The sequence below is a fragment of the Pogoniulus pusillus genome, chromosome 5, assembly GCF_015220805.1.
Source record: "Pogoniulus pusillus isolate bPogPus1 chromosome 5, bPogPus1.pri, whole genome shotgun sequence".
Classification (NCBI taxonomy): Eukaryota; Metazoa; Chordata; class Aves; order Piciformes; family Lybiidae; genus Pogoniulus; species Pogoniulus pusillus.
In genome coordinates this window covers 491,433-613,328 of record NC_087268.1, presented here as the reverse complement: position 1 = coordinate 613,328, position 121,896 = coordinate 491,433, and the positions used below count along the sequence as shown (strand labels likewise).

The 121,896-nt window shown below is 50.3% G+C and overlaps 1 protein-coding gene across 2 annotated transcripts; it reads left to right on the top strand.

Moving 5' to 3' along the window:
- The first annotated feature begins 2,556 nt into the window (after nucleotides 1-2,556).
- Nucleotides 2,557-74,075, top strand: TBX15 (T-box transcription factor 15). 2 transcript variants are annotated; one of them, XM_064143958.1, is made up of 10 exons: nucleotides 2,557-2,738; nucleotides 35,427-35,442; nucleotides 40,572-40,578; nucleotides 47,003-47,216; nucleotides 52,444-52,545; nucleotides 54,029-54,200; nucleotides 55,297-55,464; nucleotides 59,093-59,157; nucleotides 64,965-65,062; nucleotides 72,974-74,075. In XM_064143958.1, exons 1-10 carry the CDS (start codon nucleotides 2,557-2,559, stop codon nucleotides 73,756-73,758), a joined length of 1,809 nt encoding a protein of 602 aa, XP_064000028.1. In that variant the 3' UTR covers nucleotides 73,759-74,075. The 2 variants fall into 2 exon arrangements, with proteins under 2 accessions (XP_064000028.1, XP_064000027.1); XM_064143957.1 differs by lacking the exons at nucleotides 35,427-35,442; nucleotides 40,572-40,578 and having other exon boundaries at nucleotides 2,557-2,758.
- Nucleotides 74,076-121,896: the final 47,821 nt, after the last annotated feature.

Below are 121,896 nucleotides of genomic sequence, written 5' to 3'. Positions count from 1 at the left end.
ACACGGCTTCCGGACCTCGGGCAGCAGAACGGAGAGCAGCGGGGTAAGAAGCCCCCGAAAGAAGCCGGGGCTGCTTTAAGCTGTCCGCCTCTAAAACCACACTTAATGTTAGAGAAAACTTATTTCTTCGGTCTTACATCGTGTGTGTCGTATGGTGTGTCCTCCCCCTGCCATTTTTCTTTTAAATCGCCCTGCCTCTCCAATTTTCTTTTAACCTCCCTCCCCGCCTAAAACTCTGCAAATATTTCCGTTGTCTTGGGCTCTTTTTCTAACCCTCCACCCCCCTCTCTTAAAAATCCAACCCAACAAGTCCTTCCTTGCCGTCTGTTTATAAGGCTTTCGAAAATGTTTGGTTGGTTGGTTGGATGGGGTTTTTTGTTTGTTTCGTTTTGGTTTTAGTTTGGGACACATCCCTTTGCCGGGGAAAGGACACGCGGCCAGGGGCAAGGCGACCCGCTGGAGAAACACCATGAACCCACTCCAGATTCCAGATGCTCGGTCAATTCCGTTCGCCGGCTCCTTCAAACCGCAGCTTTTTTTTCCCACGTTGCTCCAGAAGTCGGGAGACGGGGAAGAACCAGGACACACACACGCGCGACAACCCGTGTGACAATGCCACTGTGCCCAGCATTGAGCCTTTGGGCGGGTGACCTGTCTAAGACAATGTAAAGGAATTGGGGAGGGAAAGGAGTGATGGGAAGGGGAAAGGTAAGAGTGTGTGGCGGGTGAGCGGTGGAGATGCACTAAAACCTGCTTCGTGGCCTAAATAACAAGGTTTGACTTTCTCGGAATTTCCTGTACCAACAGCTTTTTTTTTTTTTCCTGCCTTTTTTTCTCTCTTTTCTCCCCCCTTTCCCCCCTTTTTCATCTGAAATCCCTTTCTGTGCCCCCTTCACTTGTGTGCAGCTCTGTGGAAAAACACTGCCTAAGGAAAATCTCCGCCTAAAGAAAATCTCCCTCTCCTCCATAGCTGCTGCACCTTTGGAGAGCACTAGAGAAATGCCACCCGAAAATAGTTCCTTCCTGGGAAGTGCTGTGTATGTTCGACCGCTTTTCCATCCTGACTCCATCCAGAGTCATTTTCTCATGTAGTGTACAAGCATCAACGGTTTATTCCGAACCTGTACTATCTCGGGACCGAGATAACCTCCGGCACCTTTCCCCGCTCTATTTTCCCTAGCGTTTCCCCAGCGTTATCACTTGGGATAGTTTTCCTCTCTCCCACCAGCTAACGAAAACACACAGCGGTTCCTTCGCTTTCCCGAATGCAGTCCTTGTGTCTTTTCCCTGTCAGGCCCGCCTCTCCCACTCCAGCTCCACGCACGACATAGGAGCGTGGAAGCCTTCTCCTCAACTTGGAGGCTTTCGGGACAGAGGGAGCAGGCGAATAGTTTAAAAAAAAAAAAAAAAAAAACCAAAACCAACAAACCAAACCCACCAAAAATCCCAAATCAAAACCCAAACCAAATCAAACAAAAATTTACAACAATAAATTTTGATTATTTCCCCATAAAGAAAGCCGAAGGTGGCTGGGTCCCCACGCAGCCCCTTCAACTCCCTCTACTCCACGGACACGCAGGACTTTGAAGTGAAATTTCAACACCCCCTCCCCACCCCAGGAGACGTTGCTACTGCCGGAGCCAAAGCCCGACTGCACTAGCAAGCGCAAGTAATACATGGCATGAATGACATTCTAAACACCCACCCCCTTCCTCAACCAGCACCCTCCCTCGGGCGATTAAAGTCCCTCTCAGGTCCTTTTGGGGGAGGGGGGGATTAGTTTAGCAGCAGCCCCCGGGAAACACGGGGTGTGGAGGAGAGAAGTCAGGGAAGTTGTTACCTCTCACTGCATTTAGGGCTACGGGTTTCTTACTGCCTCCCCTGTTCTCCAAAGAGTTAATTCTCTCTCCCTGACGGTGCTCCAGGACTCAGATGGCCAGAAATTCCTGACCCTCAGGCCCGAGAGTCTCCCTTCCCATTGGGTCGCAGCTTTTGGGCCTCTCCCGATCTCTCCCTTCCATTGGCCGGTGACAGGTTTGGGGTTGGGTTTGGTGGTTTTTTTTTCCTTGACAGGCGCACGCAGCCTGCCTCGCTCTTGGAGAAAATAAATAAATAAATAAAATTTTAAAAATCCCAGAAGTTTGGATCAATCAGAAAGAGGCAGAAGGAAAGAGGAGAAGGGAAGGGGGAAAAAAATAGAGAGGGAAAAAAAAAGGGGGGGAGAGAGAAAGAGGGAGAGAGAAAGATGAAATCCAGCCTGCAGCCCCTCTGAGCAAGTGGTGGGGACCAGGTCTTGAGCACACACCCTCCCGGCTCTGCCTCCGGAGTATCCGCAGCCTCATGTAGTTGCCTTCAAGGAGACTGGAGGGCTGGTTCTTCTGGGGGGTGCAGCTAGGGAGGGGTTGGGGGTGGGGGGGGTGGGGGGGTGGGGGGAGAGAGAAAGAGGCGAGAGGCTCTGCCTCTGTTCCCCGAGCTCTGCTGCGCTTCCAGCCCCACTGCTCGCTCTTCTGCCCCAGGGTCTGGGTTGTGCGTGTGTTCGGGGGGGGGGGACATAAGATGAGCGAGAGGAGAAGATCGGCGGTGGCCCTCAGCTCCCGAGCCCACGCTTTCTCGGTGGAAGCCTTGATCGGGACAAATAAAAAGAGGAAACTGCGAGACTGGGAGGACAAGGGGCTGGATTTGTCCATGGAAAGCCTCAGCCCCAATGGCCAGCTAGGGGACAATGAAGACCCGACTCAGTGCCTGGACCTCAACCCCGGTTAGTGCAATTCCTTTCTTTTTCGGAACACTCCCGCAGTCCTTCAGCCTCTTTCCTTGCCCCACCGCTCGCCGGGTCCTGGTCGGGAACTGCCTGCCGAATCCCGGAAAACATCCAGCACTGGAGGGGGGGGGGGGTAGAGGAAAAGGCCGGGTGTGTGTGTGGGGGTGTCGAGGGCGGATTGTGCCGAGATTCCTTGCTTCTTTCCTCCCCCCCCCCCCCCCCCCTTTTTTTTTCCTTCTCCCTTTCCCTTTCTTTCTTTCTTTCTTTCTTTCTTTTTTTTTTTTTTTTTAAAGTTTTTCTGTATTTTGGAGATTTATTGGAAGTTTTCTCTCCTCACTGCGGCTGTTTCCCTCCTACAACTTCATGATGTCCCAGGATAGGAATAGCGTGTCCCTCTTTGCTTCCTCCTTGTTCTCCTCCCTGCCGGTTGCCACAATCCTTCTCGGGTGTTTCGGGACACGAGTTACCCTCGTCCCGCAGCTTCCCGATTATTTCGAGTGCGTCTTGTGGGTTCGGGGGCAAAGGACCGGGGAACGACACTGGTGTCCAGTCGGGAGTCGTCGTCCTTTGCCTCTTCCCTGCGCCTTTCTGAGACACCGGCCACCACCTAGGGTCTGCTCTGCGAAGACCGTGCCACCCTAAACCGGAAGGTTAGGTGGAAGAGGAGGAAGAGAAGGACGAGGAAGGGGGCACCCTTCCGCCCAAGAGCACCCACGTCCCGCGGCGAGCTCCCACACGAAACTTCAGCTTCGGCGAGGAGCCGGGGGCCTGATCCACCCCCCGCGAGACCGGGCCCGGCCTGGGATGGAGGCGGAACGTGTCCACTCACCCCACGGACACTGTTCCCGGCAGGGAAAAGGATCTGAGCCAGTAGCGGGTGAGGGGAGCATTCGGAGGGATCCGATCCCGGCTGCCGAGCCTGGCGCGTCCCAGTAATGGAGACATTTGGAGCAGCATCAGGGCACTTAGGTTATTTGGGATGAGAAAACTCAGCCTAACCTTTATTTTTAATTTCATATTATTATCATTATCATCTTCTTTATTCTTATTTAAAAGGAGCCGGTAGCTCGGAGGGATGATTTGGCTCAGGCCAAGCCCTTGGTGCGCTTTTATCCCCGCCGTCCCTTTCGCTCCTAAACCAACGCACTTAAAGACCTTTATATATATATATATATATATATATATATATATATATATATTTAAATAGTCGGGGGGGGGGAAGTCAAGACAATTTCTGTGCGCAACTTCGCAAGAGAAAAGGCAGACATTTCCAAGTACACTGGAGAAAGAAGCATCTTTCTTATTTATTTTAATTTCTTGTTCGAGTGGCGTTTGCTGCACTATAATAAACATTAGCTCCTCAAAACCCGGCGTAAAATACAAATAACAACAACAAAAAAAACCCAAACACACCAAAAAACCCAAAACAAACCCAAATTAAAATCCAACCAGCCAAAAACAAACGGAGAAAGAATCAGAGATCGAGGTGTAAAAATAGTAGGAAAAAAAAAAAAAAAGATAAAAACCAAACCAACAAAACTGCTTTTGAAAGGAGCGGGAAAAAAAACACCACTCCGGAATTCTGGGGAGTTCGCCTTGCTCTTGTCTCAAGTATCCGCATTTCAGTTTGCTCTTCCCGCTACGGATCCTTGAGGACAAAAGGGTAAAATAGGCTGCCTGGGAGCTCACGGGTGTAAAGGAGACAAGATAAAAGCTATCTAAATATCAACCCCTAAAAAAAATGTAGCTCACGATTTCCGAGCATTTCTTGTTAAAAAAAAATACGGGAAAGAAACCTCTGTTTTGACAGAGCAGATCTGCGCATCAACCCTCTTTTGTTTTCGAACTGCTTCCCATTATCTTATAGCCTCAATCGGGTGATTTTCCTGCCGCTTTAGAAGTCTAATTTCCCGATTTGTTAATGAATTCGAAATAATAGTAATAATAATTAAAACAAACAAAGAAAAACAAAACCCCCACCAACCACCAAAAACCCCAAACCCAACAAAACAAACCGAGAAAAGAAAGAAAGAAAGAAAAGAATAAAGAAAGTAAAGGATGAAGGAAGTAAGGAAGGAAGGAAGGAAGGAAGGAAGGAAGGAAGGAAGGAAGGAAGGAAGGAAGGAAGGAAGGAAGGAAGGAAGGAAGGAAGAAAGGAAGAAAGGAAGAAAGGAAGAAAGGAAGAAAGGAAGAAAGGAAGAAAGGAAGAAAGGAAGAAAGGAAGAAAGGAAGAAAGAAAGAAAGAAAGAAAGAAAGAAAGAAAGAAAGAAAGAAAGAAAGAAAGAAAGAAAGAAAGAAAGAAAGAAAGAAAGAAAGAAAGAAAGAAAGAAAGAAAGAAAGAAAGAAAGAAAAAGAAAGATAAAACAAAAGCCCAAAGACCCTCAAAATGGAAAATTCCTCTCCCTGTGCCAGACTAGCGGGCAAGAGAGAGCGGCTTTCTAATGCCTGAAACCTTAGAAAGGCAAAGGTGGTGTTTTCCATAAAGAAAAGGAAATCAGGAACAGTTTGAGGAATAATTTTTAGGGGTTTGATAGACTTTAAATAAAGTCCGCGGTGGTAATTTGCGCAGTCACTTCATTAAACCTAAATCCTCGGCGGTGCACCTTTGCTGCCGGGTGAAAATTGATTAGCGGCTCTGGAGCGACCACCGAACTCCATCTTTACAAGAGCCAATTAAGAGCAAAACTTTACACTTAAAGTATTTTAAATCTGCCAAATCTCTGGCGATATAAAAACAATACAAATAACAACAATAATTAGGAGGGGGGAAAGAGTTTTTATAGCGTCCCAAAGGTTTAAAACTCATAGTTTCTGCCATCGAATACGCAAAGCGAAAGGAAAAAAAGACTGCTGGTGGTACTAGTGTGCAAATATCACGACCTGAGCTGGGAAATCGCGTGTTGGTTTTGTGTGTGATAACTAAATCCCCCCATATAACGCCCCCGACCGCCCCCCCTCCGTTTCAGCTCAGGACGATGTGGAAAATCAGTCACCGCCGTGAAGCAAGCTCCTCCAGGGGTGAAAAAAGAACAAGGCTTCTCTCTCCTTTTGGCAGCTATTTTCCCTGCGGGTGTTTATGGGGTTTTCTCTCCTCACGTCTGGGGGCATGTTCCCCTGGCCTCCGTACCCGTGAGCGGCCCTCGGTGGCCCGGAGAGTGGGGTGTCGGCAGGCTGGCCGCGCTCAGCCCCGCCGCAGGGAACAAACCCTTCTCTGCGCAGCTTTGCGCTGGGCATCTACGAAATCCCACCTTCTGTGGGGGGAATATCTTGGGAGGCAGTGCTCCCTTCCTTGTTTTTCGGCTTTGCCCTAACCCTTCATCCCCTATATGCGATTTGCCAGCCGTACCCGAGCCTTTCGATGACGACACTGGGAATCCTGAGTCGACATCGAGTGCCCGAGAGACACCTACCCCTCCACCCCCGCCACCGCCTCATCTTCCTGGGAGAGGAGGCGAGGTTCGAGGCTGGGTCGGAGGGGGGAGGTCCTCTCCCCTCCCATCGCGGCTCGAACTCCGTCCCCTTGGCAGGTTTGGTTTCAGAGGGCAGCAAAACAATGGGCTCGTATGTCTTTTGGGTATTTATAGACTAAACCTGAGCAGCGGAAAAGGTCGCGGCGGGCCCAGGCGGTGCCTCCCTGGACGTACAGATTATTTACTGCGGTTTACACTGGTGGTTTTCCTTGGACTTTCTCTCTGTCACTCCAGAATCACAGAGACACAGCCAAGCAGAGCCCTCTTGCTCCTTTCCTCATCGAAAGTTTAAGCTCTATTGTTTTTGGAGGTGAAGCCCTCCTTAGGGCTGCTCTCTTAGATAGCTGAGATCGCAATGTAGTGAGATGCTACATGAGGCACTGCAAAGGCAAAGCAGAAAAAGTGCATCTAAAAATATGGGATTTCGCATCTTTGGGACCATTCTGTCCCTCACAAAGCAGCACATTCACGAGTTTTTAAACTCATTTCTCCAGTGCACTCTTCGCATCACACATCCCACCTGTATTTTTGTTGCATGCATTAAAAATTCATACATCAGTTAGAAACCCCCAAGCAAACCAACCCAACCCAAACACACCATTTTCCAGCCTGCAAAAGATGTTGCATTGTAAATGTTCTTCTGAAGTTACACCAATGAACTACTCTAAAGTTTTGCAAGCTGAGAAAAACCACACAGTGCACAACCTGCAACATCTCTATTACAGCCGATTATCCATAAGATTTAGACCCAAAAGCTCAGCAAAGTCTTCTCCCATGGCTAGTAAGAGTAAAATCTCTCTTTATTTTATCCTGGTGCGCTGCTCTCCTGCCTGTCCTGGCAGGAATATCCATTCCTATCCCTCTCTGCTGCAAAGAGTTCACATTTGTCCTTGTCCCCCTAGCCGTGCAGCCCACTGACCCTCTTGAGGGGCAAACACAATTTAAGAGAAGGAGAAATGCCATTTCTTTTCTTATACCACTGCGTCTGAATGCTCATAGTGACAAAATTCCCTTTCTATTACTGATGTTTTGATCAATGTCTCTGAAACTTGTGCATTGGAAGCAACATAATTTCATCCCACATGCAGGTTCTTGCTTTGGCTATTGTTTGAGTGCTCGGTAGATGGGGCTAGGATTTCAAGAGTGGCCAGGGAACTTCTTCTTGACTCTTGATGTCTACACTGTCCTTTGCATGAGGTTTGCTGATGTACAGGCTCCGTAACAACGAGGTGTAAGATAGAGGGCCTTGGGTGGAAGTGCTTGGGACTAGGATTTCTTGATGTGGCGCCTTTTCAACAAGGTTGTATGACCTTATTCCACCTGTTCGACCGTCAGTTTGTCTCCTGAAGCAGGGACACTGAGCTCAGGCCCATTGCTCCATTGTGTGCGCAGTGGAAGGAAGTGCCAAAATCTGACCTTCTTATGCTGGCTGCAGAGTGGATGCTATCCCCTCTCTCAGAGGAGACAGCTGCAGGAGGCAGATGGAGCTGTCCAGATGAGAGCTTTGGGCATGCAGACACTCAGGAAGGTGTTACCTTGGTCCAGCTCACACAAATTTGTCCTTGGAGCTGGAGGAAAGAGGGACGTGCCTGTGTGGTAACTTATGCTGTACTGACTGGGTGAGTTGCTGCTGCTGGCTGTGTGAAATTCTTCCTGCAGGGAGGTGAAGTGCTCATGCTGTATGAAGAGGGCAGGCATTAGAATAACAGGGACAAACTTTAGAGAACAGCAGAGGACTAGGGGAAAAAGGCAGCATGTCAGGCGACACCTTCTTTCCATCCTTATTTTCTAAGCATTTTCACTCCACAGTCTGCTTTTTTTCACACATCTGCTGGGAAGGAGGAAAGCTGCTATTTCAAAAGCTGTCTCTTGCCTTTGACAAGAACTTTGGGAGAATCCAAGAAGCTTCTGTTACAAGCAAAAGTCAAGTAATTCCTTACAAACCATCAATCACTTCTGCCTCCTCCCGCTAGGGACTGAGTTCTTATATCAAATATCAGGCCGGTCAGCCTCTCCTCAGGCAGAAGTGTCTTGCTTTATCTGTGTCTCTCTTTAAGGAAAACTGATGCTTTTTTCAGATGGGAGAGTTGAAAGGTGGCTTCTAAGAGTGCTACATTCAGGAAAGAGCATTTGTGTTGTTTTGTGACACAAGCAGCGCCACTTAAGTCACCTTTACTCTCACAGATCACCGTTCCTGTTTTAATCAGTCAGATTATGAATCTTTGCTTGCAGTTTTAGGCCCTCAAAGGTCCAAGAGAGTCGTTTTCCATTTTTCTTTTTTTTTTTTTTTTTTACCCTGCCTTCTGAGCTGGATGAAAAAGCCCACATCAGCTTTAGAATGCACAAGAAACAGGCTGAGAGTGTTTGGAAAATTCCTGGAGATACTGAGAGTAGCTCATGTGTCATTTACGTCAGTTCCTGCTGCAAGTCAGAGCTATTCAAGTGTAATTTACATCATTCCAAGCGCCTATATTGAGAGCCACAGTTTACACCACTGATGTAAAATGAAGTCCAATGAAAGAAGCCTCAGTTTTCCAAACCTGACCTTTCCTAAATAGACAGAGTTTCCTGGAGAGGCCGAGCTTGCCAGTGCCTGTTAACGGAATACCAGGACTTTACGCTGGCCCATAGCTCTCAGATACCCACCTGAACAACAGTAACTTTGCAGTAATAGTATGGGGAGTTACATATAACAGCAGAAGTGGAGTGGGTCAATGTCTGCCAGCCTGGGAAGCGTGTGGCATGACTGGGAAGAGCAGAAAAAGGGGGCAGCAGGGTATATGGAGAAAAGCAGGCATCTGGTACCCTCACAACACTACAGCAGTGCCAGAGAAGCTCTGCATCCAGGCCATGGCAATATGTGGCTTTTCTGACTTGTCATTCTAACTAGGCTTACAACAGCTTGAGAGTACTGAGTACTTAGACATTTTTACTTTACTAAATGCAAACCCACAGTGTAACTTTTTTTGCTGCTTATTCCCAACAACGTTCCAAAGAGGTTACAGTTCCAACTGTCCTGCTGCCTCAAAAGGCAAGCCCATTGCATTTATCGTGGGGAAAAAAGGGTAGTGTGCTCTGGTGAGAGGGCTGGGGAACAAGAGCACTGTGAGAAGTAACTTGAAATATCTCTAAGGTTAAGAAATTTTAAAGCTCTGGGAGGAAATGTAGCAGTAGATGAAGCTCTTGCAGCCATATCTATGCCAGGGGCATCCTCTAATGGTGTACTCTGCAAGGTCAGAAAATAATGGATCAGCAAATCAACCCAAGAGGTGACAAAAGCACTGGTGAAAATAATACCTACTGTAATGTGTCCTTATGCCACTCACTCAGCTCTTGAGCTGACAGTGCTGTGAAGGTGGCAAGCAACCAAACCTCTGTGACAAGTGGCTAGTCCCACGCTTGCTGTCTGATTTGAAATGCAGACTAGAAAAGCCTGGCTGAGGCACTTAGTGCCATGGTCTGGTTGGTTGGCCAGGGCTGGGTGCTAGGTTGGGCTGGATGAGCTTGGAGCTCTCTTCCAACCTGGTTGATTCTATGATTCTATGATTCTATGATTCTAAATAAGTAATAATAAGAGTTGGACAAGATGATCTTCAGATGTTCCTTCCCACTCCTACAATTCTTTCTGTGATTTTGTGATTCTGTGAATGAAAGATTATTTCCCCACCCCCAACTAAGAAACAAACCAGCTTTGGATTCAGCCCACCTTTAAATATCTACTTTTTCATCACCTCACTACCTCATGTTTTCAAGTTATGCCACTGTGCAACAAACAGGTCTCCAGGTCTGCTTGTTTGCATGAACTAAACACACTTTAAAACACTAATTGCACAGTGGAGTTGAAATGAAGAAAGACAAGGCAGTGTGACTCAGAAAACAGTGAAACCAAGCTCCTGGATGTTCAGAACTGCTCCCAGATTCTCCTTCTTTTACAAATCAAAGGTTTTTTGCCATGTTCTCCAGGAATACACAAATAAGTTTTCATGTCTCCAAATCTGTATTTTCTTGGTCAGTTCTCTCTCTCTTTCTCTCTCTCTCTTTATATATATAAACTCTCTCTTTCTCTCTCTCCATGTATATACACTCTTTTTCTCTTTCTCTCTCTTTATATATATAAATATAAACTCTCTTTCTCTCTATGTATATAAACTCTCTCTTTCTCTTTCTCTTTCTCTCTACTACCTCTTTCTCTTTTTTATCTCTCTATGTAATCTCTTTCTCTTTTTCTCTCTCTCTCTCTATAATCTTGTTCTCTCTCTTTCTATATATAAATTCTCTCTCTATAAACTCTTCCTTTCTCTTTCTCTCTATATAAACTCTCTCTAAATATAAACTTTCTCTATCTAATCTCTCTTTCTCTCTCTCTATAAACTCCCTCTATACATACTCTTTCTCTTTCTCTCTCTATAAACTCTCTCTCCAAACTCTCTCTCTTTATAAACTCTATACATCCAATCTCTCTTTTTCTTTCTTTGTCTCTACATAAATTCTCTTTTTCTCTCTCTCTATAAATACAGTCTCTCTCTTTCTCTTTCTCTCTCTAAATACAAACACTCTCTCTCTCTCTCTCTCTCTCTCTCCCCCAATACTGGTGCTAAACCATGCCTCTGTACTAGTTTGAGCCTAGCTGGGATATTTTGGTGAGAAGAATGATATTATAGGCTGTGAAAAGGAAACAATGGTGATGTCTACTTTGGCTGCTTCCCTTCTCTCCCTAACCATCACACCCGGTACCATCCCTGGTTAATCCCCTCCAGAGATGGGAATTAACCATCTCCTTAGGAATTTCAGTTGTTTTCTCTTCTAAGATCCCCTAAACAGACAGGTAATAGCCAGAAAATAGCCTCCTCCTTAGAATGACTATCAGGGTTGGAATAACTTTGACTTATGTAAGGGGATTTCTTCCTCATCTGCTGGAGTCTGCTCTAGGGTAGGGTATCCCTGGCCATGCCAGGGGGGTTGGAACTGGCTGATCCTTGTGGTCCCTTGCAACCCTGACTGATTCTGTGATTCTAAAATAATCACAACAGGGAGGTTAATGCCTGAGCTATTTTTATGCTAGAGGAGGATCATGTTTTGTTCTGAACTTCCATTTTCTTGCACATTGTGATCAGGTTGGACCAGATGTGGGGTCCGAAATTATGCCCAAGGGGGCAATTCCAAGCTGCTCCTGTCTTTTTATTCTCTTGTGCAATGCAAGGGTGCTCCATGCCAGGCAATGAGGCTGTTATTTTTAAACCAACAAGTTGTTCTTCCAGAACATCAAGTTTTCACGACGGAAGGGTGTGGAAAATGTAGACTCCAGCACGTGGTCGTGGGTACCTTAATGGGCTTTATTTTTTTACTCTTCAGGATTTAAAAGGTAAACAGAAGATTTACTATAGGATTTGCAAGGTTTCTTGTGCCAGGCTCCCTGGAAGAAAGAATTCCTCATTTACCATCAAACAAGCCTAGCAAAGTCCCCATCTGCCCATCTCCAAAGCAGTCACATGATTGGCTTCAGTGCTTGTGAGGGTTGCCCATGTCAGACTGCAGCATCGCAGATCTGTGCTCTGGGTCCTCGCAACACCGACAGAGCACCAGAAGGCTGACACTGCTCTGGGAGAGACTGCTGGGATTATCCTCTACCTGGGAATTCTGCTTATGCCTTAGCTCAGGAAACTGTGCTCAGGACAGGAGAAAGGGAGGGTGCTTGTGGAAGTAACTAGTGGTGTGTTGTTACAGAAACGATAAATGATGAATAGAGGCTTATAATGCGGTGTAAAAACCCCAACCACCCCCCCCTGCTCTGCCTGTTGGAATGAAAGGGTCACTTGGGAAGTGGTTGTCTATGAAAAGCATTGCAAGGCTGTTGAACCAGTCGCTCGAGTTACCTACAGGTGCTGAGCACCATTCGTTGAGGATAACTGGGGAACAATTGATTTAGCTGAAAGTACTTAGCTGTTTATGTAGATATTGAGATTAAAAAAAGCTGCTGAGCATCATTCATTGAGGACACTTTGGGATTAATTTATTTAGATAATATATTTAGATATCTATTTAGATATTGAGATAAAAAAGCTGCTGAGCATCATTCATTGAGGACAATTGGGGAAGAATTGATTTAGATAAAAATGTTTAGATATTTATTTAGATAAAAAGGTGCTGAGCATCATTCATTGAGGATAGTTTGGGAATAGTTTCTTTAGATTTAGTTAGGTATTTATTTAGAGACACCCTTGACTGAGCACATGCAGGGCACATGGAGGGAAAAGGAGCTCTGCCTCAAAAAGAGATGCAAAACACTTGGAGCATCTATTCTGTTGCTGTGTCAGATATCACTGGCTGTGCTTCCAGATGCAAGCATGGACTGCTTGAAGACTGGATGGGGCACTTAGTACTGTGATCTAGTCGGTTGGACAGGGCTGGGTGATAGGTTGGACCAGATGAGCTTGAAGGGCTCTCCCAATCTGTTTGATTCTATGATCCTATAATCCTATGATTCTGTGATCCTACAATCCTATGATTCTATGATTCTATGACTGGGATGTCGCTGGATTTCTGTAGAGGTTGGCTTGTCTTTGAGTTGAGAAATGGCAGGAGAATGCCAAATGAAGGCTACTGCAGCTCAGTCTGGGTGAGGACTGGCTGCCATGTATTGCTATGAAGGCTGGTGACAAGAGCCATAACGCATCAGTGAATGGACTGGGTCACTGCCCTTCTGTTAGCTTCGCTTTAGTGTTGAGTTGCATACATATGCTGTCCTCCTGGGGATGAGCTGGTGGAGAAGTGAGGAAGAGAAGAGACAGCATGGGCAAAAGAGGAGAAAACTGCGCAGAAAAGAAGACTGTGATTGGGAAGGGAAGAGGAGAAGGAGGCAGGAAAGGCAGCGGCGCAGGGCTCCATTTCATACTCACCGGTTGCTTGTGGCATGAGGAGGGGTCAGAAACTCTCTTCAGTCTTTTCTCCCTACAGCTGGATACCCTCCTGGGGTTTTTTTGGCTGTTGATGTTTTTGCTGGGTTTTCTTTGCTTTGTATGGGTTGTTTTCCTTCGTTATTTCTGCCCCTCTCCCCCTGGACAGTGAATGGTTGCTATAACTGGGTACTGAGCCAGAGATGGTTGCTATAAATGAGACACACTGTTAAAACCAGTGAAACTGCTGGACACTGCACCAGGCAAACAGAACTGCTTGGCAGAGTTTGGATAAGTGAGAGGTGTGGGAAGAAAAAATGGGGAAAACCTCTCAAATCAGCAGAGTGCTTCTGGAAAAAAAAAAAAGAAATTCTTTCCCTTGGTCTTTTTTTTTTTTCCCTCCATAATTTGATGTGAAAAATGTAGGAATTTCAGGGAAAGATCAGGGAGATTTCTCAGGATGAACTGTTTTGTCCTATGAGCACAGACTGAAAGAGTTGGGGCTCTTGAGTTTGGAGCAGAGGAGGCTCCAGATGACCTCCTTGTGGCCTGCCAGCATCTGAAGGGGGCTACAAAAAAGCTGGGGAGGGACTTTTAAGGCTGTGAGGGAGTGCCAGGACTGGGGGGAATGGAGCAAAGCTGGAGGTGGGGAGAGTGAGAGTGGCTGTGAGGAGGAAGTTGTTGAGCAGGAGAGTGGTGAGAGGCTGGAGTGGGTTGCCCAGGGAGGTGGTTGAGGCCCCATGGCTGGAGGTGTTTGAGGCCAGGCTGGCTGAGGCTGTGTGCAGCCTGCTCTAGGGTAGGGTGTCCCTGGGCATGGCAGGGGGTTGGAACTGGCTGCTCCTTGTGGTGCCTTCCAACCCTGCCTGATTCTGTGATTCTATAGCACAGTCTGTAGGATTTTTTAGAACAGTATTTAAGTTCTTATCTGTTACCTTTTCTTCTCCCTTTTTGTCCCCAATGGACACTGCAGAGGTAGTTAAGCCTATTTTGTTGTGCAGTCACATTGGCTGCGTGTTACTGATTCCCACTGCCTACAAAAGCAGCTATTTCGGTGCTTTGTGTTAGCAATACTGAAATTGTGGCCATGCAGAGGTCTTGAGGTGCCTGGGAGAACGTGGTAGCCATTACTGCAATGAGGGTGGTTATTTATTATACAGGCACACCTGGAGGCAACTTCTCATTGCTAATTAAATTGTGAGTAGCACATTTCTTGTGCTTAAGGAAGTAATTAAACTGGACTCGTGATTATCAGCTCCTATACACGATTCAGTCCTCTCCCTCTACTTGAAATTTAGACTTGTTATTTTGTACATTTGTGTGGGTTTTCTTCCTTTTCCTTTTTCTTTTTTTCCTCCTTTCTCTTTCTGTTATTTTTTTCTCTTTTTCTTTTTCTTCATCTTTATTTTTGTTCCTTTTTCTTCCTCTTTCTCTTCCTTCCTTCCTTCCTTCTCCTTTCTTTCTTTCTTTCTTTCTTTCTTTCTTTCTTTCTTTCTTTCTTTCTTTCTTTCTTTCTTTCTTTCTTTCTTTCTTTCTTTCTTTCTTTCTTTCTTTCTTTCTTTCTTTCTTTCTTTCTTTCTTTCTTTCTTTCTCTTTTCCTTTCTCTATTTCTTCTCTTCTTTCTTTTTCTTCCTCTTTCTCTTTTTTCTTTTTCTTTTTCTCTTTCCCTTCTTCTTTTTCTTTCTCTTTCTCTTTTTTCTTTCTTTTTCTTCTTTTTTTCCTTTCTCTTTATCCTTTTCTTTTATTTTTTCCCTTTCACTTTCTCATTTTATTTTTCTTTCTCTCTCTCTTCCTCTTTTTCTTTCTTTTTCTTTCTCTTTCTCTTTTTTCTTTCTTTTTCTCTTTTTCTTTTTTTTCTTTCACTTTCTCATTTTCTTTTTCTTTTCTTTTTGTTTTGCCCCCTTCTTTTTCTTTTCTTTCTTTTTTTTTTCTTCTTTCCTTTTTTTTTTTTTCTCCTTTTCTTTTCTCTTTCCCGTGTGGGTGGAGGGAAGAGGAAGGCAACGTTTCTGCCCAGCAGCAAGGTTGTTTGGAACTGTCACTGTGGCTCAATGCTCGCAGTGAAGAGCAGCAGCAAGGAGGTTTTCTGTTACATGTGTTTGCAGCTGAATGAGAGTATTTGTTTGTGAACTGGTCCTTAATGGTTATTTTTTATGCATGTTCAGGACAATTGCTGAGCATTCAGGAAAATGGTTGGCAGCCCTGAATTCAAACATAAACAGTCCCATCTCAGAGAGCTGCTGTTCACTGTAGCTTCTGCAGAACGACCTCTGCTGTGCAGAGAAGTGGGAAGAAAAGGCTTGGGTTTTCTTATGGTGTGTGGTAGTTAGTTAGTATTTTTTCTTGTGCAATAAGTGTGATTCTTGTAGATTTTTTTTCTGAATTCCTATTTCCACTCCCCTCCCTCCCTTCTCCTCCAGACTCAGAGCTGTAGTGTTTTTGAGTCACAGGAATCACAGCTTGTCTCTTGTAAACCAGGATGCTTAGAATCAAAGACTCATTTTGGTTGGAAGGGACCTTTGAAATCATCTGTCTTAATTTCTGAAGCAAGAGATACAACAGCACCTGGGCTGTTGTATATACGTGGACTGTTGAGCTGGCAGGGCAGCCTGATGATCTCCTTCCCATTTAACTGTGCAGCAAAGTGCCAGTCGACACCTGGGGCTTCAGGATACCCCCACTGCACAAAGAGTAACCGCGGGAAGGTGTTGCTGGTTACTCACCTTCCTCTAGTCAGGCAACACTCACTCCAACCATTTCAGCTGTGGCTGGATGATTTTTCTTCCCCATGCACACTGTTGCATGTGATCCTTACTTTGTATGCCACACTGCTGCTTTGAGCAGAGTAGGTCAAATTCCCTTAACTTCTCCTTAGTATTTCCACCATTAGAGGAACAGGGAAAATACTATTAGAGACACAGGAACTTCCATCAGGCTTTGGCATTCTTTTACTTCTGGCCTGAGTTTGACATCATGTATTAATAAATTGAAAGGTCCACTCGTGATATTTGAGTAGGAACTCCACTCCCAATCCACTGGAAACTCTAAATGAAGAAAATGATAATGATAATAAACAATAATAACAACAACAATAATGCAGCAGCATTGTGTAACAATAACATTGTATAATAGTAACAACAACAGCAACAATAATACAACAATACAACACCATTGTGTAACAATAACAACATTGTATAATAGATACAACAACAGCAACAATAATACAACAACGATACAACATTGTGTAATAATAACAACATTGTATAATAGTAACAACAACAACAGCAACAATAAGAATAATACAACATTGTATAATAACATTGTATAATAACAACAACTTCCTCCTCACAGCCACTCTCACTCTCCCCACCTCCAGCTTTGCTCCATTTCCCCCAGTCCAGTCCCTAGTCCCTGACAGCCTCAAAAGTCCCTCCCCAGCTTTTCTGTAAGCCCCCTTCAGCTGCTGGCAGGCCACAAGAAGGCCACCTGGGAGCCTCCTCTGCTCCAGCCTGCACAGCCCCAACTCTTTCAGTCTGTGCTCATAGGAAGAACTTCTGAAGGTTCATTGAGCAGCTCACTGTGTTTAAACACAACCTTACAGTGAATTAGTCCAACTAATACTCCCCACTGTTAGTAAATGTAGTTCTCCTTTGTTTCCTTGGTTTTGCTTTGTGTTACTCTGTTCTAGGGTTTCTTTTGTTTAAAAATAGGAACTGTTTGGTAGGCAAGAAATTCTATCTGCTCTTACTAGCAACAGCAAAGAATTTGGGTTCAAATCCCATCTTGCTTGCTATGCACTTTCTCCACGTTGTGTGCCTGCATAAGCCTCCCTCCATACATAGATGAATAATACCTACATGTATATGTTTACTAGCATGAACAGGCATAGATTTTATATAAAGCTAAAGTGTGATATTTTTCTAGAGTCACTAAATCCTGAATTTAATATTTGAACACATTTGCAGTGTCTCAGAAATGCAAACACTTCCCACACTTATTTTGCAGTTACAGTTTGTTGGGGCAACAAGAGTCAGGTAAAAGTGTTCAGTTTGGCAGCTGGAAATCAGCCTTGTGCTCTGCAAGAGCTTTTGCTAGTGAAAGCTGCTTTCATATCAGGAGCAGTGTGGGCAGCAGGACAAGGGAGGTTCTTCTGCCCCTGTGCTCAGCACTGCTCAGGCCACACCTTGAGTGCTGTGTCCAGTTCTGGGCTGCTCCATTGCAGAGAGATGTTGAGGTGCTGGAAGGTGTCCACAGGAGGGCGCCAAAGCTGTGAGGGGTCTGGAGCAGAGCCCTGTGAGGAGAGGCTGAGGGAGCTGGGGGTGTGCAGCCTGCAGCAGAGGAGGCTCAGGGCAGAGCTCATTGCTGCCTGCAGCTGCCTGCAGGGAGGCTGTAGCCAGGTGGGGTTGGGCTCTGCTGCCAGGCACCCAGCAACAGAACAAGGGGACAGAGTCTCAAGTTGTGCCAGGGCAGGTCTAGGCTGGATATTAGGAGGAAGTTGTTGGCAGAGAGAGTGATTGGCATTGGAATGGGCTGCCCAGGGAGGTGGTGGAGTTGCCGTGGCTGGAGGTGTTGAAGCCAAGCCTGGCTGGGGCACTTAGTGCCATGGTCTGGCTGATTGGGCAGGGCTGGGTGCTGTGCCTTCTCTTGGGTTGCTTTAGAAACCCTTGCAAGGCAGGAGGAAACCTTTTGCCCCTATTTAGTAGATGTTAATATTTTTCTAATGATATTTAAAACAGAACTAATTCTTTTCCCCCCAGTGGTTTGCCATAAACAGTTGCATCCTTTGAGAGAAAATCTCTCTGGCAGGGAAACCCAAATCTAAGCTCCATCTAAGATTAATTTAACCCCCACACTGAGAATTTCACAGCATCACAGAACTGTTTTGGTTGGAAAAGACCTCCAAGACCATCAAGTCCAACCTAACACCACCACCCTTCATAGATCTCAGTGTAAATAATTTCTGACACTTTTCCCTTGGCTTTGCTCTACTTTTTTTGTTAACTGATTCCTTTTTAAAGTGCCAGATAGATGCATTACGTTTGGGGGTGTCAATTCATTTACATGCAGGTGTAAGCACCACCTCCACTTAGCAGGGTGCTCACCATTTGAACTGCTTTTCAAGATGGCAGCTGCTCTGGAATGCCTCTGTGCTAGATGCACAGGTTCTGAGTTAGAACCCAAGAGCTGATGGCAGTGCCCTGTTAGCATTTCTTTCCATTTCCTACCTACATCCCACTCACTTCACCTCATTCCCATTGTGTTCCAAGCACCTGCTCTCCCAACTCTCCCCTTCTAGCTGACCCATAGGGCTCAAAACCAGAGCAGCCAATCCTTTCTGTCTAAAGTGCAGTCTAGTTCATTGGATACACTGGATATGAACTCCACTGGAATATTTATAGCTGCATTCTCCCTTTGCATCACCATCTGCTCACCACCTCGAGCTGGGCTCCAGGGTCTGTACCAGTGTCAGCGGAAGCTTTAAAACCTGCCATTAAAATAGCACCGACAGCAGAGAGCTGCTGATAAAATGATAGCAACAACATCCCCCTGTGGGGTGCTAGGGAGCACAGCTCTAGGGACAGGCCTCAGCCAGCATTGCTTTCCTGCCCTGGGAGGCTTGCAGGGAGAAGAAAACAGTGTGGAGAAAAAAAAGGGGGGGAAGAAAAGGAAAAGAATTGAGAGGCTGACTCCATGGGCAGACTGATGGAAATGTGGAACTGTTTCCCCACATTGTCCTTCCTGCTGAGCACTGGGGAGAGAGTGGAACAATGCATGGAAACAGCATGGAGAGAATGTAAAGACATGCAGAGCAGAACAATTTGGTATAAACAGACCTTTACAAAACCATAGAATCATAGAATCAACCAGGTTGGAAGAGACCTCCAGGCTCAGCCAGTCCAACCTAGCACCCAGCCCTGGCCAATCAACCAGACCATGGCACTGAGTGCCCCAGCCAGGCTTGGCTTCAACACCTCCAGAAACAGTGACTCCACCACCTCCCTGGGCAGCCCATTCCAATGATCCAATCCCACTGATAACATTAACTTAGACTTCTTTCCCATTTAACTCTCCATGCAGTCATGCCTGATCCAGCTTCTACACCAGAGCCTGGGCTGCAGCAGCAGCAGTGTGGCCAGCAGGGCCAGGGAGGGGATTCTCCCCCTCTGCTGTGCTCTGCTGAGACCCCACCTGCAGTACTGCAGCCAGCTCTGGAGCCCCTGGGACAAGAGGGCTGTGGAGATGCTGGAGAGTGTCCAGAGCAGGGCCAGGAGGATGCTGAGAGGCTGCAGCAGCTCTGCTGTGAGCACAGACTGAAAGAGTTGGGGCTGTGCAGGCTGGAGCAGAGGAGGCTCCCAGGTGACCTTCTTGTGGCCTGCCAGCATCTGAAGGGGGCTACAAAAAAGCTGGGGAGGGACTTTTGAGGCTGTCAGGGACTAGGGACTGGACTGAGGGGAATGGAGCAAAGCTGGAGGTGGGGAGAGTGAGAGTGGCTGTGAGGAGGAAGTTGTTGAGCAGGAGAGTGGTGAGAGGCTGGAGTGGGTTGCCCAGGGAGGTGGTTGAGGCCCCATGGCTGGAGGTGTTTGAGGCCAGGCTGGCTGAGGCTGTGTGTAGCCTGCTCTAGGGTAGGGTGTCCCTGGGCATGGCAGGGGGTTGGCACTGGCTGCTCCTTGTGGTCCTGTCCAGCCCTGACTGATTCTGTGATTCTACGATCCAGCATTCAGAGTGCTGCCAGCTCAGTGCAGCACCAGAGGGTGTGAACTGCTGGCACCTCTGCTGTCAGAGGGGGAGGAAAAGGATGCTGCATTTTGTTTTCATCTAAACTGTGTGAGTCTGTCAGCAAGAAGCTGTGGAAACGAGCAGAGATCAAACCAGAAGGGGAAATAAGAGATGTCCGTGAGATAAGGGAAGCCAATTCATTATCTTTAATGACAGGCATGTGGAGGAGGCACTCAGAGCACAGCCGTAACAAGAAACACTCTGCCATCTCAGAACTGCAGAAGACAGCATCTCTTTTTACGGCAGGTCAAAAGCCCAACCCACAAAACAGATGAAGCTTTGCTTTCATGAGCTCAGCGGGCAGAGGCAGACACCACGCAGCCTGCCACTGCAGCGGGGCTGGACTTTGAAGTGAGTTGTTTGCCTTTGCAAGCATCAGGCACATGGAGCCCGAGAACGTTAGGAGGGGAAAGCCTGAAAAAGTTACCATAAGGAAAACAGGAAGTAACATAAAGGAAGACAGACACAAAATCCACATTCTTGGGGCATAAATCAGTTTTGGTGACCCGAGCGAGCTTGTCCCTTGTTAGTACTGTGTGAAGCTGACCCAGAAAGATACAAAGCTGAATGCAGTAGCCAAATTGGGCAGGGCAGGGGGAGGAAGGGATGATCTGTGTAGGCTGAGATAACGCACAGAGTCAGGCAGGGACCACAAGGAGCAGCCAGTGCCAACCCCCTGCCATGGCCAGGGACACCCTACCCTAGAGCAGGCTGCACACAGCCTCAGTCAGCCTGGCCTCAAACACCTCCAGCCAGGGGGCCTCAACCACCTCCCTGGGCAGCCCACTCCAGCCTCTCACCACTCTCCTGCTCAACAACTTCCTCCTCACAGCCACTCTCACTCTCCCCACCTCCAGCTTTGCTCCATTCCCCCCACTCCTGGCACTCCCTCACAGCCTCAAAAGTCCCTCCCCAGCTTTTTTGTAGCCCCCTTCAGATGCTGGCAGGCCACAAGAAGGTCACCTGGGAGCCTCCTCTGCTCCAGCCTGCACAGCCCCAACTCTTTCAGGCTGTGCTCACAGCAGAGCTGCTGCATCCCTCTGAGCATCCTCCTGGCCCTGCTCTGGACACACTCCAGGATGTACTTTCTGAGCAATGGCAGTAAGGATTGCACAGTACAAGGCAGTAAGCCTGCCCAGCACCCAGTGCTGTGCCTGGGACTGCCTGCTAGTAATCTACAAGAGCTTGGGATGAGGCTTCGAGGCTTCAGTTGAATCTTTCACTTCTGTGGTCTATTAAGATCTTTCTACTCTGTGGTTTTGCAGAGCAGCAAACTGGGATGAAATGCCCAGAAGATGGTTGCTGGCCAGGCATGCCTTTTCTGTCAGGGGTGTACCTGCCTGTCTAGGAAGAATTACCCATCATGAAAATAGCTTTTCCTAGCTACTTTAAGCTTTTTTTTCCCCCAGTTGAACTCATTTCTTACTACCTATTCCCAAACTGTCCACCTCCCTTTTGTTTCAGAACCCTCTTTTTTTAGCTTTGCCCTGTAAGACTCAGCATGCTCAGGCTCCTGAGCCATCTTAGGTTATCTTAGACCCACTCACCAGACCCTTTGCTAGGCTTCTTGCCCTTCCCTGATCTCACTACAGCGCCTTAATGTCGTTCTTGTAGTTGGAGTGACCACTAATTACTTGTCAACAAGCAAAACTGATTGCACAGGGCTGGGCACTAGGTTGGCCTGGATGAGCTTGGAGGTCTCTGCCAACCTGGCTGGTCCTATGGTTCTATGATTTTAGTTTGCAATGGCAGCAACCACTCTGCAGATGGAGAGCATGCTCATTTCTCTTGCCACCGGGGCTCTACTGCAGCAGAAGAAATAGGAAGCTGTAAATTCACTTTTAAAAAGTCCTGCCACATGGCAGCACAGCAAGGCAGGTTGTCAGCCACTCCTCCCCACCCTGTGCCATCCACAGGCCTGCTGAGAGCACTCTGCCCCTTTACCCAGCCTGTCAGTGAGGATGGTCTTAGAATCACAGAATCAGGCAGGCTGGAAGAGAGCTCCAAGCTCAGCCAGCCCAACCTAGCACCCAGCTCTGCCCAACCAACCAGACCATGGCACTAAGTGCCCCAGCCAGGCTTGGCTTCAACACCTCCAGGCACAGTGACTCCACCACCTCCCTGGGCAGCCCATTCCAGTGCCAATCACTCTCTCTGACAACAACTTCCTCCTAACATCCAGCCCAGACCTCCCCTGGCACAGCTTGAGACTCTGTCCCCTTGTTCTGTTGATGCCTGCCTGGCAGCAGAGTCCAACCCCACCTGGCTACAGCCTCCCTGCAGGCAGCTGCAGGCAGCAATGAGCTCTGCCCTGAGCCTCCTCTGCTGCAGGCTGCACACCCCCAGCTCCCTCAGCCTCTCCTCACAGGGCTCTGCTCCAGGCCCCTCTCCAGCCTTGCTGCCCTTCTCTGGACACCTTCCAGTACTGCAACATCTCTCTTGAATGGAGGAGCCCAGAACTGGACACAGCACTCAAGGGGTGGCCTGAGCAGTGCTGAGCACAAGGGCAGAAGAACCTCCCTTGTCCTGCTGTTGAGCAAGCCTGGACTCAGTAGTGACCCTGCAGGCCTGCAGCTAACCCCTGCACCACTGAGCACTTCGTGGCCCCCTTGTATCCTGCATAGGCTGCCTGCCCCTGCATGCCAGTGTGCCCTGTCCAGGGCAGTGTCTGTGCACGCTGCGTGCTCACTGCCAAGAGCAGGATGGCTGCTTCCAAGTCTTATTTCCTGCATATGGAGGGGCCCTCACCCAGCCAGGGTAACTTGGCAGCTCAGAAGTCTTTGGGTGTCCAGAGTGCTTTTGCTCTCTTTGAAACCCAAGGCAAGGAAGGCACCCTGCCTTGCTAGAGAGAGTTCTGCTGCCCAGACGGCAAAGTGCTGCTTGTTATTAAGCCTCTGGAAACCGAGCAGTTGTAAAAGCATGTTTGAAAGCAGGATATGCTCTACAGTGATAGCCAGGGCTCACGAGAGATTTTAAAGGGCTTTAAAGAGGAAATCAGACCTGATCAAGAGAGCTTGAAGGTGGTAATTGAACAGGGGAACTCTGTATAGTCTGAGGGTCTTGCTTTCCTGTGTATTGATTTTTCTGTGACTTGAAACTGGCAAAAAAAAAAAGAAAAAAAGAGGGGGGAAAGCACTGGAATATTGAAACCAGAGCTTCTGAAGTATGGTTTAGATGAAATCATGGAGTGGGAGAATGTGGTGAACTTGCCTATGCAAAGCCCAGTGTAAGCTTTTCCTTTAAAAGTCACATCAAAGCCATAAACATCGCAAGATGTAAAGCAGGACAAATGTGCAAGCAGAAGAGTACCTCTCCCTGTTCCTGCTGGCTAAGCCTGCAGAGGAGATTATAGGATAAGCAAGAACAGTAAACACTCCTGGATGGAAAAGGGAATAGCAAAGCAATCCAGTTCAGGACCTAATGCAACCATCAAATTACTCCTGCAGGTTTGGCTGCAAATTTACTGCACATGTGCTCCATACTGGCTGCACATACACTGTCACTTACCCAAGAGCTGCAGGGTCATAGGACCATACAAGCAACCAGGTTGGAAGAGAGCTCCAAGCTCGCCCAGCCCAACCTAGCACCCAGCCCTGCCCAACCAACCAGACCATGGCACTAAGTGCCCCAGCCAGGCTTGGCTTCAACACCTCCAGGCACAGCCACTCCACCACCTCCCTGGGCAGCCCATTCCAGTGCCAATCACTCTCTCTGCCAGGAACTTCCTCCTAACATCCAGCCTAGACCTCCCCTGGCACAGCTTGAGACTGTGTCCCCTTGTTCTGTTGCTGGGTGCCTGGCAGCAGAGCCCAACCCCACCTGGCTACAGCCTCCCTGCAGGCAGCTGCAGACAGCAATGAGCTCTGCCCTGAGCCTCCTCTGCTGCAGGCTGCACACCCCCAGCTCCCTCAGCCTCTCCTCACAGGCCATGTGTGCCGGTTCAGACGTATGGAGTGTAAGAAACACAAGAGCATTAGCCCAGCTCACTGCCTTCCATCTGTCACAGACTGCAATGTCTTCCTCAGTCACCTTTCCAATCCAGTGTGTGGCTGTTAGAGGTAGATTTCTAGCTCATTATTCAGAACAGAGAAACTTCGAGGCTGTGAGTGGAGAGGTGAACATTCCAGGGACAGGCCATAGAATGGCAGCAGTGGATCAGTGAATATCATTTCATTGGAGCACCAGCAGCTTTATGTCTGGAAGCACAGCTTGGACCTTGCCCTGCCTGCTTCTGCTGCACCTGCTGCTCTCTTCCCCTGCTGCTCTCTTCCCCTGCTGCTCTCTTCCCCTGCTGCTCTCTTCCCCTGCTACTGTTTTGGCTGCTGCTGCTTTTGCTGCATCCCTGCCACTCGACCCTTCCCCACCTTCCCTAAGCTTGTTCTATTTCTCTGGGAGTTTATTCTCCTCATACTGGTACATTTAAACTGTAAGAAATACAGTTCCACTCTCCCCTGCCCTTCCAAATACCTGTGTTGTGGTGAGTCTATTCTACTAGAGGAGGGACCCACCTTACACTCTGGCCACAACAACCCCCAGCAGTGCTACAGGCTGAGGACAGAGTGGCTGAGAGCAGCCAGGTAGAGAGGGACCTGGGGGAGGCTGTAGCCAGGTGGGGTTGGGCTCTGCTGCCAGGCACCCAGCAGTAGAACAAGGGGACACAGTCTCAAGCTGTGCCAGGACAGGTCTAGGCTGGATGTGAGGAGGAAGTTGTTGTCAGAGAGAGTGATTGGCATTGGAATGGGCTGCCCAGGGAGGTGGTGGAGTGGCTGTGCCTGGAGGTGTTGAAGCCAAGTCTGGCTGGGGCACTTAGTGCCATGGTCTGGTTGGTTGGGCAGAGCTGGGTGCTAGGTTGGACTGGGTGAGCTTGGAGCTCTCTTCCAAGCTGGTTGATTCTATGATTCTAACGTGGGACACAGTTAAAGGGCATCTTCTAGAGAAGCACACAGGCTTCATCTGAACGGTTCAGCACTGCCTGCAGCAGAAGGTATCACTCACCTGCTAAGAACATGTCTCCTTTCCCTCAGAAGAGGGTTTCACCTTCCTGCAGTGGTTCCTGTCATTCCTTCCTCCAGGAAATGAAATCATTCTCTTGCATTTCATGTTTTATGCTGTAAGCATATTTTTGCAGTGTAATAACCTCACCCTGGCTCCTTTGGTGTATGGAGCAGGCAGAGCTCCTTACATCTGTCTCCGCTCACACATTGTTTCTCCGGACCAGAAGCAATTCTGCTGTTTCTTTTTTCTATCCCATGGAACTTTTAAACATCCTCTAGGAAATTTGTACACAGGATTGTATCTGGTATCCCAGTAACAGTGCTGCTACTTATAAAAAGAAAAAAATCTGGATCCAAGCTACCTCAAATCCCACTTAATACTCCCCAGTTCAACCACAGTTACTTCTCTCCACCCCCTAGAGCATTAGGCTGAGAGTTCATATGGTGTAGCTCATTCCTGCACACACAGCACCCCCCACCACCATTTTTAGACCCACTGCTGTTCCAAACACAATCCTCAGTGTGCAGGCTTGGCTCCCATTCTTTGCTTCTAAATATACAATGCTTCATTTCCCTGCTTTAGCATGCCTTGCTTAACAAGATTGATGTTCTGTGAAATGATGTGATAGAGCATTATTTGCATCCTCATTCTTCCACTGGCTTATGGATCAGGTCCCTTCCCAGTTTGACATTCTTCTTGGCTGGAAGGAATATCAGGCTTGGCAGCAGAGCTCCTCTGCTCATCCCATGTGCTTTGTGCTGACACTATTCTGGTCTTTCAGAGTTCCCCTGCATATCCAAGATGTGTTCAAGATCATCCCAGCAGGCCAGAGATCTCTTCAGCCAAGTCTCATCAAATTGTCATGCTCAAGTGAGCTTGGCCTGCCAAAGCTGAATGTGCTCACTCCTAGGGGGCTGATCTGAATTTATGTAGTAGTTTTCTTTGTTACTAATAAACAGAAATCATAAAATCATTGAATCATCAAACTATTTTGGTTGGAGAAGACCTTTAAGATCATCGTCTCCAACCATAACCTAACTCTACCAAGTCTGATGCTAAACCATGTCCCTTAGCATGTTCTTCAACACTCTTACATGCTGGTGTCTCACTTGAGCCATCTTGAGTGCTGTGTCCAGTTCTGGGCTCCTCCATTCAAGAGAGATGTTGAGGTGCTGGAAAGTGTCCAGAGAGGGGCAAGGAAGCTGGTGAGGGGCCTGGAGCACAGCCCTGTGAGGAGAGGCTGAGGGAGCTGGGGGGGTGCAGCAGAGCCCAACCCCACCTGGCTACAGCCTCCCTTCAGGCAGCTGCAGGCAGCAATGAGCTCTGCCCTGAGCCTCCTCTGCTGCAGGCTGCACACCCCCAGCTCCCTCTCTGCCTGGCTGCTCTCAGCCACTCTGTCCCCAGCCTGTAGCACTGCTGGGGGCTGCTGTGGCCAAAGTGTAGAACCCTGCACTTGGCCTTGTTCAATCCTACCACCATGGATGACAGAGTTCAAGCAGTCTTTTAAACAGTCATGGTTGAAGCACTGTATTTAGTCTGTCAGACTTCCTCTGCACTGGCACAGCTGGTAGGTGTTCAAAGGAGCTCAGCAGCTCCTGAAGCTTTTCCAACTTGAGTGGAAGAATATTACCTGAGGACTTATACTGGCAAGGTAATAAAGCTGATTGTCAATGTGTTAGCTGATTGACAGGGAAATCCTGGGTAGCTGCTCTTCAGAGGTGGAGTGAAAACAGAGCAGCCTCATCCGAATTTTCAGCAGGGATTTCCACTGAAGGGTCTCAACACCGTTTAAAGATTAGCTTTAAATCCCCCAATCCCTTAGTTCAGTATCATTTTCCTAACCTCTCTGTGCAGATTGTCCCTTGAAGAAGAATTCCTGCAAAAGTGGTAATATTCACAGCTGCCTCAATACTTTTATTCCAGTTTTCTCCAGATTGATTGAAATAATAAGGAGCTGACTTCAGGCAGAGTGGAGCAATCTACCCTTTACCTGGTTGGAGAGTTCTCTAAGTGCAGTGTTGGCTTGCTTAGTAACACTGCTTAAACAGTTCTTTCCAGTAGGACCTTCCTAAAGGCAAGAACAAGACTGCAGCTGGGTGGAGGCAATGCCAAGCACAACTACAGGCTGGGCAGTGAGTGGCTGGAGAGCAGCCCTGAGGGGAGGGACTTGGGGATGCTGTTGGACCAGAAGCTCAACAGGAGCCAGCAGTGTGCACTTGCAGCCCAGAAAGCCAAGCAGAGCCTGGGCTGCAGCAGCAGAAGTGTGGCCAGCAGGGCCAGGGAGGGGATTCTCCCCCTCTGCTGTGCTCTGCTGAGACCCCACCTGCAGTACTGCAGCCAGCTCTGGAGCCCCCATTACAAGAGGGCTGTGGAGATGCTGGAGTGTGTCCAGAGCAGGGCCAGGAGGATGCTCAGAGGCTGCAGCAGCTCTGCTGTGAGCACAGCCTGAAAGAGTTGGGGCTGTGCAGGCTGGAGCAGAGGAGGCTCCCAGGTGACCTTCTTGTGGCCTGCCAGCATCTGAAGGGGGCTACAAAAAAGCTGGGGAGGGACTCTTGAGGCTGTCAGGGACTAGGGACTGGACTGGGGGGAATGGAGCAAAGCTGGAGGTGGGGAGAGTGAGAGTGGCTGTGAGGAGGAAGTTGTTGAGCAGGAGAGTGGTGAGAGGCTGGAGTGGGTTGCCCAGGGAGGTGGTTGAGGCCCCATGGCTGGAGGCATTTGAGGCCAGGCTGGCTGAGGCTGTGTGCAGCCTGCTCTAGGGTAGGGTGTCCCTGGGCATGGCAGGGGGTTGGAACTGGCTGCTCCTTGTGGTGCCTTCCAGCCCTGCCTGATTCTGTGACTCTATGAATTGCTTTGTTTTTAAGGAGACCTTTCATTGTCTCCTGTGCTGCTCAAGCCAGAAGCAATTTTCTCCAGCACTCTTCATGCCACTGCCTGCATGGGTTGTGGTAAAAGTTCCTGTGTTTGTAAAGTCCTATTCAGAGATATTTTCCACACACTAGAAAATGAAAAACAGTTTAACAGAGGAGGAGAAAAATTAGGCACATATTAGCTAAGAATGGCTTCCAATTGAGAGCCACCAGCAGCCACTGCTATAGTTAGCAGAAAACCTTTCCAGCTCAGGTCTGGTTTTGCTCTGTAATTCATTCTTACATAGCCAGCATGACCTGAATTGTGCCTTCCTGATGCTTCCCTTATGCAGGAATATTTCTGCTCTTCTATGCTCCCACTGCCCTGGTTTCCATTACTTTTATGGTGATGTTCTTTTTCATGCCACTTTCCCTTTCCATTACTGCTTTTCTTCATCGTGAAAACTTCTGTATATGTTAAGTGCAGTGATGCTCATTTTTATCAGTGAAATCCCCCCAACAGAAGGGCTTTCTGCAGGGCATCTTATCTAGTGTCCTCCCTCCACCTTCTTACAGCCTGAGAAGGTTTCCTTCCTGCATATTTTAACCACCAGAATCTTGCTTGGATGTAATCTGTACTTGAAAAACTTAGAATCAGTCAGAGCTGGAAGGGACCACAAGGAGCAGCCAGTTCCAACCCCCTGCCATGGCCAGGGACACCCTACCCTAGAGCAGGCTGCACACAGCCTCAGCCAGCCTGGCCTCAAACACCTCCAGCCATGGGGCCTCAACCACCTCCCTGGGCAACCCATTCCAGCCTCTCACCACTCTCCTGCTCAACAACTTCCTCCTCACAGCCACTCTCACTCTCCCCACCTCCAGCTTTGCTCCATTCCCCCCACTCCTGCCACTCCCTCACAGCCTCAAAAGTCCCTCCCCAGATTTTTTGGAGGCCCCTTCAGATGCTGAAAGGCCACAAGAAGGTCCCCTGGGAGCCTTCTCTGCTCCAGCCTGCACAGCCCCAACTCTTTCAGTCTGTGCTCACAGCAGAGCTGCTGCAGCCTCTGAGCATCCTCCTGGCCCTGCTCTGGGGACACTCCAGCATCTCCACATCCCTCTTGGAATGGGGGCTCCAGAGCTGGCTGCAGTACTGCAGGTGGGGTCTCAGCAGAGCAGAGCAGAGGGGGAGAATCCCCTCCCTGGCCCTGCTGGCCACACTGCTGCTGCTGCAGCCCAGGCTCTGCTTGGCTTTCTGGGCTGCAAGTGCACACTGCTGGCTCCTGTTGAGCTTCTGGTGCAGCAGCATCCCCAAGTCCCTCTGCTCAGGGCTGCTCTCCAGCCAGTCCCTGCCCAGCCTGGTTACAGAACCTGGTTATAGGAACCATCCCACACAGAAACCCTTCCATTCTCTCCCACTATTGATTTGCACTGTGCAGCAGAAGCACCAATATGTTCTGTGGCATTGGTAGGGAACAAGAAGTGGAAATGAACTACCAAATACTGCTCTGCTGGAGGAGGACAGCTTCACTGCTTCATCTTTCCAAGACCTAGTAAAGGTCTGGAGTCTTTCTGTCCTGAAAATTCAGCACAGAATCTGCTCACTGCAGTAGAGCTCGAGTGTGATGCTGGTGAGAGGCAGAAATCCAGCAGTTTCTGGCCAGGCTGCAGAGTGCATTGCCTATACCAACGTTCAGAACCAAACACTTCATTTGTCAGTGTTCACAGAATAACTATCATTGGCCTTTAATAAGGAGGAGAAGGGATTTGGAATACCTGCTGTAGAGAAACTGAGGCTTAAGTCCAGACTTCAGCACATGGCCTGAGCATATGGGACAAGCAGTGGGGCAGGAGTGGAGGAAAGGGAGATCCTAGGAAGTGCTTTGAACCTTCTCCGCAGAGTCCTCGCAGTCTCTTTGATGCTCAACAGCAGCTGAGCAGGCCCTGCTGGCATCAGCTGCTCTCTTATCCTCCTTGCCTCCTTCCCCTGCGTTTCTGCACAGCCCCAGGCTGTGTGGTGTCCATTGGAGCTCCTTTTCACGGGACAAGTGCCGTGAGGACACTGGCTGGGGCTTTTTGCCCATGAGTCACGAAATGAGACATTTACCACTCACCACAGCCCAGAATAACTTTGCTTGGGAAGACCTTTAAGATCATGGAGTGCAGCCACTACCTAACTCTGCCACAGCTGGTGCTAAATGATGGTCCTCTGCACCCCCCCTGCATCTTTGTGAGCTCTCCAGGAGTGAGGGCTCAACCACTCCCATGGGAAGTCTATTCCAATGTTTGAGAACCCTTCTTGTGAAGAAGTTTCCTCATTGGGCTCAATTTAAACCTCCCCTGGTGCAACTTGAGGCCATTCTTCTCATCCTATCATCCCTTCACCTTGTTGCATTGTGGGTTTATTTTTGCTTCTTTTCTGCTTTGGGTTGCTCTTTCTATCTGGTAGTGTAGTTCAGGCAGCATTTTGCCAGCCTGGCTGACAGCTTTTTCCATGTCTGATGTACAGCCCTTTGACTTCATTCTGCATTTTGGTTTTCATAGAGTCACAGAATCACAGATTCATAGAATCACAGAGTCACAGAATCACAAAATCACAGACTCATAGAATCAGAGTCAACCAGGTTGGAGGAGACCTCCAAGCTCATCCAGTCCAACCTAGCACCCAGCCCTAGCCAATTAACTAAGTGAATCCAGGTGTTCTGCAGCATTGTATGGAAGGTGCAGTGCCCACCTTGCATATAGTGGCCACCACACATGGTCTGCAGGCTTCTTTCTGGAGGCTGACAACTGAAAAATGAGGGCCAAAATACCTACTTAAAAGTGACTTCCTCAGTCAATCAATCAGTCAAGGCACACACCTTGCCTAACTGCCTGTGGGTTGTTTGGGGAGGAAGAGCCTGAGCCTCTGTGTGTGCCCTGCATTGTGAGCTGCTTTACTGCTTTTTTTTGGTGTTCACCTTAAAACTCCTCTTTTAAGTGAATGCAATTGCACAAAGCATCCTGGCCCAACACCAGTTAGACAGTGAATCCTGAGCTGTGTCTGACTGCCCTTGTGTGAGCCTGGTGGGCAGGTGCAGCTGGTGTGCAGAGCTGAGAATTCAGAGCACAGAGCCCACCTGTGAAATTCTCCCACTTCCTATTTTTGGGAGAGGAGAGAGGAGAGAAAGGGAAAGGAAAAGTAAAGGAAAGGAAAAAGAAAAGAGGGAAAAAAAAGGAAAGAAAAGAAAAGGAAAGAAAAACAGAGAGGAGAGGAGAGGAAAAAGTAAAGCTACTGTTATGATTTGAACTGCTTGTGCTGTGTGTCTAAACTGTGCTGTGCTGTTCTTCTGCCCTGGAGTCCAAGTGCAGCCTCTGATGACATTGCTCCAGCTGCAGGAATCTGCTCAGAGAAAGAGGAGAAGCAGAGGCTGGATGGCTGCTGGCCATTTTTGTTTGCTAACATGCATGGACTGAAGAAGGAAGAATCTCCCGTGGGATTCGATGTAGATGGCTCTGGCAGCTGGAAATGACTCACAGCATGCAGCAGAGCTTGTGTGCTGAGATATTTCAATTTCATCAAAATCTCATGCTAAAAAAAACAACCCACCCCAAAGCAGCTCCCTCCCCCCTGCTAAACGGGAACAGAAACAGGGCAGCAGGATAGAAGATCACTGCAGATGACTTTCAGCTGGTTTATGCCTGCTTGCTCAGCAGGAGGAGTTTTAAGGAACTGCATTCACCACTTAGGGAGTCCTCAGGAACCAACAGTGAATGACAATGGAACAGTTTGCAGAGAAGCGCAGACTTGCTAAGATTGCAAAACACCTTTAAGATCACCGAGTCCAATCATTAGTCTGACACTGACAAGTCCTTGGCTATACCTTTAAGCAGTACACCTACACTACTCTTAAACACCTCCAGGGATGGGGACTCTTTCACCTCCCCGGGCAAGCTGTTCTGAAGACTGATAACACTTCCAGTATGGAACAAAAGGCATGCAGAGAGACCTGCACAGGCTGCAGAGGTGGGCACAAGCCAAACTCAGGAGCTTCAACAAGACCAAGGGCAAGGTCCTGCACCTGGCTCGAGGCAATGCCAAGCAGAACTGCAGGCTGGGCAGTGAGTGGCTGGAGAGCAGCCCTGAGGAGAGGGACTTGGGGATGCTGCTGCACCAGAAGCTCAACAGGAGCCAGCAGTGTGCACTTGCAGCCCAGAAAGACAAGCAGAGCCTGGGCTGCAGCAGGAGCAGTGTGACCAGCAGAGCCAGGGAGGGGATTCTCCCCCTCTGCTGTGCTCTGCTGAGACCCCACCTGCAGTACTGCAGCCAGCTCTGGAGCCCCTGGGACAAGAGGGCTGTGGAGATGCTGGAGAGTGTCCAGAGCAGGGCCAGGAGGATGCTGAGAGGCTGCAGCAGCTCTGCTGTGAGCACAGACTGAAAGAGTTGGTCCCTGGGCATGGCAGGGGAGTTGGAACTGGATGATCCTTGTGGTCCTTTCCAACCCTGACTGATTCTGTGGCTCTGTGATTCTGTGTTTCTAACTCTTCCTAATATCCAGCTGAACTTTCCAGTTGGAATTCAGTTGGTGAAACTCGAAGGTATTTCCTTTTCTCCTGCCACTTGTTAGTTGGTTGGAGTTGTAATGGAGAAGAGGTAGTTCTTCAGATGTTGCTTTACATTAGGGCATGCTGGAGGTGTATGTATCCCTTAGGGTACACCTACAGGAGGTACTGTCTGCCTTTCATAATATTATGTGGCAGCACAGGGTTTTAGAGGAGCTGGGGAGTATTGAGTTGGTGCTTTCTAAAGCACTGCTTACTTCTGAGGTTACGACCTGAAGGCCTTCTAAGAAGGATTCTTAGCCAGAGGGCAGAGTCGCTGCTCATGAATCATACTGCTGCAAAGCACAGAGGTAGACACAAACCTGTGCTAAAGCCAAAGTGGTTGCAGCCAGAGGAGAATGTATGCAAATAGCTCTGGTTTGTGAAGGGCCTGTTCTCAATTTCTGCTTAAGAAAACAAAAACCAAACAGCATATTTACAGCTTCCTATTTCCTTCTGATGCAGTAGAGCCACAGTTACAAGAGAAATGGGAATGCTCTCCATCAGCAAAGGGATTGCTCCCATTGCAAGGCTAAAATCTATTGCAGTGGAGGCAAATAATGGAAGGAGCTCATCTTGGGAAGATGCAGGACACTTCATAGCACCATAGAATCTCTGCTGCCAGGCACCCAGCAACAGAACAAGGGGACAGAGTCTCAAGCTATGCCAGGGGAGGTCTAGGCTGGATGTTAGGAGGAAGCTGTTGTCAGAGAGAGTGATTGGCATTGGAATGGGCTGCCCAGGGAGGTGGTGGAGTGGCCATCCCTGGGGGTGTTCAAGAGAAGCCTGGCTGGGGCACTTAGTGCCATGGTCTGGTTGCTTGGGCAGGGCGGGTGCTAGGTTGGACTGGCTGATCATAGAATCACAGAATCAGTCAGGGTTGGAAGGGACCACAAGGATCACCTAGTTCCAGCTCCCCCTGCCATGGCCAGGGCCACCCTGCTCTAGATCAGGCTGGCCACAGCCTCGTGATCTTGGAGGTCTCTCCCAACCTGGTTGATTCTATGATTCTATGGTGAGTTACACTGGTGGGTTGAGACACAATATTAGAGAAGTTACAGAGATTTCCCCCTAACCTCTTCTCCCAGTGACCTCTTCAGCTTTGCCCCCATTCTCTTTCTCCCTTTTCTGACTTCTGTACAGCTGCCAGCATTCTTACCTGTTGCCTCTGGAAACATCTGGGCTCAAGATGGTCTCGAGGATTCAGAGGATGAATATGAGCCAACAGGTCTTTTAGAGAATGCTACAGTCAAAGCCCTAATTTTAATCACTAAAAAGTGTGGCAGCAGAGCAGAGTCCTGAGTGTTTTCATTGCCTTCCAAGCCACACAGGAAATTCTTGGGAATGTTTGCAGTGGTTCAGGTTGCTGGTTAGTAACTCTGCAAGCACCAAATCATTTTCTCTGTGTGGGCAGACTTTCTCTTTTTTTTGCTCCCTCACCTCTCTATTCCTCTATTTCATTGCACCAATTAACTGAAAGCCATACATTTATTGTCCCCTCCCTTAAGTTATCTTTCTCCCCTCATTATCTGTTTCCATACTTATGTCCTTCCACAGAATCACAGAATCAGGCAGGGTTGGAAGGGACCACAAGGATCAGCCAGTTCCAACCCCCTGCCATGGCCAGGGACACCCTACCCTAGAGCAGGCTGGGAAATCCCTGTGCAGGACAGGATGTCTTGAGTGTTGATGTGGTTGGAGGTAGGAATGTTCTGCAGAGGGACATGGACAGGATGGATCAAGGTCAGCCTCAGGAGATTCCACAAGGCCAGGTGCTGGGTCTCACGTGAGTCACAGTAACTCCATGCAAGGATCCAGGCTTGGAGCAGAGTGGCAGGAAAGCTGCCCAGCAAAGAAACACCTGGGAATGGTGATTGACAGCTGGCTGAACACAACCCAGCAGTGTTTTCAGGTGGCTAAGAAGGGCAAAAGCATTTGTCAGGAAGAGTGTGGCCAGCAGGACCAGGGAGTCCTGTGTGCAGTGTTGGGGCACTCACTGCAAGAAAGACTTGGAGGTGCTGGAAGAGGTGCCAAGAAGGGCAACAAAGTGCACACCTGGAGTGCTGTGCCCAGTTCTGGGCTCCTCCATTCAAGAGAGATGTTGAGGTGCTGGAAGGTGTCCAGAGAAGGGCAGCAAGGCTGGGGAGGGGCCTGGAGCACAGCCCTGTGAGGAGAGGCTGAGGGAGCTGGGGGGGTGCAGCCTGCAGCAGAGGAGGCTCAGGGCAGAGCTCATTGCTGCCTGCAGCTGCCTGCAGGGAGGCTGTAGCCAGGTGGGGTTGGGCTCTGCTGCCAGGCACCCAGCAACAGAGAAGAATGACCTGGCTGTTGCTAGAGAGAGTGATTGGCATTTGTGATGGTTTGGATGTTCCCTGCCCCCACACACTTTAGAAATCACCCAGCCTAGGCTCAGCAGCTCTGGGAATATGACTGCAGCTATTTATTTACAGCTGGCACAATGCACAAGCAGATATTTACAGGCTATACAGTTATAAACAGAAATAGACAAGGTAAAAGGTAACACAGAAGCACAACTCCCCTCCCAGAAACCTGAGTCCCCAGGAGGGGCTCTCAACCACCCCTGCAGCTTCCCCCTGCCCCTCTCAACCTTACCCCAGTCCCAAGGAAGAATGGAGGTTCAGCCAGGGGGTTAGGAAGCAAAGGTGAGTGGAAGGTGTGTTAGAGAGATGCAGCTCAGTCAGAGCCCAAGGCAGAGTGAGTGAAAATAGCAAGAGTGTTATCTGATGTTTTCATTTCTCCTTCCCAAACTCCTCTGAGAGACTCTGAGGGAAGTGGACATCACCACTGTTTTCCTTTCACAGCCTGTGGTCCAGTTCTTCTCACCAAAACATTCCAGCTAGCTTCAAACTAGCACAGCATTGGAATGGGCTGCCCAGGGAGGTGGTGGAGTCACCATGCCTGGAGGTGTTGAAGCCAAGCCTGGCTGGGGCACTTAGTGCCATGGTCTGGTTGACTGGCCAGGGCTGGGTGCTAGGTTGGGCTGGCTGAGCTTGGAGCTCTCTTCCAGCCTGGTTGATTCCATGATTCATTCTTTGATTCTTTGAATCTATGCTTACCTGGTGTGCACAGGAGAAAAACTGCTCTGCTTGGCTAGATCAGGCATACAGCCAGTGGTGGAAAGCAAGGCACAGGAGCCGTGGAAAGGGAAGGGAAGAATTGTATGACATTGAGCACATCTTTCTGCTGAGCTGTTTGAGCAGAAGTGTATGACACAGGGTTGTGATGCTTCCTGGGCTGTCCCCACTTCACAGCACTTACTGCCAGTTCCAATGAACTGTCCTAGTTCCCAGCCTCTTCCTTCTCCTTTCTTACTCATGTACATGTGTTAAACTGCTGGTTTAGGCTCATTTTCTTCCTCTCCCCCCCTCTCCCTCTCTGTCTTTCATAATGTGTCTGACTGAAGAGGAGCCCAGCTGCTTCTCAGACCCTGCTGGGCTCCAGGCTGGAAGGGGTGGGTCACAGCGTGGCTTTGATGCATCACTGTGGGACTTCACGATTGTACCGAGAGGAAATTGCTGCCTCCTCCTGCAGCCACATGGTCAAGATCAGCAACATTAGAGACAGGCTCAGCCTGCTTTTCACATCAACTTTTACCACACAAGACGATGATGATTGAAAGGAAGGTGCAGAGAAGGGGAGGAAAGTAAATTGTTTTGAAACTGTATTTTCCTTCTCCTCCCCCACGGGAACTGAGGGATCCCTTCTTGGTTTGGTACTGCTTGTGCACTGCACTCCACTCACAGCCAAACGCCAGGGACGGCCACAACTCTGCTCTGCCTCTCTGCTCTGCCTCAGCTGGCCAGCAAACTACAGCTCTAACAGCGTCTGGGAGGGATGGGAGGTGCCCTCTGTAGGGCAAAGGAATCGTGGGCTTCTGCACAGGGGTCTTTCACGTGGAATGTGCTGAGTGGCACAGGCACCGACAGCACACAACCTCAGCAGGCTTGAGGTGATGCACAATGGGGATCAGCTGCTGTGCTGCCATGCAGTGAGACAAGCTGGAGAGTTGGGCAGAGAAAACCTCATCAAGTTCAACAAGGCCTGTGAGGAGAGGCTGAGGGAGCTGGGGGTGTGCAGCCTGCAGCAGAGGAGGCTCAGGGCAGAGCTCATTGCTGCCTGCAGCTGCCTGCAGGGAGGCTGTAGCCAGGTGGGGTTGGGCTCTGCTGCCAGGCAACCAGCAACAGAACAAGGGGACACAGTCTCAAGCTGTGCCAGGGCAGGTCTAGGATGGATGTTAGGAGGAAGTTGTTGTCAGAGAGTGATTGGCATTGGAATGGGCTGCCCAGGGAGGTGGTGGAGTGGCTGTGCCTGGAGGTGTTGAAGCCAAGCCTGGCTGGGGCACTTAGTGCTATGGTCTGGTTGCTTGGCCAGGGCTGGGTGCTAGGTTGGGCTGGCTGAGCTTGGAGCTCTCTTCCAGCCTGGCTGATTCTATGACCCAAGCAGACAGCAGAAGTTCTTTAACTTTGCAGTCAACTTAAATGCCTCAGTGACTTCACACTAGTCTGAGCACAGATACCTCTGTAGCATGACTTTCATGTTGTGTTTTCCTTCTTTCTTGTACAACTGCTTTTGTTGTTTTGCTTTCCTGGCTGGCAGGGAGCAGCCCAAGCCACAGTATCCAGAAACAGACTGTCCCAAAGGTTGTGTCTGCTCCCTTCGGGGAAGGGCTCGCCACAGAGCTGGGATCTAGTTTCAAACTCCTGCACAATTTGTGGTTGTTTAGAGCCAACACTTTGGCTGAGAGGCTGCTCCCTAAATATTTGTTGTCTGATTTTATTTATAAGAATAATGACTGTATGTTTAGGGCTGCAGCAAACAATGCATCGAGAGCTCAGCCTCTTGGCTTCTCAGCTTTTCTTAACTCTCAACTGCATTTCCACTCTTTAATTTTCCACTGCCTCTTGGACATTGCCCAAAGTCTTTGTAGTCTGTGCAGTTCAGGATCTTGGCCTGATTAAAGTTGTCAGCAATGTCACCTCTCTCTCCTTTTAATAACATCCCACTTTCTCTCCAGTATTTATAGGTATTTTTAAAGGTTATCATATCACAGAATCAGCCAGGCTGGCAGAGAGCTCCAAGCTCAGCCAGCCCAACCTAGCACCCAGCCCTGGCCAACCAACCAGACCATGGCACTAAGTGCCCCAGCCAGGCTTGGCTTCAACACCTCCAGGCACAGCCACTCCACCACCTCCCTGGGCAGCCCATTCCAATGCCAATCACTCTCTCTGACAACAACTTCCTCCTAACATCCATCCTAGACCTGCCCTGGCACAGCTTGAGGCTGTGTCCCCTTGTTCTGTTGCTGGGTGCCTGGCAGCAGAGACCAACATCTCTCTTGAATTGAGGAGCCCAGAACTGGACACAGCACTCAAGGTGTGAGCTGAGCAGTGCTGAGCACAGAGGCAGAAGAACCTCCCTTATCCTAGTGTGCTTGATGCTGGAGCTGGCATTTTGAATGTCTAGTCCTAAACTGCATGTTGGTAAAGTGTGGAAGTTGTCTTTCCCTCAGCAACTTTGAAAAATACAATAGACTGTAAGATTAAAGAATCACTTTAAAGTGTAAGAGTGGCTGATAGCACTTCTCTGGGCTGGAGCAAGAGTTAACTTTTGAGGGCCAATCCCCAGGGCTAAGCATAACCAGTAAAGTCCAGCTGCTTTGTACTTCTCTGCCAAGACTGAGAAGCCAAAACCCAATTTAACCTCGCTGGTTGAACCAGGTTTACAGCTGTTTTGCATTGCTGGAGCAGAGCAGCTGGAGCAGACCAGTGAATCAGGGCTATATATTTGTTTCTCTTTCTTTGCTGGGTCATGTGTCTCTCTTTCCAGCCTTCATGGAACTTGCCAAGGCAGCCATAGAATCATAAAATCATAGAATCAGGCTGGGTTGGAAGGGAGCACAAGGAGCAGGCAGTGCCAAACCTCTGCCATGCCCAGGGACACCCTACCCTAGAGCAGGCTGCACACAGCCTCAGCCAGCCTGGCCTCAAACACCTCCAACCATGGGGCCTCAACCACCTCCCTGGGCAACCCACTCCAGCCTCTCACCACTCTCCTGTTCAACAACTTCCTCCTCACAGCCACTCTCACTCTCCCCACCTCCTGCTTTGCTCCATTCCCCCCACTCCTGCCACTCCCTCACAGCCTCAAAAGTCCCTCCCCAGATTTTTTGTAGCCCCCTTCAGATGCTGGCAGGCCACAAGAAGGTCACCTGGGAGCCTCCTCTGCTCCAGCCTGCACAGCCCCAACTCTTTCAGTCTGTGCTCACAGCAGAGCTGCTGCAGCCCTCTGAGCATCCTCCTGGCCCTGCTCTGGACACACTCCAGGTCAATTCAATGATTTTATTATCAGTAACCAACACTTAGTGCCATGGTCTGGTTGGTTGGGCAGGGCTGGGTGCTAGGTTGGACTGGCTGAGCTTGGAGCTCTCTTCCAACCTGCTTGTTTCTACGATTCTGTGTAACAAACTCTAGCTACATGACATTGCTAATGGGCCCAGTGCTGCAAGAAAGCTGCAGCTAATGTGGTAGTGCTGAGTAACTCAACAACAGTTCAGGGTGATAAGACACTGCTTAAGAGTAGCCACAGGACTAACTTTGTGGTGGAGTCACCAGCCCACCCCTGGAGGTGTTCAAAAACCATGTAGACATGGCACTTGGGGACACAGTTTATTTGGCATAGTGATGATAGCTTGGACAGTTGGACTTGATGATCTGAAAGATCATTTTCTTCCAACCAAAAAACCCAGCCCGTGACTCTGTGATTGTGGTACCTGTTGGATGCAGCCTGTGCTTATGTTTGCCACCCTCTGGGAAGTGTGTAGAAGATTCTGCCTACAGCAAGAGCAATTGTGAGATGAGTTGCAACAAATGCAGCCCTACTGATCTGAACAACTCTGCTGAACTCCATTCTGCACCTCCTCCATTGCTCCTGCTGCCTTTCAGTGCTGGTTGTGGGGGGAGAAGAGACCAACCCCCACCTGGCTACAGCCTCCCTTCAGCTAGTTGTGGATAGCAGTGAGCTCTGCCCTGAGCCTCCTCTTCTGCAGGCTGCACACCCCCAGCTCCTCAGCCTCTCCTCACAGGCCTTTCCTAAGAGATTGATTTCCCAGAACTTCACCTCCAGCCCTTCACATCAGTGGCCAACGTAGAGTTAAAAAAGCAGCAGAAAGTTCCAAACACCTGAACCATCCTTGGGTTTAACTGGGCCTGTGCTAACAATGTGACTAAGAACACTGCTGGTCAGCTTTGAAATGGAGCTGTGAAGTTGGGCACTGACATTAGTAAGGCCAAGCAGAGACACTTCTGTGCTAAAGCTTCTGCTCCCCAGTGTGATGGTTTGGGTGTTCCCTGCCCCCCCACACTTTAGAAGGTACTCAAACTAGACTCAACCAGCTCTGGGAATATAAATGAAGCTATTTATTTACAGCAGCACAATGTACAAGCAGGTATTTACAGTAGAGACAGTTACAGACAGAAATATACAAGGTAAAAGGTAACACAGAAACACAGCTCCCCTCCCAGAAACCTGAGTCCCCAGGAGGGGCTCTCAACCACCCCTGCACCTTCCCCCTGCCCCTCTCAACCTTACCCCAGTCCCAAGGAAGAATGGAGGTTCAGCCAAGAGGTTAGGGAGCAAAGGTGAGTGGAAGGTGAGGTCAGGGAGCTGCAGCTCAGCCAGAAGCCCAAGGCAGAGTGCCACAAAATGGCCAGAGTGTTATCTGGTGTTTATTTTCTTCTTCAGCAAGGCTCTGAGGGCAGCAGACATGGCCACTGTTTTCCTTCACAGCCCAGGAGCTAGTTCTTCTCACCAAAACATTCTAGCCTGCTTCAAGCTAGCACGCCCAGGAACGGCTGAGGAGGGAAGAGAAGGAGTGGGCAACGGGAGGGAAAGGTACAACATTACAGTCACAAAGGATCCAAGTGCCCAGGAGGTGCCCTGGCTTCCAGGTTCCTCTCCGACAGGAGACTGCAGAGAGCTGTGTGCCGCGCGGCGCACGGAGCGGTCACGGAGAGCCTGCCCTAGCTAACCGGGGGGCCAGCAGGCCCCCCGGCCTTTGGAGTCCCTCCACCAGTCACCCAGTGCGCACCAGGGGCACTCACCAGCCACGACGGGAGGAGGATCCCTCTGCCCAGATGGGCAAGCTTAGGGCTGCTGCCCCTCCCAGGCCCCATTATAAAGAGGAGTGAGTGGGTGGGGAGGGCAAAGAGGTCACACCTGGGGTGGGAGGAGGCTCCAACAGCACCCAGGTGCTCTGGGTTTGGGGGATGAAAGGGGGAAATGCAGCGTGGGTGGGAAAAGGGCAGGTGTGGTGGGAAAGGGGAGCCGGGGAGGGACTCTTCAGGCCATCAGGGAGTGACAGAACCAGGGGCAATGGAGCAAAGCTGAAGGTGGGCAGGTTCAGGCTGGATGTGAAGAAGTTGTTCAGCATGAGAGTGGTGACAGCCTGGGAATGGGTGGAGGTGGCTGAGGCCCCATGGCTGGAGGTGTTTAAGGCCAGGTTGGATGGAGCTCTGGCCAGCCTGTTCTAGGGTAGCTGTCCTTGCCCATGGCAGGGGGGTTGGAACTGGCTGCTCCTTGTGGTCCCTTCCAACCCTGACTGATTCTATGACTCATTGAATCATCAGGGTGGAAAACTCCTCTGAGATCATCAAGGTCTTCCCTGAGCCTCCTCTGCTGCAGGCTGCACACCCCCAGCTCCCTCAGCCTCTCCTTACAGGGCTGTGCTCCAGGCCCCTCACCAGCTTCCTTGCCCTTCTCTGGACACCTTCCAGCACCTCAACATCTCTCTGGAATTGAGGGGCCCAGAACTGAAGGTTCATTCCTCCTGAGATGGTCAATTTCAGTTCTTTGACTTCCATAGGGTTGTGACATGTTGTGTCTGTGCTGCAGTAAAGTCACAGAGCTACATGCCTGGCTCCTATGCTGCTGATTTTGTGGAGTGGCAGCACCTTGTGTCAAAACCAGAAGCCTATAAAGAATCAGGAGGTCTGTCTGCAATCTGTGGCAAACCCAAGGTGTCCACTCTGATTCCAACTCAGCTCAGAGGAAGAGGAAAAGAAACAAAAAGAAAGAGATATCCCCCACATTTTCTCTGCCCACACATGCCCAGGGTTTTGGAGCTCCTTTGCAGTCTGCGGATGCTGATTGCCAGGGAACTGAGTGCAGAGAAAGAGGGAAGGACCACCTGTTGCACCAAAAGTTCACAAACCTTCCAAACGAAAATAAACAGTTAATGCCTCTCTCTCCGCCAACAGCTTGTAACAGCTGTCACATTCCACCCCAGAGAAAGCCTTCCACGAATGCAAGCTGTCAGCATCTACACTAGCTAGCTGGATGCACGAAAAACACACAGAGAGAAATAAGAGACAGAAATGAGAAAGGAGAAAAGAAAGGGAAAAAAAGAAGAACGGAAAAGAGAAATAAGAAAAGAAGGAAAAAAAAGAAAGAATAAAGAAAAAAAAAGAAGAAAAGAAAAAAGAAAAGAAAGAAAAAAGGAGAGAAGGAAAACAGAAGGAAAGAACAAAAGAAAGAAAGAAGAAGGAAATAAGAAAAGAAAGAAAAGAGAAAGAAGAAAAGAATGAAAGAAGAAATAGAAAATAAAGATAAAAGAAATAAAAAAGAAAGAAGAATGAAAGAAGAAATAGAAAATAAATAGAAAAGAAAGAAAAAAGAATGAAGAAAAGAAGGAAAGAAAGAAAAAAAAGAAGTAAAGACGAAAAGAAACAAAAAAGAAAGAAAGAGAAAAGAAAGAAAAAAGAAAGAAGGAAGAAAAGAGGAAAGAAAAATGAAAGAAAGACAAAAGAAAGGCAAAAGAAAGAAAAATAAGAAAAGAAAGAAGAAAGAAAAAATAAGAAAAGAGATAAAAGAAAGGAGAAAAAAAAGGGAAAAGAAGGAAGAAAGAGGAAAGTAATAAAAAGGAAGAAGAAAGAAAATTAAAGAAATAAGGAGGGAAAAAAGACAGACAGGAAGGAGAAAGAAAAGAGCAAACGGAAGGGCAAGTAAAAGGCAGGATGGGTTCTTTGGCTGCCGGGGGCAGGTGACGTTCAGTGTCCGCAAGGCTCCTCTCGCCGCTCTCACTGCGCAGCTCGGCACTGCGGGTGCCTGAGCTGCATGCATGGCTCTGCTGCCACTGCACAAGTGCGGAGCTGAGCCCTGCTGTGCTCCAGCTGCAGAGGAAATGCTGCTGAGGTCCTGTGTGAGGCTGCGTAGACAATGAGCGTCTCAGTGCCGCACATACCAGCCTGGCCCTTCCACCGGGCTGATGGAAACACCGGCGGGGACATTCCGTGAGGAAACATTCAGCCTGGAGAAGGCCCTCGAGATCATCTAAGGGCCGGGGAGGGGATTCTCCCCCTCTGCTCTGCTCTGCTCTGCTGAGACCCCACCTGCAGTACTGCAGCCAGCTCTGGAGCCCCTGGGACAAGAGGGCTGTGGAGATGCTGGAGTGTGTCCAGAGCAGGGCCAGGAGGATGCTCAGAGGGCTGCAGCAGCTCTGCTGTGAGCACAGACTGAAAGAGTTGGGGCTGTGCAGGCTGGAGCAGAGCAGGCTCCCAGGTGACCTTCTTGTGGCCTTCCAGCATCTGCAGGGGGCTCCAAAAAAGCTGGGGAGGGACTTTTGAGGCTGTGAGGGAGTGGCAGGAGTGGGGGGAATGGAGCAAAGCTGGAGGTGGGGAGAGTGAGAGTGGCTGTGAGGAGGAAGTTGCTGAGCAGGAGGATGGTGAGAGGCTGGACTGGGTTGCCCAGGGAGGTGGCTGAGGCCCCATGGCTGGAGGTGTTTGAGGCCAGGCTGGCTGAGGCTGTGTGCAGCCTGCTCTAGGGTAGGGTGTCCCTGGCCATGGCAGGGTGGTTGGAACTAGACAGTACTTGTGGTCCCTTTCCAACACTGATTAATTCCACGGCTCTGTGATTCTATGCTCTTTTTTGTTGGAACTTCAGGAGCTAATCCCTAATCCCTCTCTACTTACACCAACATAAAATGGAAGTAATGTCTCTGAGGTTGGAGCAGTTGCACTCTACTAATACTGACCTAGGAAGAAAAGAAAACTCCCAGTTCAAGTGTGAGAAGACTCAGGTCTTCCTGTCTCGTTTCCTCGTGAGCCTGTCTGTGCAGCAGAGTGGCCTGAGCTGTGCTAGCTGTCAGCCACAAGAATTAGTTACTACAGACTGAGGACTGCTTCACCCTGTACAGCCCTCTGAATGTTGCTCACTTCCAGATGTTGACACCTCTGTCCTGATCAATTAATAACCCTAACACATGTACAGAATGCTAGCACAGAGTCACAGTGCTACAGAACTGGATGTCATTAGGGATGATTTTCATATGTCAGATGTGGATAACCTCCCTTGAATTCCATGATTCTGGAATGAACTCAGCATCCTCATTGCTGGCTACAACTACCTGAAGGGAGGCTGTAGCCAGGTGGGGTTGGGCTCTGCTGCCAGGCAAGCAGCAACAGAACAAGGGGACACAGTCTCAAGTTGAGGCTGCACTCAGTGCCTCTGTCCAGGTCACCCACAAAGATGTTGAACAAGACTGGGCCCAGGACTGGCCTCTGAGGGACTCCACTTGTCCCTGGCCCCAACTTGGCCATGGAGCCATGGACAGCCACTCTTTGTGTGCAGCCATCAAGCCAGTTCTTTTCTCCACCCATCAAACCCATGATGGAGACCAGGATGTGGTGCGGGACAGTGTCAGAGGCCTTGCTCAGGTCCAGGAAGGCCACCAGGTTTGTCAGGCAGGATTTGCCCTTGGTGCAGCCATGCTGAGTGTACCAAATCACCCCCGGCACTATTGGGCTCCCACAGTGGGGAGCAAATGGCTCAGCTCCTCTGTACTCTCAGAGTGATTCTCTGTCTGTGTCCACTGAACCTCAGCAGGCTTGTCTGTATTATCCTGAACTAACTTAGCTCTAAACATGTCACTTTTGGGTGTGCTACTGCTCTTGGAATCATAGACTCATAGAATGTCAGGGGCTGGAAGGGACCTAGAAAGATCTTCTGGTCCAGGCCCTCTTCATGTAACAATCATCTGTTGGTAGGTTTGTGCTGCTTACATGGAGAGCTGAACACAGAATCACAGAACGGCCTAGGCTGGAAGGGACCTCAAGGATCACCCACTTCCAACCCCCACCATAGGCAGGGACACCTCCCACTAGAGCAGGCTGCTCGAGTCCTCATCCAGGCTGGCCTTGAGCACCTCCAGGGAGGGAGCAGCCACAACCTCCTTGGCAATTTGTTTCAGTGTCTCACCGCCCTCACTGCAAAGAACCCTTCCCTAACATCTACTTTGAATCTGCCCTCTCATTGCTTAAGTCCAAGCTGGAAGTTAGTGACGGACATAAAGACCTCTGTACTCAAAACTGGTTGGGTGGCAGACACATATTGAACCTGTCCAATGGTCTGTGGAGTTTCTGCATTGTGCTGGCAGATTGCTCACACTGCTGGCAAAGCTTACTGGAAAGATCTCTGAAGCAAAATGTTTCCTGTCCAATAAGACATCAGGCAGGGTTCTCACAGAAGATAAATCAGAGAATCATTATGGTTGGAAAAGGCCTTCAAGATCATTGAGTGCAAACATTATCTAGTCATAGAATCACGGAGTCACAGAATCAGGCAGGGCTGGAAGGCACCACGAGGATCAGCCAGCTCCAACCCCCTGCCATGCCCAGGGACACCCTACCCTAGAGCAGGCTGCCCACAGCCTCAGCCAGCCTGGCCTCAAACACCTCCAGCCATGGGGCCTCAGCCACCTCCCTGGGCAGCCCACTCCAGCCTCTCACCACTCTCCTGCTCAACAACTTCCTCCTCACAGCCACTCTCACTCTCCTCACCTCCAGCTTTGCTCCATTCCCCTCAGTCCTGTCCCTAGTCCCTGACAGCCTCAAAAGTCCCTCCCCAGATTTTTTGGAGCCCCCTGCAGATGCTGGAAGGCCACAAGAAGGTCACCTGGGAGCCTCCTCTGCTCCAGCCTGCACAGCCCCAACTCTTTCAGTCTGTGCTCACAGCAGAGCTGCTGCAGCCTCTGAGCATCCTCCTGGGCCTGCTCTGGACACACTCCAGCATCTCCACACCCTTCTTGCAATAGGAGCTCCAGAACTTGATGGAGTAGTCCTGGTGAGGCTGGTGCTAAACCATCAGCCTCAGCACCATATTTCTGCCTCTTTGAAACACTTCCAGGGATAGGGATTCAACAACCTCCCTCAGGAGCCCATTAGAGGGTTTGAGAACCCTTTCAATGAAGTAGTTTCTAATGGCCAACCTAAACCTCCTCTGGTGCAACTGGAGGCCATTTCCTCTCACTCTGTCTCTTGTCACCGGTGAGAAGAGACCAACACCCACCTGGCTTCAATCTCCTTTCAGGGAGTTGGAGAGAGATTAAACAAGCCCTGTTCCTTCAGCTGCTCTTCACAAGACAATTCACCAGCTTCATTGCACTTCTCTGGATCCCCTCCAGCATTTTAATGTCTTTCTTGTAGCAAGGGCCCCAAAAATAAATGCAGGACTCAAGGTGTTGAGTCACCAGTGCTGAAGGCACAATCACTTTGCTGCTCCTGCTGGTCACACTATTCCTGATACAGGCCAGCATGTTATTGGACTTTTTAGCCACCTGGGCATACACTGTCTCAAGTTCAACCAGCAGTCAATCAACACCTCCAGGTCTTTTTCTGCTGGGCAGTTTCCAGCCACTCTACCTCAAGCCTGGAGTATTACATGGAGTTGTTGTGACCTAAGTGCAGGACATGGCACTTGACCTTAGAATCATGGAATCACAGAATCACAGAATCAAGCAGGTTGGAAGAGACCTCCAAGCTCAGCCAGCCCAACCTAGCACCCAGCCCTGCCCAACCAACCAGACCATGGCACTAAGTGCCCCAGCCAGGCTTGGCTTCAACACCTACAGCAACAGCGACTCCACCACCTCCCTGGGCAGCCCATTCCAATGGCAAATCCCTCTCTCTGTGAAGAGATTAAGAACAATTGGACTTGGCCCATTGATGCAGCCTGTCCAGGTCCCTCTAAAGAGCCTTCCTACTCTCAAGAGCATTCTCAAAATGCAGACAATGCATATAAACAGCTGTTTCATTCCTTCACTAGGACACTTGCACTTACATGGTCAATGAGGACATCCAAGGAAGGGCAATGAAACTGGTGAGGGGCCTGGAACATAAACCCTGTGAGGAGAGGCTGAGGGAGCTGGGGGTGTGCAGCCTGCAGCAGAGGAGGCTCAGGGCAGAGCTCATTGCTGCCTGCAGCTACCTGAAGGGAGGCTGTAGCCAGGTGGGGTTGGGCTCTGCTGCCAGGCACACAGCAACAGAACAAGGGGACACAGCCTCAAGCTGTGCCAGGGCAGGTCTAGGCTGGATGTTAGGAGGAAGTTGTTGTCAGAGAGAGTGATTGGCATTGGAATGGGCTGCCCAGGGAGGTGGTGGAGTCGCTGTGCCTGGTGGTGTTGAAGCCAAGCCTGGCTGGGACACTTAGTGCCATGGTCTGGTTGGTTGGCCAGGGCTGGGTGCTAGGCTGGGCTGGGTGAGCTTGGAGCTCTCTTCCAAGCTGCTTGATCCCATGATTCTGTGACCATACTGTTCTTTAGCACTTCCTTTGTTGGCTTTCCTGCCTCTTGCCACTTTCAGTGGTAGAACTGCTGTCTTATCTGATACATTTTCTTTGCAGACTCAGAGCAGAGCACTGGATCAGACACAGAAGTGCTGGCAGAGAGGACGTCCTGCTCATTTGGCTCCCATTCTGACCTTACATCTGGTGGCTCAGGCCCTCAGGCTCCTCCAGCCTCATCCATGGAAGAGATCCAGGTAGAGCTGCAGTGTGCCGACCTCTGGAAACGCTTCCATGACATTGGGACAGAGATGATCATCACAAAAGCAGGCAGGTGAGATACCTCTGGCCTTCTGTCTAGTCAAAGAACACAAAAGGAAAGAAGAGAACGAGTTGGTTTTTCTTTAACAAAGAAATGCCCCATTTATTTATTTATCTATTTATCTACTTTGTTATTTAATTATTTGGTAAATCAAAGGAGTGAACATGCAGGAAAAATTAAACGAGTGTCCCAGCTTCACAGCTGCATTTTCTGCTAGCTTTCTTCAGACAGGTAAAGCTATTTCCTATTGCTGCTTGAATTGCTGCCTTCAAAGGAGAAGTGGCAGCTGCAGGAAACTGTAGGGGATAGTCCTCCCTTTGAGCAGAGAAAGCAGGAAATGATCACTGTACTTTTGGCTGTACTGCCTTGAAGATGAGTTAAGAATTTGGAGGTGAGCCATCCGAGTTTCCTTTCAAGTTCCCATAGCACTTCATGTGCCAGTTGAGTTAACCTTAAACAGAGAGAAGGAGTTGATTTAATCTCAAAACCAGTGAAATCCAAACTTACCTTTGCACCAAATGAATGTCTTCCTGAAATTCTGAACAGGGAAAATGGTAATGGCTTCCTGTGCAAAAAAAATGTGCAGGCTGAATGTTCTCCTCTGCTCCTGTGACTGATACACCTCAGCTGAGGCTGGGGAGAGCCACTAAGGAAACAGATGTTTTAAACTGAAAAACTCACCCTGCCACACTGATAACCAGAAATAAGGTCTCCACTGTGATTGGCCAGGGCTGGGTGCTAGGTTGGACTGGATGATCTTGGAAGTCTCTTCCAAGCTGGTTCATTCTATGATTCTGTGATTGCTGTCTGCTATTCACAGAAACACAGAATCACTCAGAATGGTAGGAGTTGGAAGGGACCTCTGAAGATCATCTATTCCAAACCCTCTACTAGAGAAGGATCACCTAGAGTAAAACACATCAGGGAGGTTATTCTTGCCCTATACTCAACACTGGTGAAGCCACACCTTGAGTGCTGTGTCCAGTTCTGGGCCCCTCAATTCAAGAGAGATGTTGAGGTGCTGGAAGGTGTCCAGAGAAGGGCATCAAGGCTGGGGAGGGGCCTGGAGCACAGCCCTGTGAGGAGAGGCTGAGGGAGCTAGGGGTGTGCAGCCTGCAGCAGAGGAGGCTCAGGGCAGAGCTCATTGCTGCCTGCAGCTGCCTGCAGGGAGGCTGTAGCCAGGTGGGGTTGGGCTCTGCTGCCAGGCAAGCAGCAACAGAACAAGGGGACACAGCCTCAAGCTGTGCCAGGGCAGGTCTAGGCTGGATGTTAGGAGGAAGTTGTTGGCAGAGAGAGTGATTGGCATTGGAATGGGCTGCCCAGGGAGGTGGTGGAGTGGCCATCCCTGGAGGTGTTGAAGCCAAGCCTGGCTGGGGCACTTAGTGCCATGGTCTGGTTGGTTGGGCAGGGCTGGGTGCTAGGTTGGGCTGGCTGAGCTTGGAGCTCTCTTCCAGCCTGGTTGATTCTATGATTCTATGTGCAATCAGGTCTGGAATGCCTCCAGGGACAGAGCCTTTGCAGCATCTTTGGGTATCCTGATCCAGTGCTCTGCACACTCAGAGGGAAATCTTTCCTGATGTTTACCTGGAGCTTACTGTCTTCCAGTTTGTGTTCCTTGCCTCTTGTCCTGTCACTGAATGCCACTGAGAAGAGTCTGGCTTCATCCTCATCCTGTTAAGAAGCGTCTAGAAGTCTGTCAGACAAAATGCAACTTGTAGCCATTTACAAATTTATGGATCACAGAATTGTCAGGGTTGGAAGGGACCTCAAGAATCATCTAGTTCCACACCCCCACACCACGCCCTTCCTTTGGCAGGGACCTTTTTACTACATCAGGTTGCCTGACATCCAGCCTGGCCTTAAAAACTTCTAGGGATCAGGCTTCCACCACCCTCCAGGGCAACCTGTTCCAGTGTTGACTGCCCTTATGGTGAAGAATTTCTTCCTAATGTCTGATCTAAATCTACCCTGCTCTAGCTTGGGTCCATTCCCCCTAGTCCTACCACTACTTGACACCCTAAAAAGTCCCTCACTAGCTTTCAGATACAGGAAGGACACTGTAAGGTCACCTTGGAGCCTTCTCCAAACTGAAAACCCCCAACTCTCATAGCCTGTCCCCATAGGAGAGGTGCTCTAACCCTTTGACCATCCTCGTGGCCCTTCTCTGATGCCTCCAACTAAGATATTTGGCCATTCTGGTGTTAATGTCATTTTCCTTCTTTTCATTTAATGATGTTAATTAAATTCTGCAGTGCATTGAAAATGTGAAGTGCTCTATGAATGTCAAGTATCAATGTTAGGGCAGTCCTGCTCAACAACTTCCTCCTCACAGCCACTCTGAACCTACCCACCTCCAGCTTTGCTCCATTCCCCCCACTCCTGCCACTCCCTCACAGCCTCAAAAGTCCCTCCCCAGATTTTTTGTAGTCCCCTTCAGATCCTGGCAGGCCACAAGAAGGTCACCTGGGAGCCTCCTCTGCTCCAGCCTGCACAGCCCCAACTCTTTCAGGCTGTGCTCACAGCAGAGCTGCTGCAGCCTCTGAGCATCCTCCTGGCCCTGCTCTGGAAACACTCCAGCATCTCCACAGCCCTCTTGTCCCAGGGGCTCCAGAGCTGGCTGCAGTACTGCAGGTGGGGTCTCAGCAGAGCACAGCAGAGGGGGAGAATCCCCTCCCTGGCCCTGCTGGCCACACTGCTCCTGCTGCAGCCCAGGCTCTGCTTGGCTTTCTGGGCTGCAAGTGCACACTGCTGGGTCATGTTGAGCTTCTCCTCCAGCAGCACCCCCAAGTCCCCAGGTGAGACTGTGACTGTGTGTTGCTGAGTAATAAATGACCTGGAAGCAGGATAAGGAAGTACAGAACCAGAGCAACTGGGATTGAATTTGATGACTTCCTAATCCTATCCCTTGTGCCTGCACTTATGGGGGCAAAAGAGAGCTGTGAGCCAGGTTATCTAATTGAGGATGCTCCTGTTCATGACAAGGGGGTTTGAATCGACGACTTGCACAAGTCTCTTCCAACCCCAAGTCATGCTACGATTCTATGTTTTAATTCTGGTGGATGCTGCACAGCAGGAACTCAGCACCATGGACAGGGCCAGAGCCAGCAAACCCAGGAGCTGTCCTGCCCCTTCCATTGGAGGGAACTTCCCCTAAGTGCTGGGGGCGAAATCCACAGTGCATTGTTGTTTAGAGCCTTGTTTCCTATCTGGGCTCTCAGAATTCACCAGGGGGAGAAAGGTTCCCCTCTCCCTCTACTCTGCCCTGGTGAGGCCACACTTGGAGTACTGTGTCCAATTCTGCACTCCCCAGTTCAGGAGAGACAGAAAACTACTGAAAAGAGTTCAGCAGAAGGCCACAGAAATGCTGAGGAGACTGAAGCACCTCTCTTAGGAGGAGAGGCTGAGAGACCTTGGGCTCTAGCCTGGAGAAGAGTAGACTGAGAGGGCATCTTACCAAAGCCTATCAATAGCTAAAGGGTAAAGGTCAAGAGGATGGACTTGTGCCCTACTATAGGACACTGAGCAATGGGCACAAACTAGAACACAGGAGATGCCATTTAAACATAAAGAAACATTTCTTCCATGGTGCCAGAACCATCATTGTCAAATCCAGCCAGCATTATCAAGTCCAACCATCTCCATCGAGTCCAACCATCATTGTCAAGTCCAACCAGCATCTGTTTGTGTGTTTTCTAGTTCCCTCCTTTCCACTCAGCAGCAGTACTGGAGACCTGCTGTGACAGTTCCAGGACACATTCTCACAGCAAAGAAACCTAAGTTAGTTTTACACCTACAGGGAAAAAATGGCTGGGTGGAGGGGGGTGGGGAGTGGAAAGATCTCAAACAACTGTAATGCTTTACACATCTTTAAAAGTAGACTTGGAGCTTAGAGAAAGCAACAGGATCAGCAAAGCTCTGGCTGGTCATTTAAGAGCTTAACTTCTAAGCCTGTGGAGTGGTCTGCGGTAATCTTTTACAAGGTCTTTCACAAGCAAACCACCCCACAGGCTACACTACAGCTTCACACAAGGCTGTGGATTTGGAGACAGCTTCTTGGGACACACAGCATTCAATTTTCCCAATAAAGCCTGCAACCTTTAGAGCCAGAGAGACTCAGATTTAATCCTAGGCTTCTCATGAACCCTCTGAAACATGACCTACCTCTTAAACTGCTCCCATGCCGCTTCTCTCCAATTAAGGAGAGATAGGCTGTAAAATGCCACATCCTGTACCCATTTGGCTTGGCAGATTTAAGGAGCCATTGTGGTAGAATCGAGGCAATGCCCTCAAGCCACCAAAGGCTAATCCATGATTCCTTTTTCTCCCCAGAATCATCCCAGAAGGAAACTCCTACCATCAGTTGCACAAGGCTGTTCTCCCCTTGAAGGGTTTCTGCAGTTTTATGTCTCTCATAGCTTGTGTTAGCTGTGCTCTGGCAGCTGTGGGGTGGTGCTTTCCCTGCCTGCCACAGCAAATGTCCCTTTTCAAGGACATTCTCATTCCTAATAGGTCAGAACTCTCCTTCTTAGTGGCCTGAGGAGTAAAAGCTCCAGGTAAAGCAAAGTCTCACCACCAACCTCCTCCTTCACTCCTTTCTGCAAGTGGTTATATGTGGCCTGGGTGGGAAAAAAGAATCTGCTGAGCTTGGATCAAAAGGGGCCACCACAGGATCACAGAGTCACAGAATTCCTTAGATGGCAAAGCCCTTCAAGCTCCTTGAGTCCAATCATGAGTTTCACACTGACAAGTCCCTGACCAAACCAAACCCCTCAGCACAACATCTCATCACTATGAATTGCTATGCTTGGAAAGGACCAGCCTGCATCCCAGCATCCTTCATCACCAGAGCATAGCCTCAAGCACCACATCCACTCTCCTCTTAAACACCTCCAGGGATGGCGACTCCACCACCTCCCTGAGCAGTCTTATGAGTGCTGAGTACAGGGGCATGAGCACCTCCCTCCTCCTGCTGGTCACACCATTGCTGATCCAGGCCAGGATGCTGTTGGCCTTCTTGGCCACTTGGGCACACTGCTAGCTCAAATGATGCTCAATGGAATGATGAACCTCCTGGGGATGACTCCTAGAAGCCATGGACAAACATTTCTTCTAGGTCACACCACAATCTTGGCCGAGCTGTGTAAAGTAGCTTGCTCTTGGTGTCAAAGAGAGGTCTGAACAGTCTCTTCATGATCCTTATTCACCATTTTCTTCCTTATTCCTGCTTTTCTTTTCCTAGGAGAATGTTTCCAGCCATGAGAGTGAAAATCACAGGCTTGGATCCCCACCAGCAGTATTATATTGCCATGGACATTGTGCCTGTAGATAACAAGAGATACAGGTAAGCTTTTTAGTTGCAGAAGAAAGAACCTTGCAATAACTTCCCATTGATGACAACCTAGGAACATGCCACTAAACACCATTGCAAAGGTATGCTGCAGGAGACCCTGCTGACACCAGCATGCTTCATTTGACCAGAACTGTGAGAGGCACAAACCCAGGCCATGTTGATTTACAGCAACATGCTTGATTTAACCAGAATGGTGAGACACAAAACCAGGGGCTGAAGATGCTCTGTTGTACTTCTAGATTGAAGTTTAGCCTGGAGAAAAGGAGGCTGAGGGGAACCTTCTTGCTCTTTATGCCTCCCTGAAAAGAGGTTGGAGTAAAGCACATTTTAGCACCTCCTAAATAACAAGTGAGAGGAAGAGAGGAAATAGCCTCAGTTTGCACCATGGGAGGTTTAGGTTGTATATTCATAGACTCAGTCAGAGTTGGAAGGGCCCACAAGGAGCAGCCAGTTCCAACTACCCTGCCATGCCCAGGGACACCCTACCCTAAAGCAGGCTGCCCACAGCCTCAGCCAGCCTGGCCTCAAACACCTCCAGCCATGGGGCCTCAACCACCTCCCTGGGCAACCCACTCCAGCCTCTCACCACTCTCCTGCTCAACAACTTCTTCCTCACAGCCACTCTCACTCTCCCCACCTCCAGCTTTGCTCCATTCCCCCCAGTCCAGTCCCTAGTCCCTGACAGCCTCAAAAGTCCCTCCCCAGATTTTTCGGAGCCCCCTTCAGCTGCTGGCAGGCCACAAGAAGGTCACCTGGGAGCCTCCTCTGCTCCAGCCTGCACAGCCCCAACTCTTTCAAGTCTGTGCTCACAGCAGAGCTGCTGCAGCCTCTCAGCATCCTCCTGGCCCTGCTCTGGACACACTCCAGCATCTCCACAGCCCTCTTGCAATGGGGGCTCCAGAGCTGGCTGCAGTACTGCAGGTGGGGTCTCAGCAGAGCACAGCAGAGGGGGAGAATCCCCTCCCTGGCCCTGCTGGCCACACTGCTGCTGCTGCAGCCCAGGCTCTGCTTGGCTTTCTGGGCTGCAAGTGCACACTGCTGGCTGCTGTTGAGCTTCTGGTGCAGCAGCATCCCCAAGTCCCTCTCCTCAGGGCTGCTCTCCAGCCACTCCCTGCCCAGCCTGCAGTTGTGCCTGGCATTTCAGAAAGAGAATTGTTTCCATACATTTCCCAGGCCCCTGCCCTGGCTTGCAGAGGGTTAAAGAGTTGAGAAGGCACATGTGGCACAGTTTTATAGGGAAAATAACTGCAAAGGTGGTTTTAATAAGGAATCAAGTCTGAACAAGTGGCTCAGGGGTGATCTGGCTTTCATTTAGAAGGTAGGAGGTTGCAGTAAAGCACATTCAGCCTTGACTGCAAATGAGGGCTTGGGGGGTATGCGGTAGGGTGGCAGGGGAGAGAGAGCCCTGGAAATGTGAGTGAGTGACGGTGGGTGAGTGGCAGCTTCCCTTAGTCATTTGCCCCTCCTCTTACAGGTATGTGTACCACAGCTCCAAGTGGATGGTGGCTGGCAATGCCGACTCCCCAGTGCCCCCAAGGGTTTACATCCACCCTGACTCGCTGGCTTCTGGAGACACCTGGATGAGGCAGGTGGTCAGCTTTGACAAACTCAAGCTGACCAACAATGAGCTTGATGATCAAGGCCACGTAAGTTAGAAGCTAAGCCTTGTGCCTGCTGCCTCGCTCCTCTCCAACTACAAAAGGTGCTGCTGCTGCTGCTGCTGCTTTGATGCTCCTCTGTCCTGCTGGGCACATGTGTCTGTAGCCACTCTTTAGAGTTAAGGAGGCTTTCCCCTTGCTTCATTACTTGCCCTCAAATGTTGGTTGAAGCTATGAAGCAATAAAGTCCTTCTCTCTCTGCCCATAGCACACTTTCTCTCTGCCCATAGCACACTTTCTCTCTGCCCATAGCACACTTTCTCTGCCCATAGCACACTTTCTCTGCCCATAGCATACTTTCTCTCTGCCCATAGCACACTTTCTCTGCCCATAGCACACTTTCTCTGCCCATAGCACACTTTCTCTGCCCATAGCATACTTTCTCTCTGCCCATAGCACACTTTCTCTGCCCATAGCACACTTTCTCTCTGCCCATAGCACACTTTCTCTGCCCATAGCATACTTTCTCTCTGCCCATAGCACACTTTCTCTGCCCATAGCACACTTTCTCTGCCCATAGCATACTTTCTCTCTGCCCATAGCACACTTTCTCTGCCCATAGCACTTTCTCTGCCCATAGCACACTTTCTCTGCCCATAGCACACTTTCTCTCTGCCCATAGCACACTTTCTCTGCCCATAGCATACTTTCTCTCTGCCCATAGCACACTTTCTCTCTGCCCATAGCACACTTTCTCTGCCCATAGCACACTTTCTCTCTGCCCATAGCACACTTTCTCTGCCCATAGCACACTTTCTCTCTGCCCATAGCACACTTTCTCTGCCCATAGCATACTTTCTCTCTGCCCATAGCATACTTTCTCTCTGCCCATAGCACACTTTCTCTCTGCCCATAGCACACTTTCTCTGCCCATAGCATACTTTCTCTCTGCCCATAGCACACTTTCTCTGCCCATAGCACACTTTCTCTGCCCATAGCACACTTTCTCTCATTCACACTAGTAAAAAAGGATCATTTTCTTCTCCTTACCCTTTTCTCCATCCATGTTTTTTTTAATACATTCAGATGTAGTGTAGAATATTTTGGGGGACACCCCCCTAAAGCCATTTTTCTTTCTCTTCAGATAATCCTGCACTCCATGCACAAGTACCAGCCCCGTGTTCACGTCATCCGCAAGGACTTCAGCAGCGACCTGTCTCCTACAAAGCCAGTTCCTTCAGGAGATGGGGTGAAAACCTTCAACTTCCCTGAGACTGTCTTCACCACAGTGACAGCCTACCAAAACCAACAGGTAAAGCTACGTGCATCCAGATTCCTTTTATGTTTGTACAAGTACTGCTGTGATTTTCTCTTAGTTAAGCATAAGGGGAAATCTTCCTTACTTAGAGGGTGCCAGAGCACTGGAACAGGCTGCCCCAAAGAGTTTCTGGAGCCTCCTTCTCTGAGACATTCATAAACCTGCCTAGGTGTGTTCTGCACAGCCTGAGCTAGGTGACTTTGCTCTAGCATTGAATCATAGAATCACAGAATCAGGCAGGGTTGGAAGGGACCACAAGGAGCAGCCAGTTCCAACTACCCTGCCATGCCCAGGGACACCCTACCCTAGAGCAGGCTGCACACAGCCTCAGCCAGCCTGGCCTCAAACACCTCCAGCCATGGGGCCTCAACCACCTCCCTGGGCAGCCCACTCCAGCCTCTCACCACTCTCCTGCTCAACAACTTCCTCCTCACAGCCACTCTCACTCTCCCCACCTCCAGCTTTGCTCCATTCCCCCCACTCCTGCCACTCCCTCACAGCCTCAAAAGTCCCTCCCCAGTTTTTTTGTAGCCCCCTTCAGATGCTGGCAGGCCACAAGAAGGTCCCCTGGGAGCCTCCTCTGCTCCAGCCTGCACAGCCCCAACTCTTTCAGTCTGTGCTCACAGCAGAGCTGCTGCAGCCCTCTGAGCATCCACCTCTGCCATGCTTTGAGTTCAGTGTATTCCTCTTCTTCATAGAATCATAGAAACAAACAGGTTGGAAAAGAGCTCCAAGCTCAGCCAGTCCAACCTAGCACCCAGCTCTGCCCAACCAACCAGACCATGGCACTAAGTGCCTCAGCCAGGCTTGGCTTCAACACCTCCAGGCACAGTGACTCCACCACCTCCCTGGGCAGCCCATTCCAATGCCAATCACTCTCTCTGCCAACAACTTCCTCCTAACATCCAGCCTAGACCTGCCCTGGCACAGCTTGAGGCTGTGTCCCCTTGTTCTGTTGCTGGGTGCCTGGCAGCAGAGCCCAACCCCACCTGGCTACAGCCTCTCTGCAGGTAGCTGCAGGCAGCAATGAGCTCTGCCCTGAGCCTCCTCTTCTCCAGGTCTACCCCCCCCCCCCCCCCCCAAATGCATGTTCTCCATCAACTTTTAACTGCAGAGCAGACTTGGAAGCATTGAGAAAGGAGAGGAAAGTCTGTCCTCCTCCTTCTGTGGCAGGACATGCAGCAGCTCCCTTGGTCTGCCTGGCTGAGGGAGGGACCTCAGTTAGGCATTGATTCTTTAAGCCACCTCGCTGCAAGCAAGACTTGAATTTCTTTCCCTCTTTTTGAACTCCAGATGCTTTGGTGCTTTGTCCTCCCACCCCACAACAGGAGGTTGAGCTTTTAAAATGTAAGCAAAGAGGATTCTGATGGGTGGGAGAGAACTTTGCACTAAAAAGAAACTCAACCCCCCCAGACCTGCCTGCATGCTCTCCAGTGGCTGTAAAACTTTGCCTTACTGGAAGAAGCATCTCTGGAAACAATTGTGAGCATATCCACCGTGGGGATTCCCTCTGCTGTAATTCCATCCTCCACAGAATGTATTTATCTCTGTGCTCACAAGTCCCAGGACAGCTGCAAAGTCAGGCCAGCGGAAATTAAGTTCACAAATTAAGCTGCTGCTAAAATGGGAGCTGCATTCCAGATCTGAGGTTAATAGCCTGAGTTAAGGGCTTGGTTCTGACAGAAGCAAAGCACCTGCAAATCCACTTCAGGTCAATCCGTATCCAACTTGTCCCTTTTGAGCAGTTCCTGTGAACAGGGCCACCAGTCTGATAGGATCTGGAGGTTTCTGTCTTTTCACTGCAGAGCCAGGGGCCTGTGCCAATGCAAGGCTGGCAGAGGGAAGGTCTTGTGCTCTGCCAGGTAGGGAACAGAATCATAGAATCAGAATCAGTCAAGGGTGGAAGGCACCACCAGCATCAGCCAGTTCCAACCCCCTGCCAGCAAAGAAGATGCCCCAAAAGCATTCAGTCTGCCTGTTGCCTGCCTTGTAGAGAGGAGGAGAAAGAAAACCAACTAACTAACTAACTAACTAAGTGTGTGTTTCCAGCCCAGGCAGTCTCTGAAGGCCCACCCAGGTGCTGAACAGAGAGAGCAGGACCCTGTGCGTGTGGCTGGCTCCCTATCTGCCATCTCTGAAGCCTGTGCCTTGTGCTTTGCTTGACCCTTTTTCTCCTGCACGTTGTTAGAAGGTCCATAAGTACATCCAGCTGCTGGATAGCCAAAAGGTTGAGTCTGGGACAACCCAGATACCAGTCAAACCGGAGCAATAGGCTTGCTTCCCAAACCACCTGGCTGTGGTTGTGAGGCACACAACCAGGCATGGATGAGTTACAACTCCTGGGCTTTGTTCTTGAGTCTGAGGTGTGTCTCTCCTTTGGGAGCAGCCTCTCAGCCCTGGTGCTGGGCCTGGTTTCCCAGTGCTGCTGCATTCCTACCCCTGCCACTGTCATTTGCAAAGCAGATCATCCTTTTCTAGATAAAGGCCTGAACAAAAGGTCAAATTTGATATATGTCTGGGGGAAATAATGTGTATCTTGTGTGTCCAGAGAGGGGCAGCCACGCTGGGAATGGCCTCAAGTTGTGCCAGGGGAAGTTTAGATGAGATATGAAGAAAGAAACCTTTACTGAAGCAGTGGTGAGGCACTGTGTGCTAGTTGGAGCCAAGCTGGGATATTCTGGTGAGAGGAATGAGATGCCAGGCTGTGCAAAGGAAGCAGTGGTGATGGCTGCTGCACTCATAGGCTTGCTGAGATGGGTAAGAACAGGAACACAAACATAGATAAGGGAGTCTCTCTCTGGGCTATTTGGGTTGCACTTCTCTCTCTAACCTGCCTGACTAATTCTTCTGCTTCCTAACCCCCCTGGCTGATTCTCCAAACTCATCCTTGAGCATAAGGCAAAGTCTGGGGTAAGGCAGAGGGGTGGGAAGGAGGTGGCAGGGTGGTTGGGAGCCCCTGCTGGGGACTCTGGTTTCTGGGAGGGCTGCTGTGTTTCTGTATCACTTTTTCACTTGTCTGTGTCTGTCTCTAGCTGTACAGATTGTCAATACCTGCTTGGGCATTGTGCTAAGCTGTACACAGAAAGCTTCAGCCTTCAATTTCCAGATCAACTGAGCCTAGCCTGGGGGATTTTCTTAAGAGCAGGGGGGCAGGGAACACCCAAACCATCCCACTTTGGAAGAAGCTGTCCAAAGAAGTGGTACAGAGAGCATCCCTGCAGCATTCAAAATATGTGTAGACATGGAGCTTTGGGATATGGTTTAGTGGACATGGTTAGCTGAGGGTTGGACTTGATGACCTGAGAAGTCTTTTCAAACCTTCTATGACTCTATGATTCTATGAATAAGTGTGAAAGATCATAGTAAAAGGGATTTGGGCAGTATCATAGAATCATAGAATCAACCAGGTTGGAAGAGACCTCCAGGCTCAGCCAGCCCAACCTAGCACCCAGCCCTGCCCAATCAACCAGACCATGGCACTAAGTGCCCCAGCCAGGCTTGGCTTCAACACCTCCAGGCACAGTGACTCCTATCATCAGTAATTTTCATTACTTCAAATAAAAACTGTAACTAAGAGATTGAATAGTTATCCTCTTTTTCTTTCTTTCTTTTTGCTTTGCAGATCACCAGATTAAAAATTGACAGAAATCCATTTGCTAAAGGGTTCAGAGACTCTGGGAGAAACAGGTAAGAGTAGCTTGGTTATTTTTCCCAGCTCATCTTCCCTCTCCTTTCCCTAATGAGTGCACAGAGCATGTGTCTAAAGCTCAGGAAGGTGTTTTGAGATCCTGGTTAATTCTGGCAGGAGAAGTTTGCTGCAGAGTAGCTCTTAGAGGAGTTAGAAAGCTGATTTGACTTTGCCCATACAGATCCAATGTGTAATGATGGCTTCCTTAGAGGATGCTCTCCAAGGCAGCCAGCTAGACTGACCTCACCTTGTCAGACATCTCCTCTAGCATTGCTCTCCTACCTCTGCCTGGATCCTGCAAACCCAAACCCTGAAAGCTGGCTGCTCATGAGCCAGCAGTGTGCTCTTGCAGCCCAGAAGGCAAATCACATCCTGGGCTGCATCAAAAGAAGTGTGTTCTGACTACCAGGTCAAGAGGGCTGATTCTGCCACTCTGCTCTGCAGAGTAGCTGGGGAGGGACTTTTGAGGCTGTCAGGGAGTGCCAGGACTGGGGGAATGGAGCAAAGCTGGAGGTGGAGAGAGTGAGAGTGGCTGTGAGGAGGAAGCTGTTGAGCAGGAGAGTGGTGAGAGGCTGGAGTGGGTTGCCCAGGGAGGTGGTTGAGGCCCCATGGCTGGAGGTGTTTGAGGCCAGGCTGGCTGAGGCTGTGTGCAGCCTGCTCTAGGGTAGGGTGTCCCTGGGCATGGCAGGGGGTTGGAACTGGCTGATCCTTGTGGTCCCTTCCAGCCCTGACTGATTCTGATTCTCTTCTACGTGGGGGAAGTAAAATGTGTGCTGAGTGCAAGATCTTGTTGTCTGCAGAGATGCAGCTGCACTGGAGGCTGAGCTTCAAACAGGGCCTGGTGCAGCTCCAGGTCCATGGTGGGCCAGATGAAGGTGGAAGGGATTAATAAGGTCCTAGCCCAGTCAATCTGAAAAGGTTGAGAATTACTGATCTTTGTAGCTCACTGATACAAGAAAGGGCAGGAAATTGCTACACAGGCTGCAGCTGCAGGGAGGGCTCAGTCCAGCTCTCCGCTGATGTAAAGAGGAATTAAAATCTTTAAGGTATTACACATCAAAGAGAACAGCCTGAGGCTCTAGGATGAAGAAAACAGGCAAAGGTATTTGCAAGCAGATATAGCAGTCAGGCGCCTGCCCCGCAAGCTGTGGTCTGGCTAAGGGTGCACAAATGTTGTCAACTGGTAGAGGACACTCTTACACTCAGCTGCTCCCTGCAAAGAGGACATGTGCATGGAATTACACACATTAAGTCCAAACAGGACTCTTTAGATGGGACTTAACTGTTCTGGTCGGCTCCTCTTTCCTGCTGACTTTCTAACCTCTGGAGCGAGGACTGTGACACTCTCTAGCTTCCCACACAGCCAGAACAACGTTGGGCATCAAGCTGTAGCTGCAAGTGGCCTCAGGTTGTGTCAGGGGAGGTTTAGGTTGGCTGTTAGGAGGAAGTTCTTTCCTGAGCAGGTGGTCAGGCACTGGCACAGGCTGCCCAGGGAGGTGGTGGAGTCACCATCCCTGGAGGTGTCTAAAAGGAGAGTGGATGTGGCACTGGAGGCTATGGTCTGGTGCTGAAGGATGCTGGGATGCAGGTTGGACTGGCTGATCCAGTCCACAGATCACTGGATGATCTGGAAGGTGTCCAGAGAAGGGCAGCAAGGCTGGTGAAAGGCCTGGAACACAAACCCTGTGAGGAGAGGCTGAAGGACCTGGGGGTGTGCAGCCTGCAGCAGAGGAGGCTCAGGGCAGAGCTCATTGCTGTCTGCAGCTACCTGAAGGGAGGTTGGAGCCAGGTGGGATTGGGCTCTGCTGCCAGGCAACCAGCAACAGAACAAGGGGACACAGTCTCAAGCTGTGGCAGGGGAGGTCTAGGCTGGATGTTAGGAGGAAGTTGTTGTCAGAGAGAGTGATTGGCATTGGAATGGGCTGCCCAGGGAGGTGGTGGAGTCACTGTGCCTGGAGGTGTTGAAGCAAAGCCTGGCTGGGGCACTTAGTGCCATGGTCTGGTTGACTGGGCAGGGCTGGGTGCTAGGTTGGACTTGATACATGGAACTCAGCTGGCCAAAAGTTTGGGTAGCAAGGGAGAAGATTTAGTGCCACAGAGCCTATTTTTGGAGAGTGAGCAAAGTCCATTTGATATTGTTCATAGGAGCTCCTTATCCAGGAAGAAGCCAGCCAGAAGGGACAACAGGCTGTGGATTCTCCTTCCCTGGAGACTTTCAAGGCCTGTCTGGATGCATTCCTCTGTGATCTGTGCTAGATTGTGTGGTCCTGCTATGGCAGGGGGGTTGGACTCGATGATCTCCTTGGGTCCCTTCCAACCCCTAACATCACAGAATCACAGTCACAGAATTCCTTAGATTGGGAAAGCCCTTCAAGCTTCTTGAGTCCAATCATGAGTTTCACACTGACAAGTCCTTGACTAACCCAAACCCCTCAGCACAACATCTCATCACTGTAAGTCACTATGCTTGGAAAGGACCACCAGGATCAGCCAGTCCAACCTGCATCCCAGCATCCTTCAGCACCAGAGCACAGCCTCAAGCACCACATCCACTCTCCTCTTAAACACCTCCAGGGATGGCAACTCCACCACCTCCCTGGGCAGCCCATTCCAGTGGTATGATATCCTGTGATCCTGTGATCCTGTGAAGGAAAAAGCCCTGAGCTGAAGGCAAGGAACAGTTCCTTTGCTTTCAGATGCAGGCAGTTGAGCTGAGCAACCATCGTTTGGGCTGTAAATGCTCTTTGGGCATTTGTCTAGGGTAAGAGATCCAGGAGGGCACTTGAAGCCAAGAGCTTTGCCTCCCCAGCGAGCAGTGAGAGGATGAGCTGGATGCTGCAGTGAAGCAGGAACAGGAGGTCAGCCATGTGGGATGGATTATGAAGGTGCACAGATAGCTCACACAGCTTTGTTTCATTTTCCCTTTAGGACAATGGAACCGTTTCAGTTATTGCTGATTATTAAAGCTTTATAGCACTCAGAATAAAAGAGTGAAGGAGAAAGAGGGAGGATTCTTGGATACCTTTTAAAGGGCTGGCCTTATTAAAATAAAGCTGGCACTGAGTCCCTCTTCTGGTACTTTTTTTAACTTCCTTCATAAAGATGGTGTGAGAGGGGAGGGTTTATGGCCTGGTAGGCAGCTTGAAGGCAATTTCTGAGTGCAGTCCTTTGGAAGAGAAAGAAGATGGCACAGAATAACCTTCAGCACACTTGGTAGCAGCAGGGCTCACCGAAGCCCAACACAAGTTACTGAGACTTCAGAAATGCTGAAAGCAGATCTCTTTTTCTCCTGTCAGCACTTACTGCTAGCCCAAAATGCCTTTTCATCGGTCAGATGGCATTTGTTTTCCCTGGTAGGGTCTGGAACACACACGGGAGAGTAGTTCTGCTGACTAGGAGAGAGCTAGCTTGCTGTCCTAATTGGAGGCTTGTAGTGTGGCTCTGGATGTGTTGGTGCCACACCAGCCTCATAAACCATTATGGTTGAGAGGGTTTCAGAGTCATCAGCAATGAAGACTCTTGATTCCCACCTCCTCACTTTAATACTCTCTTTATAAAACAGCAGTGTAAAAGAGAGAGAGAGAGAGAGAAATTGCAAGACTGGTGTGCTAGTTTGAGCCTAGCTGGGACTGGTGAGAGGAACGAGATGCCAGGCTGTGCAAAGGAAGCAGTGGTGATGGCTGCTGCACTCATAGGCTTGCTGGGATGGGTGAGAACAAGAACACAAACAGATAACAGAGTCTCTCTCTGTCTTTGAGGCTGCACTTCTCTCTGATTTAACCTGCTGTCTGTGTGACTAAGCCATCTGCTTCCTAACCCTCCTGGCCGACCCTCCAAGCTCACCTTAAGCGTGTGCTTGCTGTCTCATAGCTCACCAGAAGGATGGAAGGATGGGAAAGTTCCATAAGGATATGTTCTGGTTAGATGCTGTTTCAAAGGCTCAAACAGGATTGCTCTGCAGAAAGGAACAAAATCAAAGCAAACCTGTGGGGGAAAAAAGGATGCTCTGGTCCATAGGAGCCTGCACACGTGTGTAGGAGAATTGGACATGACTCTAAGCTCTGCCAGCAGGACGCTTTGAAAGGGTGTTTTATAGCGCACCTTCAGCACGTGCACACCTCTGGGAGAAGAAAGGACTCTTATTTGGGGCAGGAGGACCTGGCACACCAGGCAGGAACAGTACAGCCAAGCAGGACACTCAGTGCTGCCTTTTACCCTCTGCCAGCTCCCAGGCACAGTGAGAGTTTCAGCGAGCCTCTCTGTCCCCCAGGCTGTCCCTGTGGCAGACACAGAGCAGCTGGATGAGCGCAGCTGCGCCCTGCAGTCTGGTTCAGTATGCATTACTTGCCCTTAACCGCCAAGGCAGGGCTTCTCAAGGGCAGGTCCTGTTTCATTCTGCAACTTGCTGGGGGCGTTTTCTGTCCCCTTAGCGACCACAGAGCTCTGCCTTGGTTTCAGCCTGAGGATTGTTCCATGAGGGTGTAAGAAGGTACTGCTCTCTTCCCAGCACACAGATCTCGAGCACGTGTGACTTTCTCACACAAGGAGTAGAGAAAATGCTGGGGGGTGACAGCAGCAGTCCAAGACCTGATTTTGCACCCCGAGCCAAACTTTGCAGATGGGTTCAGATTCTGTGCTGCCTTCTTGTCTCTGAGCTCTGTGAGCTGGCACAGGCCACTGTATTAGCCAGATAGTTGTGCTGCAACGTGCTCAGCACTAGTGTGAGACTGCTATGCAGAGATGTCTTCTGTTTCTACTTCTAACAGCTTAGCAGCTAATAAACACCATGCAACAATCTCTCTTCTAAACCTCCTCCTAAAATACAGAGTTTGGTTTGCCAACTCCAATGTATTTAAAGCATCTGAGCTTCCGGGGAGACTTTGCAAAGTTAACTGAGTGAGTGAAGGCACTTGCAAACCCTGCACAACTGCAGGCTGGGTAGGGACTGCCTGGGAGCAGCCCTGAGCAGAGGGACTTGGGGGTGCTGCTGAACCAGAAGCTCAACAGGAGCCAGCAGTGTGCACTTGCAGCCCAGAAAGCCAAGCAGAGCCTGGGCTGCAGCAGCAGCAGTGTGGCCAGCAGGGCCAGGGAGGGGATTCTCCCCCTCTGCTCTGCTCTGCTGAGACCCCACCTGCAGTACTGCAGCCAGCTCTGGAGCCCCCATTCCAAGAGGAATGTGGAGATGCTGGAGTGTGTCCAGAGCAGGGCCAGGAGGATGCTCAGAGGCTGCAGCAGCTCTGCTGTGAGCACAGCCTGAAAGAGTTGGGGCTGTGCAGGCTGGAGCAGAGGAGGCTCCCAGGTGACCTTCTTGTGGCCTGCCAGCAGCTGAAGGGGGCTCCAAAAAATCTGGGGAGGGACTTTTGAGGCTGTGAGGGAGTGGCAGGAGTGGGGGGAATGGAGCAAAGCTGGAGGTGGGCAGAGTGAGAGTGGCTGTGAGGAGGAAGTTGTTGAGCAGGAGAGTGGTGAGAGGCTGGAGTGGGTTGCCCAGGGAGGTGGTTGAGGCCCCATGGCTGGAGGTGTTTGAGGCCAGGCTGGCTGAGGCTGTGTGCAGCCTGCTCTAGGGTAGGGTGTCCCTGGGCATGGCAGGGGGGTTGGAACTGGCTGCTCCTTGTGGTCCCTTCCAGCCCTGACTGTGTGATTCTGTGAATATCCAACCTAAGCCTCCTCTGGTGCAAACTGAGGCTATTTCCTCTCTGCCTGTCACTTGCTATTTAGAAGACACCAAAACTTATCTCTCTGCAGCCCCCTTCTATGGTTCTGTGGCTCTGTGACTGACACTCTGCTCCTGTTCTGCTCCCCTGTGCAGGACAGGGCTGGAGGCCATTATGGAGACCTATGCGTTCTGGAGGCCCCCCGTGCGCACTCTCACCTTCGAGGACTTCACCACCATGCAGAAGCAGCAAGGTGAGCACACAAAGGGCATGCCAAGAGCTGTATAACAAGCATGGGAAGAGGCTGCAAGATCAGCAACATGCTCTGCTGTGTGGCTAGCAGCCAGGGTGGGGATGTCACACACCTTGTTGACCTTCCGGCTGCTATGAAGGCAGAGGGAGGATGGATAGGAACAGTGGACAGGCTGTGCCTTGTGCTATGCAGCAGAGCAAATTCACCTCCCTGCTGTCTCCAGTGCAGCTAGAGTCTTAAGAGCTAGAAGGAAACACAGGAAGGAGCACAGGATTAGGTGAACAGGCACGAGTTAGGCATGAAGAGAACACAGAGGGGGAAAAAGAGAGCACAAGATGCAAGAAGGTTCTTCTGAGTTGCAACTGCAACAGACGTAGGCAGGAGCTATGGTGGGGAAGGGCTGAACACTTGTCCAGCCTGGGCACACAACTGCTCAGTGGTGTGAGAAGGCAGGTACAGAGGCTGCTCTCCAGGAACATTCAAGCTCTTGCAGTGCCCATAGTCAAGCAGAGTTCAGGCTCACAGTCCTAGGTGTAGGTGTGTAAGTGCCAGTTAAATCCCTCCTGTGGGAAGAAGATGCACAGCCTATTGATGTGAGCTGAGGGACCTGGGACTTTTCATCCTGGAGAAGAGAAGCCTGAGAGGGGATTTGATCAATGTTTATCAGTATCTGAGGGCTGCCAGGAGGGGGGGACAGGCTCTGCTCACTGCTCCCTGGCATAGGACAAGCAGCAATGGGTGTAAGCTGCAGCACAGGAGGTGCTGCCTCAACACAAGGGGGAACTTCTTTGCTGGAAGGGTCCCAGAGCACTGGCACAGGCTGCCCAGAGAGGCTGTGGGGTCTGCTTCTCTGGAGCCTTTCCAGGCCTGTCTGGATGTGTTCCTCTGGGATCTGTGTTAGGACTGTCCTGCTCTGGCAGGGGGTTGGATAGGTTGGACTGGATGATCTTGGAGGTCTCTTCTAACCTGGTTGATCCTATGATTCTATGACTTGATGTTCTCCTTGGGTCCCTTCCAACCCCTAGCATGCTGTGAGTCTGTGAAGCCTCTCTCCTAAGCAGCTTGGTACCACAGAGCAGTTTGCCTCCAACATCTGCTCAACGATTTTCACTCTCTCCTGGTTGAAATGCTTTTAGGCCAGGGGCACAGTCTGCTTCAGACAGACATTTGGGAAACCACTTGCTCCTTGCTTTCAGTTACAGCCCAGCCTAGGTGATGCCTCCTTCTGCTCCCCACCCACACTGCAGCAAGCAAAAGTGCTCACCTCCTCTTTTCCTGAGGAGGAAAGGCTGAGGGAATGCTCCAGGCACATTATTCTCCATTTACACTTTGTGTTTGCTGTTTGTGTGTGGCAAGACAAGGAGAAGGAGGTCTATGTCCTCTGCAAGCTTTTGGAGGCCAGACAGGTGACTCCACTCGGGCTCCTGCTGCCTGGGTTTGAAAACTCGGGGGCCCTGCTGGAGGAACTTTCTGTTTGCATGAGTCTGGGGAGGAATTACTGAGCAGGCCAAGTGTTTTCCACTTGTTCATGCTGTATCTTTTCATAGCTGCTGCCCTTTACATCTCTCATTTGCTAAGTAGGGCTTTCATCTCTAGTTTCAGGCTGTGTTACTTCTTCTTTTAAGGGACAGGACTTCCCCATTCACTTCATTACAGCTATTCCTAGTTTAAAACCACAGACCAGTGGGAAAAAAAGAGGAATGAGGGCAACTTGGTGCTTTTTTTGTTGATCCCAATACACATACAATAAAAGATACAATCCTGCCATACATTTAAAGATGACCTCTACAAGGTCAAACAACCAAACCCAAGTGCTCTGTGTAGAGGAGTCTCCAGCCTCTCACACCTGAGCTTCACATCATCCCAAAACTTGCCTCTGGAACCTCCAGCCACCTGTGCATGACAGGGTCTCCTCCAGAGGGAGGAAAGGGAGCCCTCACTGCTCTCTACAACTCTTTACAACTCCCAAAAAGGGAGGTTGTAGTGAGGTGGGAGATGTCCTCAAGTTGTGCCAAGGGAGATTTAGGCTGGATATTAGGAAAAAAGTCTTTATTGAAAGAGAGGTCAGGCATTGGAAGAGTCTGCTGAGGGGGAGTGGTGGAGTCACCATCCCCAGAGGTGTTCAAAACACATGTAGGCATGATACTTGGGGCCAGACTTGATGGTGGTGTTGGATTGAGGGTTGGACTTGATATTCATAGAGGTCCTTTCCAACCAAAACGGTTCTGTTATTCCATGCCTCTAGCACCAGAGGAGAATCAGGAGATCCAGTGCAGGAATCTGGCCATCTGTTCCCTAACCCAGATCCCTGTCAGCACCCCAGAGTCCAGGTCACTTGCTAAATAACGTTTCTGATGGCACAGCCTGGAGGAGGACAGGCAGCTCACCTGGCAGCTGTCTCAGTCTCCCTGCATGTGGTCTTCCCTTGACCACCCAGCACCCCTTGAGCATGGGACAGAGCTTTTGCACAAGCCTGGGGGATCACGTTGAGGGGCAGTTGTGGTGGGTTAAAGGAGGGATTCAGTAGTGTTTTCATCACCAACCTAAATAGAAACAGCCTCTTCTTCTGGTCTTGGTGGCCAAAGCAGTCTGCCTCCTCTGTTTCACCCCTTTTGGGGCTCCAATGCCTCTCCTCCCCTCTCCTGCCATTGGTTATCAGATAACAGCCTAGTGGCAGGTCCAGCTACTGCTGACATGGGAAGGTAATATTAGGAAAGGAAAATATTACATGTATTTTTAGCTTGTTTTAATATAGTTTGGCAGCTGAAAACCAGGAAGCAAGCCAGTACCTTGTGACCAGCCAGCTCTGTACAGACCACTGCAGACCACTAGGTTTAGTGCTACCCTCGACTCAAGTTGTGGCCACAAGTTGGTCTCAAAACCTCCACACAAAACAGTGCTCTCCAGCATCCCTTTTAGCCATGAGAAACAACCTCAAGATAGCAAATCTTATTACTGACATTGCCTGCATCATACTGATCACCTTCCCAGGGCTTGCTGTTCTCTGGGATAGGTGCAATGCCGAGCTACAGGCACATTCTGGTTTAATTTCTGGTTGCTGGGACAGCTTCCAATGGCCAGCACCAGTACAGTGGTCTGGAGACTTTGGAATTACTGGCAAAAAGATTAAGCAGTGCTGAGGTGACTATAGTAGACCTTTGAGTGCCTAGTGACAAGACAAAGGGCAATGGACACAAAGTGTAAAGCTAAGGAAAAGCTTTTTCCTTTTGAAGGTGGCAGAGGACTGGAACAGGCTGCCCAGAGATCATAGAATCATGGAAACAGAATCAACCAGGTTCTTCCACCAGTCATGGCAGTGACAGAAAATGCTTCCCAGGTGCCCTGTTAAAGGGACAGACAGCTAAGATAACTTCTAACACTCTGTGGTGTTTGTGTCATCCTAAGCAGATAAAGAACAGTTAAGCATAGCATAGAAGCATTTATGCTTGTGAATAGAGAACATAACCAACTGAGAATCATAGCCATAGAATCAACAGGGTTTGAAGAGACCTCCAAGCTCAACCAGTCCAACCTAGCACCCAGCCCTGGCCAATCAACCAGACCATGGCACTAAGTGCCCCAGCCAAGCTTGGCTCCAACACCTCCAGGTTGGGTTAAATTGTAGGTCAATTAACCAGCATGGTGCACTTGCAGCCCAGAAGGACAACCAGAGCCTGGGCTGCAGCAGCAGCAGTGTGGCCAGCAGGGCCAGGGAGGGGATTCTCCCCCTCTGCTCTGCTCTGCTGAGACCCCACCTGCAGTACTGCAGCCAGCTCTGGAGCCCCCATTCCAAGAGAAATGTGGAGATGCTGGAGTGTGTCCAGAGCAGGGCCAGGAGGATGCTGAGAGGCTGCAGCAGCTCTGCTGTGAGCACAGACTGAAAGAGTTGGGGCTGTGCAGGCTGGAGCAGAGGAGGCTCCCAGGTGACCTTCTTGTGGCCTGCCGGCAGCTGAAGGGGGCTACAAAAAAACTGGGGAGGGACTTTTGAGGCTGTGAGGGAGTGGCAGGAGTGGGGGGAATGGAGCAAAGCTGGAGGTGGGGAGAGTGAGAGTGGCTGTGAGGAGGAAGTTGTTGAGCAGGAGAGTGGTGAGAGGCTGGAGTTGCTCAGGGAGGTGGTTGAGGCCCCATGGCTGGAGGTGTTTGAGGCCAGGCTGGCTAAGGCTGTGTGCAGCCTGCTCTAGGGTAGGGTGTCCCTGGGCATGGCAGGGGGTTGGAACTGCCTGCTCCTTGTGCTCCCTTCCAGCCCTGCCTGATTCTATGTTTCTGTGATGCTATGTGTCATTTGCAAGAGAGATCCCAGAACATTTTCCATGCACAAATGCTTCAGGCCCCCTTGGCACTAGTCCTCTCCCCTCTGGCTCTCTGTTGCCAGAACGTTCTCTTGGCTAATAGTGGTTGCTGGTAGATGAGTTTTCCATCTGTACTGCATGGTTAAAAGTTCTCTTACGTGGCCTGTCCTGTGTAGAAGAGATCCTTGCTGCCAGGATGCCCTGGTATAGAATCACAGATTCATAGAATCACTGCCCAGCCTGCAGTTGTGCTTGGCATTGCCTCCACCCTGCTGCAGGACCCTGCACTTGGTCTTGTTGAACCTCCTGAGCTTGGCTTGTGCCCACCTCTGCAGCCTGTGCAGCCCCCTCTGGATGGATCCCTGCCCTCCAGCCTGGCTGCTGCACCACACAGCTTGGTGTCAGCAGCAAACTTGCTGAGGCTGCACTCAGTGCCTCTGTCCATGGCACCCACACAGATGTTGAGCAAGACTGGTCCCAGGACTGATCCCTGAGGGACTCCACTTGTCCCTGGCCTCCACTTGGCCATGGAGCCATTGACAGCCACTCTTTGGGTGCAGCCATCAAGCTGAATGCTTTAAGAATACTCCACCTCCCCTCATTTTAAGACTCACCAGGCCTGTGGATTTGGTGTGCTTGAGACTGCAGTCTGCTCTGAAATTGTCCTTAAGAGGCAAGCTCAGTCCTAGGTAAAAGCAACACCAAGGTCTAGCAGGAGCATACATAGAGAGAACAACATTACCATGACTTGGAAAGACAAAAGTGACAGGAAGGAAGGAGTAGTCAGAAGCTACTAGAGATGAAGTTTTAATGACAGCCCTTATTGGTACCCAGATGAGAAGCTGTAGTTTCTTCCCTTGTCCTTGTGGGTAAAGATGCTTGGCACTGGTGCACAGCCAAAATTTCCAGAGAGTGTCTCAAGAGGGAATGCTGGCATGGAAAAGGTTTGCCCTTAGATCCTACCCTCTCCACAGAGTTTCTCCCTGTCCCTCCATGAATCCATTCTTCTTTTTTCTACCTCTCTTCTTGCTTTTCAGTCCAGCTTTCTTCCACTAATCATTCTCCAATTCTCCTCTTTGGAAATCATAGAATCATAGAACCAATCAGGTTGGAAGAGAGCTCCAAGCTCAGCCAGTCCAACCTAGGACCCAGCCCTGCCCAATCAACCAGACCATGGCACTAAGTGCCCCAGCCAGGCTTGGCTTCAACACCTCCAGCCACAGCGACTCCACCACCTCCCTGGGCAGCCCATTCCAATGCCAATCACTCTCTCTGCCAACAACTTCCTCCTAACATCCAGCCTAGACCTCCCCTGGCACAGCTTGAGGCTGTGTCCCCTTCTTCTGCTGCTGGGTGTCTGGCAGCAGAGCCCAACCCCACCTGGCTACAGCCTCCCTGCAGGGAGCTGCAGACAGCAATGAACTCTGCCCTGAGCCTCCTCTGCTGCAGGCTGCACACCCCCAGCTCCCTCAGCCTCTCCTCACAGGGCTGTGCTCCAGGCCCCTCCCCAGCCTTGCTGCCCTTCTCTGGACATGTTACAAGCAGGGGCCAAATGCAACCTGGGCTTCTGTGAAGTTACCATTTGGACCGTGGTTGTTACAAAGCCAACCAAATACCCCTAGGGATGGCAGCAAGCCCAGCAAGTGCACCCACACCATACCAGTCTCCAATGCACAGATGTGGATGTCATTTTCATGGGAGGCTTCAAATACAAACCAATCTACTTAAACTGATACACAAGGTCAAGTTTGGGTCTAAAATCACACTTAAGCAAGAACAAAATGGATCCCTCAATAATTCCCCTCTCTTCCTTTTCTCTTCCTGCTGATCCCCCTGGAAATTGTTGCCAACACCAATAGCATTTAACAAGGAAGCCAAAGCATCTCTCACCTCCACACTTGTCACAGTTCCAAAGTGATGAGTTACTATTGTGTCCAGCCCCCAGAAAAACATTTTTGGCTCTGCATGCATCAGTCCCACATATCTTAGCATGTCACAGTTGTATAAAATATGTTCCTGACTTCAAACCCCCTTCCTCTGTATCTCAACCCTGCTCAGCATGGCAGATCATAGCATCACAGAGCAGTTAAGGCTGGGAAAGACCACTAATGGCAGTGTCTGTCCACACAGACCTAGCATTAATGTCCAGGGCTTAGGCAAGCACTGGTGACATCCTGAAAGGAGCCTGCTCTCTCTGCAGGCATAGAATAGAATCACAGAATCAGTCAGGGCTGGAAGGGACCACAAGGAGCAGCCAGTGCCAACCCCCTGCCATGGCCAGGGACACCCTACCCTAGAGCAGGCTGCACACAGCCTCAGCCAGCCTGGCCTCAAACACCTCCAGCCATGGGGCCTCAACATATATCGTTCAGAGCAGAGTAGAGCTGTTGCCTTATGAGGTAAGGAGGCTGACAGGGGCCTTGTTTGTTTCCCATTCTGCTTAGATGTGTAAAGATTATTCTGCAAATGAGCAAGAGCTTCAGGCTCCTGTGCTGTGCTCTGTGCTCAAGCGCAGTGTCTCCTCTTGTTTGTGGCTGCCATTAGATGCAAAATGCTCTTGAGACTCCTGGGCTGCAGCAGCAGCAGTGTGGCCAGCAGGGCCAGGGAGGGGATTCTCCCCCTCTGCTGTGCTCTGCTGAGACCCCACCTGCAGTACTGCAGCCAGCTCTGGAGCCCCCATTGCAAGAGGGCTGTGGAGATGCTGGAGTGTGTCCAGAGCAGGGCCAGGAGGATGCTCAGAGGCTGTAGCAGCTCTGCTGGGAGCACAGACTGAAAGAGTTGGGGCTGTGCAGGCTGGAGCAGAGGAGGCTCCCAGGTGACCTTCTTGTGGCCTGCCAGCATCTGCAGGGGGCTACAAAAAATCTGGGGAGGGACTTTTGAGGCTGTGAGGGAGTGGCAGGAGTGGGGGGAATGGAGCAAAGCTGGAGGTGGGGAGAGTGAGAGTGGCTGTGAGGAGGCTGTCCCCAGCCTGTAGTGCTGCTTGGGGTTGTTGTGGCTAAAGTGCTGACCTTGCACTTAGCCTTGTTCAGTCTCATCCCACTGGCTTCTGCAACCCATCCAGCCTGTCAAAGTCCCTCTGCAGGGCTCTCCTACCCTCCAACAGATCAATAAATCATGTTTGATAACAAAGCATGTTTGCAGTGAGGCTGTGCAGCTCACTGACTGGTAAACTTCTCCTGCAGACCAGAAGAGAGCAGAAAAGACTTTTTTAAAACCTTTTTCCCCCCTCAAAACAAAATAAGCCCCAACTAGGCTGGATAAACACACCTGGACAAGGCAGATCCCTTGGCTGATGCAGCAGTGCTCCCTTGAAGCTTTTCCTGTTGCCTTGGATTGCTCTGTGGTGAGTTTGCTTCCCTGTTTCACTTTAAAAGGGAGGAAAGCCTCAGTTGGAAAGCAAAGCTGTAGCAGAAAAGCAAGAGGAAAGACCAAGGGATGCTGCCAATGAAGTGAGGGCCCTTGCCAAGGAAGGCTGAGTTTTCCAGTGGCCGTTTTGCCGCCCTTGTTTCTTTGTTAGGCTGAGCTGTTTGCTGGTGAGACTGTGTCATCCGGCAGGTGTGGTCCCAGGCTCTGAGCATCCTCATGTTTTCTTTCTTTTTCTGTTGTTTTGTTTCCCCCACAGGAGGCAGCACAGGCACCTCCCCAACCACCTCCAGCACAGGGACTCCATCACCCTCTGCTTCCTCTCACCTCCTCTCTCCATCCTGCTCCCCTCCAGCCTTCCATCTGGCCCCCAACACTTTCAACGTTGGCTGCCGGGAGAGTCAGCTGTGCAATCTCAACCTGTCTGATTATCCTCCATGTGCCAGAAGCAACATGGCTGCCTTGCAGAGCTACCCAGGGCTGAGTGATGGTGCCTACAACCGGCTGCAGAGCGGCACTGCGTCGGCCTCGCAGTCCTCCGAAACCTTCATGCCCCAGAGGACTCCATCCCTGATCTCAGGAATGCCAACTGCTTCCTCCCTGCCCAGCAACAGCAAGATGGAGGCATACAGTGGCCAGCTGGGGTCCTTCCCCAGCTCCCAGTTTCAGTATGTCATGCAAGCTGGCAACCCTGCCTCCACGTCCTCCTCTCCACACATGTTTGGCAGCGGGCACATGCAGCAGAGCTCCTACAATGCCTTCTCCCTGCACAACCCCTACAACCTCTATGGATACAATTTCCCTGCTTCCCCCAGGCTGGCAGCGAGCCCGGAGAAACTCACCACCTCCCAAAGCACTTTACTCTGCTCTTCCCCTTCCAGCGGGGCCTTTGGAGAGAGGCAGTACCTTTCCACAGGGATGGATCACGGGATGCACATGATCAGCCCTCCCTCCAGCAACCAGCAGACAGCCAATGCCTGCGACAACAGACAGTACGGGGGCGTTCAGGGCTCCTCCTCACAGATGTCTGTGCACATGGTCTAACAAGCCAAGCTCTCCTTGGACATCGAAGGTCGCAGGGCCTTCATCATTTCCAGGGGGAAACTCATCCCAGTACCTTTTTGCCTTCAACCTTATAGTGGAACTAGTATTGTAATGATCAGTAAGAACACAAGCCAGCTCGGTGTGCACAGCAGAACCTTGTGGAAAGCCTCGACTGACTGCCGCTGCAGCTTGTCGTAGCCCAGGGCCTCTGGACCCAGCACAGAGGGTCTGCTTGTTCTGGACATTGCAGAGAGAAGGGCGTGACTTCAGTGAGAAGCTGGACATGAGCAGCTGAATGTTGGGAGGAAGTTCTTCACAGAGAGAGTGATTTCCCATTGGAATGGGCTGCCCAGGGAGGTGGTGGAGGCACCGTCCCTTGAGGTCTTCAAGAAAAGACTGGATGAGGCACTCAGTGCCATGGTCTGGTTGACTGGATAGGGCTGGGTGCTAGGTTGGCCTGGATGATCTTGGAGGTCTCTTCCAACCTGCTTGATTCTGTGATTCTATGATTCTATGAATGTGGCCTTTGTTAACGCTCAGCTGCCCTCAGCTCGCAGCCTGGAGGCGGCTGTGCTCCTGTGCTGTCTCCTCTGGGTGCTGAAGAACAGCAGTCTCCCAAGGCTTCCTCTTCCGAAGCTGCACTGCCCATGGCTTTAAAGACCTCCTCTTTCCCAGACTTCCTCATGGCTGGAGTGGCTGAGCCCATTGTATGGAAGCTGACGGTGCTCCACAGGTCCATCTCTCACTGTAGCACTGCAATGACACTGCTGGGCTGGGACTCCTTCTCTAAAAGAGGTTCCTGCATTTTCACCATGGCTCTGCCCAATTGGTAGGATCAAGATTCTCAGCACCCAGCCTACAGGTGGAGAGGTGAGAAAGAGAGAAGAGAGAGAAAAGTTTCAGCCCACACATGAGCCTCAGACACAAGTGGGGACTGACCTTCAGGAAGATGCTTGGGGGAGAGAGGATGGCTGAGGTCCCGCAGGCATGCCCCACAGTGGCGCACCCAAAGGGACCGGCTGGCAGCCTGCGTGGGGAACGTGAGTCCCACCAGTGCTCAGCCCAACAGGAGGAAACTCCCCAGGCTGAGCTGGTGGGGAAGAGCAATGAGAAGAGAGAGCTCTGCTCTAAAGGAGCACAGATGGCCTCCGTCACCACGGTGCAAGAGCAGCTAGAGAAAGCCACCACCCTCCCGGTAGGATGGACTACTGGCCAGCCTCCCGCCTGGCACACGATCTCCACTCAACCAGGGAACCACCGAGGCTGGAAATGATCTTCAAGTCCACCACCACACCACCACTGTGCTCCCTAAACCACACCCCAGAGTGTCTAACCAAATAGATTGTTGCCTTTTGACATTTTTTCCCTCCTCTGATATATTCCCCCCCTCCCCCCTTTCCTTTTCTTCAAATCCTTTAAGAATAAGAAAAAAGCCACCCCCATTGTAGCTTGGTGCAAGCAATGCATTTAAAAGTCGTGTGGAAATGCAAATGCCAAGTAACAGGACGCAGCTAGCATTTGAGACTTGCTGTGAGGTGTTGTAGATAAATGTATTTATATGCCTAGTGAGGGAGTCAATAGTATGGATATAAAAACAAAGAGGGCAATAAAAAACGGTATGTAAAATATGTATGAAGGGAAAAAAGGTGTATAAAGGTTTGCCCTACGCACGGAACTCTGTTTCTAAGTGCCAAGCACGGAACTCGCTAAATAAATCTTTGCATTTGTTCCCTCGGTGTTTTTTGCTCCCTGTGAGGTTTCCTGGGTGGTCTTTTTTAGAGATGGGACATTCTCAAAGTACTGGCATAGAATCAGAGTTGAACTATAGTCATGGTCCACCAGCACAGGTGGAGGTGATCTGCTGGAGAGCAGCCCTGTGCAGAGGGACCTGGGGGTGCTGGTGGCTAACAAGTTCCCCATGGCACAGCAATGTGCCCTTGTGGCCAAGAAGCCCAGTGGGAGCCTGGGCTGTGTTAGGAGCAGTGTGTCCAGCAGATCAAGGGAGGGTCTCCTCCCCCTCTACTCTGCCCTGCTGAGACCTCATCTTGAACACTGCCTTCAGTTTTGGGCTGCCCAGTTTCAGAGGGACAGGGATCTGCTGGAGAGGGTCCAGAGGAGTGCTGTGAGGATGATGAGGGGACTGGAGGGCATGGCTGATGAGGAGAGGCTGAGGGCCCTGGGGCTGCTCAGTCTGGAGAAGAGAAGATTGAGAGGGGATTTGATCAATGTTTATCAGTATCTGAGGGCTGCCAGGAGGGGGGGACAGGCTCTGCTCACTGCTCCCTGGCATAGGACAAGCAGCAATGGGTGTAAGCTGCAGCACAGGAGGTGCTGCCTCAACACAAGGGGGAACTTCTTTGCTGGAAGGGTCCCAGAGCACTGGCACAGGCTGCCCAGAGAGGCTGTGGGGTCTGCTTCTCTGAAGCCTTTCCAGGCCTGTCTGGATGTGTTCCTCTGTGATCTGTGCTACATTGTGTGGTCCTGCATTGGCAGGGGGTTGGACTGGATGCTCTCCTTGGGTCCCTTCCAACCCCTGACATCCTGTGAGCTGTGATCCTGTGATGTTAGACAGCTATTAGCCTTCCACCACACATCCCCAGCCAAACTCAGCTTGTCAAACTACTTTACTTGATATCCCTCTTGATTTTCCCTTCACTTGCTGTAGCTTTTCCTCACAGCTTACTGTGTATGATAAAAGGTAAACCAGGGTTGAAACTCGGTGCCAAGGGGTGTCAGACTGCACTGATCACAGGCCACGTTGGTTTGTAGATGGCTCTGCCTGCAGGTCATAGGTGTTTTCCATCGAGGCCAATACAATGAACACTGAAGAACCTGACAGCTTAGATCTGAAGGAGGGTATAAGTAGATCCCTTCACATCAGCTGTCAGGGCACGTTCATGCACTTACAAGGGGATTGGAAAGAAGAAGTCAAAGAAATAAGACCATATGACAGCTAACCCTTGCTCCCCCACTCTAACATTTTACTCTTTCTAAGCCTTAGTTGACAAATTGAACTACAGTCATACTACACAGCTTGTTTCCACCCTTACTCCCATGCTATTACCAAACCTCCTGGCAACATCCTACATGGTGAGAGACACTGACCTTCAAATTATTTAGCACCTCAGTTTGGATTTTGTGCAGGAATATACACCAAACAAGAATCAGGTAGGATAAATAGTCACTGTTAAACCGTTTCTTAACTCTAGAGGTTCTTTGAATCAAATCATTTCCTTCACCAGTCATGGCAGTGACAGAAAATGCTTCCCAGGTGCCCTGTTAAAGGGACAGACAGCTAAGATAACTTCTAACACTCTGTGGTGTTTGTGTCATCCTAAGCAGCGAAAGAACAGTTAAGCATAGCATAGAACCATTTATGCTTTTGAATATAGAACATAACCAACTGAGAATCATAGTCATAGAATCAACAGGGTTTGAAGAGACCTCCAAGCTCATCCAGTCCAACCTGGCACCCAGCCCTGGCCAAGCAACCAGACCATGGCACTAAGTGCCCCAGCCAGGCTTGGCTTCAACACCTCCAGCCACAGAGACTCCACCACCTCCCTGGGCAGCCCATTCCAATGCCAATCACTCTCTCTGCCAACAACTTCCTCCTAACATCCATCCTAGACCTCCCCTGGCACAGCTTGAGACTATGTCCCCTTGTTCTGTTGCTGTGCCTGGCAGAAGAAACCAACCCCAAACCACCTCCCTTGGGAGCCTGTTCCAGTGTTTAAAAACCCTTTCAGTGAAGAAGTTTCTCCTAACATCAAATCTAAACCTCCTCTGGTGCAGCTTGAGGCCATTCTAATATTCCTGTAATTGCTGTCTAAGAAACTGTACAGAATACATCTAAAAGCTCTGGAACTCTTTTCAAGTTTTTTTTGTCATGCCAGCAACTGCCCCTTATCCCCCCCACCCCGCAAATTAACGTCCACAAATGGCAGGAGCACAGCTCTTTAACTCTTCTCTGCAGTAAAAATCTCTCCAAGTTCATTGGCTGGTTCAGGCAGGAGCAATAAACCTCCCCAGTTGGGGTTAACTGTGCAATAGTCTATATCTGGAGCACTGAGCTGCTCTGGTTTTCTGAGTCAATCTGGAACTCACTGCATGCTGTGGGGGAGAAGGATTAGGAGCCTGTATAACTTTACACTGGTTGAAGTCCCTACAGATGCTGTTCTTATTCCAGCAATGTTCTAAATGCGTTGAGCATTCTGGAAGCTCTGACATTCAGCTGGATGGTGCCCTTCTGTGCTGAGCTAGGGTGACTTCTGTGGGATGGCCTTACAAGCACTCCCAGGCTCTGTCAGACCATGTTCCCCCTTAAGCATCCAGCACCCTACACTTCAGGGCTCTGTTTTCTGACTGGCTGCAGCAGTACTGCAGAGACACGGAGCTGGTCCATGCGGGGCTGGGAGCACACAGCATCAGCCCTTCTTTTGGGTGATGGTCCAGCTGAAAGTAAAACCTTAAAGGTCCTCCCAAACCAAATCATTTTATCATTCTATGAAAAGGACAGGCTGCCTATACTGATTCTCAGTGAAGATGCCTGTGTCTGCAACAGACTACACAGATGACAGACGTGTGGGCATCCTGCATCACCGACAGCCTTGCTAGTGCTTCCTTCGTAAGAATCAAGGGGAGCCACGGGGCTATGGGATGGGTGACATCACCTTGGGTTGCTCTCCTACCTAACCTGGTTTATAACATTTCCTTTAACATACAATCAGGCAGTTGCACATGAATACAGTTGCATTTTAAGATGGTGTGTCTGGATCTGGAGCAGGCAGAAAGGAAAACTGCAGTTAGTTTGTACAGAATAAAATGCAGTGATTGGAGGTGAGGTAGAATTACCTGCATTTGCCTCTTCCAGTAAAGCTGGAACAAGCTGCAGTGCTATTAACCCTGTCTGAACTTATGCACAGCCTGCCAGACATCCAAACCTTCACAGTCCTCTGTGGTTTACATTATGTTGCTGTGCAAAGGTCTGTGTCCAGACATCCATATCAATTAGGAAGAAGTATGAAGGCAGAAGTGTGTGTGTAGGAGCACTGGGAGAACGTGAGTGCAAGGGTTCAAAGACTGCAGGTAGTGATGTGAGAAACTGCTGAATACTGAGGAATGCCTTGCCTTCAGCCAAATCACAGCAGGGATCATTCAACAGCAGCAAACCTGCAACCCAGCAGAAGGAGCATGGGATTTGCCACTGGAATGGGCTGCCCAGGGAGGTGCTGGAGTGGCCGTCCCTGGAGGTGTTGAAGCCAAGTCTGGCTGGGGCACTTAGTGCCATGGTCTGGTTGATTGGAGATGGCTGGGTGATAGCTTGGACTAGATGATCTTGGAGGTCTCTTCCAACCTGGTTGATTCTGTGAGTCTATGAGTCTGTGATTGTACAGTGAGAGTACACCTTGAGTGCTGTGTCCAGCTCTGGGCTCCTCAATTCAAGAGAGATGTTGAGATACTGCAAAGTGTCCAGAGAAGGGCAAGGAAGCTGGTGAGGGGCCTGGAGCACAGCCCTGTGAGGAGAGGCTGAGGGAGCTGGGGGTGTGCAGCCTGCCAATGCCAATCACTCTCTCTGCCAACAACTTCCTCCTAACATCCAGCCTAGACCTCCCCTGCCACAACTTGAGACTCTGTCCCCTTGTTCTGTTGCTGCCTGCCTGACAGCAGAGCCCAACCCCACCTGGCTACAGCCTCCCTCCAGGGAGTTGTAGGCAGCAGTGCAGATGTTTAGCACCAGACTTGGTAGAGTTAACTAATGGTTGGACTCAATAATCTTATAGTCTTTTCCAGCTGAAATGATTCTGCTTTTCTGAACAGAAGTTTTGCCCTTGGCCATGCACCCCCCACTCCAGTCTCTGCTCCATTTCTTCCAGGGCTGTAATCAGCAGTAGAAGTGATGACAAAGTCCCCATCTCTGCCAGCTTAGCACTGTGTTAAAGGTGATGCTTGCTTGCTTTATGCTTTCCAAATTCAAGTCAGATGGGAGGAAGAGCATGCTGTGTGCTGACTGACAATCACCAAGCGTAGGTAGGCTGAGCTAAACTTCTCAAGTCACTGTTGCAACATCAGCCAGGCAGGCAGGCTTTGTGGGAGCAAGCTTAGTATTTTATCACTGACCCATGCCAAGGCGCCGGCAGAAAAGGTTCCAGCTGGATGCTGCAACGGCTCTGGATTGCACAGGCAGGAAAAGCTGACCACTGCACGCTGCTCCAAAGCAGTCTTGCTGATGGCCAGCAGGACATCTCCAGGGCATAACTTGCAGCTCCTTACCAGCACGCAGAGCTGAGAAGTGCACTCCTGGAAACACTGTGCCCTTGCCAAGGGTGCTCTTCGGTTTGGGCTTGGCCTCACCTGCGCGCGGCTGAGCACCGCAGTGCGCCAGCAGCTGTGGGTAGGTGAGCAGGGAGAAAGAGGCAGGTGTCCAAACAACAGGGCATGAAGGGCTGGGGAGGGGGAGGGGGTGTTGAAACGTGGAGGACATTTGCGTAAAGGAAGGTGTGAGAGATGTAGGAAGAGCCAACAAAAAAGTGAGTACTTGAAGCAGCCAACTTAAACAAGACACAATGGGGGCCAGCTTTGCCTTCCAGGCCTTTCACCGTCCTGAGCCCCCTGGTTCCCGAGGTGCCTGGTGGGGAGAGCCATGTGCCCCTCCAGCTCTTGTTTCACTTGGCCAAGCAGTAGGAATGTTAACTCCTTTCTGACTTGCTGTTTCTACTCACTTACTCTCTTTTCCTTTCCCCCACCTTGTTTCAGAGTGCTTTTTTGCTGGATGGGCTTTAAATCTTCTTGAAGAAAAAAAAATCCTTCTATTTAGAAAAACTAATCAGTGGAGGCAAAGCCTGAAGTCATTCTGGTGGAGGCAAAGCGTGAAGACATTTTGGTTATAGTATCTGGGAGGAAAATAGACACAGTATTTTGGAAGGAATCTGAAAGGAAAACATAAAGCCTGATGGGATTTAAATGCAGAAAACCAAACATTCAGTCTTGCCCCCTTTTTTTTTCCCTTCCTCATTCATGAGGTCATAGAATCACAGAATCAGGCAGGGCTGGAAGAGACCACAAGGAGCAGCCAGTTCCAACCCCCCCTGCCATGGCCAGGGACACCCTACCCTAGAGCAGGCTGCACACAGCCTCAGCCAGCCTGGCCTCAAACACCTCTCTTTTTTAGTTTAAAACCATCACCCTTTGTCCTGCTGCAACAAAGGTAGGTGAAAAGTCTGTCTCTGTCTTTCTTATCAGCCACTTTAACTACTGAGAGGCCACAGTGAGTTCTCCCAGGAGTCTTCTCCAGGCTGACCCCCAACTCTCTCAGCCTTTCCTCATGAAGGAGGTGCTGCAGCTCTCCGACAAACAGTGGCAAAGAGACTGCCCTGAGCCTTAGCAAAGTCAGGCTGCAACCTAATGATTTCGGTGTACATTCCTGAGTTCTTCTGTTGCTGCTTAATCCTAGCATAGATGTGAGTTGAAGACTGAGTTCAAAAACGTGTCCTTGTGTCATTTTCCTCAGGGCAGGGAAGGAGAGCTCACTACAAAGAAAAAACCTGTGCCTGTTAGAGGCAGATCTGTTCGGTGAATTTTGGCTCTGGCTGTGAATGTGAAGAGTAAAACTCATGGCACTGAGCCGTTGGGACAGCCTTCTGAAATAGGGGACAGACTAAGGCAGCACCAAGGACACAACTATTCTTCTGTCCATCCCAGCACAGCAGTCCATTTGCCAAAGCCTGCAGACAGTCTTCAGTAGAGGTTTCAAGGGCTTGAGTCAGCTACCAGTGAGGAGCACACTTCCTCTCTCTACACTTGGCAAGCTATGTCTAAAAAATCATCTTAAAGTGCATTATCACCACACTGATTTTGTTGCTCAGGGTAAGACAAGCTCAGGCTGCACCTGACAAGACTTCCAGACTACCATGGATTTCATCACATCATTCAGTACCATGGCAAGGGGAGTCTCTCAATTTTCCTTTCCAGGTAGAAATCCACCACCAAACATGTTCACAGTCTCACCTTGTGCTGGAGGAGGTTTAGGCTGGATGTTAGGAGGAAGTTGTTGGCAGAGAGAGTGATTGGCATTGGAATGGGCTGCCCAGGGAGGTGGTGGAGTCGCTGTCCCTGGAGGTGTTGAAGCCAAGCCTGGCTGAGCAGGGCCAGGAGGATGCTCAGAGGCTGCAGCAGCTCTGCTGTGAGCACAGACTGAAAGAGTTGGGGCTGTGCAGGCTGGAGCAGAGCAGGCTCCCAGGTGACCTTCTTGTGGCCTGCCAGCAGCTGAAGGGGGCTCCAAAAAAGCTGGGGAGGGACTTTTGAGGCTGAAAGGGACTAGGGACAGGAGTGGGGGGAATGGAGCAGAGATGGAGGTGGGGAGAGTGAGAGTGGCTGTGAGGAGGAAGTTGTTGAGCAGGAGAGTGGTGAGAGGCTGGAGTGGGCTGCCCAGGGAGGTGGTTGAGGCCCCCTGGCTGGAGGTGTTTGAGGCCAGGCTGGCTGAGGCTGTGTGCAGCCTGCTCTAGGGTAGGGTGTCCCTGGGCATGGCAGGGGGTTGGAACTGGCTGCTCCTTGTGGTCCCTTCCAGCCCTGACTGGTTCTACGATTCTATGGGTCAGGTGGAGTTCTGCAGTCTCGTAGCCATAGCTATTTTCCTTTCACTGCTTGCTGGAGTTTAGGAATGAGCACAGAGTGTCTGACTCTGACACTGACAGATCTCACACTGCTCCCAGGGAGATGCCCAAATGTTGCAAAGATGAACCATATGGGCAGCTCCAGCACTCGAGGCCATTCATAGGAATTTTTAAGCAACTGTGATTGATGGGGCAGCTCTTACAAGTCTGAGATCAATGAAAATGCAACTTGATCTTTTGAACCCAACTCCTTAATTTTTTTGTTCCTTTTTTTTTTCTTTTTCCCTGCAAAGAATCCCATAAAACCATTTCTGTGCAGACAAAAGCTGTCTGGGACACTTCATCTGGATTTGTCATGCATTTTCGTTTGGCTCTCTCCTTTGCTGCAGTTGCAGTTTCACAGGCAGCTTGGGTTTAAGTCCTCCTGATTTGCACAGCCACTGCAAGATCAGGCTTGGCTACACTTAATGTTGGTCACTGTTTGCAGGGTAGTTCATAGAATCAGTCAGGGTTGGAAGGGACCACAAGGAGCAGCCAGTTCCAACCCCCTGCCATGCCCAGGGACACCCTACCCTAGAGCAGGCTGCACGCAGCCTCAGCCAGCCTGGCCTCAAACACCTCCAGCCATGAGGCCTCAACCACCTCCCTGGGCAACCCACTCCAGCCTCTCACCACTCTCCTGCTCAACAACTTCCTCCTCACAGCCACTCTCACTCTCCCCACCTCCAGCTCTGCTCCATTCCCCCCACTCCTGCCACTCCCATTGAAAAGCAAAATTAAAATCAACAGGGGCAACAAACTACAAAAACAGCCTACAGAAAAGCTGGGGAGGGACTTTGGAGGCTGTCAGGGAGTGCCAGATTCTGTGATTCTATGGTTCTACCAACCCCCTGGTCTGGAATTCAGTCTCTTCTTTGTAACTAACATGTGTGACTAACTCTTTCCCTTAGCTCTGGTCAGTGAAGCAGTGGAACATGCCAGGCTGGCAGCGGCAAACTTTGGAGGCACAACCCCACAGAGCAGATGTAGGCTGACAAAAGACAGGGCCAGCTTCTCACACCCACACAGGACTCTGGCCACACAATTTGGCCTCGACCCCAGCTTGCAGCACCAGCTTTGAGAAGTGAACAGCTAGTCCAGTCATCACAACTCCTCCCAGCCTGGCTGTGTTAGTGGAGCTGCCAAAGGCCACAAGCAGCAGCCAGACAGCATCACTGCAGGCTGGCAGCGCTTACCCTTTACAGCATCCACCAGCTTGGAGCCCTTTCACTGCCACCCCCTGCTTTTCTGTGTCAACAGCAACTCAGGGCAGAGCTTCAACGGGAGACCCAAACCAGCCATCTGTTGGCCTAACTGTGCCAGTCTGAGCCTGGCTGGGATGTTTTGGTGAGAGAAATGAGATGCCAGGCTGTGAAAAGGAAGCAGTGGTGATGGCTGCTGCACTCATAGGCCTGCTGAGAGGGATAAGAACAGGAACACAAACACAGATAACAGAGCTGCTCTCTGCCTCTGGCTGCCTCCCTTCTCTCCCTAACCTGCTGTCTGTGTAACTAATTCCTCTGCTTCCTAGCCCCCCTGGCTGATTCTCCAAACTCACCTTGAATGTAAGGGGGGGTTGGAACTAGATGGTCCTTGTGGTCTCTTCCAACCCTGACTGATTCTGTGATTCTATGATTCTATGAGGCAAGGTCTGGGGTAAGGCAGAGGGGTGGGAAGGAGGTGGTTGGGAGCCCCTGCTGGGGACTCTGGTGTCTGGGAGGGCTGCTGTGTTTCTGTATCACTTTTTCACTTGTCTGTGTCTGTCTCTAGCTGCACAGATTGTCAATACCTGCTTGGGCATTGTGCTAAGCTGTACATAGAAAGCTTCATTCTCCAATTTCCTGCTCAGCTGAGTCTAGTCTGGGGGATTTTCCTAAGTGTGGGGGTGGGTAACACCCAAACCATCACACCTAGCCCACCTTCCTCTGCAGACAGATCCTCAGCTGAGCACTTCCTTTTGATGAAGGAACTCTGTGAGTGTTTCCTTCACCAAAAGAGCAGCCTGGTCTTACAGTCTCTGCCACTGGACACACACATTTGACGGCCAAGATCAAAGAGAGGCAGTGAATGCAGTTAAATCCAGTTGGTGGCTGGCCACAACTGATGTTACCCAGAATTGTTTGGGGCCAATCCTCTCTAATATCTCTATCAATGATCTGGACAAGGGGATTGAGTGCATCTTCAGTATGTTTCCAGACAACACTAAGTTGGGAAGAAGTGTTGATCTGACTGAGGGTAAGAAGGCTCTGCAGAGAAACCTAGACAGGCTGGCTGGGCTGAGGCCAGTTATATGAGAGTCAACGAGAGCAAATGCTGGGCTCTGCACTAAGGTCACAAAGGCTTCATGACTGTTTCAGGCTTGGGGCACAGGGGATGGAATGCTGCCCAGCAGAGAAAGACAAGGGGGTGTTGATCAACAGCTGATTGAATATAGGCCATTGTGCACCCAGGTGAACAGAGGGCAAACAGCATCCTCGCTGCTATCAGGAACAGTGTGCCCAGCAGGACCAGAGAAGTCATTGTGCCCCTTGGCTCAGCACTGGTGAGGTCACACCTCAGTACTGTGTTCAGTTTTGGGCCCTTAACTACAAGGTAGATATTGAGGTGGTGGAGCAGGTCCAAAGTCAATGACGCTGGTGAAGGATCTGGAGAGCAGGTCTCAGGAGGAATAGCTGAGGGAACTGGAGTGGTTTAGTCTGGAGAAAAAGAGGCTGAGGGGGAGACCTTCTCTGCATCTACAAGTCCCTGAAAGGAGGTTGGACCCAGGTAGAAGTCAATTTCTTCTCCCCAGTAACAAGCTGGAGATGGGTAGGCTCAGACTGGATGTGAGGAGGAAGTTCTTCACTGTGAGAGTGGTGAGAGCCTGGAATGGGCTGCCCAGGGAGGTGCTGGAGTCACTGTGCCCGGAGGTGCTCAAGCAAAGCCTGGCTGAAGCACTTAGTGCCATGGTCTGGTTGATTGGCTGGGGCTGGGTGCTAGGTTGGGCTGGCTAAGCTTGGAGCTCTCTTTCAACCCGCCTGATTCTATGATTTTATGATTCTGATACTGGCTTTCCTACTTACAGTCACTGCTCTCAAGCTCAGTTAGCTTTGTTGATCCCTGCAGCAAGTGACAACACTTCTCACTGCCTTTTATGTATCAGCTTAACAGCCTGATAACAACTGAGCAGGCATGGCTATGCCTGGCACTCTGTGTATACCATGCAAGAATGGAAGTACAGCACTGGCTATATTCTGACCTCTTTTGCTCTTGAGCCTTCTGATTGCTTGGGAATGACTCATGGGGGTGATGTGGTCCAAACTGAGTGAATAACTGAACCTTCCTGGTGAGGTAGGCTACTCAAAAGGGGGGGTTAGGCAGAATCTTAATATTCTTGTTGTATGTCTGCAAACTCCTGAGATATTTCTTTGGTGGGAAGTCAAAGTTTGCAAACTGCAGAAATGCCTCAGGAGCTGAGGATCTGAACCCTCTTTCCATGCGCATTCAATAGCTGCTGTAGTGCACCATGGTTAACACAGATGCAAAGCATCACTGTTGTGGACACTTTCAGCCCCTCAATGACATTTCTCCACCAGCTCAGTGCTTGAATTGTTCTTCATCCTGTGAAGCCTTTTCATCAGACGTGTCTTAAAAAAAACCTCTTAAACATCAATGGGACATTCTGGGCTGCATAAGATGTTATGTATGTACAAATACCTATTCTCATCTCTGCCTAGAGGAGTGATCTTTATTGTAGGCACTTCTTTTTCAATCCATCCAAAGAGCCAACCTCAGGAGGTTCAACAAGACCAAGGGCAAGGTCCTGCATCTGGATCAAGGCAATGCCAAGCACAACTGCAGGCTGGGAAGGGACTGGCTGGAGAGCAGCCCTGAGCAGAGGGACTTGGGGATGCTGCTGGAGGAGAAGCTCAACAGGAGCCAGCAGTGTGCACTTGCAGCCCAGAAAGCCAAGCAGAGCCTGGGCTGCAGCAGGAGCAGTGTGGCCAGCAGGGCCAGGGAGGGGATTCTCCCCCTCTGCTGTGCTCTGCTGAGACCCCACCTGCAGTACTGCAGCCAGCTCTGGAGCCCCCATTCCAAGAGGAATGTGGAGATGCTGGAGTGTGTCCAGAGCAGGGCCAGGAGGATGCTCAGAGGCTGCAGCAGCTCTGCTGTGAGCACAGACTGAAAGAGTGGGGACTGTGCAGGCTGGAGCAGAGGAGGCTCCCAGGTGACCTTCTTGTGGCCTGCCAGCAGCTGAAGGGGGCTACAAAAAAGCTGGGGAGGGACTTTTGAGGCTGTGAGGGAGTGGCAGGAGTGGGGGGAATGGAGCAAAGCTGGAGGTGGGGAGAGTGAGAGTGGCTGTGAGGAGGAAGTTGTTGAGCAGGAGAGTGGTGAGAGGCTGGAGTGGGTTGCCCAGGGAGGTGGTTGAGGCCCCATGGCTGGAGGTGTTTGAGGCCAGGCTGGCTGAGGCTGTGTGCAGCCTGCTCTAGGGTAGGGTGTCCCTGGGCATGGCAGGGGGTTGGAACTGGCTGCTCCTTGTGGTCCCTTCCAGCCCTGACTGATTCTGTGATCCCATGACAAAACCTGCCATGGATTGTTAATAGTGCCACTATGTCTTTAGACAGAGCATGTACTGTGCACTTTTCTCTCTGTAGCTCTGCTCCCACAGCAGTTAAGTGCTGTCTAACAGGGAACTAAAAGCAGAGGTTTCATGCCTGCAGGAAGTGAGTCGTGTCAATGGATTTGCATAGCGGTTGGAAGGGTTAGAATTACACTGCAGTGACGCAGTTCTGCAGCACTTGCTAATTCCCTCTTCGCCCCAAACACTTCCTCCTGGCTCCCACTCTTGCATGTTTGAAGACACCCAGGGAGGTGGTGGAGTCTCTGTCCCTGGAGGTGTTGAAGCCAAGACTGGCTGGGCACTTAGTGCCATGGTCTGGTTGATTGACCAGGGCTGGGTGCTAGGTTGGACTGGCTGAGCTTGGAGGTCTCTTCCAACCTGCTTGATTCTATGAGTCTATGGTGCAGTCCTCTCATCATCTTTGTGTCCCTCTGTTGGACTCTCTGGTAGTTCCCTGTCTCTCTTGAACTGGGGAGCCCAGATCTAGGCACAATGTGGCCTCACCAGGGCAGAGTAGGTGAGGAGAACTGCCCCTGTCATGCTTCATGCACCCCAGCAGTATTCTACAGCAGACCTCAGGCTGACAGCATGTCTGGGTAGGACTCCACTGTCCTCTCCACAAGCAGTAGATAAGGTCATCCAAACTCTCTGAATGGTAATCCCAAACATTTTGCTTTTGCTGAGTCTTTTCACCTTCCTTTCCCTTTCAAAATGTTGCCTTTTATTCTCACGCTTACTCCAGCAACTGCAGTAAACCTCTTCCTAAACCCCCTTGACTGCCTGGCAAAGCAGAGCGCGAAATGGTCCCTGCGAACGTTGCGTGGTGGTGATCTCACAGCAGAGGCAGGCTTTATGCTTGTCAGATTTCCATGCAGAGGTCAGGTGGCACATCCTTGCACGCACAGGGCCGCTTGCTACAGCTCCAAGTGCCTGACCAGAAGCAGCAGAGCTGTTGCTCTGACTCTGGTGAAGCAGCAAACCTTCCATGATCCCTCTAACAGCATTGCAAGGGCGACCCTGGAAACCTCACTGGAAATGCCCTTTCCTCTATCCACCTTGAGAGCTGGTTTCAATTGCCCTCCTTTCGTGGCAGAAGGGGATAGAGGTGGTGACATTAGGGCCTTCTTGGCAGCTCCCTTTTCACAAGGAAGCATGCATTCAATTAGAGGATTTTAATTAAAATACTTTGGTGTAGCATCCTGTTTCCAGGCCCTGCTGTAAATTTAACTTGACATTCTCTCATTTAACAGGTGGGTGAGATTATTCTGAGAGCTGCCAGATGGAAGAAAACAGAAACAGGATTGGCTGGTGAGAAGAATGAAGATAGCAAGACAGAGAGCAACAGCAAAGAGTGGGACAGATATCTGCTGCATATCTGTCCACATTTACTATGTAATGTGCTGTCCCTTTCTGGGGTGGCTCTGCCCTGCCACATGTGTGTGGCTTCTTACATTTCCTTTGAAGGATGAAAGTGGCAAATCCAGGATCAGCAGTTGTATTTGATTTCCTTTCCATTTGGACTGGGGCACTGCAGGAGCAACCAACAAATGCCAACTGATGCAAAATTCATCTGACCCTTACAGAAGAGAAAAAATAAATTAAGGAAAAAAAAGAGGGGGGGGAAGGAACCAAACCAAGCCAAAAAAAGCCCCAAGCCCCACCAAAATAAGAATAAAACCTACCCAGCACCAGAACAAGGGGACAGAGTCTCAAGCTGTGCCAGGGCAGGTCTAGGCTGGATGTTAGGAGGAAGTTGTTGGCAAAGAGAGTGATTGGCATTGGAATGGGCTGCCCAGGGAGGTAGTGGAGAGGCTGTGGCTGGAGGTGTTGAAGCCAAGCCTGGCTGAGGCACTTAGTGCCATGGTCTGGTTGACTAGCCAGGGCTGGGTGCTAGGTTGGATCTGGATGAGCCTGGAAGTCTCTTCCAACCTGCTTGATTCTATGATTACTCTGCAAATTGGGAAGCAGAGTACCAATTCTGTGGCTGCAGTGATAGCCATGGGAATGGGTGTTTCCCTAGCAGCCTTTTTGGCAGCTGTGTCAGCACCAGCTTCCAGATGCAGCAGATTAAAGGATATATGGAAGAGATGAATTGTTGGGTTAATTTGTTTGTTTGTTTTCCAAAGAGGTTAAAATCCAGCAGCTAGCAGGAGCAAGGATGAGGATTGGGGACAGCTGCCAGCTGGGTGCCTGTGAGGAAGAAAGAGTGGAGGCAAGGGATGGCTAGGAAAGAAAATGAATGGGATCAAAGTAAGAGAGAAGAAAGGGGAAGGGCAGTCTGGGAAATAGGAAGAAGGAAGCATGAGGGATTGCTAAGTACAGGGAGAAGACTGAGGAAGCCATAGAGACAACAAGGATGGGGAAGGAGAGCAACAAATGCTCTTATGCTCTCCTTTTCCCTTCTGAAGCACCAAAACATAAGAGAATTAAAGACCAAACTTAAGGCCAATGTGGAAGGGTACCTGCACTGATCTCCTTCCACTGTGCTACATTGGACTGTAGCACTCCAACTGTGCTAGTCTGAGCCTAGCTGGGATATTTTGGTGAGAGCAGTGAGATGCCAGGTTGTGAAAAGGAAGCAGTGGTGATGGCTGCTGCACTCATAGGCTTGCTGAGATGGGTAAGAACAAGAACACAAACACAGATAACAGAGCTGCTCTCTGCCTCTAGCTGCCTCCCTTCTCTCCCTAACCTGCTGTCTGTGTAACTAATTCCTCTGTTTCCTAACCCCCCTGGCTGATTCTCCAAACTCACCTTGAGGGAAAGGCAAAGTCTGGGGTAAGGCAGAGGGGTGGGAAGGAGGTGGCAGGGTGGTTGGGAGCCCCTGCTGGGCACTCTGGTTTCTGGGAGGGCTGCTGTGTTTCTGCATCACTTTTTCACTTGTCTGTGTCTGTCTCTAGCTGCACAGATTGTCAATACCTGCTTGGGCATTGTGCTAAGCTGTACATAGAAAGCTTCAGTCTTTCATTTCCAGCTCAGATGAGTCTAGCCTGGGGGATTTTATACAAGTGTGGAGGGGTAGGTAACACCCAAACCATCACAACTGACCCATTCACTACACAGCATCTGCTGCAGAGGTGAGATCTCCAGAGCAATGCAGGGAGGGAGGGAGAGGGGAAGGAAGGAAGGAAGGAAGGAAGGAAGGGAGGGAGGAAGGGAGGAAGGGAGGAAGGGAGGAAGGAAGGAAGGAAGGAAGGAAGGAAGGAAGGAAGGAAGGAAGGAAGGAAGGAAGGAAGGAAGGAAGGAAGGAAGGAAGGAAGGGAGGGAGGGAGGGAGTGGAATTTTCTTCCCCAACAAGCCCAACCTAAATGTGCACATCTGCAGCTCACATCAGAGAGGCACTGCACACGCTCAAGCACTTTGCCAGTAAACACACTTCTATCAGTCACACTGTAATCACTCTCTAAAGAGGTCTTAATGTCTTCCATCAGGATCTGCTGTGCACATCACTGCAGCCATGGTCTTGAATTGCACTGCTGTCCTCTAGGTCTTTACCAGTCCTGTCTCCTATGTGCCTTTTTGTAATTTCCCCTGGGATGGATGCCAGCCTAATGTGCCTGTGTTTGCTTGAGCAATGCCATTTATCCTCTCAAACAAAGCATTTCTTGCACAGTGATACTCACAGGCCTTGGGAATGGCCTTTGGAGTTTTAAATACAAATCAAGCTGCTGTTACAAGCAGTCGATGATGTGATAAGTCCATTCTCGCCATCACTGTCATTGAGCCCACCAGTGACCCTTAGAGTAGTTATTAACTCCTTGTCCAGCACAAGAGTCAGTACTGAGCCCTCTCTCACCCTGGATGCAGGATACTGCTTGTAAAGAAATTACCACCTCTTATTTTTAGCAACTCTTACAAGTTTTAACACCAGTAACACGAGAAGGCCAGCAAGTACTCCCCAGGTTCTTCTCAGCCAGATGGCTGTCATGCCCCCATCCTCGGCAAAGCCACTTAGACCTTTAGCCCACATGCATTCAAATGCTGTGACTCTGAAACAACAGTGGCCCTCACTCTATTGCAGCCTCTCTGATGTCTCTCCACTGCTCTTCCTGCTTGACAGGTTGTAATTGGGAGTTTTAATGTCATAAAACCCAGGTAAAACTGCCTGGATGTGATCCTCTGTGATCTGTGCTAGATAGGATTGTCCTGCTCTGGCAGGGGGGTAGGACTCGATGATCTCCTTGGGTCCCTTCCAACCCCTAACATCCTGTGAGCCTGTGAAGAAGGGAGGCTGTAGCCAGGTGGGGTTGGGCTCTGCTGCCAGGCAAGCAGCAGCAGAACAAGGGGACACAGCCTCAAGCTGTGCCAGGGGAGGCCTAGGCTGGATGTGAGGAGGAAGTTGTTGGCACAGAGAGTGATTGGCATTGGAATGGGCTGCCCAGGGAGGTGGTGGAGTCACTGTCCCTGGAGGTGTTGAAGCCAAGCCTGGCTGGGGCACTTAGTGCCATGGTCTGGTTGGTTGGGCAGGGCTGGGTGCTAGGTTGGACTGGCTGAGCTTGGAGCTCTCTTCAACCTGCTTGATTCTGTGGTTTTGTGATTCTACGACTTAGCCCACTCTAGCAATAAGAACTGCCAGTTTTTGTGTTCCAGGACTGATGTCACAGTTTGGTTATTACCTTGTGTGTCAGTAGAACAAACATACCTTTCTTTCATCCACATGCAGCCTGCTCTAGGGTAGGGTGTCCCTGGCCATGGCAGGGGGGTTGGAACTGGCTGATCCTTGTGGTCCCTCCCAACCCTGACTGATCTTGTGATTCTATAAACATAGTGATCTGACTCCACACTCACCTCTCTCCTTTGAAAACAGTCTTCTGTGGCCAAAGCCCAGGATGACACAACTGGGGAGGTTTCTTGGCATGTTGGCTGCATGCATGTGAGTCAGAAGAAGTTTTGGAGGTCTGTGTGAACACAGGCTTTGGTTTTGCTGCTATTACTGGCCCTACAGGATTAATTATCCCATGGGCTGACAACTTGTAAACATCTGAACCCTGGTTTGTGCTGCAGACCACAGCTCAGTCTTCTACATCTCTCATAGCCTTGTGTTTTCTGAAGGGGGAAAAAAAGGGGCGGGGGGAGGGGGATAAAGTGATTTAGGAAGAGTCCATCCCCCTGAACAGATGCACCAGCAAGAGATGTGACAAAATGTCAAGCGGAATGTGCCTGAGGGCTCGGAATTTGGCAGGGGAGGCAGCAGATGAGTCCCCGGGATGGCATGTCCCCCAGAGGCCCATCATGCTTTGGTGACAGCTGTGATTTTTATGACCCAGCTTCGATGACAATCTGGGAGGGGTCTGCTCTGCTCTTTTCTGACAGGAATTCGGTTTGTCATCAGATTCTAAAATCTCTGTGATTTACAGCATCAGACCCTGCTGGCGTTTCTCAGACGCTTGTCCTCTCCCCACTCCCTGCAGCCTGGGAGGTTAAGGTGCAAACAGTGTTGATGCTCAAATTGAACTGCTCAGGAGGGAAAGGAAAACGGCAGGTCATGAGGTGACAGGAGAAGAAGCTAATTCCAAAGATGTCTCATTAGGAGCCCTTCATCCGAAAGCAGACAGCCCTCTCAGCACCACCTGAACACCAACTCTGCAGCTCACCTCCATGGTCCAAGCAACAGACTCAGGCACGTTATAGAACCATAGAATGGCCTAGGTTGGAAGGGACCTCAAGGATCATCCAGTTCCAACCCCCCACCATAGGCAGGGACACCTCCCACTAGAGCAGGCTGCTCAAGGCCTCATTCCAACCTGGCCTCAAACACCTCCAGGGAGGGAGCAGCCACAACCTCCCTGGGCAACCTGTGCCAGTGTCTCACCACCCTCACTGCAAACAACTTCCTCCTAACATCCAGTCTGAATCTCCCCCTCTGCCAGTTCAAACCCATTCCCCCTCCTCCTGTCATTGCAAGACCTTGTCAGTAGTCCCTCCCAGCCTTCCTGTAGCCCCCTTCAGATGCTGCAAGGCCACTCTAAGGTCTCCTCGAATCCTTCTCCTCTCCAGACTGAACAGCTCCAACTCCCTCAGCCTGTCTGAGAGTTGCAGAGAATCAGAAGGTAACAGAGCCCTAATCCCTGGGACTATGTCTGTTCATATGGGGCAAATCACTCTCTCTGACACCAACTTCCTCCTAACATCCAGCCTAGACCTCCTCTGCCACAACTTGAGGCTGTGTCCTCTTGGTTCTGTTGCTGGCTGCCTGGCAGAAGAGCCCAACCCCTCCTGGCTACAGCCTCCCTTCAGGGAGTTGTAGACAGCAGTGAGGTCTCTCCTGAGCCTCCTCTTCTCCAGGTTAAACACCCCCAGCTTCCCTCAGCCTCTCCTCATAGGGCTGTGCTCCAGGCACACTGGTGCTGGTGACAAAGGAGCTTCCCAAAGGGCTGATTTGGTTGGAACAAAAGCTTTGAGTAGGTGTTGAATGCCTCCAGCCACACAAGATAAGGGCCATGTCAGCACAGCACTGCTCAGCTTACCAGCTTCCATTTTGATGTGACCATGGTGTGCATTTCTGTGGTCACTAAGCACCCACGGGGAACACGTGTGACAGCTGCAGTAGTTAGGGCACAGGTAGCTTGTGTTTCCCTCCTGGGTTTCCAGCTTTCTTTTCTTCAGGCTTGGTAAGCACAGTAATACAAACAGTTCCCCTGCGAGCCAAGAGGCCAACTTCCACCCACAATGGCACTTCAGTCACTTCCTAGGGGAACCATAGAATCAGACAGGGTTGGAAGGGACCACAAGGATCGGCCAGTTCCAACCCCCAGCCATGGCCAGGGACACCCTACCCTAGAGCAGGCTGCCCACAGCAGCCGTGGAACAGCAGAGAGAGGAGAGCCCAGTGCCACATGAAACAGAATAATAAGGTTTGTATTAAAAGGCCTTTAGGATCCCTGAGTCCAACCACTGCCTGACGCTACTAAGTCTGCTGCTAAAGTATGTCCCTCAGCATCACATCTCTGTCTCTTTGAAACCCCTCCCACCTCCCTGGGGAGCTCCTTCCAGTGTTAGAGAGCCCTTTCAGCAAATGCCCCCTAGAGACCTCAGGATGCTGCATGCAGCTGCGGAGCAGCAGGGAGAGAGGAGAGCCCAGTATCACCCGAAATAGACCAGTAAGGGTTTTTATTAATAGCTAAATATTTCCACCTGATTTCAAGCAGCTGAGTGCAGTAAGAACAGTTCCACTCCCTTCATTAGAGGGATAGCAATGCCAAAGGGCCAGGCTTTTGGGCACGGTTAGTGGCCAAAGAATGGCAAGGAAAACAAAGGAGCAGATGATTACAACCGCTAACACAATCAACGTTTTGAACCATTGCTCTGCAGGCTCAGAAGCTCTCCAAGCTTCACAGCTGTTGGAATAAGCAACCAGACTTCCAGTACCATCCACAGACTCCACAACACTTCACCATCTTTTTTTCCCCTTCAGAAATGCTTTCCAGATTTCCTCTGTTCCTGCTCCTTGCCAGTGACACAAATATCACAAGAATAGACTATCTCAAAAGTGTGCTGGCAAACAGTTCAGGTGCTGGCTAAGACTCCAGTGTGCACTGCCTACACTGGGCTTTTATAAGGTGTCAGCTAACCTCTGATAGCTACCATGTGATGATAATGGTTATTCAGTCCAAGCATTAAAGGAGATCATAGACTCACAGAATCATTAAGGTCAGAAAAGATCTTTAAGATCATCGAGTCCAAATATCAACATCCCCATGCCCAGCATAGGATCACAGAATCAGGCAGGGTTGGAAGGGACCACAAGGAGCAGCCAATTCCAACCTCCCTGCCATGGCCAGGGACACCCTACCCTAGAGCAGGCTGCACACAGCTTCAGCCAGCCTGGCCTTAAGGGAGGTGGTGGAGTCACCGTGCCTGGACATGTTCAAGCAAAGCCTGGGTGAGGCACTTAGTGCCATGGTCTGGTTGACTGCCCAGGGCTGGGTGCTAGGTTGGACTGGCTGAGCTTGGAGGTCTCCCGGAGAAGAGGAGGCTCAGGGCAGACCTCATTGCTGGCTACAACTACCTGAAGGGAGGCTGTAGCCAGCTGGGGTTGGGCTCTGCTGCCAGGCAAGCAGCAGCAGAACAAGGGGACAGAGTCTCAAGCCAGGGGAGGCCTAGGCTGGATGTTAGGAGGAAGTTGTTGTCAGAGAGAGTGATTGGCATTGGAATGGGCTGCCCAGGGAGGTGGTGGAGTCGCTGTCCCTGGAGGTGTTGAAGCCAAGCCTGGCTGGGGCACTTAGTGCCATGGTCTGGTTGATTGGGCAGGGCTGGGTGCTAGGTTGGGCTGCATGAGCTTGGAGATCTCTTTCAACCTGGTTGATTCTGTGATTCTATGACTCTCACAGCTTTCTCTCAAGCTAACCCAGGCAAAGCTCTTCCCGGTCCACCAGAATTGTAGAATCACAGAATGGTCTAGGCTGGAAGGGACCTCAAAGATCATCTAGTTCCAACCCCCCACCAGAAGACTCAAAGCAGACAAGTTCCAGGGCTTATTTCAGGGAGATGAGATTTCTTGGTGACCTTGCACAACACAGGAACTTTCCCAGCTTAGCAGTTTTCCCAGAGGTGTAGTTTTAAAACAGGCCCTTGAAACAGCCTCAGTACAGCTGCTCTGAGACCGTTTCCCAGCTCCATTATGTGCACTTCCATTGGGACTCACAGTGGCAGTACCCCAAACTGTTTCTCACAAGGAACAAGGCACCCATTACCTCCCCTGCAGCCCCCCTGAGTGTATTCCTTCAGGTGCAGGACTTCTCAGCCTCCTCACCTTCTGACAGTCCTTTTCCTGGATTCCTTCCCCCACCTCCCCATCCTCCACCTCCCACCCCACTTTTTTTCACTTGTTTGTTTGCTCGGTTTTTGGAGGGGGTCAGGTCCCCCATTTTCTAGACTTCATCTCAGCTTTTGTTTCTGTGCTGCATATTTGGATATACTTCCTTCCATATCCAACTGTTTTCAGCACAATAAGTGACCTGGCTTTCATAGAATCATGGAATCATGGAACCAACCAGGTTGGAAGAGACCAAGATCATCCAGTCCAACCTAGCACCCAGCCCTGGCCAACCAACTGGACCACAGAATCATAGAATCAACCAAGTTGGAAGAGACCTCCAAGCTCATCCAATCCAACCTAGCAGCCAGCCCTGTCCAATCCCTTTTTCTTTGCATCCATCAGATGCTCCCATCCTCATTTGCTTCATCAATCTCGTGTGATCAGCTGAATTTAATTAGAAATACAGTTTACATTTGCCTTCCAATTATCAGTAAAGATACTCAACAGCTGCTAAACCACAACTAGGCCTCTGCATTGGGAAGAAACACTCCTTTGCTGAAGACAGCAAATACAGTGTTAGGTCACTTGGTTTGTAGTTTGTTGGATGTGTGCAACAGTGTCTCAGCTGAGTCCTAGTTTTCACAGAATCACAGAATCAACCAGGTTGGAAGAGACCTCCAAGCTCATCCAGTCCAACCTAGCACCCAGCCCTGCCCAACCAACCAGATCATGGCACTAAGTGCCCCAGCCAGGCTTGGCCTCAACACCTCCAGGCACAGTGACTCCACCACCTCCCTGGGCAGCCCATTCCAATGCCAATCACTCTCTCTGCCAACAACTTCCTCCTACTGAACTTCCCTCTGTAATCCTCTAGGATGTTCTTGCTAATTTTGGTTGAGATCACTTTTCTAGCTGGAAATATCTGTGGGTCCTGTCCTGAGAGTCAGTGCCCCTGCAGTGCCAGGCACTGCAGATGGCCCCTGTGACACACGGCCAGCTCCCCAGTCAGTAGCTGCATATCAGGCAGGACATCCCATTTGAACAGCAGAGTCCCATCGCGCCTCAGGCAGCAGCACTCGCCCTGAGCCGACATGAAACCTGCCTTCTTAACACCTCCTTGTTCAAAGGCTGACAATGAGCAGCGCTGGAAGCAGCCTTTCGGACTGTCCTGTGCATAACAGGCATGCCAAACTGCCGAGCAGCTGCCGCGTCCCTGGCATGCTCCGGGGGGCTGCAGGAAGCGCAGTGCCTGTGGCACGGCGAAGCGAGGCTCACTGAGCACACCACCGCCCAGCCGCCCTGCTCCGCTCCCTCCGCTGCTCCTGGGGCCTTTTGCTGCCCGCCTGCAGTTGTCTGCGCTGTGCTGTAACAGGAGCAGCACTTTCCACTCACCCCAGCAGCACCATGCACATGCGCTGCCAGCTCAGCTCATCCCCCCAGGCCTCCAGATTGGAGGTCACCTCCTGGGACGGCACTGAAGGGAGATGCCAAATACAGCAACACATGGAGCCAGCTGGTGAGAGCTCCTGGGCAAACCGCGGCACACACTAAAGGAGCTCTCCAGAGGTGCTCTTTCACTGGCGTTTCCAAGACTATGAAAGGTGTCCCTGCCCATGGCAGGGGGGTTGGAACTAGGTGATCCTTGTGGTCCCTTCCAACCTTGACTGATTCTATGGGCAGGGACACCTTACCCTAGAGCAGGCTGCACACAGCCTCAGCCAGCCTGGTCTTAAACACCTCCAGCCATGGGGCCTCAACCACTTCCCTGGGCAACCCACTCCAGCCTCTCACCACTCTCCTGCTTAACAGCTTCATCCTCACCACCAGCCTGACTCTCCCCACCTCCAGCTTTGCTCCATTCCCGGCACTCCCTGACAGCCTAATAAGTCCCTCCACACTGAAATGCCTTCTCCTGGGAGACCTGAGGCACTTAAGTTTCCAGATAGTTCAAGCCCAAAATATCAGGGCTAAGCTGGTCTGAAGCATGAGACAGAGCAGAACAGGTTGTCCAAGAGCAGTGAGGCAGAGGCAGCCAGGCAGAGGCAGCAAGGCAGAGGCAGCCAGGCAGAGGCAGCAAGGCAGAGGCAGCCAGGCAGAAGCAGCCAGGCAGAAGCAGCCAGGCAGAGGCAGCCAGGCAGAGGCAGCAAGGCAGAGGCAGCCAGGCAGAAGCAGCCAGGCAGAAGCAGCCAGGCAGAGGCAGCCAGGCAGAGGCAGCAAGGCAGAGGCAGCAAGGCAGAAGAAGCCAGGCAGAGGCCAGGCAGAGGCAGCACAACTGCTTACAACTTAGCTCCATCTATATTATTTGCCCGAGTTGTTTGGCCACAGAGATTCACCAATTTGCCAAACTGAGCACATCAGGTGACCCCAGGACTTGCTCACTCTTATTTGGGCAAGACACCAACAAGTACCTGGACACCTGCGGGTACCTGTTTATCACTTCAGGATTATCACACAATGGCCCAAGCCTTTGTTTTCCTCCCGCCCTTGCTTCCCCCATCAGCAGAAGGGTGGGGTGAGCCAGGACACCTAACAGGCCTGTTTGCCTGCCGGGACAATGCTCCTGTGTAACAGCAAGGGGAAAAGCACTTAAAACCTTGTCATTTATTTCAGCTGTCAGCATTTGCATGCTTTGTTCTACGAAGTTCTGCTATCAGCATTTATTTTGGATGGGCACATGGATGTAAATGTCAAACCAGTAATGCTTTCACTGAAGGCACATTTGTCCTTTCTCAGCAGAAGTTCAGCTTCAGGATGGAAGTCTGCATCCCTTGGAGCTGCTCTGGTGCCTCCTGAGGGTGATACATCATGTGCCTCAGCCAGCAAGGTTCCCAGCCAGCCTCCTGTGATGTTTTGTGGCCACTTGACTCTTTGGAGCACACTGCACAAATGTAATGAGGGAGACTTAAGATGCATTATGGGACCATGAGGTCTATAAATTAAAGTGTCCACAAAGCACAGGGGTGATTCTTCTGGACGTAAATTAAAGCTGAGCTGACCTGTCACCAAAAGTTTTAATTGTGTATGACAAACCAAAGTATTCCAATGGAGGCTGAGCTAATTCAAAACAAAGCATTTCATTTTTCCCAATGGGGAGTGGGGAAGAAAAAAGCAACCCTCCAGCAAAATGCCATGGGGGAACTCAGAGGACCTACATTTCCAGTCAGGAAAAAAAAGATATCCATGGGAAATCTCTGACCCCCTCTAATACATACTCTGCTTCCACATCTTTATATATAAATACATAGATGAATGTAATAGCACAAATAGAATCATAGAATCAAGCAGGTTGGAAGAGAGCTCCAAGCTCAGCCAGTCCAACCTAGCACCCAGCCCTGGCCAAGCAACCAGACCATGGCACTAAGTGCCTCAGCCAGGCTTGGCTTCAACACCTCCAGGCACAGTGACTCCACCACCTCCCTGGGCAGCCCATTCCAATGCCAATCACTCTCTCTGGCAACAACTTCCTCCTCACATCCAGCCTAGACCTGCCCTGGCACAGCTTGAGACTGTGTCCCCTTGTTCTGTTGCTGGGTGCCTGGCAGTAGAGCCCAACCCCACCTGGCTGCAGCCTCCCTTCAGGTAGCTGTAGCCAGCAATGAGCTCTGCCCTGAGCCTCCTCTGCTGCAGGCTGCACACTCCCAGCTCCCTCAGCCTCTCCTCACAGGGCTGTGCTCCAGGCCCCTCCCCAGCTTTGTAGCCCTCCTGTGGACACCTTCCAGCACCTCAACATCTCTCTTGAATTGAGGGGCCCAGAACTGGACACAGCACTCAAGGTGTGGCCTGAGCAGTGCTGAGTACAAAACACAAGGCAGGCTTTAAGCATAGTTTCATGTGGCTGGCACACAGCTGGTGAGATTTAAATCAGTTTGATGTATAACACCCAAGCTGCAAGTCGGAATGAGGACCTCACAGAGTGTTTATTTCTAGCCCATGTGGATGGATGAATCTATGTATTGTCAGCTCAGCTCACTAGATGCTATTTTGCTTAGTTTCTTGGGAAGAGAGAGAGAGAGCTGAGAGATGCATTTCATTTTGGTTCAGAGGACCAACAGGCCCCCTCCTGATCAGGCTGGATTGGATGCTAAGAAAAATCTCCTTGCTGAAGGAGTGGTCAGCACTGAAAACAGGGAGGTGATGGAGTCACCATCCTTGGAGGTGCTATTGTGTGGAGATGGCACAGATGTGTTAGATAGGATTGTCCTGCTTGGGTGCCTTCCAACCCCTAATATCCTGTGAGCCTGTGAGGTCTTTTCTGACCTTAATGATTCTGTGATTATTATCCTGTAATAGTGTGCTGGTTTGGGTGTTACCTGTCCCCCCCTAACTTAAGAAAATCCCCCAGGCTAGACTCAGCTGAGCTGGAAATTAAAGACTGAAGCTTTCTATGCACAGCTTAGCACAATACCCAAGCAGGTACTGACAATCTGTACAGCTAGAGACAGAGATCATAGAACCAATCATAGAATCAACCAGCTTGGAAGAGACCTCCAAGATCATCCAGTCCAACCTAGCACCCAGCCTGAGTCATACAGAAACACAGCAGCCCTCCCAGAAAGCAGAGTCCCCAGGAGGGGCTCTCAGCCACCCTTCCACCCCTCTATCTTACTCCAGACTTTGCCTTATGTTCAAGGTGCGTGTGGAGGGTCAGCCAGGGTTAGGAAGCAGACAGGTTAGTCAGGCAGCAAGTTAGAGAGAGAAGTTTATGCAGCCCTGTACAGGGTTAACCCTGCTGGGGGAGTGGTCTTGACCTTAACTTCCAAATCGCAGGGAGATTACTGATTTGGGTCTGCATACCTTCCCTCTCTCTCCATTCAATTCCCTTTCCCTTTGGGAAAGCAGAGGGAGGAGGGAAAAGCATCCTATAAATTGTTATTAGTTCTATCAACTATATTTGAGTCTCTGGGAAATTCGAATTAGAACCAAGACGAGCCCCAGAGCCAGAGAGCAGCTCTGTTATCTGTGTTTGTGTTCCTGTTCTTATCCATCTCAGCAAGCCTATGAGTGCAGCAGACATCTCCACTGCTTCCTTTTCACAGCCTAGCATCTCATTCCTCTCACCAAAATACCCCAGCTAGGGTCAGACTGGCACAGAGACAAGGCTGTGCAGTGCAGGTTGCCTCTTCTCCATGTCCTGAGCCTTTGCTCCGTGACAACATCACCATCTGTAGCTGCAACTTTGAGCTACAAATAGCACCAAGCATTTTTTCCTTCCTCTGGGTCTGCTATGCCATTCATGTCACCAATGTCCTGCTGCAGACCCATCCAGTCCTTGTCCCATATTTGTGCCAGGGCTTATTCTGATCTCTTTTGTGCAAGCCATTAATCACAGCGTGGTTAGTCACTTAGAACGCAGGGAGAACGACTGCTCTGTGGAGGTGACAAGTCATTGCCAGCCACCAAACAACCTGGCAAGGGGTTTATTGTTGCTATTGCTTCTTTGTGTTGAGTATATTCTAGATAGACCAAGGGAGCTTTTGTCTCTGTGTGCTTGTCTAAAGAGAACATGTAAATGTGTCAGAGGGAGGCCGAGATGGGAAGCAGCCAACTCCTGAGCAGTTGCTAAGAGATGACACTTTGTAAGCTATGTTGATAACCCTCTGTGGGAGGTGTATCAAAAATGTAATTAGTACTGAATTATATTAGGAGAGGTCTTTATTTTTAGAGTTGCAGAAGGAGCCCCCAGGGACTCCTTGTCCTTAGCTTCTCTTGTGAAAGTGCAAGGCCTTGCACCACAGGAAGATGAGAGGGGATAAGGTGACCCACAGCCACAGAACTGTGGTGCTGTAGATGATGGGCCAGGGGCAGCAGCCTCTGCAAGGGAAACGGAGTGCAGTGGGGCATAGAATGGCAAAGTCTTGAAGCTCCTCTCTGCTGCAGAGTTCTTCATGACTGTGCCTCTGTAACTTGACCACATCTCTCGTTCCTCAGCAGTTCTCACTGTGCTCTTTCAGACAGCACCTGGGGCAGGCACTCACTGACTTCAATGTCACAAAGCAACACCAGCAACACTGTACATTCAATCATAGAATCAACCAGGTTGGAAGCTCATCCAGCCCAACCTAGCACCCAGCCCTGCCCAATCAACCAGACCATGGCACTAAGTGCCTCAGCCAGGCTTGGCTTCAACACCTCCAGGGATGGTGACTCCACTACCTCCCTGGGCAGCCCATTCCAGTGCCAATCACTCTCTCTGACAACAACTTCCTAACATCCAGCCTAGACCTGCCCTGGCACAACTTGAGGCTGTGTCCCCTTGTTCTGTTGCTGCTTGCCTGGCAGCAGAGCCCAACACCACCTGGCTACAGCCTCCCTTCAGGTGGTTGTAGGCAGCAATGAGCTCTGCCCTGAGCCTCCTCTTCTGCAGGCTGCACACCCCCAGTTCCCTCAGCCTCTCCTCCAGGCCCCTCACCAGCTCCCTTGCCCTTCTCTGGACACCTTCCAGTAGCTCAACATCTCTCTTGAATGGAGGAGCCCAGAACTGGACACAGCTCTCCTCAAGAGAAACTCTTCTAGTCTAATAACCAACCACATTCTAGGCAATGTTTTGAAGCTTTCTCTTTGATGCACTCTGCTAAGTGAGATTTCTGGTGGTAATTCAGCTGAAGTGAATAGGAAACATCCTGCTGCAGCCCAGGGTCTGTTAACATTCACATTTAGTAGGGTACAAAGATACTGCACAGGAAGGTGAATCTTCAAGAGATTAGCCCAAACCTCTTTTCTCCACTTAGCTGAATAAATCACCTTCCCAAGCAGAGCTGACACTTTGCAACCTCACAGCCATGTTTACAGGAGGTGGCAATAATTTGCAGGAATGGTCTAAGCTGGGAAGGAGGTAACCGATCTGGAGGGCTGCGACGGATGGGCAATGGCTGACTGAAACCCCAGCGTGGTGAGCTGAGATCGCATAGCAGGGGACGGCACCACAGCGTCAGCTGGGCAAGGGAACAGACCTCGAGGAGGTGTGAAGGATTCAGAGAGCTTGGGGCTCATCAGGCCAAGGCTGTGATCTCTTTGACACAGGGCCTCTCCAAGGACACAAGACATCAGTACAGGAGATGATTCCTGCTTGTGCTAGCTTGCAGCTAGCTGGGATGCTTTGGTGAGAAGGATTAGATGCCAGGCTGTGCAAAGGAAGCAGTGGTGATGGCTGCTGCACTCATAGGCTTGCTGAGATGGGTAAGAATAAGAACACAAACACAGATAACAGAGTCTCTCTCTGGACTTTTTGGGCTGCACTTCTCTCTCTAAGCTGCCTAATCCTTCTGCTTCTGTTTGGAGAATCAGCCAGGGGGGTTAGGAAGCAGAAGGATTAGTTACAGACAGCAGGTTAGGGAGAGAAGTGCATGCAGCCAGAGGCAGAGAGCAGCTCTGTTATCTGTTTGTGTTCTTGTTGTTACCCATCTCAGCAAGCCTATGAGTGCAGCAGCCATCACCACTGCTTCCTTTGCACAGCCTGGCATCTAATCCTTCTCACCAAAGCATCCCAGCTAGCTGCAAGCTAGCACAAGCAGGAATCATCTCCTGTACTGATGTCTTGTGTCCTTGGAGAGGCCCTGTGTCAAAGAGATCACAGCCTTGGCCAACCACCTCCCTGGGGAGCCTGTTCCAGTGTTTGAGAACACTTGCAGTGAAGAGATTTCTTCTAATATCTAAACTAAACCTCCTCTGGTGCAACCTGAGGCCACTTCCTCTTGTCCTGTCGCTTGTTACTAGAGAGAAGAGACCAACACTCACCTGGCTCTAACCTGTTTCAGGGGAGTTGTACAAAGTGAGGTTTCCCCTCCGACTCCTCTTCTCCAGGCTAAACAATCCCAGTTCCCTCAAACACTCCTCACAAGACCTCTTCTCCAGACCCTCCACCAGCTTCACTGCCTGTGGACATGATACAGGCCAGGATGCTATTCTTGGCCACCTGAGCACAGTGCTGACTCATGTTCAGTCAGATATGTCAATCAACACCCACAGGTCTTTCATATCAAACAGCTCCTTTGTTTCTTTGCTTCTTCCTTGGCAGATGAGCGAAGGGAAAAACAGCCATGTCCAGGAAGAGGTTGGTTGGGGAAGAAGAACGAAGGGCTGCCTCAGGTTATGGGAGTGCAGTGGCTAAAGTGGCATTCCTGTTTGCCAAGCTGGTGCTTCAGAGGTGTGAAAACATAGATCATTAAAGCTGAAAGAGACCTCTAAGGTCGTCAAGTCCAACCACCCAGGCAATGTGCTCTGGGATTTCCTGATACACTGTGATGGGAAGGAAGCAGGCTAGACTCACAGAATCACAGAATTCCTCAGATTGGGAAAGCCCTTCAAGCTCATGGAGTCCAATCATGAGTTCCACACTGACAAGTCCCTGACCAAACCAAACCCCTCAGCACAACATCTCATCACTGTGAATCGCTGTGGTTGGGAAGGACCACCAGGATCAGCCAGTCCAACCTGCATCCCAGCATCCTTCAGCACCAGAGAATAGCCTCAAGCACCACATCCACTCTCCTCTTAAATACCCCCAGGGATGGTGACTCCACCACCTCCCTGGGCAGCCTGTGCCAGTGCCTGACCACCCACTCAGGAAAGAACTTCCTCCCAGCATCCAACCTAACCCTCCCCTGATGCAACCTGAGGCCATTTCCTCTTCGCCTGTCATTAGTGACTGGGGAGAAGAGACCAGCTCCAGCCTCACCACAACCTCCTTTTAGGGAGTTGCAGAGGGCAATAAGGTCCCCTCTCAGCCTCCTCTTCTCCAGGCTGCACACCCCAAGCTCCCTCACCTGCTCCTCACAGGCCACGTGTGCCAGACCTCTCCCCAGCCTCCTCGCCCTTCTCTGCGAAGAGATGGATCCATCTGCTTGGCTGGGAAGTTCTCTCAAAAGGACAGTGCACAGATTCACTTGTGGGAAAGCAGCCACGTGCTGTCCAAGACTGGCAGCAGAAACAAGCTGCTGAGGGCTTCCTCTACTAACTGGTAAACTATTAATCATGTCTGGAGACGTGGTTCGAGCTTATGAGTGGCAGATAGGGTGTCCAGTTGCCACTCGAACTTCAGAGATCCCACTCGGTTGTGGCAAGCAGAGACCATGATTAGTGCTAACCGTACCATGAAGTGGTTGCAAGCTGAATTAAAGCATGTCATATGCATAGCCACTAACATGATTGTTTGGGGGTTTGGGAAGAGAGTGATGAAAAGATCAAATACAGCAGAAGGGAATCCCTGCGAGACAGAAAGAGTGAAGTGTTTGTATCTCCCAGCTGGAAAGTTGAGTTGTTGAAAGGACACTGCGGTTTTAAGGAAGCTCACTGCATAAAACCTGACATGGTGTTAAAAACAGTTGTTATTGGTGTGGAATCTCTAGCAGCACCCATGTCATTCCCAGCACAGGCATGGCTTAGGGCTCAGCCTCCATCTGCTTGCATAAGAGATATTGTTCCACTGTGTTGTCACTCGTCAGGCAGCTAAGCTGCTTCAACGATCTTTGACAAGTTCCCCATGGCACAGAAAGGCCAATGGGAGCCTGGGGTGCATTAGGAGCAGTGTGTCCAGCAGATCAAGGGAGGGTCTCCTCCCCCTCTACTCTGCCCTGCTGAGACCTCATCTTGAACACTGCCTTCAGTTTTGGGCTGCCCAGTTTCAGAGGGACAGGGATCTGCTGGAGAGGGTCCAGCAGAGGGCTGCGAGGATGATGAGGGGACTGGAGGGCATGGCTGATGAGGAGAGGCTGAGGGCCCTGGGGCTGCTCAGTCTGGAGAAGAGAAGACTGAGAGGGGATTTGATCAATGTTTATAAGTATCTGAGGGCTGCCAGGAGGGGGGGACAGGCTCTGCTCACTGCTCCCTGGCATAGCACAAGCAGCAATGGGTGTAAGCTGCAGCACAGGAGGTTCTGCCTCAACACAAGGGGGAACTTCTTTGCTGGAAGGGTCCCAGAGCACTGGCACAGGCTGCCCAGAGAGGCTGTGGGGTCTGCTTCTGTGGAGCCTTTCCAGGCCTGTCTGGATGTGTTCCTCTGTGATCTGTGTTAGATAGGATTGTCCTGCTCTGGCAGGGTCTTGGACTCAATGATCTCCTTGGGTCCCTTCCAACCCCTGACAACCTGTGGGCTGTCAGCCTTTGCACTGTGAGGCAGAAGAATCACTTCATGCACAGACAAGAGGACAACTTTGGGCTACCCTGAAGTTATACCATCTCCAGCGAAGAAGGTTTAAATAGTGACAGAAGCTTTACAGCACCACACAAGCAGAGAAACAAGACACTCCATCTTGGGGAGATGACACATACCAACTTCTAGGCTTGTTATTGATGTCCTATCAGATACAAGCAGCCTGGATTATCCTGGCAGGAATGGTAACACGCAGCAGAGAAGGTGCAAACAGTCATTTTAACTCACTGCAGGAGTACATGCACTCACACGTGACAGATTTTGAGGTTGTTATCATGCCAGAGGGACACCTATCAGCCTAAAGAGAGGCATAAAGCATTTGTAGCTTTCTCAACACATGCTTGCCTGGGGCCTTTTTATACACAAACCAACTACTTCTGGAAAACAACAAAGCGGAGCTCAGAAAAGCATTTGTTTGGCACACACCCACTTCAAATGCTGTTTGTTGGCAAAACACCAGACTTGAGAAAAGATAAGGGATAAAAGTCAAGAACTTTTGAGCAGAGCAGCAGAGAGCCATGAAACTAAAAGGACTCTGACAAAATGCTTGGAGTGAATGCTAATTCTTGCTACTGGAAAGGTCCACAGAACATTGATAGTGTCGAGCAAACCCATGCACGCTTTAAACACCATCAGTGACAACCAAAACCTCCAAGATGGCCCAAACCCAATCTGTTATTGGAATGTAATTACTTAGGTGTATATTCCTGAGGAGTACTTTTAATCAAGCCTGGCCACCCTGCGTTTTCTCAGATAGATGAGCTGCCCGTGTGTGATTTTCTACGGCTGGACAAAGGCAGCGTTATGTAAAAGCTGGTTATTTGGAGCCTAACCTTTCCAACGAGACCTCAGCTGATGTCAGGTAATTATTTGTCACCCGAATCTAATACTTCCCACCCTCTGCCAAGTCATTTTCATGGGATCTGCAGGGTGTGATGTGGCTCAGAAATACCTGGCAATCTGTCAGCACCGAAAATCACTGGAGCTGGAAGCATCTGCCTCTGTTTACCCGGCAACCCGAGTCGCGTTGCTAATGCGAAGGTCGCCCCATGTGAACCCATCAATCAGCAAGTCGGTGCCTTCAGCCTCCTACCAATAGCAAAAACAAGATCCAGGGAGCAGATTTTAGCCCCTTCCCTGTTGTGAAATGCCCAAACACACAGAACTGTAAAACTCTGAAATCACTGAATTGTTTGGCTTGGAAAAGACCTTTAAGATCATAGAATCATAGAACCACAGAATCAGTCAGGGTTGGAAGGGACCACAAGGAGCAGCCAGTTCCAACCCCTTGCCATGCCCAGGGACACCCTACCCTAGAGCAGGCTGCACACAGCCTCAGCCAGCCTGGCCTCAAACACCTCCAGCCATGGGGCCTCAACCACCTCCCTGGGCAACCCCTGCCAGCCTCTCACCACTCTCCTGCTCAACAGCTTCCTCCGCACAGCCACTCTCACTCTCCCCACCTCCAGCTTTGCTCCATTCCCCCACTCCTGTCCCTAGTCCCTCACAGCCTCAAAAGTCCCTCCCCAGCATTTTTGGAGCCCCCTTCAGATGCTGGCAGGCCACCAGAAGGTCACCTGGGAGCCTCCTCTGCTCCAGCCAGCACAGCCCCAACTCTTTCAGTCTGTGCTCACAGCAGAGCTGCTGCAGCCTCTGAGCATCCTCCTGGCCCTGCTCTGGACACACTCCAGCATCTCCACAGCCCTCTTGGAATGGGGGCTCCAGAGCTGGCTGCAGTAGTCCAGGTGAGATCATCAAGTTCAACCGCTATCTAGCTCTGCCAAGCCTAGTGTTAAATCATGCCCCTCAGCACCACATCTCTGCCTCTTTGAAACACCACCAGGGATGGGGATCCAACCACCTGCCTGGGGAGATTCCAATGGTTGAGTATCCTTTCTGTAGCAAGTTTTCATCTAATATCCGCTCTAAACCTCCCCTGGGGCAGCCTGAAGCATCTGTCCTTCATGTATGGTTTTCAAAGTCACAATCAGAGTGACTTTCAGTATGCAACTTCAGCATGCCATACCCACCAGACACCCTGCAGCCTGCCCTTCAAAAAGTGCAGCTTACTTCCTGAATGGATCACAGGGCAGGCAGTGTAGCTAACCCAGCAGTAACTCAGGGGTTTAAATTTTAATCCTGCTCTGGGTTAGGGCGTCCCTGTTGATGGCAGGGGGTAGGAAGCAGATGATCCTTGTGGTCCCTTCCAACTCTGACTGATTGCATGCTTCTATGGAATTTCAAGGGTTGGCCTGGATGATCTTCCAGTCCAAGGGATGGCCCTTCCAATCTCTGTCACGCTGGGATTCTGTGTTTGATTCGATGGGGCTGGGTGCTAGGTTGGACTGGATGATCTTGGAGGTCTCTTCCAGCCTGGCTGATTCTGTGATTCTCTGCTCCTATACTAAGACTACCGTTGCAACTCAACACACAGTCTGTTACAGTTAATACTAATTAATTCTTTCTTTATTTCCTGTAAAGTTTAAGTGCTGCCTGTGTCTGTCTGTTACTAATTTGCTTTTTTTGGGGGGATGAGGTTCGTGTGAATACTGCAAATATAGCCAGCTGCTCGCTGGTAGATAGCAGGATGAACAGGAGGTTTCTGGGAGGGCTGCTGTGTCTCTGCATTGCTTCTTAACTTGCCTCTTTCTGTCTATAGCTTTGTTTACAGCTTAGCACAGTACACAAGCAGACATTTACAATACATGCAGCTCAGACTAGCAGAAGTGATGGACTGAAAGTCACCTTGCTTGGCAAAGAAGAATGCTGTTTTCAGGTGCTAAGGTGCTGTGGAAGGCTGTGGGTGCATTGCAGCATGCTCTCGCGCTGGAAGGCATTGTCTCGCATCGACTCTCGCCTGCGCCGTTCCTCTGGAGGGATGCAGCAGGGAAGGGTTTTGGCTTCGTAGGTGTTTTGTTGCTCACACAAAATCCAGTGACAAGTCCTCAGAATGCCTGTGATGAGATGGAGGTCTCAGCAGCTCGTTGCAGTGGCAGAGATGACAGCACGAGGTGCTAACACAAATCAATGATTAATGGGATATGAGACCCCAGATAGATTAGATTGGATTAGGCATTCATATGCCTCATTTCAATTAAAACCATCACACATAACAAATAATCTTGGGGTTGTGGCCTTGCCAGGGAGAGCAAGCTATTCTAGATCACTCTCTGGTGGCAGGGAACTTCCACTCAAAAGAAGTATTACATAGCATGGCTGGAGAACAGCCAGGAAGGAAGGGACCTGGGGGTGCTGGTAGAGAGGAGCTGAACGTGAGGCAGCAGTGCCCAGGTGGGCAGCAGAGCCAATGGCATCCTGGGCTGGCTCAGCAGCAGTGTGGGCAGCAGGACAAGGGAGGTTCTTGTGCCCCTGTGCTCAGCACTGCTCAGACCAGGTCTCATACAAGGCTTTTTTACTGCAACTAAAAGGACAAAACCATCTGTGAGTCCACTGCTGCTGATGTCCACCTCACTGCTGATGCTCAGCTGGTGGTTCACAGGCTTGCTCAGAAGACACACAGACCTTTTGCTAGTTTAGCTTAGGCTTGAGTGTGATGAAGGATAAGAAATCATCCCTACCTCTTTCCACTCCAACATCTGAATTTCAACCTGGAGTTCTTTGCTGCCACAGAGCACCACTTTTCTGGACAGCTGTGACAAGCACTGTGGAAGCAGGCAGGGGCACCCTGGATGGGGATTTCACCTTAGTGCCTCAGATCCATGTGGAATGGTTTGCCCAGGGAGCTGGTTGGGGCCCCATGGCTGGAGGTGTTTGAGGCCAGGCTGGCTGAGGCTGTGTGCAGCCTGCTCTAGGGTAGGGTGTCCCTGGCCATAGCAGGGGGATGGGACTGGATGCTCCTTGTAGTCCCTTCCAACCTGACTGATTCTATGATTCTATGACTGTAGGTACCTCACCACAGCTGCAGCACAGCAGAGGAGCCTGCTCCTGCCATGTCCTTGGTACTGAGATGCCCTTTGCAACCTGGAAAGAAGAGGGCAGCAAAGGGAAGAGACAGCAAAAGGAGTTTAGAAGTGAATTAGTTAAAAAGTCACTCTCCACGTGAACCTGTCAGTCTTCTGCAGAGGATTAAAGGCATGGGGGGTGAGGAAGCCCAGGCACACACACAATTTCACATAGTATCAGTAAAGCCTTCTGGTTAATTATAGCTCTGAAATCTGACTGAGAAAAATTAGAGGGGAGAGGGACAGCTGCGGGATCCTGGGGTGTAGAGTCTGATTTCCACTGTAATCTGCAGCTCACCAAAGACCTCGGGTGTGGAAAAATAAAGGACAGCCATTTCCAATCCCTGCCCACTGCTCTTCCATTGCCTCACGTGTGCCATGAGCCTCTGAACTCCTAGCAGGGACCCCCATAGCAGCAGCTTGCTCCATGCTAAGCAAGGGTGGTTTGTGCCAACAAGAAATAGACACAAGTTAGGACTGCTCATACCCTCTTCTTTTCTTCCCACTTTGCCTTTTGTCTTTAGATTGGAACAAAAGATGGATCAGGAAGAGTATTGCTAGTTTTGATCTTCCTAGATCTGCCTGCAAATCTCTCCTAAACATGGAATTAGAATGAAGTTGACAAGTGCTACCTTTCTCCAATTACATGTCACTTGGAGCTTCTGGCCCCCAGAGCTGGATCCCCCAGAAACAATCCTGTCAGTGCCACGTTTTGAGGATAAGGATAAGGACAGTATAAAGTCCGTGTATTGCATCTCCCTGCTTTTGGAGGGGGGGTTGATTTCCTGTCCTGGATCTGTTTACCTGTTTAGATGTAATGATCACAGGGAAGGGACCCAAGGAGAGCATCCAGTCCAACCCCCTGCCAGAGCAGGACAATCCTATCTAACACAGAGCACACAGGAACACATCCAGACAGGCCTGGAAAGGCTCCAGAGAAGGAGACCCCACAGCTTCTCTGGGCACCCTGTGCCAGTGCTCTGGGACCCTTCCAGCAAAGAAGTTCCCCCTTGTGTTGAGGCAGAACCTCCTGTGCTGCAGCTTACACCCATTGCTGCTTGTCCTATGCCAGGGAGCAGTGAGCAGAGCCTGTCCTCCCCTCCTGGCAGCCCTCAGATACTGATAAACATTGATCAAATCCCTTCTCAGTCTTCTCTTCTCCAGACTGAGCAGCCCCAGGGCCCTCAGCCTCTCCTCATCAGCCATGCCCTCCAGTCCCCTCATCATCCTCGCAGCCCTCTGCTGGACCCTCTCCAGCAGATCCCTGTCCCTCTGAAACTGGGCAGCCCAAAACTGAAGGCAGTGTTCAAGATGAGGTCTCAGCAGAGCAGAGTAGAGGGGAAGGAGAACCTCTCTTGATCTGTTGGACACACTCCTGCTAACACACTCCAGGCTCCCACTGGGCTTCTTGGCCACAAGGGCACATTGCTGTGCCATGGGGAACTTGTTAGCCACCAGCACCCCCAGGACTCATATGAAAAACAAATGCAGACTCCGCAAGGTGGCAGCAACATGAGCTGAAAGGGTGAGGCCAAATGTTACCCAAAGCTGGGATCACTGTTTTCAAGGCGAGTACCTCTGGTCTGGGTTGTAATGGCTTGAGCCAAATTAATGCACACAGGCAACTAAGAGCTCTTGGAAGCCCAGTCAGGACCTGGGACTGGGTCTCCACTATAGGGTCATAGAATCACAGAATCAAGCAGGTTGGAAGAGACCTCCGAGCTCAGCCAGCCCAACCTAGCACCCAGCCCTGGCCAATCAACCAGACCATGGCACTAAGTGCCCCAGCCAGGCTTGGCTTCAACACCACCAGGGACAGCGACTCCACCACCTCCCTGGGCAGCCCATTCCAATGCCAATCACTCTCTCTGACAACAACTTCCTCCTAACATCCAGCCTAGACCTGCCCTGGCACAGCTTGAGACTGTGTCCCCTTCTTCTGTTGCTGGTTGCCTGGCAGTAGAGCCCAACCCCACCTGGCTACAGCCTCCCTTCAGGTAGTTGTAGCCAGCAATGAGCTCTGCCCTGAGCCTCCTCTGCTGCAGGCTGCACGCCCCCAGCTCCCTCAGCCTCTCCTCACAGGGCTCTGCTCCAGGCTCCTCACAGCTTTGTCGCCCTAAACATCACTGTTGGATGCAGTCATAACTTTTAATGCATGTTGGAAGGACAAAGCCCCTCCAATGAACTGGAAGATATCAGTGGTGTGCCAATGCTTGAAGAGTAAATGTGGTGGAGAATTACAGGTCGCTTAGCTTGACAACAGCCTGAGGCAAAAGTCATGTACTGGCTGAACAGAAGATGGAAAATCCTACACAACTTGAATCACTTCTTTAAGTTAGGAATTTCTTGTAGCAGTTCCTTCTTTAACTCTACTTTTGTTTACCAGTATTTTCCAAGGAGGATTAATTTAAAACATCCATACCAGCTTAATGTCTTGCTGCTGCACTGCCAGACACACATTATATGTGATTCATCCTCAGCATCAGAATACAGTGCAAGCTGCACAGAAAGCCAGAGCCTGGACCCTGCCAGCTCATTAGAAGCCCAGCAGAATGCAAAATAGCACATTTCTTTTGCAATCTGTGACAAATCATTTTAAAATCATGTAACTGTGGTTAACCAGATTCTCACTGCCACATTCACAGTCACTCATACAGAGCAGACTATAAGTTCCTAGACTTTGTTTGGGTAATAGGATCACAGAATTAACCAGGGTGGAAAAGACCTTCAAGATCATTGAGTCCAACCTAGCACCCAGTACTGTCTAAAATTAACTAAACCATAGAATCATTAAATCATAGAATCACAGAACCAGGCAGGGTTGGAAGGGACCACAAGGAGCAGCCAGTTCCAACCCCCTGCCATGCCCAGGGACACCCTACCCTAGAGCAGGCTGCACACAGCCTCAGCCAGCCTGGCCTCAAACACCTCCAGCCATGGGGCCTCAACCACCTCCCTGGGCAACCCCTGCCAGCCTCTCACCACTCTCCTGCTCAACAACTTCCTCTTCACAGCCACTCTCACTCTGCCCACCTCCAGCTTTGCTCCATTCCCCCCACTCCTGCCACTCCCTCACAGCCTCAAAAGTCCCTCCCCAGCTTTTTTGGAGCCCCCTTCAGATGCTGGCAGGCCACAAGAAGGTCACCTGGGAGCCTCCTCTGCTCCAGCCTGCCCAGCCCCAACTCTTTCAGTGTGTAAGCCTCCCAGAAAGGCAAGCAGAGGACAGGCCCCGAGGCAAGGCAGGGCTGCGCACACCTGTGCCACCAGAGCGAACTGAGATGTTGCTTTGGAGCTCTGAATCAGCAGGCAACGCTGAGACCAGGTCCAGAGTGCTGACACAGCCTGCAGCCACAACGCTGCTCAAGCACTTCGCCGCCGGGGCAGAAAGAGCTCCCTCTTCAGCTGTTCACACCACAGCCTAGTGAGGGCATGGTCTGAGAAACTGCTGAGCTGTAACCCCGTAGTTAACCCACGGCTCAGCTGCTCCTATTTGGGCTTGCCTTGCTTCCTTCCCTTCCACACAGCCCCTTCATTCTCCCGGCCTTAGCCACCAGCCAGTCATTTTCTCCTCCTGGAATAGTTTTCTCCTACGCCTCCTTTTCATTCTCTTTCTTTGAACCACTTCTATTCCCTTCCCTCTGCCTTGTGTTTTCTGGCAGAGGTTTGGGCTTTGAGTTCAGTTTTATTCTTCCCTGGAGAAATTACTTCATGCCTTGGCTCTAAGGAGCATTTTGCTAACTGTGAGCCCTTTTGCTGCTTGGGCTGTGTGGGGATGTGCCTGCCAGTAATTGGGAGCTCCATTTTTCTTCTGCTGTGATTTCCTTCTCCCCCTCTCCCTCTTTTCCCTCCCCCAGTCTAATTTAGCCACACGACGTCTGAAGAGAGCAGTTAGGTGACTTGGTAAGACCTTCTACACTAGATGACCACTGCTGAGGAGCTCCAGAGAACAGGCTGAACAGCTCAGAGAGCACAGACCCCAGCAGGAAGGAGCCTCCTGAGCTTACATAAGGATTCCCCTGTGGGGGATACTTGCCCAGATTAAGCTGCCCGTGGATTAGGTATGCTCTGTAGCCTGGACATAGCTCTGGGTTGCCATGTGTGGAGGCATGTGTCAGCTGAGCCCTGCTTCCCCAAAGCTTTTGTTGGCTGAAACCAATCCCTTGGCCAGCAGCTTTCCAATGTTCCCAGCTCTGACCAGTTCCCCTCTACCTCGTAAACACAGGATTTTAAAGGCCCTTGGGTGCCCTAACTTGATCTGCTCTGTTCAACCACTTCCTGTAAACAGACATTTATGGTAATTTTAGGGGCCACCAGGGCCCCTTCTCTATTCAAAGTGAACCTTTGCTCCCTGATGTCTAGACTTTGACCTCCTCTTTCCCCAGCTTTCACGCTTTACTGTGCTTCCTTCTCCATGTTTGCCTCTGAAGTGTCTGGTCCAGTCCCTCTGGTTCTTTCTTGCAGTCTTCCCAGCTGCTGAACACCCTGCTTGTGAGATGTGGGGAAGCCACCAGCAGAGCAACAGTCTGCAGAACTTCCTTACACAAAGCAGTCACAAAATGGCCCACTAGCAGCAGACCAACTTTGAGTCCACCACAGCTCTCCACAAAGCAGAGAAGGCAAAACGAATCTTGGCTGCAGTTGGCAGAAAGTGACAGACTTTGAAAGTCATTCTAGTGCCTGAAAAAGCTCAAGAATATGAGGTTTCATGATGGAAGTCCACAGCTCCACACCACAGAACCACAGAACCACAGAACGGAAGGGATTGGAAGACACCTACAGAGATCATCTAGTCCTAACCCCCCTGCTAAAGCAGGTTCACTGCATCTGGAATCTCCAGAGAAGAGGACTCCACAACGTCTCTGGGCAGCCTGCTCCAGTGCTCTATCATCACCAATAAAAGGATGGCTTTTCATGTCTTTCATATGTTCTTGTGTTTCAGTCTGTGCCCACTGTGCCTTGTCCCATCACTGGGCACCACTGAAAAGAGACCAGCTTCATCCTCTTGACCTCCACCCTCCAGCTATTGAAAAGCACTGATAAGGTGCCCTCTCAGTCTTGTCTTTCCCAGGCTAAAGAGTCCCATGTCTTTGGAATGGCTTTGTCTGAGTCACCTAGTGCCTCCTGCTCTGTACTGAAGGGCCTCCTCCTGCACACTGCCTTAGGATCCACAGCCTTACGCTTGTCAAAAGGGCACGGATGCCACTCAGACTGCTTGGCCGCTGCGGCTGTGCCCGTCACAGCAGCTCTCCTACACTCTAGCTAGCCTTTGTCCATTGCTGTGTGCCACGCCATGGCTTCCTTCCAGTCTTGATCCATTGTCCAGGTGGGGTTGGGCTCTGCCGCCAGGCACCTAGCAACAGAACAAGGGGACACAGCCTCAAGTTGTGCCAGGGCAGGTCTACTGTCCTGCATGAGTCAGCTCAGCACAGGTGATAACCTCGTATCATGGATTGACACATCATTTCCAAGAAGGGAAGACAGCTTCTAACACCATGAATCCCATCTCTTCTTCTTCTTTCTCCCTCCTTTGCATTTTTCTTTCTGTTTTTTTTTCACTAGGTGAACCCATCACTTTTTTTCACTAGGTCTCTAGTATTTCTGACATCAGCTTCTAACTGTTTGGGCAATTCTTGGCTTTGGTTTTCTACTCAGCAAAGCAGCAGGGGGTGAGAAACCATGCTGACAAACTGCAATTTAACAGAGCTAAATATGGACCAGAGTCTGACAAAGCATTCTTCTTTGGTTATTTTTACACCCATTTCACACCCATCTGGTGTACTGGGAATAACAGAATCATAGAATCAAGCAGGCTGGAAGAGAGCTCCAAGCTCAGCCAGTCCAACCTAGCACCCAGCCCTGGCCAATCAACCAGACCATGGCACTAAGTGCCCCAGCCAGGCTTGGCTTCAACACCTCCAGGCACAGAGACTCCACCACCTCCCTGGGCAGCCCATTCCAATGCCAATCACTCTCTCTGACAACAACTGCTTCCTAACATCCAGCCTAGACCTGCCCTGGCACAGCTTAAGACTGTGTCCCCTTGTTCTGTTGCTGGTTGCCTGGCAGCAGAGCCCAACCCCACCTGGCTACAGCCTCCCTTCAGGCAGCTGCAGACAGCAATGAGGTCTGCCCTGAGCCTCCTCTGCTGCAGGCTGCACACCCCCAGCTCCCTCAGCCTCTCCTCACAGGGTCATAGAATGATAGATCAATCAGGGTTAGAAGGGACCAGAAGGATCAGCCAGTTCCAGACTCCCTGTCATGGGCAGGCACACCCTACCCTAAACCAGGCTGCCCACAGCCTCAGCCAGCCTGGCCTGAATCACCTCCAGCCATGGGGCCTCAACCACCTCCCTGGGCAACCCAGTGATTAGTTGTTTGCTTCCAACACCCAAATTTTCTTTGCCACCACTTGAACTCTGGCCATAGAGCTGTATTATTTATCTGTTCTCACTGCATCAGCAATGCCATGTAAAAGGGAATCAGATGTGACAGCTGCTCACTTTGCAGTAGTGTACACTAAGAGTATCTTGTGTTGGTTGGAGCAGCCCTGCAGAACAAGTACAGAGTGGTTTTGCACATAAAACAAACATGTGCTTACTCTTCCCTGTAGAGCAATTATTCTTCTGCCCAGGGAAATGTCTCCCTGCTCTTTTTATGTCTTTTAATGGTGTGGATTTTTCTTTCCCTGTGGTCCTTTAAACCTCAGCAACCTCATACCTTCAAACAAAATCCCACTTTGTAATGAGCTCTTACCCTCAGAGCCCTGTGGAGAGCTGTCCCTAGCCATTGTCAAGTACTAGTTTGAAAAGTAGCACCAGGTGTAGCCCCAGCGATCAGAGCCTGTGTTTCATCTGAGAGCTTCCACGTTTACAGTTTGACTTTGTCTCATTTTAAACCAAACATGATGTATGCTACCTCGTCCTGAGCTTTGCTCTGATGTTCTCCAATCTGCTACTCTCAAACAACTCCGAATGCGCTGAATCGCAGCGCGAGCGGTGCCTGGGTCCCATGTGGCAAGGTTAGGAAGGGTTTATGGTCAGTTCAGCTAATGCTGGTCTCCCATAAATAAAAAAGTCAAATTTTACACCTGTGGAGTGGAGCCAAATCTGCTTTCTCCCTCTGAACATGCTGACTCTGCTTTTGTTGGGGTGTGTGACATATAAGCCATTAGGTCTCCCACTCTGACCACACTGGTATAGGAAAGCCATATCGATACCCTCCTCAGAGACATCCATGCACAACTTGCCTGTGCATTTACTGTTACAGCCTCCAGAGACTCCAGCCTCTTTCATTACCTCCTTCAGCTTTGCCAGCTGTTGGAAGTTTGCACCCTGTCTGTGGAGATTCCTTGGTGGCCACTTCCTCTGTTCATTTCTGAGCTTCACAAGCACATCTCTTGTGCCTACCTTTTCTGAGCCTTCTTCCCTTGCAGCCACTTGTTGACCTGTCTTGCTCTGCATGTCTGTCATGTGCAGTTGCTGCTTTCAGCAAATGAGGTCATTGCAAACTTCTTATGCACTGCATTGGTCCGAGGACTCTCTCTGTAATCCCCTTGTCTTTGGGGCAGCAATGCTGGTGTTTTCCTGACCTGCATGAATATCTCTCACTGCATTAGCCTGAGGACTCTCTCTATGATTCCCTTGTCTCCTGGGGCAGCAGTGGTGGTGTTTTCCTGACCTGCATGAATATCTCTCACTGCATTAGCCTGAGGACTCTCTCTATGATTCCCTTGTCTCCTGGGGCAGCAATGCTGGTGTTTTCCTGACCATCAGATTTGTTGTCACATCTTACTGCTTTAATATCTCTCACTGCATCAGTCTGAGGACTCTCTCTATGATTCCCTTGTCTCCTGGGGCAGCAATGCTGGTGTTTTCCTGACCTGCACGAATATCTCTCACTACATCAGTCTGAGGACTCTCTGTGTGATTCCCTTGTCTATGGGACAGCAGTGCTGGTGTTTTCCTGACCTGCATGAATATCTCTCACTCTCGATAGCCTGTGCTTGTTCCCTTAACAAGGGTATTTCCAGCCTCTGACTGGTTGACTGAACTTTTATAACTAGTAAGGACAGCAAAGCAATTTCAAGGTAGGTAGGCAAACGCTCCTGGAAACTGCTTTGGGACTAATTTCATGATGTTGATCCCCCCTGAACTTGGTAACTTATCTCTGGGGAGCTCCAAAGTGAGCTATGCACAGCCCTTTGTTCAGTGTTCACTGTACTTCACTACAGCCTGCCACTTTGTGTAACTGAAATCTATTGCACTCTTAATTACATTAGCCACTGTTAAGCGTATCCAAGCCTGGAACTTGGGTGGCTTGGTTTGGGTTTTTTCTTTCCTTAATAAATTGGAAAATTTAATTTAGCTTTTAACATGACAACATCAGCTACAGGATTACTGACTGTGATTCAGGCATTTAGAGTTATTGCTCATTTACTCCAGCCTTGAAGAGTAATGAGAAACTTACTTCTGTCACATGGCAGAGTTATTGGTGATCTGCTTGAACTTTCTAGCGTGTAATCTCTGACCTCAACCATATCGTGCTGCATTCCACTTTGTAACTATATCAAGACTTGGAACTTTTAAAGATGGCATAAAAACAACAAGAAAAAAACTACCCCAAAGTCAAGCTTAGTGGATTGTTGGTTTTAATTGACTGTCAGGACTTTTAATGCAGCAAGCATCTATGTGAGTATCTGGAAATTATTCTGGTGTTTGAATATATGCAAATTAGCAAAAATCCTAACCATAACTTAAAGTGAACTGGACTCCTGCCTTACATTTTTCTAATAGGACTTATCATAGAATCATAGAATCAACCAGGTTGGAAAAGACCTCCAGGATCATCCAGTCCAACCAATCCAACCAAGATCACCAGTCCAGCCCTATCCAATCATAGAATGAACCAGGTTGGAAGAGACCTCCAAGCTCATCCAGTCCAACCTAGCACCCAGCCCTGCCCAGTAAACCAGACCATGGCACTAAGTGCCCGAGCCAGGCTTGGCTTCAACACCTCCAGGGATGGTATTCAAGACCCATCAAGAACTCCACCACCTCCCTGGGCAGCCCATTCCAATGCCAATCACTCTCTCTGACAGCAACGTCCTCCTCACATCCAGCCTAGACCTCCCATGCCACAACCTGAGACTCTGTCCCCTTGTTCTGCTGCTGGGTGCCTGGCAGCAGAGCCCAACCCCACCTGGCTACAGCCTCCCTGCAGGCAGCTGCAGGCAGCAATGAGCTCTGCCCTGAGCCTCCTCTGCTGCAGGCTGCACACTCCCAGCTCCCTCAGCCTCTCCTCACAGGGCTGTGCTCCAGGCCCCTCACCACCTTTGTCGCCCTTCTCTGGGCACCTTCCAGCACCTCAACATCTCTCTTGAATGGAGGGGCCCAGAACTGGACACAGCTCTCCAGGTGGTGAGGATTATGATTTTTTTTCTATCTCTCAGAGAAATTACAGCATTGTTTATGTTTATGTTTATGTCACTCCAACCCATAGCACTAATAACACATTCCAAGCCAGAGCTACAGACTCCATGTCTGCATGCCTCTGTTCAACTACCTTTAAACACCAGATATGTTTGAAAAACAGTGGCTCAGCTGAGGCTAAAATCACTTCCCCAAAGCCATGACTCTACTCTGTGATATTATTGCAATCATACTTTTAAATGTCTATTAAAAACTTCCAACAGAAAGCCAAAGACACAAACCTGGGAGTTGCTTATGCACTCTTAATGTGTGATTGCAAACTCATTTTCCCACAGGATGCTTGCCACCATCATAGAATCAGTCAGGGTCGGGAGGGACCACAAGGATGGTCTTGTTCCTACTCCCTTGCCATGGGCAGGGACACCCTACCCTACCACCACCTTGCAAGAAGGCCACAAGGTCTCATCTCAGGAGGAATCAGAGAATGAATTGCTGAATCATAGAATGGCTTGGGTTAGAAGGGACCTACAAAGGTCACCTAGTCCAGCCCCCCTGCAGTGAGCAGAAAATACAGGCTGAGCAGAGGAATCCAGGCTGCAGGAGCAGCTTTCCTTATGCAGGATGCTTAAACTATCTGTCAAAGGAGTTGACAGGCATGAAGCAAAGGTAGGAGAAAAGTGTAACAAGGCAGTTTATCACTTGATAAATGTGCCTCTAAGACATGCTGACAAGAGATCTGTGCCCACTGCAGGAATTTGACATGGTAGCAGGATGCCTTCAACCCCACCTACATGCCTCACATCTTCAGTTCTCTGGTTTGGTACCCCATGCAAATCCTCCTCCTATATAAACCTTTGTTCTGCTATGCCTGCAGTTACCAGGCACCCCTGGCACAATCTGCCATGTAGCATGTGCTTTGCTAAACCATGCATTGGTCCAAGGGATGTTGAGGTGGCAGCTGGCAGATCAGTGAATACAAAGCCAGGGCAGAGGAAGCAGGTGTCCTTCACCAGCAAGTGATGGAAAGCAACAACAGAGTAGTTTTCCTCAAGCAAATCATAGAATCATAGACTAGAACCATAGCAGCAACCTGTAGTTTGAATTAGCTACTTCATTTTCCAGTTTGCCCAAGTGATCTAATTTGCCTCACTGCAAAAAAAATGACTTAAAGAATGTCTTTCTCCACAGAGTTATGTGTGAAAAGTCAAGCCAAGACAGTAGGCCAGTTGGTCAAGAGAGGTTCTCCTGCCCCTCTACTCTGCCCTGGTGAAGCCTCATCTGGAGTATTGTGTCCACTTCTGTGCCCCTCAGTTCAAGAGGGACATTAAACTGCTTGAGAGAGTCCAGCACAGAGCCACAATGATGATGAGGGGATTGGAACATCTCACTTACTCGGATAGCCTGAGGAGCTGGGGCTGTGCTGCTTGGAGAAGAGGAGACTGAGAGGTGACCTCACTGATGGATATAGATATGGAAAGGGTGAGTGGAGCAGGCTCTGCTCGGTGGTGCCCAACGACAGCAGAAGGGGCAGTGGTGGAAGCTGAGGCATAGGAAGTGTCATGGAAACATGAGGAGGAATTTTCTCCCTGTGAGGGTGACAGAGCACTGGCACAGGATGCCCAGGGGGGCTGTGGAGTCTCCCTCTCTGGAGATAGTCAAAACCTGCCTGGACACATTCCTGTGTGATCTGCTCTAGGTGAGCCTGCTCTGGCAGGGGGGTTGGACTGGATGAGCTTTGAGGTCCCTTCCAGCCCTGACATTATGTGATTCTGTGGTTCTGTGAAGCTCAACCTCTAATGAACCTGAACCTGGACTGCACTGAGTTCAGCAGGGGTGGTTTCACCTTGCCTTGACCTTGTCTCTCCATCCGTGCCCGTTGAATGGCAGGAATTTGTTTATACTACCTGTGCCTTCTTCTCTCTAAAGCCAAAACTCTTCTGAATGTGTCAGAACTATGGGAAAACACCAAAGGAATTTCTCTGGCCCACAAAAGAAGTGCTAAGCTTAACACAATAGTATCTAATAACAGCAATGCCAATGTGTCTGGCAGCTGGCCAGGGTCCATACTGACTTTAGCACTAAACACAGCACCACATGCTGAGACCTCTTTCTTTGGCTAACTCTGAAGACTTCTGCTTCACACCCAGCCTACATTCAGCTTGGCATCAACGAGTGGGGAAACAGACACTGTGGAGGTCTGGCCATAATGGGATCTCCATCTGCAAGTCTCTCTAGCCCCCTCCCCACCCTCCTTTTCTGCAGATGTAGGTTTCTGTAAGGTTCACACTTTCCATCTCAACAGCCAGGCTGCAGGGACGGCAGCTCTGCCCACTCTGCTCTAACGAGAAAGGACATCTCCTGCTACTCCTGCTGTGGCAGAAGAAAGCTTCTTACTTGAGGAGGTGTCAGAGCAGGCGGCACAAGCATCACTCTCTGTGCATCATGTGAAAGCTGGGCTTACTGTGAGCATAGTGAACAGGAGTGGTGAGGGAAGCAGTCAGAAGGTGAGGTCCACAGGCTCACAGGATGCTAGGGGTTGGAAGGGACCTAAGGAGAGCATCCAGTCCAACCCCCTGCCAGAGCAGGACAATC

Bases quoted from the DNA above. Each gene is read 5' to 3' on its own strand.
- TBX15 (XM_064143958.1), top strand. From the start codon at position 2,557: ATGAGCGAGAGGAGAAGATCGGCGGTGGCCCTCAGCTCCCGAGCCCAC. The intron at 47,217-52,443 runs GTGAGATACCTC...TTCTTTTCCTAG, and splicing joins ATCATCACAAAAGCAGGCAG to GAGAATGTTTCCAGCCATGA. The intron at 52,546-54,028 runs GTAAGCTTTTTA...CTCCTCTTACAG, and splicing joins GTAGATAACAAGAGATACAG to GTATGTGTACCACAGCTCCA.